This window comes from Ovis canadensis, chromosome 1, assembly GCF_042477335.2.
Source record: "Ovis canadensis isolate MfBH-ARS-UI-01 breed Bighorn chromosome 1, ARS-UI_OviCan_v2, whole genome shotgun sequence".
NCBI lineage: Eukaryota > Metazoa > Chordata > Mammalia > Artiodactyla > Bovidae > Ovis > Ovis canadensis.
In genome coordinates, this window is record NC_091245.1 from 262,687,810 (window position 1) to 262,831,988 (window position 144,179).

General features: G+C 41.6%; 1 protein-coding gene and 1 non-coding gene across 5 annotated transcripts; both read left to right on the top strand.

Moving 5' to 3' along the window:
* Positions 1-29,986: 29,986 nt before the first annotated feature.
* SH3BGR (SH3 domain binding glutamate rich protein) lies at positions 29,987-99,359 on the top strand. Of its 4 annotated transcripts, XM_069566218.1 has the most exons (8): positions 29,987-30,304; positions 38,573-38,758; positions 50,352-50,432; positions 74,409-74,483; positions 75,136-75,228; positions 89,622-89,651; positions 95,075-95,215; positions 98,938-99,359. In XM_069566218.1, exons 1-7 carry the CDS (start codon positions 30,260-30,262, stop codon positions 95,180-95,182), a joined length of 618 nt encoding a protein of 205 aa, XP_069422319.1. In that variant the 5' UTR covers positions 29,987-30,259; the 3' UTR covers positions 95,183-95,215; positions 98,938-99,359. The 4 variants fall into 4 exon arrangements, with proteins under 4 accessions (XP_069422319.1, XP_069422338.1, XP_069422327.1 ...); XM_069566237.1 differs by lacking the exon at positions 50,352-50,432 and having other exon boundaries at positions 30,054-30,304; XM_069566226.1 differs by lacking the exon at positions 89,622-89,651 and having other exon boundaries at positions 30,094-30,304.
* On the top strand, positions 54,874-54,945 carry TRNAC-GCA (transfer RNA cysteine (anticodon GCA)). The gene has a single exon. It is a non-coding gene; the product is annotated as a tRNA-Cys (tRNA).
* Positions 99,360-144,179: the final 44,820 nt, after the last annotated feature.

The window sequence follows — 144,179 nt, forward strand, 5'->3', positions numbered from 1 at the left end:
ATCTGCTTATATATACAATAAATTTGTAAATCACATTCATTTAATTATAGAATAAGAAATAAGATTGCTGAAGAGCAAGATTCATATCTGAATAATTCTGAATACTACAGTGTTATATATTTGCTCAATTCTGCTTTTACAACAAGGCCAACCAAAAAATAAACACAAGCAAAAATGTTTTAAAATGAATAAATGTGGACTTCCTTGTGGTGCAGTGGATAAGAATCCGTCTGCCAATGCAGGGGATATGGGTTCAGTCTTTGGTCTGGGAAGATTGCACATGCTGAAGGGCAACTAAGCCCCTGAGTCACAACTACTGAGCCCACGTGTTGCAACTACTGAAGCCCATGCGCCTAGAGCCTCTGCTCCTCAAGAGAAGCCACTCCAGTGAGAAGTCTGTGCAGTGCAACAAAGAATAGCCCCAACTCGCAGCAACTAGAGAAAGCCTGCACACAGCAATGTAGGCCCAGTGCAGCCAAAAAATAAAAATAAATAAAATGTAAAATAAAGATAAAATGAATTAATGCATACCTGGTGTTCTTTACCAGATGTTCCTAAGATGTATGAAAAATCAACTTTATGTCCTGAGCAGAGGGGTCTTCACACTCTAGTATTTATGAAGTTTTCAGGATAGTGTTTTTTTGACATGTCTTGATTTCTTTTTAAGAAAATAATGTATTTCAAAAAACCTAGAATGATATTACAGAAGGAAAATGTTAAGAGCCCATAAACAAACATTTATAAAAGAAGTTAACCTAGATGTCCATTAGCAGATGGATGGATAAGAAAGCTGTGATACATATACACAATGGAATATTACTCAGCCATTAAAAAGAATACATTTGAATCAGTTCTAATGAGGCGGATGAAACTGGAGTCTATTATATAGAGTGAAGTAAGCCAGAAAGAAAAACACCAATACAGTATACTAACGTATATATATGGAATTTAGAAAGAAGGTAACGATTACCCTGTATGCAAGACAGCAAAAGAGACACAGATGTATAGAACAGTCTTTTGGACTCTGTCCGGGAGGGCGAGGGTGGGACGTTATGGGAGAATGGCATTGGAACATGTAAAATATATGTGAAACGAATCGCCAGTCCAGGTTTGCTGCATGATACATGGTGCTTGGGGCTGGTGCACTGGGATGACCCAGAGGGATGGGATGGGGAGGCAGGAGGGAGGGGGGTTCAGGATGGGGAACATGTGTACATTCATGGTGGATTCAACTCAACTTATGGCAAAACCAATACAATAAAGTAAAATAAATAAATTTAAAAAGTTTTGAACTGGTATTAATTGATATCATTCATTTGCATATGAATTGCTTTATACTTCACATACTATAAGGCTTTTTCTCTATCAAAGTGATTTGTAAATTATATGTTTCATGATGGTAGTATTTTTGATGGTTTTGTCTATGCTGTATCCTCTGTGCCTAGAAGAGTTCCTTGGAAATAATGTGTTTGATAAATATTGATTAAATAAATTAATGTTCAGGGTGCCTGTATGCTTAATTCCTGTCTCCATATCCATTACTCCTGACAAACTTCTCACTACTGTGACCCGACTCAATGCCCTAAATAAATGCTTCCCAATATAATAAAGAAATACATATCTAAAACTAAAAGCTAACCTCATGCTTAAAAGTGAAACATTAATTTACATTGCTGTAAAAATTAAGATAAAGGTGCCAATGATCACTTCTGTTGATTAATAATTGCTTTGTAGGCACTAGCCACTGAAATTGGATATGAGAAAAAATAGCAGGTATAAATGTTGGGAAAAAAAGGCAAATTATTTATTTGTGTAGATAATATAATTTTAAACTTAGAAAACCTCATAAAACATTATAAAATCATGAGAATTCAATAAAGCTATAGGTTATTAAATGCATATAAAAGCAATGTTTTCTATACATTAATTAAAATGACTTAGAAAACAGATGAAAAGACCCCACTTACTATATCAGCTAAAAAATCAAAAATATCTGATACAAGTATAATACAAATAATATAAAGAAAATTTTAAAACTACTGAAATAAAAGATTTATGTATGTGGAAACACATACTGTGTCCTTATATAGGAAGGACCTTGGTGATAAAGATGTAAATTCTCCCTAATTTAATTTACATAATCAAAGTACTCCTAATAAAAATGTTGAGTAATTTTTTAGAAATTTGACAACATGATACTAAATTCACATAGTTATAAATATGAAGAATGAGAACAAAAAAGATTTTGAAAAAAATGATGAGAAAGGACCACCTCTATCAGATATTAAGATATAAAACTACAGTTAGTAAAAGAGTTTGATTCTGGTGCTTGAATAGACAGAGCAATATAATGAAATAAAGACTTCAGAAACAGAAACATATGAAAACGGCATAAAATAAAGGTGGAGAAGAGTAGACATTCAAGAAATGATGGGGTGGGGGCAACAGACTAGACTTCCATCTGGAAATCAGACAAAAGCGAATTCTTATTACCTTTCTTACACTGAAATAAACACTAGGTGAATTGAAAATGTAAATGTTAAAAACAAATGTTAAAACATGGAGGGTGGCAAGAAATAAAGCCCACAAACCACAAAGGAAACAATTAGAAAAACTGACTGCACAAAAGTTTTAAAAGTTTTTTTTTATTGAGGTAAAGTTGATCTATAATATTATATCATTCAGGGGTACAACAAAGTGATTCTCACAATTTAAAAATATTATACTCCATTTATAGTTATTATAAAATTCTGGCTCTATTCCTCGTGCTGTACAATATTTCCTTGTAGCTTATTTATTATATACATAATAATTTATACTTCTTAATCCCTTACCCCTAGGGCTTCCCTGGTGGCTCAGAGGTTAAAGCGTCTGCCTGCAATGCGGGAGACCTGGGTTCGATCCCTGGGTCGGGAAGATCCCCTGAGAAGGAAATGGCACCCCACTCCAGTATTCTTGCCTGGAGAATCCCATGGACGGAGGAGCCTGGTAGGCTACAGTCCAGGGGTCGCAAAGAGTCGCACACGACTGAGCGACTTTCACTTTCACTTTCAATCCCTTACCCCATCTTGCTCTTTCCCTACTCCCTCTCCTCACGGATACCGATTAGTTTCTTTATACATCTGAGTCTCTTTTTCTTTTTTGTTATATTCACGTTTGTTTTATTTTTCCTTCCTCTGCAATTTTTTGGAATCATTTGAGAAGGACAGATGTTAACTCTCCTCAAAATGTTTCGTAGAATTCACCTGTGAAGCCATCTTTTCCTGAACTTTTGTTAGTTGAGAGTTTTTTTTTAATGATTGATTCCATTTAATTACTAGTAATTGACCTGTTCATTATTTTCTATTTTTTCCTGATTCAGTCTTGGGAGATTTTACATTTCTCTGATAATTTGTCCATTTCATCTAGGTTTTACATTTTATTGGCATACAGCTGGCTGTAGTCATCTCATGATCCTTTGTATTTCTGTGGTATTCATTGTAACTTCTTTTTCATTTCTAATTTTATTGATTTGGACCCTCTCATTTTTTCTTGGCGAGTCTGGTAAAGATTTAACAATTTTGTGTGTCTTTTCAAAGAACCAGCTCTTAGTTCAACTGATCTTTTCTATTCTTTAAAAAAAATTTTTTTTTTAGTCTCTATTTCATTTCTGCTCTGATCTTTTTGATTTCTTTCCTTCTACCAACTTTGGGTTTCATTTGTTCTTTTCCTTGTTCTTTAGTTGTATGGTTAAGTTTTTTTATTTGGGAATTTTTGTTTGTTTGTTTCCTGAGGTGAGCTTGTACCACTATAAGCTTCCCTCTTAGAACTGCTTTTGCTGCTTTTGGATCCTTGTGTTTTCAATTTCATTTGTCTCCAGGTATTTTTTTATATCCTGATTTCTTCAGTGACCCTTTGGTTAGTTAGTAGCAGATAGCCTCCATGTGTTTGTGTTTTTGCCTTTTCTTTTCCTTGTAGGTATTTCTAGTCTCATAGCATTGTGGTCAGAAAAAATGCTTGATACATTTCAATATTCTTAAATTTACTGAGACTTGTTTCATAGACTAGCACTTGATCTATCCTGAAGAGTATTCCATGTTTACTTGAAAAGAACGTGTATTCTGCTGCTTTAGGATCAAATGTTATATATATATATATATATTTATATATATATATATATATAAAGTCTATCTGTTCTAAGGGCTTCCTGAAGCTCTAGTGATTAAGAGTCTGCCTGCCAGTGCAGGGGACACAGGTTCTATTCCTGGTCTGGGAAGATTCTACATGCTGCAGAGCAACTAAACCCGTGCACTACAACTACTGAGCCAGTGCTCTAGAGCCTACGATCTGCAACTACTAAGCCATGAGCTTAGAGTCCATGCTTCACAGCAAGAGAAGCCACCCATACATGGCAACCAGAGATTAGCCCCCACTCACTGCAACTAGAGAAAGCAATGAAGACCCAGGACAGCCATAAGTAAATAAATAAATCTTTAAAAAACAAAAGTCTAACTGTTTTAATGTGTCACTTAAAGCCAGAATTTCTTTATTGATTTCTGCCTTGATGATCTGTCCACTGATGTTCAGTTCAGTTCAGTTCAGTCGCTCAGTCTTGTCTGACTCTTTGCTACCCCATGGACTGCAGCACGCCAGGCCTCCCTGTCCATCACCAACTCCTGGAGTTTACTCAGACTCATGTCCATTGAGTCGGTGATGCCATCCAACCACCTCATCCTCTGTTAACATCCACTGATGTTAGTGGGGTGTTAAAATCCTTTATTGTTATTGTGTTGCTGTCACCTTCTCCCTTTATGTCTGTTAGGTATTTAGGTGGTTCTATGTTGGGTGCATATATAAAAATTTTAAAACTTCTCTATAACAAAAAAAAATCATAAACTTAAAAGGCACAACAGAAACTGGGAAGACTACTCTCAACACATATGACAAAGAGCTAACTCAACCCCTTAATTTAAAAAGAACTCATGATAATCCATGAGGAAAATGGGCGAAGGGTATGAACACATTATATACCAAGCACATTACAGCAACAGAGACAACCAAAAATATATAAAAAGTTTTTTACGACTTCCCTGGTGATACAGTGGATAAGAATCGCCTGCCAATGCAGGGGACACAGGTTTGATACCTGGCCCAGGAAGATCCCACAGGCCCCAGAGCAATTGAGCCTGTGTGCATAGCTATGGAAGCTAGTGCGCCTGCAGCCTGTGCTCCTCAATATGAGAAGCCCCTGCAATGAGCAGTCTGTGCACTGCTGTGATATCCCCATTCATTTTTATGCTGGCTTTGAAAATGGAGGAAGGGATCCTAGGCCAAATACAGTCTTTTCTAGAAGCTGTAAGAGGCAAGGGGATGGATTCTTCCCTGAAGGCCTGGAAGGAACCAGCCCTGCTGATATCTCAATTTTTAGCCTCATGAGACACATTTCAGACTGCCGACCTCCAGAACAGATTTGTATTGTTTTAAGTCACTGGGCTTGTGGTATTTGTTAGAGCAATGACAGGAAACTAATAGTGATTGTCTTGAAAATCATTATGAATCAAAATGAGACTAAAATAGGCTATTAAATGTAAAATAAAAAAATAAACTATTATACAGTTTAAAGTCAAAGAAGAGGGTAACTTCAAGTGCTTTGGGGAAGTAACTTAATGTTCTCAAAAGTAGCTTTCTATACCTTGTCCAGACTACATCTAGAAAAAAGATCACCAACTCTGGAGAGCTGGTGGGATTGTTTGCTTTGGAAAAACTAGCTAGAGAAACTAGCCAGCTCTCTCATCAAACACTCAGGGTGGAGATTCTAAAAACCAAGAAGGCTGTCTGGTGCAAAGGCATTGGTGGAGTGGTGGCATGGCTGGAGGCTGAGAAAGCTGGGTAGGGAGGAGATGATGTGTGTGTGTGTGTGTGTGCGGTGGGTGACAAAAGGTGACAACAAGATCAGGAGATTATCTACACAGAGCAAATAAGATCACTGAGGAAATCAAGTTGCTTTCTGCCTGAGAGAGTTTTACTTACACAGAGAGGGGGAAGGCTCAAAATAACCCCGAAGTGTTAGGTTATATATATATGTACACATTTTATACACACAGGAACAGATATAGAAATACAGATGTGTGTGTGTGTGTGTGTGTGTGTGTGTGTATTTTTCCTAACTATGTTGAGGGCCTAGAAGCAATGAAACCCCTGCAACAATGAGCACACCGAGCTCCAGTCTTCACTAAATACCATTCTTTACAAAAGGAAATCAACCCTGAATATTCATTGGAAGGACTGATGCAGAAGCTAAAACCCAATACTTTGGCCACCTGATGTAAAGAGCCAACTCATTGGAAAAGATCCTGATGCTGGGAGGGATTGAGGGCAGGAGAAGGGGGCAACAGAGGATGAGATGGTTGGGTGGCATCACTGACTCAATGAACATGAGTTTGAGCAAACTCTGGGAGATCGTGAAGGACAAGGAAGCCCGGTGTGCAGCAGTCCACAAGGTCACAAAGAGTTGGACACCTCAGCGACTGAACAACAACTACTAGCTTGAATCAGAGTTCCTTGGGGAAAGATAATTCCAGGCATGGATCAGGTAAAGTTCAAGATAAAGCTGGTATGTGTTTAAAGGACACGGAAGCCAACTTGAAGTATTCTCCCATCAAATCTAGGACAATTTGAATATCAAAATAAATAAGGATGAAATAAGGTGACAACCTATTAAATAAGATAGGAACCTATGAGTCCATACTAATACAAATGAATAAGTAAATAGAGAAAGGAAGAGAAAGCTCTTCCTTATGGCACAATGACAGCTAATAAATGCAGAAGGAACAGAGGAAAGAAACAATGACTGATGCCTATCAGAGAGTTAGTTGAAACAGGCAGGACCTGCCATTGAATGCTAAGTGCCAGTGAGTGTAAGTCTGATAAGGAACAGGATTGTGCATAATACTAACCAAAAACATGGAAAGAGGGAGGCTTTGTGCAGAAACCTGGCAGACACCTTGATCGTTACCCGGTCAGCAAGGCCTGAACCACCAGTGGGACAGGTGGATCTCATATGCCCCCTTGAGACTGCTAAGGGGAAAGGGTCATTCCTGAAGTCTCCCTGCCAGGAACTGGCCTGAGTCAGGTCATGGGGAGATACCAGCTGGACCCAGGTTGAGGGTCATCCTACAGGAGGAAAAGCCTGAACTCTTTGACACAAAGTTCAGCAGAATGTAAAATGAATACAGAAGCTCTTCCTTTAGCTTACAAAACCAGTGTTACATACGTAAGATGATCATGTATTTTAGGGTTTTCAAGAACATGATTTTGAACACTGTATCCACCTTTAAGATGATGTGTCCCCAGTAGGGAAAGGAGAGGGTGGGACAAATTGGCAGAGTAGCATTGAATATGCATTGCCATGGGTAAAACAGTCAGCAGGAAGTTGCTGTGTAACCCAGGGAGTTCAACCCAGTGCTCTGCAATGACAAGGAGGGGTGGGATGGGCTGGCAGGTGGGAGGGAGGTTCAAGAGGGAGGGGATGTATGTATACATATGGCTGATTCATGTTGCTGTATGACAGAAACCAGAACTTCCAGGTGGCTCAGTGGTGAAGAATTTGCCTGCTAATGCAGGAGACCTGGGTTCCATCTCTGGGTCAAGAAGATCCCCTGGAGCAGGAAATGGCAACCCACTCCAGTATTCTTGGGAAATCCTATGGACAGAGGAGCCTGGTGGGCTACAGTCTATGGGGTTGCAAGAGTCAGACATGACTTAGTGACTGAACAACAGTAATGGCAGAAACCAACACAATATTGTAAAGCAATTATCCTCCAATTAAAAATAAATAAATAAGACGATGTGTCCCAACTTTTGACTTCAGAAATGTGATCTCCCTAATAGTGAAGAAAAGCAGTTTAAGAATGAACACAGGGTTGAGAAGAAAGAGAGCATGCTATTGAAGGGAAAAAGGCTTATGTGGCATGGCATCTGAGTTGCAACATCAGCTTTTGCCAGTATATCTAGCTCTCTGGTCTCAGTGGTTTAATGTATGAAAATTTCTGCTTTCAATGATGTCTAAGGTTTAGTCCAGCACAAAAATCCATACATTAAATATATCTATATACATCAGAAGTTGTAAGCTTTCTTGCATAACATGGAATTGTTATGCAAGAAAGCTTACATGTTATGCAAGGTTTGGCTGGTTATAGACAAGTTATGTAGGTTTGGGGTATTTAACAATTTTATGTATTTTATTTATTTTTGACAAAATGTTCAAATCCATTACCAGACCAGGCCTCCCAAAGAAGCACCTTCAGGGTGAGAAGCTCTACTCCCACCAAGCAGTGGCAAATGCAACTACTGCCCTTGTCTGTGCTCACTCTTGCTCAGTCATGTGGGACTCTTTTCGACCCCATGGACTGTAGCCCACCAAGCTCCTCTGTCCATGGGATTCTCCAGGCAAGTATACTGGAGTGGGTAGCCATTTCCTTCTGGAGGGGATCTTCCTGACCCTGGGTCTACTGCATTGTAGGCAGGTTCTTTACTGTCTGAGCCAGCAGGGAAGCCCAACTGCTGCATGGGCTACAGAAAAATTCAACATTCTAGGGCTAAATTTCTAGATGTGTAAACTTGTAGCTCTTCCTCCCAGCCACTGCCACATATCTTTTTAATTTCCGGTATTGACCTGACTCTTTTTCATTATAATGTTTATTTTAATAAAATTCCATGAAAATATCCCAAATTTGATCTTACACATTTGGATGTTCATTAATTCACTCTTTCAACACACAGTTGAGTGCTTACCACGTGCCAGGAGCTGTGTGAGGTGTGGAGGGTATAGTGAACACAGAAATGGTTCTGTTTTTGTGGAGCTAGTATGTCAGTAATAAAATAATCACAGTAGTGACTGTTCTATGTGTTTTAAAGCAAAGAGCTACAAGTCTGTGAGGACACATGACAAAAAAACCTGATCCAGACAGTAACCTGGGAAGCTTCTCTAGAGCAGTGGCAGCTGACTGAGATACAGGGGGTCAGTGGGAACTGCCTGGGCAGAGAGGAATGTGGGGTAGGAGGGAAGAACGGTGTGGACAGAGGCAGCACCAGGGCCAGTCGGTGGAGGAGGGCCCCATGTTTGGGGCCCAGTGAGAAACTCCAGTGGGTGCAGATGGGTCTCCAGAGGCCCAAGAGGTGAGCAAGCTGCAGGGTCATCAGAAGGCACATTTATGATATGGCTCATTCATCCAAGAGGAACAGACAGCTAGCAGTAAGAAGAGAGAGGGGCTGGGGAAGGGGGATGTGATGAGCGCTGCCTTTTGAACAGGTGACTCTGGCTGCATTCTCCATCCCTCCGCAGGATGGAGAACAGAAGAGGGAAATGTCAGAGAGCAGTGGATGCAGAAGGCAGGACTAAGGAAGGCGGGAGCTTGGACCGAGGTGCCTGCAATGATCAGAAAGATGCATGGAGGACAATATCACTGGGGCATGGAGGCCCACTGGATGCTGGTGGGAGGGAAAATGTCAAGGAGGAATCCTGTTTTCCGGTGCAGGAGTCCCAGTAGGGTGGGTGGGGGAGACTGTCAGGGCTTGTGTGTGCTAAGTTGCAGGTGTCTGAGAGGTATTAAGTTGTGTTGCCACCCAACAGCTGGACCTATGGGTTGAATTCAGAAGATGCCAAGTGGAGAGATCAAGTTGGGGGGCCAAGAGCATAGAGATGGTGGGCATGGATTTGTGCCTAGTGTTGGAATCTGGGGGCCTGAGGGGAGGACACTGCACTCTGAGGAACTGCAGTGCTAAGGAGCCAGGGGAGGACGACAGCTGGGATGGGAGCAGGAAGTGTGGCGGCTGAGGGCACAGGGGCCAAGGGAAGGCAGCCCTTTGCTGCGGTGTCAGACTTAAATGCTGCTGGGAGACTGAGCAAGACTGAGTGGCCAGGGATGTCTGATTAGCGGTTCTTGTTTTAGTGCAGAGGTGAGAGGGGAGGGCAGACTGGAGCGGGCTGAGGAATGAGAGATGAGGAATGGATACACTGAATGCTGCGATTCTTTACCAAACTTTGCCTGTCGAGGGGGATGAGAAATTGGGCATGTCAACTACAAACTGGCACTTGCCAGAGTATTGGCAGCAACTGAACAACAACAGGTGGCGCCAGTGGTGGAGAATCTGCCTGCCAATGCAGGAGATGTAAGAGACGTGAGTTCAGTTCCTAGGTCGGGAAGATCCCTTGGAGGAGGGAATGGCGACCCACTCCAGTATTCTTGCCTGGAGAATCCCATGAACAGAGGAGCCTGGTGGACTACAAAGAGTCGGACATGACTGAAGTGATTTAGGACACACACACGAACAAGAAGAAGGACATTTGCCATCTGCCTGTGCTGCTGCAGCTGCTGACCATCACTCCCTGAAGGGAATGTGGGGTGGAGAGTAAGGCACTCTGTGCTCCAAGGAAACGTGGGACAAGTCTTTAGATGGATATTTTCAGGAACTGACTGCATGATCTCAATCTCTGCATCTCCTCATATCTAGAAAAGCACTAAATCCCTTCAAGGTGACATTAGCTCCTCGTGACTAGCAGAAAACCTTTTTTAAAGTTAGTGCTCCATTGCTTTGGCTTCCTCTTCACCAAAATCTTATATATTGATCTTCCCCCACTGCCTCTTTGGGCTTCCCTGGTGGCTCAGGTGGTAAAGAATCCACCTGTGATGCAGGAGACCTGGATTCTATCCCTGAGTCAGGAAGCTCCCCTGGAGAAGGGAATGGCTACCAACTCCAGCATTCTTGCCTGGGAAATCTCCTGGCCAGCTGTCTGGAGAGCTGCCTGGAGCCTGACTAACTGCAATCCACAGGGTCACAAAGAGTTGGACACGACTGGGTGACTAATCACAGCACTGCCTCTTTAGAGCAGTCTCTCGGAGCTATCTGAGGTGCTGCCTTCCCTGGCTGCAGTCCTCATTTTGCCCCACATGAAACTTAACTTGCAGCTCTCATGTTGTGCATGTTTTTTCTTAGTCTACAGTTAGTAACTAGAAAATGAAGAGGAGCGTGGGTCAGGGAGCTTGTTTCTCTTTCTTTTCTGACGGGAGGTCTTCAGTTCAGTTCAGTTCAGTCGCTCAGTCGTGCCTGACTCTTTGTGACCCCATGAATCACAGCACGCCAGGCCTCCCTGTCCATCACCAACTCCCGGAGTTTACCCAAACTCATGTCCATCGAGTCGGTGATGCCATCCAGCCATCTCATCCTCTGTCGTCCCCTTCTCCTCCTGTCCCCAATCCCTCCCAGTATCAGAGTCTTTTCCAATGAGTCAACTCTTCTCATGAGGTGGCCAAAGTATTGGAGTTTCATCTTTAGCATCAGTCCTTCCAGTGAACACCCAGGACTGATCTCCTTTAGAATGGACTGGTTGGATCTCCTTGTAGTCCAAGGGACTCTCAAGAGTCTTCTCCAACACCACAGTTCAAAAGCATCAATTTTTTGGTGCTCAACTTTCTTCACAGTCCAACTCTCACATCCATACATGACTACTGGAAAAACCATAGACGGACCTTTGTTGGCAAAGTAATGTCTCTGCTTTTTAATATGCTACCTAGGTTGATCATAACTTTCCTTCCAAGGAGTAAGCGTCTTTTAATTTCATGGCTGCAGTCACCATCTACAGTGATTTTGGAGCCCAGAAAAATAAGGTCTGACACTGTTTCCCCTGTTTTCCCATCTATTTTCCATGAAGTGATGGGACCAGATGCCATGATCTTCTTCGTTTTCTGAATGTTGAGCTTTAAGCCAACTTTGTCACTCTCCACTTTCACTTTCATCAAGAGGCTCTTTAGTTCTTTGCTTTCTGCCATAAGGGTGGTGTCATCTGCATATCTGAGGTTATTGATATTTCTGCTGGCAATCTTGATTCCAGCTTGTGTTTTTCCAGCCCAGCGTTTCTCATGATGTACTCTGCATAGAAGTTAAATAAGTAGGGTGACAATATACAGCCTTGACGTACTCCTTTTCCTATTTGGAACTAGTCTGTTGTTCCATGACCAGTTCGAACTGTTGTTTCCTGACCTGCATAGAGGTTTCTTAAGAGGCAGGTTAGGTGGTCTGGTACTCCCATCTCTTGCAGAATTTTCCACAGTTTATTGTGATCCACACAGTCGAAGGCTTTGGCATAATCAATAAAGCAGAAATAGATGTTTTTCTGGAACTCTCTTGCTTGTTCAATGATCCAGGGGATGTTGGTAATTTGATCTCTGGTTCCTCTGCCTTTCCTAAAACCAGCTTGAACATCAGGGAGTTCACGGTTCACGTATTGCTGAAGCCTGGCTTGGAGAATTTTGAGCATTACTTTACTAGCGTGTGAGATCAGTGCAATTGTGAGGTAGTTTGAGCATTCTTTGGCACTGCCTTTCTTTGGGATTGGAATGGGAGGTCTCAAGCATGTTTAAAAGCCAAGGGAAAGAGCCAGCAGAGATGGGAGAGGTGATGACACGGGTCAAAGAATGGGCAGCCAAGAGTAACAGCAAGCAGGTGAGGGGAAGACTCAACGCGCAGGGGAGCTTGCTGTGGCGGTGGCTGGAGCTGGAGGAGAGTCCCCTCCTGTGGCTTCAAGAGGCTCTGGGAAGTGAAAGCACGCGGGATGAGGAGGAGCCACGGGAGAGTGGAACATCCCACAAGCCCTCTGCAAATCGCAATTGTTCTTCCGTTGTTCCTTTCCTCAGTCAGGGTTTCACAGGACGAAAAAAAAAAACAAAAAACGGAGGCCGGCGTTTGCGATTGGCCAGGGGAGAGGTGGGCGGGGCCATCCGCTCCCAGAGAAGAGCGGACAAGTCTTATCAATCATTGCATCACTCTCACTGACAGGACTATCAGCACCCAGGTACTTGCTATCAAAGGGATCAGCACAGGAATGCTCCTGTGTCCCCATTTCAATTTACCTCTCTTGGTGCTTCTCTAAAACACCAAACAAGAAAACTTCTCAACAGATAGAGTGTAAACTCCTCCACGACTTCTTTTTCTCACTGGGAAGAAGTCTACAGATTCTTTCATTCTTCCCTAAAGTCAGTTAGTTTTAATGTTCTTGTCATAGCTCTATCCAGAGACACTGTCCTAAACCTCAGAAAGCTAAAGGGCATCTTTTGATTTTTAGCTTAATAGTAAGGCACTTACGGACCTTTGTCTACTTGGTTTAAAGGTCACAATTCTCAAAATACATACTAAAAATGTTGTATTGTTATCTTTAAACTATAAAATTCAAATCCTTAAAAAAAAAATAACCCCACCTAACTCACATGAAATAACAGAGAAAGGGAAAATAGCATAAGACTGTCTCTACTCAATGCAGAGAGACCAGTTAGGAGGCTTCTGACATAATCCAGGACTGGACCAGGGTGGTGACAGTGGGGGTTGGGAGAAATGGTAGGACTGTACATCTATTCTGGGTACATTCTGAAGGGTGTGTTGACAGACTGAAGGTGCAGATGGAGGAAGAAAGGGAGTCCAGGAGGACCCCCAAGGCCCAGAGAACTGACAATGGCTTCTAGTAACTGGGATGGGTAAAAGCCGGGGATGAGCAGGTTTGGGAGAAACGTTCTGGACTTGTTGTGTAGGAGGAGATGGTTAGTCATCTATGGAGAGATGTGGGCAGAAGACACGAGTCTGTAGCTCAGAGGAGGCTCAGGACAGGAGAAACGCAGTTGGGGTTCATCGACATTGAGATCGGTTTTGAGCCTATGACACTGGATGAATTCATTAAGAAAGTGAGTGTAGATTAAAAAAAAAAAAAGACTCAAGGTCATGTTCCGCAGTGAAAATCTGGTCTGAAAAAAGTTATCTGTTGGCACAAGTGTGGCAAGGAAATGTTAAAGCGCCACAGGGAAATTGCGGACAGAGAGCTCTGAGCCTGAGTTCAGCGGGGGAGGGGCAAACACACAGATGCTGTGGCAAAGCGTTCAGACTTCCAGGGGATGGGGATTAAGGGACCGTCAGCCCTGAGATTAGAAAACAAAGCAAAGCAAAAGCAAGCAGGTAGATGAATAAATGAAGGTGTCAGATTTCAAAGGGAAATAGTGAAAGCGAGTCAATTGGGAAAGGGGTGAAATTTGCCCCAGTGTGATGGGGCAGGAGGGTGGGGTGGGGTGACTGGGGCCGGCCGTCCCCTGCCCGTCAGCCTCTGGCGGCCAGTCCGCGTGCGGGCGGTCCGCGGCCCGCCACCTCCCCCGGGACAGAGTGGGCTTGTAAGTGCGCTGTGTGGGCTCAGTCACAGTGTCTGAACCAGGAAAGAGGACGCCGAGGGCCGCTCCTCACCAGGCCGTGTTTGCGGGAGGAAGCGGCCTGATCGCCCGGCTACGTTACCAATTCCAGAGCCAGGCAGCGAAGCCCGAGTTGGGCAGGGGCAGGACTGAGTGATCGGGAGACACCGGAGGGCTCAGAAAGCTTAGCAGGAGGCTCCGCTGGGGCGCGGCGGCGGCTGGGCCGTTATCTGCTCAGCGCTACTCGCGCGGCAGCGCCAACCCCGCGGCCTCTGGCTCTGACGCGTCGCCCTGGAAACCGGCGCGCGGGGCCTCCTGGGACTGACCCGCCAGCCGAAGGGGCTAGGGAACTGGCCCGTGAGGCCTGCGCGCACGCGCACTTGAGAGCGCGTCCGTGCGGCCTGAGCTGGGACGTGAGTTCCGTCCCACTTGACTGTGAGGGTGAAGTCAGCTGGCTGCGAAGACGTTCGCAAACAAGCCTCTTACCGCTCCTCCTCGGCGCCTAGTACCACGCCTGCGTCCTGGCGCGCCCGTGGCGAGGGAGACGGTCCCTCGGCATCCCTGTGGGCGCGGAGTTCCCGCGGATCCTTCCCGCGTCGGATCCCTCGCGTCCGCGCACCGGGTGTGTTGAATCCAAGTCCGATGTGTATGTCCGCTCCCCAGCCTGGTAGGGCCGTGGACCTAGAGCAGAGCGCCCGTGTTAAACTCTATAAAGATCGATTTCTCGGTAGCAGAAAATCTGATCCCAAAGCAATGCATGTTTGGTGACGACAAGTTACCATGTAGAGAAAATACCAAGGAAAAGTAAAAAAAAAAAAAAAAAAAAGAGTGATTGATTAGGAGTTTTTAGTGATACAATAGAGCTTCCCTGGTGGGTGATACAATAGATGTCTCCAAACCTTAATCCACATTGAGGGTAATCGTATTTCTTAAAAAAAAAAATGTATGCCCATGTTATTGTCGCAAAGTGACACCTTGGAACTTCTCTGGTGGTCCAGTGGTTAAGATTATACTCCCAATGCAGGGCCCTGGGTTTGATCTCTAGTTTGGGAACCAGAATGAAAGAATGAAAACCACAGTCACAGAAAACTAATCAAACTGAAAGAAAGTGAAGAAGAATTAAAGAACCACTTGATGAAAGTGAAAGAGGAGAGTGAAAAATTTGGCTTAAAGCTCAACATTCAGAAAACTAAGATCACGGCATCCGGTCCCATCACTTCATGGCAAATAGATGGGGAAACAGTGGAAACAGTTGCTGACTTTATTTTTGGGGGCTCCAAATTCACTGCAGATGGTGATTGCAGCCCTGAAATTAAAAGACGCTTACTCCTTGAAAGGAAAGTTATGACCAACCTAGACAGCATATTAAAAAGCAGAGACATTATTTTGTCAACAAAGGTCCATCTAGTCAAGACTATGATTTTTCCAGTAGTCATGTATAGATGTGAGAGTTGGACTGTGAAGAAAGCTGAGCGCCAAAGAATTGATGCTTTTGAACTGTGGTGTTGGAAAAGATTCCTGAGAGTCCCTTGGACTGCAAGGAGATCCAACCAGTCCATTCTAAAGGATATCAGTCCTGGGTGTTCTTTGGAAGGACTGATGTTGAAGGTGAAACTCCAGTACTTTGGCTATCTGATACGAAAAGCTGACTCATTTGAAAAGACTTCCCTGGTGGCTCAGAGGTTAAAGCATCTGCCTTCAATGTGGGAGACCCGGGTTTGATCCCTGGGTCGGGAAGATCCCCTGGAGAAGGAAATGGTAACCCACTCCAGTATTCTTGCCTGGAGAATCCCATGGATGGAGAAATCTGGTAGGCTACAGTCCACAGGGTTGCAAAGAGTCGGACACGACTGAGCGACTTCACTATACTATACACTATAATGCTGGGAAAGATTGAGGGCAGGAAGAGAAGGGAACAACAGAGGATGAACAGAGGATGGTTGGATGGCATCACCGACTCAATGGGGATGAGTTTGAGTAAACTCCAGGAGTTGGTGATGGACAGGGAGGCCTGGCATACTGCAGTTCATGGGGTCGCAAAGAGTCAGACATGACTGAGCGACTGAACTGAACTGAACTGAATCAAACTAATCACATGGACCACAGCCTTGTCTAACTCAGTGAAACTATGAGCCATACCATGCAGGGCCACCCAAGACTGATGGTCATGGCAGAGAGTTCTGACAAAACATGGTCCGCTGGAGAAGGGAATGTCACACCGCTTTAGTTTTCTTGCCTTGAGAACCTCATGAACAGTATGAAGAGGCAAAAAGATAGGACACTGAAAGATGAACTCCCCAGGTTGGTAGGTGCCCAATATGCTACTGGATAAGAGCGGAGAAATAACTCCAGAAAGAATGAAGAGATGGAGCCAAAGCGAAAACAACATGCAGTTGTAGTTGTAACTGGTGATGGAAGTAAAGTCTGATGCTGTGAAGAACAATATTGCATAGGAACCTGGAATGCTAGGTCCATGAGTCAAGGTAAATTGAAAGTGGTCAAATAGGAGATGGCAAGAGTGAATATCCACATTTTAGGAGATGGCAAGAGTGAATATCCACATTTTAGGAATCAGTGAATTAAAATGGACTGGAATGGGTGAATTCAACTCAGATGACCATTATATCTACTACTGTGGGCAGGAATCCCTTAGAAGAAATGGGGTAGCCCTCCTAGTCAACAAAAGAGTCCAAAATGCAGTACTTGGATGCAATCTCAAAATGACAGAATGATCTCTGTTTGTTTCCAAGGCAAATGCATGCAATATCACAGTATTTCAAGTCTATGCCCCAACCAGTAATGCTGAAGAAGCTGAAGTTGAACGGTTCTATGAAGACCTATAAGACCTTCTAGAATTCATTATAGGGGACTGGAATGTAAAAGCAGGAAGTCAAGAGATACTTGGAGTAACAGGCAAATTTGGCCTTGGAGTACAAAATGAAGCAGGGCAAAGGCTAACAGAGTTTTGCCAAGAGAACGTACTGGTCATAGCAAACACCCTCTTCCAACAACACAAGAGAAGACTCTACACATGGACATCACCAGATGGTCAATACCAAAAGCAGATTGATTACATTCTTTGCAGCCAAAGATGGAGGAACTCTATACAGTCAGCAAAAACAAGACTGGGAGCTGACTGTGGCTCAGATCATGAACTCCTTATTGCCAAATTCAGACTTAAATTGAAGAAATTAGGGAAAACCACTGGACTATTCAGGTGTGCTCTAAATTAAATCCCTTATGATTATACAGTGGAAATGACAAATAGATTCAAGGGATTAGATCTGATGGACAGAGTGCCTGAAGAACCATAGATGGAGGTTTGTGACATTGGTCAGGAGGCAGTGATCAAGACCATTCCAAAGAAAAAGAAATGCAAAAATGCAAAATGTTTGTCTGAGGAGGCCTTACAAATAGCCAAGAAAAGAAGAGAAGTGAAAGGTAAAGGAGAAAAGGAACGATATACCCATTTGAATGCAGAGTTCCAAAGAATAGCAAGGTGAGATAAGGAAGCCTTCCTCAGTGACCATTGAGTAGGTGATGACATCCAACCATCTCATCTTCTGTCCTCCCCTTCTCTTCCTGCCTTCAGTTTTTCCCAGCATCAGGGTCTTTTCCAGTGAGTCAGTTCTTCACATCAGGTGGACAAAGTATTAGAGTTTCAGCTTCAACATCAGTCCTTCCAATGAATATTCTGGACTGATTTCCTTTAGGATGGGTTGGTTAGATCTCCTTGCAATCCAAGGGACTCTCAAGAGTCTTCTCCAACACCACAGTTCAAAAGCATCAATTCTTTGGCACTCAGCTTTCTTTATAGTCCAACTCTCACATCCATACATGACTACTGGAAAAACCATAGCCTTGATCAGATAGACCTTTGTTGACAAAGTAATGTCTCTGCTTTTTAATATGCTGTCTAGGTTGGTCATAAATTTTCTTTCAAGAAGTAAGCGTCTTTTAATTTCATGTCTGCAATCACCATCTGCAGTGATTTTGGAGCCCCCCCCCCAAATAAATCTGCCATTGTTTCCACTGTTTCCACATCTATTTGCCATGAAGTGATGGGACTGGATGCTACAATCTTAGTTCTGAATGTTGAGCTTTAAGCCAACTTTTTCACTCTCCTCTTTCACTTTCATCAAGAGGCTCTTTAGTTCTTCTTTGCTTTCTGCCATAAGGGTGGTGTCATCTGCATATCTGAGGTTATTGATGTTTCTCCTGGCAATCTTGATTCCAGTTTGTGCTTCATCCAACCCAGCATTTCTCATGATGTACTCTGCATATAAGTGAAATAAGCAGGGTGACAATATACAGCCTATACAGTCAGCAAAAATGAGACTGGGAGCTGACTGTGGCACAGATCCTGAACTCCTTATTGCAAAATTCAGACTTAAATTGAAGGAAGTAGGGAAAACCACTAGACCATTCAAGTATGACCTAAATCAAATCTCTTACAATTATACATTGGGAGTGACAAACAGATTCAAGGGTTTAGATCTGATAGACAGAGTGCCTGAAGAACTATGGATGGAGGTTCATAATATTGTATAGGTGGCAGTGACCAAGAGCTTCCCCAAGAAAAAGAAATGCAAGAAGGCAAAATGGTTGTCTTAGGAGGCCTTACAAATAGCTGAGAAAGGAAAAGAAGCGAAAGGCAAAGGAGAAAAGAGAAGATATACCCATCTGAATGCAGAGTTTCAAAGAATAACGAGACATGATAAAGCCTTCCTCAGTGATCAGTGCAAAGAAATAGAGGGAAACAGTAGAATGGGAAAGACTAGATCTCTTCAAGAAAATTGGAGATACCAGGGGAACATTTCATGCAAAGATAGAGACAATAAAGGACAGTAATGGTATGGACCTAACAGAAGCAGAAGATATTCAGAAGAGGTGGCAAGAATACGCAGAAAAACTATAGAGATACCAAGGGAACATTTCATGCAAAGATGGGCACAAAAAGCACAGAAATGGTATGGACCTAACAGAAGCAGAAGATATTAAGAAGAGGTGGCAAGAATACACAGAAGAACTATACAAAAAAGATCTTCATGACCCAGATAACCACCATTGTGATCACTCACCTAGAGCCAGACATTCTGGAATGCAAAGTCAAGTGGGCCTTAGGAAGCATCACTATGAAGAAAGCTAGTGGAGGTGATGGAATTCCAGTTGAACTATTTCAAATCCTAAAAGATGATGCTGTGAAATTGCTGCACTCAATATGCCAGCAAATTTGGAAAACTCAGCAGTGGCCACAGGACTGGTAAAGGTCAATTTTCATGCCAATCCTGAAGAAAGGCAATGCCAAGGAATGTTCAAACTACCACACAATTTCACTCATTCACACATTGGCAAAGTAATGCTCAAAATTCTCCAAGCCAGGCTTCAATGATATGTGAATCGTGAACTTTCAGATGTTCAAGTTGGATTTAGAAAAAGCAGAGGAACCAGAGATCAAATTGCCAACATCTGTTGGATCATTGAAAAAGCAAGAGAGTTCCACAAAAACATCTACTTCTGCTTTATTGACTGCCAAAGCCTTTGACTGTGTGGATCACAACAAACTGGAAAATTCTTAAACAGATGCAAATACCAGACTACCTGACTTGCCTCCTGAGAAATCTGTATATGGGTCAAGAAGCAACAATTAGAACTGGACATGGAACAACAGATTGGTTCCAAATTGTTGAAAGGAATCCATCAAGGCTGAATATTTTCACCCTGCTTATTTAACTTATATACAGAGTACATCATGTGAAATGCCAGGCTGGATGAAGCACAGGCTGGAATCAAGATTGTCGGGAGAAATACCAACAACCTCAGATATGCAGATGAGGAACTAAAGAGCCTCTTGATGAAAGTGAAAGAGGACAGTGTAAAGTTGGCTTGAAATTTAATACTCAGAAAACTAAGATCATGGCATCTGGTCCCATCACTTCATGACAAATAGATGGGGAAACAATGGAAACAGTGAAAGACATTTTTTTTTCTTTTTGTATTCCAGAATTACTGCAGCTGGTGACAGCAGCAGTAAAATGAAAAGACACTTGCTCCTTGGAAGAAAAGCTATGACCAACCTAGACAGCATATTAGAAAGCAGAGACCTTACTTTGCCAACAAAGGTCCATCTAGTCAAAGCTATGGTTTTTCTAGTAGTCATGCATGGATGTGAGAGTTGGACTATAAAGAAAGCTGAGCACTGAAGAATTGATGCTTTTGAGCAGTGGTGTTCGAGAAGACTCTTGAGAGTACCTTGGATGGCAAGGAGATCAAACCAGTCAGTCCTAAAGGAAATTAGTCTGGAATATTCACTGGAAGGACTGATGTTGGAGCTCAAACTCCAATCCTTTGACCACCTGATATGAAGAACTGACTCATTGGAATAGACCCTATGCTGGAAAGGATTGAAGACAGGAGGAAAAGGAGTTGACAAGAGTATGAGATGGTTGGATGGCATCACTGACTCAATGGACATGAGCTTGAGTAAGTTCTGGGAGTTGGTGATGGACAGGGAGGCCTGCCATGCTGCAGTCCATGGGGTCGCGAATATCAGACACGACAGAGCAACTGAACTGGGAACTAGATCCACAGAGCAAGCAATACTCAGAACAGTCAAATAAATAAAAATAAACAATAGCTACTATATATATAATATATATATATTAAAGTGACACTTTGATTTTATTCACAACTTTGTTTACTAGGAAGGATAGGCATTTTTGCTGTATTTTTGGTGACTATTTGTACTTATTTTGTGATTTTCCTTTTTCTTCCTTTTGCCAACTTTTTCACTTGGTGTTAATCTTTGTAAAAATAGATTTGTTAGAACTTTTGATTATAGTATATATTGCAAATATCTCCTTTAATTTGTCAATTACCTTTTAGTTTTGTTTACAGTGTATTTTGTGTTTGTATAGTTTAGTTCAGTTCGGTTGATATTTGTGTTCTATTCAGTTATTTTCTGCTCAGTTCAGTTGATACATGACATATGGATATTTTTTTCATCTGAGGTTATTGATACTGTGTACTTTAAATCTATCCATTTCCCTTTTGTTTTTTTGGTGTTTGGTTTTATATAAGGGGGCAGTGGGCATTTCCAAGCAGACTCTTTTTTTTTAATTTTAATTTTATTCTTGTTACTGTTCAGTTGCTAAGTCGTATCTGACTCTGTGACATCAAGGACTGCAGTACGGCCAGGATTCTGTCCTTCACTATGTCCTGGAGCTTGATCAAACTCATGTCCATTGAGTCAGTGATGCTATCCAACCATCTTGTCCTCTGTTGCCCCTTTCTCCTCCTGCCCTCATCATCTCCTCCTGCCTGTCTTTCCCAGCATCAGGGTCTTTTCTAATGAGTCAGCTCTCCACATCAGGTACTGGAGTTTCAGCTTCAATAATTTTATTGAAATATAGTTGATGGTTTGATGGAATAACTCACTCAATGGACATGAATTTGAACAAGTTCTGGGAGTTGGAAACGGACAGGGAAGCCTGGCATGGTGCAGTCCATGGGGTCGCAAAGAGTCAGACATGACTGAATAACTGACCTAAACTGATTAAATATAGTTCCCTGTGCTATACAGTAGGTCACTATGTGTTTCTACAATCTTGGATGATGAGTTATTCACATAGAGTGGGTGGTGGTTTTTGTTATGGTTCAGCTGGACACCATCTCCAGACAGACGTACATTAGACAAGTATTGCCCTAGACTTGTTCATGAAAAGATGGCTGGTTTGTGGCTGGTGGCACTCCCAAGACAGCAACAAAAGTGACTGCTTATTATTAAGGGAACATTCCAATTACTTGCTTCTCAGGATTGGAGGACCCTGAAAGATGGAGGATCCTCAGAATGTCCTTTCCCATCTGAATGGTCTTTACCTCTCTTTTTTGCTAGCTCTTTGCAGTCCATAGTCTTTGCTTCTGCCTTGGAAAGAGGTGCTCCTTTTCTGTTTGTGTGTTATGGAAGTGGGATAAGCCCTTAGTAGTTATGGTGATCACCTCCATCATTATTAACCTAGGCCTTCATTGCTCTAAAGGTTGCTTTAACAAATTACTACAGAGCTGGTAGCTTAAAACAGCACAGGTTTTTTCTCTCATGGGTTTGGAGGTCAAGAATACAAAATCAAGGTGTAAGCAGGGCCACGCCCCCTCTGAAGTCTGGGGAGAATCCTCCCAGCCTCTTCCACCTGGTGGCTCCTGGTGCGCTTTCCCTATGGCCACATCACTCCAATCTCTGCCCCTGTTTTTGTGTCTCACTGTGTTTTCTCCTCTTCTTATAAGGACATCATTTATTGGATTTAGGGCACCTGAAATCGCAGATGATTTCATCTCAAGATCCTTAACTGGGCTTCCCTGGTGGCTCAGTGGTAAAGAATCCACCTGCCAGTGCAGCAGACACAGGTTCCTGGTCTGGGAAGATCCCGCATGCCAAGCAGCAACTGAGCCTGTGCACCACGACTATCGAGCCTGTGCTTTAAAGCCTGGGAGCCACAAATACTGAAGCCCACATGCCCTAGAGCTTGTGCTCTGCAACAAAAGAAGTCACCACAATGAGAAGCCTGTGCACCACAGCTAGAGAGTAGCCCCCAGTTGCTGCAATTAGAGAAAAGCATGAAGACTCAGTTCAGTTCAGTCGCTCAGTCGTGTCCGACTCTTTGTGACCCCATGAATCTCAGCACGCCAGGCCTCCCTGTCTATCACCAACTCCTGGAGTTCACTCAGATTCACGTCCATCGAGTCAGTGATGCCATCCAGCCATCTCATCCTTGGTCGTCCCCTTCTCCTCCTGCCCCCAATCCCTCCCAGCATCAGAGTCTTTTCCAATGAGTCAACTCTTCGCATGAGGTGTCCAAAGTCCTGGAGTTTCAGCTTTAGCATCATTCCTTCCAAAGAAATCCCAGGACTGATCTCCTTTAGAATGGACTGGTTGGATCTCCTTGCAGTCCAAGGGACTCTCAAGAGTCTTCTCCAACATCACAGTTCAAAAGCATTGATTCTTCGGCGCTGAGCCTTCTTCATAGTCCAGCTCTCACATCCATACATGACCACTGGAAAAACCATAGCCTTGACTAGACAGACTTTAGTCAGCAAAGTAATGTCTCTGCTTTTGAACATGCTATCTAGGTTGGTCATAACTTTTCTTCCAAGGAGTAAGTGTCTTTTAATTTCATGGCTGCAGTCACCATCTGCAGTGATTTTGGAGCCCCAAAAAATAAAGTCTGACACTGTTTCCACTGTTTCCCCATCTATTTCCCATGAAGTGATGGGACCAGATGCCATGATCTTCGTTTTCTGAATGTTAGCTTTAAGCCAACTTTTTCACTCTCCTCTTTCACGTTCATCAAGAGGCTTTTTAGTTCCTCTTCACTTTCTGCCATAAGGGTGGTGTCATCTGCATATCTGGGGTTATTGATATTTCTGCTGGCAATCTTGATTCCAGCTTGTGTTTCTTCCAGTCCAGCGTTTCTCAAGATTTACTCTACATAGAAGTTAAATAAGCAGGGTGACAATATACAGCCTTGACATACTCCTTTTCCTATTTGGAACCAGTCTGTTGTTCCATGTCCAGTTCGAACTGTTGCTTCCTGACCTGCGTGCAGATTTCTCAAGAAGCAGGTCAGGTGGTCTGGTATTTCCATCTCTTACAGCACAGCTGTAAATAAATAAATAAAGCTTTTATTTTAAAAAAATGTCCTTAGCCAACTTCATCTGCAAAGACTCTGCTTCCAAATAAGGTCATATTCTGAGGTTTTGGGGGAACATGAATTTTGTTTTTTCTGGGGTGGGGACAGTATTCCACCCACTACTTTTGCTATTACCAACCTAGATAGCATATTAAAAAGCAGAGACATTATTTGCCAACAAAGATCCATCTAGTCAAACTATGGTTTTTCCAGTAGTCATGTATGGATGTGAGAGTTGGACATAAAGAAAGCTGAGCGCCGAAGAATTGATGCTGAACTGTGGTGTTCGAGAAGACTCTTGAGAGTCCCTTGGACTGCAAGGAGATCCAACCAGTCCATCCTAAAGGAAATCAGTCCTGACTATTCATTGGAAGAACTGATGCTAAAGCTGAAACGCCAATCGTTTGGCCACCTGATGTGAAGAACTGACTCATTGGAAAAGACCTTGATGCTGGAAAAGAATGAAAGCAGGAGGAGAAGGGGACGACAGAGGATGAGATGGTTGGATGGCATCACCAACTTGATGGAAAATGAGTTTGAGTAAGCTCTGGGAGTTGGTGAAGGACAGGGAAACCTGGTGTTTTGCAGTCCATGGGGTCGCAAAGAGTTAGACATGATTGAGTGATTGAACTGAACTGAACTAAACTGTTACCATGATAGTCACCACTGTTATTCCTCATAATAAAAATCAGCTTTTACTTTTCATTTTATTTTACCTGTAAAGTTATATAATTAAACAAAGCACAGCATCTGGTATCATTTATTGTAAGATCATCTGGGAAGCTCTGCTAAGTTTGGAGCCAATATGTCATACTTCTATAATTAAAATTATATGAAATTGTCTTTTCACAGTGTATACATCTATCAATCATCATGATTTACACTTTAGATATCTTACAATTTTATTTGTGAACTGTAACTCAATAAAGCTTGAAAAAAGAGAAAATTCTGTTAAAAATTAGGTCAGATCTAAAACTATTGTTATTTGACTTTAACATCAAGAACTACAGATCTGAAATAATTAGGCTCTTGCATCTTCACTCGATCATGCAACTTATTTCTGAAGTGAAACTTCAAAGTCAGAGATTCATTGAGCTTTCTTTTAAGACTCATTTGGAATGTTTGGTATTTGTATTAATTATCTGGAAGCTCATGAGTGTCATTGTAACAAAAATTCTTTCAGTTAGAGTTTTCAGATTTCTGATTTGTACCTTTGCATGGTCATTATTAAAAGGATAAGCTTTGAAGGATAATTCATAGCGAAATAACGGAGCACTAGAAATTTCAAGGTAGGAAATTGGAGTTTTCCTGGTGTGATATGGATGTAAATGCGGCTGAGTTCAATTCCTGGATACACTGTTTACCTTTCCCATCGTCTCCCATTCTTTCTTTCTTTTTTTTTTTTTTTGCCACGCCTCAAAGTTTCTGGGATTTTAATTCCCTAATTAAGAATCGATCCTGGGCCCTTGACAGTGAAAATACTGAGTCTTAACCACTGGACAGCCAGAGAATTCCCCCATCTCCCATTCTAAGTCCTCATCTCTGAGGATGGATAGTAATAGAACTCGGTTTTAGAGTTGTTGTTTGGATCATGGGAGTGGTTTGTGCAAAGTCCTTAGATGAGGTCTGGCATGGCACACTGCTCAAAATTGTTAGCTATTATTTTAAGTAGGAAATTTATCCCTGTGGCAAGCAGCTCAAGGGGATGTCAAGACTGAAGTCAGTTTTACCCTACTGTTACCAAACCAAACTTGGTTTATCTGGCTTTATGCACAATAATGGCAATCTACTGACATGGAGTTGTGAAGGAAAGCGCAGGGTTTATTGTAGGTGCCAAAACAAGGAGTGTGGGCAGCTGATGGTAAAAAAAAAAACAAAACAAACAAAACCCTGGGCTTCCTGATGGGCTTTAGGGAAGTGTTTTTATGGGTAAAGTGAGGGACAGGGAGGCTGCAGGGTGGGTGATCAGCTTGTGCACAATATTTGATTGGTTGATGGTGAGGATACCAGTTATCGGGGTGGTGTCACAGGAGTTAACATCATCAGGCTCCAGTCAGTCTGAGGGCTATGTGCTCATGGACATCATGCAGTTAGCCTCTTCCACTGGTGGGGGCTTTAGTATCTGTAAAACAACTCAGGAATGTGCATGAGATAAATTATCCATGTACTTCAGGGAGGAACTAAAGATTCTGTGACTGCCACATGGCTGATTTACTGTTTAAATTGTTACCAGTTCTCTTGGCTCAACTGCTACTTTTCTCACTACATGGTCACATACTCTTAATCAACAATTCTTTTTAAAGAAATAGTTTAATTTTTTATTCTTGGCTGTGTTGCCTCCTAAGGTTTTTTCTAGTTGCAGTGAGCAGGGGCAGCTGGCGTGCATGGGCTTCTCACTGTGGTCGTTTCTCACGTTTGCAGAGCACAGGCTCTGGGGCGAGAGGGCTTCAGTAGTTGTGACGTGTGGGCTCAGTAGTTTCGGCTCTCAGGCCCTAGAGCGCAGGCTCCATAGTTATGGCATACAGGCTTAGTTGCTTTGTGACATATGGGATTTTCCCAGGCCACGGACTGAACCCATGTCTCCTGCATTGGCAGGCAGAATCTTACCACTGAGCCACCAGGGAAACCCAGTCAGTAATTCTTGAGCCAGGCTTTTGTGACTCAGGGAAGGCCTGGGAGACTATAGCTTTTCTACAAAGGAGAGGCAAGCAGAGGATATGGAGGGAGGGGTTTGTCCCAGGAAGCCCCATAGGGGGCCCCATAGACTTAGGTCCTATACATGATGAAAAATAGATTCATATTTAACCTTCCTAGAATTTGACCCAATTTTATGTCAGAAGTTTCTTGCCAGACTTTTACAATTTAATAAGACAGAGTAAGCTGTGGCTATGGTTTTTCCAGTAGTCATGTATGGATATGAGAGTTGGACTGTGAAGAAAGCTGAGCGCCGAAGAATCGATGCTTTTGAACTGTTCTGTTGGAGAAGACTCTTGAGAGTCCCTTGAACTGCAAGGAGATCCAACCAGTCCATTCTAAAGGAGATCAGCCCTGGGTGTTCTTTGGAAGGAACGATGCTAAAGCTGAAACTCCAGGACTTTGGACACCTCATGCGAAGAGTTGACTCATTGGAAAAGACTTTGATGCTGGGAGGGATTGGGGGCAGGAGGAGAAGGGGATGACAGAGGATGAGATGGCTGGATGGCATCACTGACTTGAATGACGTGAGTTTGAGTGAACTCCGGGAGTTGGTGATGGACAGAGAGGCCTGGCATGCTGCAATTCATGGGGTCGCAAAGAGTCGGACATGACTGAGCGACTGAACTGAACTGAACTGAAGCTGTAGCTATGCAGAATCAGTATATATACATGATCAGTAAATGTATATTTTTTAGGCACATGAGCCATAGTGTATATTATGATTTACAAAGACATTAAGAAATATTCAGAGCTTATTATTCTTAATTTTTGGAGCAAAATAATATGCTTATGTGGTGTACTTAGGACTAAGGTGTTGAAAAAATGTTTTGTATGACAAAATAGTATATACTCACTGTAGAATTTTTAAAATCTATTTATTTATTTTGGTTGTGTGGCTTGGGTTGGCTCAACCCCAACTCAAACCACCAGGGAATTCCCTGCAGGAATTTTGAAAATACAGAAAAGAAGAAAAGCCAAAACGACTTATAATCTTCAGTTAGTGTTAGTTGCTCAGTCATGTCTGACTCTTTGCAACACCGTGGACTGTAGCCTGCCAGGCTTCTCTGTCCATGGCATTCTCTAAGCAAGACTACTAGAGTGAGTTGCCATTCCCTTCTCAGGGGATCTTCCTGATCCAGGGATTGAACCCTGGTCTCCTGCATTGCAGGCAGACTCTTTACCATCTGAACCACCAGGTACAACGAGTTGGTGGGGTTTAAAACGAAAAGCTTGTGACTTAAATTTGGGGAAGCATTAATCATCTTCACCTAGTTTGGGGAGTAAACTTTGCATGTTGAGGCTGTAAGTTAAATTATGGTGGGTTCATCTTGACCATTTATTCTGCTGTAAATGAACTGAACTATATTCTGGGCTCAGGGTAGCCTTCTCTTGTAAGGAACTTACGTGAGGGGGAGGGGAGGAGGCTTCTGGACATCCTGGCTCTGGTGAAGGGGTTGGATGCAAAAACCTGACAGGTTCCTCCCTTTTCTGGGATCCCACAGCCATGTTCCCCATGAGTAGCAAGGGATTGAAAATCAGAGAGTGACTTGGTTATTTCTCTCATTTTTGTTTACATAAATGCTTCATCACTATATTTTCATATTTTGGCCATGCCATAGGGCGTGTGGGATTTAACCCTCATTCCCTGCAGTGGGAGTGAACACAGAGCCTTAACCACTGAACCACCAGGGAAGTCCTAAGACTATTAAGAAGACTAAATATAGCCTTCCATCTTTGCCCCAACGCCCTTGATCTTGACTTTGAAACCCATCAGGAGAGTTGGGTGGCTACTATATGGGCTTCTTACTAGAATTTTAATGCTAATGTTTAACAGAATTCAAATTATCTATACAAATAAGACACAGAGAGAGAGCCTGTTACAAACAGATCCCCCTTCCCCCAACGGCTCCAAAATAGTGGAGACAATTTGCTTGTTGATGTCACTGGTGCTGACAAGCAGGCCACCACCTCCCTGCCTGCTCTAGGGTGTCAGTGAAACCTGACACGGTCCTCGGCTTGTCAGCTTCTGTTCTTTAGGAGAAACAGGTGGTAAAGGGAGAAAACTGGAGACAGGCCACTCCTAAAGGAATCTATTGTGTGGCAGCTCACTGCATTTTTTTTTTCCTCAATGAAAAAAAAACATCATTAGTTTTACTTTTTAACTGTATCCATTGGAATTGTATTGGAAGGTTTCATTAAGGTATTCCTCAGAGTAGACTTGAATGTGGGAAGGATGAGTATTCATAAATGATAATGAACAACGACTAAGTATTAATTAGCAAATACATGTTTCAGGGACTTCTCTGGCAACCCACTCCAGTGTTCTTGCCTGGAGAATCCCAGGGATGGTGGAGCTTGATGGGCTGCCGTCTATGGGGTCACACAGAGTCGGACACAACTGAAGCACTTAGCAGCAGCAGCAGCAGCAGCAGCAGCAGCAGGAATAATTTAGGAGAAGGCAGTGGCACCCCATTCCAGTAGTCTTGCCTGGAAAATCCCATGGATGGAGGAGCCTGGTGGACTGCAGTCCATCGGGTCGCTAAGAGTATGACATGACTGAGTGACTTCACTTTCACTTTTCACTTTCATGCACTGGAGAAGGAAATGGCAACCCATTCCAGTGTTTTTGCCTGGAGAATCCCAGGGACGGGGGAGCCTGGTGACTACCGTCTATGGGATTGCACAGAGTCCGACACAACTGAAGCGACTTAGCAGTAGCAGCTGGCACTGCAGTGATTGAAATACCTCTCTGCTAACGCTGGGAGCGCTGGTTCCAGCCCTGGTCGGGGAATCAAGATCACACGTGCCATGCGGTGTGGTCAAAAGATTAAAAAAACACCAAACATACTTTGTACACTAGGTGCCACTACTGAATGGCTTAATAATAAAAATCACGCACCCTTTAAAAACATTATTTAATAACCAACCGCTACTGCTGATCCAGAAGGGATACTCTTTCTTATTAATGACAAACGTACTTTCTTGAGTAAACTTTCATCACTTGTTTCTTTTTTTTTTCACTCAGCGAAATTTATCTGAAGCAAAAATATAATAAAGCAAGACCTATGTAATGCAGAATTAAAGTGGAGATTCATTAAAGCGGACTCCAGTTGAAGGTCATTTAATTTTTTAATCTGTCATAAAATTTTAAATTAAGGAAGCCCGTGTTTATTTATTTAAAGGCTTCTGTGGCTGTTCTGACCCTTCCTTGTGCGTTTGCCAAAAGCCCTGTAAACAAAGCCTCCTCTGGGACAGAGGTGGTTATCTGGGCTTTTCCAGCTCCTTCCCTTCTCTTCGCCACCCTCCGCCCCGGGCCCCGCCTTCCTCCGCCCGGGGCATCTCCGCGCAGGCCTCTGATTGGTGCAGAGCGCAGCCTTGCCTTTTAGGGACAGTTGTCGGGCTTTTAAAGTGGTAAGGGAAAGGGTGCAGTGACTGCTTTTATCAACCAATCAACTGTTTTCTTGCCAGATCCCCAAATATTCCCGGGCCAATGGAGGGGAGAGCCCAGGATGCCCGGGAGAGGCCGGGCTTAAGTTGAGCCGAGAGGCAGGCGCTCAGACAGCCCTGGGGCCCCGCCAGCCCCCATCTGGCACTTGTCTGTGTCGCTGTCAGAATCTGTCTAGCTCCGGGTTCCCTCGCAGGGGTGTGTTGGGGGGAGTCCTCATTCCGACTCTCAAAATGGTTATCAAAGTGTTTGTTGCCACATCATCTGGGTCCATAGCGGTAGGTGTCTGATGGAATTCGGGGGGGCTTTCTTCTCGTCCTCTTTTCTGAAAAACTCAGACTTGGAAGTAGAAGCAGCGGGTATGGCCCAGCGCTGGGCTTACATTTCTTTTTGAGGCGTGTGTGAGTAAGCCTGCGAGCCCTTTGCTCTCTGCCTTGATCTGAATGGTGTAGAAGTGTGTAAAATGTGTGATCTGGGGCAGCTGTGTGTGGAAGGGGATTCGAGGAAAGGGGGTGTGCTGGATGCTAAGACTTTTAATGTGTGATTTGTGTCTATTGTGTCGCATCTTTGATAGAATCAGAGGCGTGGTTTTTTTTGTGTGTGTGTGGAATGTTTCTGCCATTCATCCTGTGAGACTTAGACAAATCTAATATTGCAAGTAAATGACACTTTATGTAACAACATTTTTAGCGTATGATGGGCCAGATTACTAAAATGACCCCTGGCTGCAGTGACTTGCGTATGTGGTGTAATCCTAAGGAAAGTGTAAATTTAGCATGTGTAATACTATTATTTGAGGGTAATGATGTCACAGTGAAAAAAACAAACATCTCTGAGGCTACAGATTTAAATGCTCTAGGAATCCAAACAGACCAAAAATAGGTGCTTTATCTGATTTCCTTGGGACAAGGCTGGGAGTCACCCAGCCATCTCTTTAAGTCCAGCCTTCGTTTTGTGCCTTAAGAAATAGGGGTAAGGGAGGGACTCATTTTATCCTTGGAAATGATTCAGGCTTTGATATTAGACTTGAACCTGCAGTGTCTGTCTGGGACTGATATTTGGACCAGCATTTTAGCATCTGCGAGGCTGTGGAGAGAAAACAGTTTTATTAGTCCTGAGAGGTGAAGAGCAGCACAGGGGCTGTTTCCTTTTATATCTGATTCCTGGAACTTCTCAGGTTACAGCTTGGATTTCAGTGGTCCGTCAGCCAACATGACACCCTAGGTGAGTGACTGGCCCAGGGAACAATCCTAACAGCAGCTACTGATTGCCTTCCCCCCTCCCCTACCACTCACCTCCAGCCCTGAAAGTTCACACCGTTTCCAGAGAGGACAAGAGGAAAACCTGAGAAAAGAGCCTGGTCCTTCCTTCTGACACAACTGTTCAATGATCTGCTGAGCATCTTTCATGATGTTCTAATTTTATGAAAAAATTCCAAATGTAAAACTGTAAAGTCTTTTATGACTGTTGATGACCTCATAAACTTTGATCTACAAAAAGCACATTTTTGGATTGCTTAGATTAAAAAAAATTATTTTTTTTTTAAAGAAAATGGCTTTTATCATGGAAAAATGGCTTTCATCGTGGGCTTCACATAAGCTGTTGACACACTCATTGCTGGAAACTTTTACTGCTAACCTGTCAATCTTCTATATATTCCATAGATCAGGTCTGAGTGACCTAGACATCCTTACGGAGAAGGCAATAGCAGCCCACTCCAGTACTCTTGCCTGGAAAATCCCATGGACGGAGGAGCCTGGTGGGCTGCAGTCCATGGGGTCACTAAGAGTCGGACACGACTGAGTGACTTCCCTTTCACTTTTCACTATCATGCATTGGAGAAGAAAATGGCAACCCACTCCAGTGTTCTTGCCTGGAGAATCCCAGGGATGGGGGAGCCTGGTAGGAGGCCGTCTATGGGGTCGCACAGAGTCGGACATGACTGAAGTGACTTAGCAGCAGCAGACATCCTTAACAAAGACAATGAACAAACAGGTCCTTTCTTAGGATTTTCTGATTTCCTATGTTCTTGAAATTTGGGAACATGATTTAATTAGCCTGGGAGGATCTGGAGGGGTACTGTTTATTCCAAGATCTTGAGAAATCCAAGTTCATTTTGCTGCTGTAAGCAAATGTTTTGGTGCCACGTGGGTCGATGTGACCTTGAGAAAGTTATTTCACCTTGCTAAGCCTCAATTTCCTTGTCTGTAAAATGAGGATAAGAATAGAGCTCAACTCAACTTGCTTAGGAAGTAAGTTAAGAGTGAGGGTCAGCAAGCAAGGGTCAGTAAGTAAGGGTCAGTAAGCCAAGAGTGCCCAGCATGGTGTCAAGTGCTTAATAAATATTATCATTATTAATTCATGCTATAATTATCAACTATTAATATTATAATTGTTATAGCTATTGGATATTATAGTTATTAATGTTAAATGTTAATACTGTTATTAGTAATTGTTAATATTATTGTCTGTTATAATTATTAGTTAATATTAGAAGGTCTTCATCTATGATGATGTTCAGAATAATTATCTCAAGCCACATAAATTGAAGAATTTCTGTCTTATCATAAAGAATAAGAACAGATTATTCCTATGGTGTCTGTGCTAATGATTTTTCCTGGTTGAGGGAATTTCACCCGGAAGTTTCTTTGCAGGACAACTCAGAGCAGCTGCCAGCACTTATGCTGTGTGGATGGTGGTTGGTCTACAAAACTTTTACTCCTAATTTCTTCAGTCTATATGCTTTAAAAATAGGTTCTTGCCTGTGACATCATCAGAAAGAGCATTATGACTTCTGTTGGATGAATGAAATAAATGAAAAAGGAAAATACTGATTGTAATCTCTTGATGAAGATTACATATGCAGTTGTATATTACATCTCTGTTTTAACAGTTGGTGCCAAACTGTGGTTCCATGTTTTACTACTTTAGAGATAGATGTGGGTGAAGAGACCCTGGGAGCAGGAAAATGTTGTGTCTTCGTGTCTAACCATCCCTTCATCCTGAAGGCCATTGCTGCAAGGGTCTGAAGACAAAAGGAGAGAGAGCAGTCCTCCTTGTTTTCAAGATGCACAGCCCCTGAGCCACCATCATTAAGGACAAACAAATGGTGGCTCCTGGATTTCTTTAGTCCTTTTTCCAGTCTTGGGCTTTCCTGGTAGCTCAGATAGTAAAGAATCTGCCCACAATGCAGGAGACCCAGATTCTCTCCCTGGGTTGGAAGATCCCCTGGAGAAGGGAATGGCTATCCATTCTAGTCTTCTTGCCTGGAGAATTTCATGGACAGAGGAGCCTGGTGGGCTACAGTCCACGGGGTCGCAAAAGAGAGACAGTTGAGTGACTAAACTTATCACTTCATAGAGGGAAAAACATAGCTCTTGAATTGATGACTCTGGGTGTGACTCTTGGAAAATTCTTTAATTCACTGCACCTCAGTTTTGTTATCTTAAGATGGTGATCAGAACTCTTGCCTGGTGTGGCAGTCAGGACGAGACAATGAGGTAACAGTGTGCTGCGTGCCTGACTGTGCAGTTACTTGAATTGTGGTGCAAAATGCTTTTCCATGCATTCCTCAGTTCTCACCAGCCCTGGGAGAAAGGCAGCGTTCTATCCATTTTGCAGATGGGGTGATGGACAAGCAGAGCTTCTGCTCAGATAACAACCTTCCCGGCCAGGATGGACTCGCAGGTCACCTGTCATTTAGATGCGGCATGCTATATATTACAGTGCTGCTGCTGCTGCTAAGTCTCTTCAGCCGTGTCCGACTCTGTGCGACTCCATAGACAGCAGCCCACAAGGCTCCGCCATCCCTGGGATTCTCCAGGCAAGAACACTGGAGTGGGTTGCCATTTCCTTCTCCAATGCATGAAAAGTGAAAGTGAAGTCACTGAGTTGTGTCCCACTCTCAGCAACCCCATGGACTGCAGACCACCAGGCTCCTCCATCCATGGGATTTTCTAGGCAAGAGTACTGGAGTGGGGCACTGCCTTCTCCAGTCACCTCTTTTGGAGAGGTTTCTAACTGTACAGGACAATAAGTGGGAGGTGCCAAGCGAGTGCCCAAAGATTCCTCTGATGCATCATAGTCACCAACAGTGGCCGGTGACTTCAGGACCCTGAATGACACTTTCTTTTTATTTTTTGATTTATTTTATTGAGGTATAGTTGATTTACCATGTTGTGTTAATTTTTGCTGTATAGCAAAGTGATTCAGTTATATATTCATATACATTCTTTTTCAGATCCGTTTCCATTATGATTTATCACAGGATATTGACTATGGTTTTCTTGTTTATCCACTCTATATACAATCGTTTGCATCTGCTAATCCCAAATTCCCACTCCATCTCTCCCACACCCTTCTCCCCTTTGGCAACCACAAAACTGTTCTCTTTGAGAATGACACTTTCTTATGAGTCAATGTAACAGGATAAGAAAACAGAGCTTTCTGAGCTTGCACCGAGGTCCCGAAGGCTCCAAGTGACACAGACCCTGAGGACCCCAGACCCTCCAGAGGGGCTGCTCAGAAGGGTGAGGCAGCCTTGGCCGTGGCACCCTGGAGAGGGGAGAAAGTGTGAGGCATGCAAGGAGAAGTGTGTCTGTGGTGAGGACTGTTGAGGGGCTCTGCACCACCCCTCCCCTTGAAGCCATGAAGGGGAGGTCTCCTCTGGGGGCTGATGTTGTGTCCCTGGGGTCAGCTTGGGAGGCCATGTGGAGAAAAGCTGTACATTGACTGCAAGGAGTAGGGAGTGTGTAGTGGGGTTCCTTGAACAAGGGTCCACCAAGGGGGTGTTGTAGGAGAGTGCACCCACACTCAAATGAGTATCAGAGTGTGGGCAAAGGCCACATGCCAGCCAGGTGAAGTCACGTGCTCACCCCTCCCTCTGGGCTCATCCTAAGACCCTTCTCCAGCCCCCAGCAGAAGTCAAGTGCTCCAGACAGCTAGGAGAGCAATGCTTTTGACCCATTTTTTTTCTTTTTCTTTTTTCTTTTGACCCATTTTAAGTGATTGGTGTTTGGGAAGTCCAGGATGGCAGATTTTATTTTTCTTCTCTTTTTTTGAATGAGGTGCTGAGAGAGAAACTTTAACGCAATATCATGCTCCCAACAGTCAGTCAACTTTCTGTAGATGTTATTGCTTGTCTTGAGAGGGATAATAGTTAACAGATCGTCCCCTCCTGTTTTCTCCATTTTTGTTTGACTTTCCAGAAGAGAAAAAATAAGTCCGGACTTGGGAAAATGTTCTCCATCTATTTAGAAATTGTGGAATAAAATGAAATCCTTTTCCATCCCACCTCAAGTCCTGAGGCATGATTTTTTAAGTTCTTCTTTTTTATAATTGACATGTAGTTGATTTACAATGTTGTGTTAGTTTCAAGTGTGTTGTATAGTGATTCAGTTAAGTCCTGAGGCATTATTAATAGAGATGGGACTCTCGTCCGTGGGGAAGTGGACTTCAGCCAGGCTGAAGGTTTTTGAGGAGCAAGGAAGAAGGGTTTGAACAGAATAGAGAATGTTGCCTTCTGAGTATTGAACTAAAAGGAAAGCTACCTGAAGTAAGGATGTCTCTACTCTTTGAAACAGCAAAGTTATCTCTGAAAATAACTAAAGGAGTAAGTAATTTATGAAGTGACATAAGTAATTATGAACAGGTTGGAGAGTATGTAGAGAAAACATGATTAATTAAAGTAATTTAGTCCAACAACCTGTTGTCATGTCTGGTGGGATTTTCTGATATTCAGAAACTCTGCCATGAAGCCTGGGAATACGGAGTCCAGTAGAAAGACCAGGAGGTTTGGGATTCCCCTAGCGTAGCCTTGGGGAAGCTCACCCTGGTGGGGAGGTAAGCAGTCTGTCCATTGGTTCTGAGAGATGTGACTCTCAGGAATGTGCCCAAGTGCTTATGCCAGATTCTTAAGGGACCTTCCATCCTTCTATTCCTTTCTGTATGACTTCTGTTTTTATTTTTTGTCTGTGCTTGCCCCAAACTGAAATAGATCCCTTGGCCTGAGTCTTATGGATTAAATGTTGTATTGTAGCTAAGAGCAGCCTTTAATTTATTGACCTAATGCTTTTAGTTGCTTTATCTTTGTTATGTTGATGGTGCAAATGTTAATTAAGAAAATGTATGATTAACATCTATATATGGGTATATGTAATTTATATACAAAAATTTATATATAATTTATATTTAGGTAAGTATTACATGCTCAGTCATGTCCAGCTCTTTGTAACTCCATGGACTGTAGCCTGTCAGGCTCCTCTGCCCTTGGGATTCTCCGGGCAAGAATACTAGAGTGGGTCACCATTCCCTTCTCCAGAGGACCTTCCTGACCCAGGGATGTAACCCAGGTCTCCTGCATTGCAGTCAGATTCTTTACCATCTAAGCCACTAGGGAAGCCCATAATTTATATTCACTGTGCATTAATTAAAATTATAAAACAGTAATTTATATTAATTAAATTATTAAACAGTAACATTATACTTATAATTAATATGCTATGTGAGTGAGTGAAGTCGCTCAGTCATGTCCGACTCTTTGCGACCCCATGGACTCTAGCCTGCCAGGCTCCTCAGTCCATGGGATTTTCCACGCAAGAATAGTGGAGTGGGTTGCCATTTCCTTTTCCAGGGGATCTTCCTGACCCAGGGATCGAACCCGGGTCTCCCACATTGTAGATAGACGCTTTACTGTCTGAGCTTATATCTATATATAATCAAGTCACCACCCAAACCAAATTACATAGGGTTTGTTTTTGGTGGTGATTTGATTCTAGGGCATAAGCATCCATGTGTATCTTTCTTTACCTTACCTTAGGAAAGAACCTCTACACAAAAGTCATTGCTATAATCAATCATTTTGGCAAAAATGAATAAAATAAGAATTTTGGGGAGGTGTATAAATCTCTGAAAGCTCAGTTGGTAAAGAATCCGCCTGCAGTGCAGGAGACCCTGGTTCGATTCCTGGGTTGGGAAGATCCCCTGGAGAAGGGAAAGGCTACCTATTCCAGTATTCTGGCCTAGAGAATTCCATGGACTATACAGTCCATGGGCTTGCAAAAAGTTGGACACGACTGAGTGACTTTCAGTGACTTTTCTAAATCGATAAAGATTTATATCGAATGAATTGGGTTTAAACAAAAGAGGATTTGAATCTAGATGTTGGGTTTAGGATTGGCATGTACCTTTTCAGCATTTGGAATCCTCAGCATCTAGTCCTTCTGCTGATAAACAAGTTACATGAATATGACAAGGGGACTCATCCTAGAAAACATTCTTAATGACTATTTTCATTGTGAGGCAATATTTCAGTCAGAGGACTTAAAATTAAGACATTGGATATTTTTATGTCAAAGAAGATACTAATGTAAACTTTCAGTTTTAAGAAAGGACCATATTGTACCTCTTTATCATCTGTACAAATTTTTTTTTTTTTTACCCAAATAGCATCTTATGAATCTATTCATGTGAAGAGCTTGGCACCATGTCTTGTGCAGAGTAGGGAATCAATAAGTGAGTATTGATTGGTTTATGCTATTGACCATTCTGAACTTTCTCCCAGAGTTCTTACAATGTGGTCCACAGTCTGCTGTAAGTTGTTTACCAGTGTTTATAAAAAAGACTGGTGGTCCAGTGGGTAAGACTCCATGCTTCCAAGGCAGCAGGTGCAGGTTTGATCCCTGGTCAGGGAACTAAGATCCCACATGCCCTCAAGTCAAAAAAAAAAAAAAAAGGCATCATGCATTCTGGGAGTGAATTCCTTGACTGAAGAGAGAAAAATTATGACTGAAGAGAGAAAATTGTAATTGTTTCTGGGGAAGGAGTGCTAAGATGGCCACATTCACAAAGAAATGACATTGGTAGAATACAGTCCCTGCTTGTGAACCACATGTAGAGAAAAGTGCATCTGGGTTTTCTCTTAGGTGTGGCTGCACTTTGATTCTACTTGAAGAGTTGGATGTGAGTAAAAAACAATTATTTTACTGCATTACTCTTCTACGTGCCAGGAGAAATATCCACCAGCTCTTCTAGTTTTTTTCCTGCTCTTCCTTTTCCAATAATCTCCATGTGGACTTCTCAGTTTCCTGTGTTATTTCTAAAGCTACTTTTGTTCAGCATGACTCATGTTCCCATTTTCATAACTGTGAATAGTGCCTTTTAGTGTGAGTGTACTTGGTATTTAAGTTTCATAGTAAATTGTGTTTTTTTCCTTCTTTCTATCATCTTGTCCTTTGTAACCAATCCCTATTTAATTTTTGGCTTTAAAGCTTAGCAGAGAATTAAACGTATTTTGAAGACCTCAAATAAAATCTATGATGATTGCGTCTCTATTCCTATTCGGTTGACTATATCATGATTTAAACATTGATGAGATTAAAATTTCAGAATTTAAATGATTTTTCTGTTGATCCTATGGAATGAAGAAGTGTGATTGTATGATTTTTCTTGTTTGAATACTTAGCAAAGTTATTGGTATTGTATGGTATAGTTGGAGAACGGGTTTTTACAAAGCAGTCTAACGGTAATCTTTTTCTTCTCATGACTAGATTAGGAAGAAACAGCAAGAAGTTGTGGGCTTTTTGGAAGCTAATAAAATTGATTTTAAGGAGTTCGATATTGCTGGAGATGAAGACAACAGGAAGTGGATGAGAGAAAATGTTCCCGGAGAGAAGAAACCTCAGAATGGGATTCCGCTGCCTCCTCAGATCTTTAACGAGGAGCAGTATTGTGGGGTGAGATTTAGTTTCTCTGAAAATTCTTCTGCAAGTGTGTTTATCAGAGATTGTTTAAGCAGATAAGCTTTGAGGTAGCGTTTACATTTGTTGACATTTTTCAGCTTGTGATCCATTTCTACCATTTGATACCTGGATGGTTAGATCCATGGTGAAGAATAAATAGTTAAGATTTAAAAAGTGATAGAAACAATAAAATGATGATTCAGAAGTTCTTGGGATTCCTTTAGGTTTTTTATTTTATTTTGAAGAGAGGAGGCCACTTGTTCAGGCAAAATAAGTGTTGAGTTGAAAAGACATTCTGTTCAACCTGGTAGGGTACACACACCTGCATCCACGGGCACACGTTCACCTTGTAAAGAATGATTTGCAGAAGTCAAGTTTTGTGTGAAAGTGAAAGCGTTAGTCCCTCAGTCACGTTCAACTCTTTGTGATCCTGTGGCCTGTAGCCTGCCAGGCTCCTTTGTCCATAGAATTCTCCAGGCAAGAATACCAGAGTGGGTTTCCCTTTCCTTCTCCAGGGGGTCTTCCCAACCTAAGATCGAACCTGGGTCTCCTGCGTTACAGGCAGAAAGTTTTGTGTAAATGCATCTAAATAGCTAAAAAACTGTTCTGGACACCCTTCCTCCTTGTGAGGACACAATAAGAAGATGGCCATTTATGAACCAGAGAGGGGCTTACTCACCAGACAATGAATCTGCTGACACCTTCATCTTGGACTTCCAGCCTCCAGATCTGTGAGAAATAAATGTCTGTTATTTGTAAACCACCAAAAACAAAACGAAACCAACAAAAGCTCTTCTGGGTATTTAATTATAATAGCAATTTTATTTTGTACATTTAGTCATTCATTTTATCACAAAATCATTTTTTCCTCGGGGTTTGTAGATTCTGCTTAATAAATCAAATTGTTGAAAAGAAACATTTAAAAGCTCAAAGGACTTTGGAGCACGAGAACCGGAGTTAGCTTTGGGGGATCATCTAAGTCTTCCAGGCCATTTTTCAGACTTGGCCATCATGCTTCTGGAAGGCAGAGGGAACTGATTACCCAGAGCTGTGCTGTTTCTGGAGGTTGGAGCCTGGCATAGGATTTTTTCACTCACTTCTTCTCTTTTATAAAAAAATAATTATTTATTAAAAATTATAAGCAATTTTTATTTTATTTTGCTTCACCACATGGCATGTGGGATCATAATTCCTCGGCCAGGAATCAAACCTTTGCCCTTTGCCTTGGAAGCATGGAGTCTTAACCTCTAGACTGCCAGGGAAGTCACCACCTTTCTCCTTGCTATACAAAACTGCTGGCCCTTTATCTCAGCTTCTCTTTGTTATTATGTTTCTCACCTAAAGCAAGTGTCAACAAACTACAGCCCGAGTGCCACGGCCTGCAGCTATCTGTTTTGGTGAAATTTTATTGGACATGCCTGCACTAATTCACCACCTAGTGCCTGTGGCTAATTTTGCATGATGGCAGATAGTAAAGTAATGCTCAAAATTCTCCAAGTCAGGCTTCAGCAATACGTGAACCATGAACTTCCAGATGTTCAAGCTCATTTTAGAAAAGGCAGAGGAACCAGAGATCAAACTGCCAACATCCGCTGGATCATGGAAAAAGCAAGAGAGTTCCAGAAAAACATCTATTTCTGCTTTATTGACTATGCCAAAGCCTTTGACTGTGTTGATCACAATAAACTGTGGAAAATTCTGAAAGAGATGGGAATACCAGACCACCTGACCTGCCTCTTGAGAAACCTATATGCAGGTCAGGAAACAACAGTTCAAACTGGACATGGAACAACAGACTGGTTCCAAATAGGAAAAGGAGTCTGTCAAAGCTGTATACTGTCACCCTGCTTATTTAACTTCTGTGCAGAGTACATCATGAGAAATGCTGGGCTGGAAGAAACACAAGCTGGAATCAAGATTGCCGGGAGAAATATCAATAACCCCAGATATGCAGATGATACCACCCTTATGGCAGAAAGCCTCTTGATGAAAGTGAAAGAGGAGAGTGAAAAGTTGGCTTAAAGCTCAACATTCAGAAAACGAAGATCATGGCATCTGGTCCCATCACTTCATGGGAAATAGTTGGGGAAACAGTGAAAACAGTGTCAGACTTTATTTTTTGGGCTCCAAAATCACTGCAGATGATGACTGCAGCCATGAAATTAAAAGACGCTTACTCCTTGGAAGGAAAGTTATGACCAACATAGATAGCATATTGAAAATCAGAGATATTACTTTGCTAACAAAGGTCCGTCTAGTCAAGGCTATGGTTTTTCCAGTAGTCATGTATGGATGTGAGAGTTGGATTGTGAAGAAAGCCGAGTGCCAAAGAATTGATGCTTTTGAAGTGTGGTGTTGGAGAATACTCTTGAGAGTCCCTTGGACTGCAAGGAGATCCAACCAGTCCATCCTAAAGGAGATCAGTCCTGGGTGTTCATTGGAAGGACTGATGCTGAAGCTGTACCTCCAATACTTTGGCCACCTCATGAGAAGAGTTGACTCATTGGAAAAGACTCTGTTGCTGGGAGGCATTGGGGGCAGGAGGAGAAGGGGATGACAGAGGATGAGATGGCTGGATGGCATCACCGACTCGATAGATGTGAGTTTGAGTGAACTCCAGGAGTTGGTGATGGACAGGGAGGCCTGGCGTGCTGTGATTCATGGATTCAAAGAGTCGGACAGGACTGAGAGACTGAACTGAACTGAACTGAACTGAGAGCTGAGCAGTTGCAACAGAGCCCATCTGACCCGCAAAGCCAGAAACATTGAGATTTACTATCTTCTCTGGTGGTTCAGATAGTAAAGAATCTGCCTGCAAAGTAGGAGATCCAGGTTTGATCCCTGAGTCAGGAAGGTCCCCTGGAGAAGTAACTGGCAACCCACTACAGTATTCTTGCCTGGAGAATCCCATGGACAGAGGAGTCTGGTGGGCTATAGTCCACGTGGTCTCAGAGTCAGACATGACTGAGCAACTAGATGACATGACGTGACATTTACAGAAAAGCTTTCAGACTTCTCATTTGAAGCATGAATTGTTCTGCTGTTGGGTGTTCATATTACTTTCTTAGGGCTGATATAACAAAATACCACAAACCTGGTGATTCTTATGGACTGTATGTTTGTGTCCCCCTAAATTTGTGTGTTGAAGTTCTAAGGCCCAGGGTGATGGTATTTGAAGAAGGGATCTTTGGGAAGTGACTAGGATCAGATGAAGTCCTGTGGGTGGGGCCTTCATGGTGGGATTAGTTCCCTTATGGGAGGAGGAAGAGGAAGAGACCCCTTTCTCTTCACCATGTGATCACACAGCCAGAGGCAACTGTCTGTGAGCCAGGAAGAGAGCAGCGCTCAATGACACTGCACCCAGAATACATTTCTGTTAGCAAGCCACCCAGCATATGGTATTTTGTTATGGCATCCCCAGCTGATGGCTACAGTGCTTTAAAACAACAGAAATTTATTCTTTCACAGTTCTAGAGGCTAGAAGTTGTTTTAAATCAAGGTGTCAGTAGAGTTGGTTTGTGCTGCAGGCTCTAAGCAAAAATCTGTTTGATGCATCTCTCCTGGTTTCTGGTGGCCGCCAGCCATCTCTGACATTCCTCCACTTGTTGACACATCCTGTCCATCTCTGCCTCCATCTTTACATGGCCTTCTTCTTGGGGTCTCTCTTTGTCTTCACATGGCTTTCGTATAGGGACAAAAGTCATTGGAATAGGGTCCACCCTAGTCCAGCATGGCCTCATCATAAAAAACTACATCTGTGAATGTAAAAAGAGAAAGTGTTAGTTGCTCAGTCATGCCTGACTCTTTTCAACCCCAGGGATTATAGCCCACCAGGCTTCTCTGTCCATGGGATTCTCCAGGCAAGAATATGGAGTGGGTAGTCATTCCCTTCTCCGTGGGATGTTCCTGACCCAGGGATTGAACCCAGGTCTCCTGCATTGCAAGTGGGTTCTTTACCATCTGAGCCACCACGGAAGCCAATATCCCAATTTCCAAATAAGGTCATTTTCTGAGATTCTGGGTGGACATGTCTTTTGATGGGGAAGTACAGGCTGTGTGAATTTACATGGCTGTGTTAGGCTTCTTCAGAGGCTTAACTTAAAGTCCTGTGGATGTGAGAGTGTTTTCAAACAGGTTTAACGTGTTGAACAATTATTTAGTGGAACCTATGGCCAGTCCCTTGGACTGCAAGGAGATCAAACCAGTCAATCCTAAAGGAAATTAACCCTGAATATTCATTGGAAAGACTGATGCTGAAGCTCCAATACTTTGGCCACCTGATGCAAAGAGCTGACTCACTGGAAAAGACCCTAATGCTGGGAGAGACTGAAGGCAATAGGAGTAGGGGGTGGCAGAGGATGAGAAGTTAGATAGCATCAATAACTCTGTGGACATGAATTTGAACAAACTCCCGGAGATAGTGGAGGACAGAGGAGCCTGGTGTGCTGCAGTTCATGTGGTCACAAGGAGTTGGACATGATTTGGTGACTAAACAAGGAACAAGGGTCCAGTCCAACTCTCTTGTGATTGAAGCTGGGGCTTCTCAGAGTGAGGAAAGTATTTCCTTGGTAAGGGAGGGTCCCTCCCCTGTACACCACACTCCTCTCCCCATACCCTCCAGACTGCTTGGCTTCCGGACATCTCTCCAACCTGACCTGAATTTCTAAGAATTGTGGCTTTTATTAGACAAGGAAAGGGAGAAAAAGGCTTCTTGGGGTGGGGGGCAATGGTGATGGTCAATTTTTGTTTAGAAATTAAAATTGTATTTATTTATTTGTCTGCACTGGGTCTTAGTTGCAGCATGGGGGACCTTTGTTGAGTTATCTGGGATCTTTCATTGTGGTGCATGGGCTCTCTAGTTGTGGTGTGAGGACTGAGTGGTTGAAGTGTGTGGGCTCAGTTACCTCGTGGCATGTGGGATCTTAATTCCCCAACCAGGGGTCCAACCCACAGTTCCTGCATTGCAAGGTGGATTCTTAACTACTGGGCCACCAGAAAAGTTCGTATAAAATTTTTTTTAATAATTGAAAAATGAGTCTGTGCACACAGAAAAATTAAAATGGTTCCAGAGTTGTCCACAGTGGAGATGATTCTTCCTCCCATTTTAGACCCCTCTAGTTCCTTTTTCTGAGGTGGGCCAACTTTATGAGCCCACCACCTGGGAAGTTACACCTGGCCCCACTCAAGAGAGCACTTTGCTTGTTTTAACACACTACTGTTGCTGTCTTGAAATTCATAATGATTTTTGAAAAAGGATTGCCTTGTTTTTGTCAGTTTATTTTTATCACTTTATTTGCACTGGGCCCTGCAAATTATGTAGCTGTCCTGCTTTGACCCACCAATGTTGGCAATTTCTTGTATGGCCTTCCATGAATTTTGTATGTGTATTAACCATTGTTAATCACTTAAAAAAATGGGAATAAACTCTATACACTTTGTTCTTTTCACTTAATAACTGTATCTCAGAGCTGTATATAATAACTGTATTGCAGAGCTGCACATATTCTTTTTAAAAAGCTTTTTAAAATTTTATATTGGAGTATATAGTGTGTTAGTTGCTCAGTTGTGCCTGACTCTTTGCGACCTCATGGCCTGTAGCCAGCCAGGCTCCTTTGTCCATGGGGTTCTCCAGGCAAGGATACTAGAGCGGGTTGCCATTTCCTTCTCCAGGGGATCTGCCTGACCCAGGAATTGAGCCCATGTCTCCCGCTTTGCAGGCAGATTTTTTTTTTTTTAAACCACTGAGCCACCATGGAAGCTCAGGAGTGGGATTGGTGGGTCACATATTCTTTATTTCAATGGTTGCAAAACGTCCCATTGGATATGACATAATTAACTGGCACAGTTCTCTAACGGGAAACATTCAGGTTGTTTTCAGTTTCCCTCTGGCTCAGCCTGCAATGGAGGAGACCTGCATTCGACTCCTGGGTTGAGAAGATCCCCTGGAGAAGGAAATGGTAACCCACTCCACTATACTTGCCTGGAAAATCCCATGGATAGAGGAACCTGGCAGGCTACAGTTTGTGGGATTGCCAAGAATCGGATACGACAAAGTGACTTCTCTTCTAAGCTACAGACGATGCTGCAGAAGTCTCTTTACACGTACAGAACTTTGTGTTCATTCTGGGTATATATATATAGGATAAATTCCTAGAAGATGTGCTGAGTTACAGCATATATGCATCTCACATTTCAATAGATATTAAATCTGGACTGTAGTTGCACCAATTTATATTTGGGTGTGGCTGGTTTCCTGTGACTTCGACAATACTCTATATGCAAACTTAATTTGTTAGATGAAAAATGTGTTCTCACTGCTTTGACTTGGATTTCTGTCTTTATTGCAGAGGCTGAATATCTTTTCCTGTTTATAAGCTTTCTGTGTGTGTGTATGTTTTTTTTTTTTTTTTTGACTTTCTACTTTTTCTCTTTGGTTCCAGGTAATATTCATTGGCTTGTGAGAATCTTTACTTGTGATGGAAAGTAGCCCTTTCACTACCATAGATGTTGCAAATATTTCCCTATGTTTCTTATTTGTCTTTTGACTTTTTGAAGTGGTTTTTTTTTGGAATGCAGGGCTTAACATTTATTTTCTGTAGACAGTTTATTAATATATTTCATAGTTCCTGCACTCTATGTCTTGTTTAGAAAATCATTTAGCATTTTAATATCATTAAAGGAATCATCTCGTTTTCTTCTAGTACTTTTCTAGTGAAAGTAGAATTTTAAATCTCTTACTTTTTCTTATTTTCACTGTCCTTTTCAGTTAAGACTAGTTACAATGGAGACGATACTGAAGTCTTTTCTTTCAACCTATGTTTATCTCAGAATAAAAATTCTGTAGTTACTTTCTGCTGTAGAAATAGAACTTCAGAGGCATTTCTTGTTTCATTTTACTGTCATCTAGCAATGCTTTCTGTATTAACTGTGGAAGAAGAAAAGATTTCCCAACTAAGAAAAAAGACTTCTATTTTTAAGATGTGTTTTCTTGTTATAAATACGGCTCTAATGAGATAAGCATACAAATGATTTTATGTTTAGCTGTTTTGAATTCTTTCTGCATTCAGAGAGGTATTAGTAGTTTTTCTTACTAGCAGCTTTGCTAAACTTGCTTTTCTGCAATCTGTGGATACTCCCAACAAAAGGGCATTAATGCGGCAGAGGACTTTGTTTTCAGAAAGTAGGTAAAATGACTATTTGTATTGCAGATTCTAATTTTAAAAAGAGACTCAAAGTTCTGAAGGACGTGTCAGGTTTAAAATGGCATAGTTGTTCAGTTGCTAAGTCATCTCCAACTCTTTGCATGCAACCCCATGGACTGCAGCACACCAAGCTTCCCTGTCCTTCACTATCTCCCAGAATTTGCTCAGACTCATGTCCCTTGTGTCAAGGATGCCAGCATAAATCTACTCAGTATTCTGTAATAGCCTATATGAAAAAAGAATCTGAAAAAGAATGGATATATGTCTATGTATAACTGAATCCCTTTGCTATGCACCTAAAACTAACACAGCACTGTGAATCAACTATCCCCCAATATAAAATGAAAATTAAAAAATAAAGCAATAAACTTGCTTTAAAAAAATAAAATGGCATAAATATGAATGGTTAACATATCTTTCCACATGATAGAAATGTGGACCATCAGAATAAGGCTATCATTTAAGCTGACTCAATGGCCTCTGTGAATTCTCAAATGATGATGGCAGCAGCTGGAGGGGACCTCAAGGGCAAGCAGTGGCTTTCTCTGCACCAGGTCAGTGCAAGGCTGGTGTCGTGGGTGGTTCTGTGTACCATCGTGTCCCTGCCAGCCTGAATTCCTGCTGCTCTGGGCAGAACAGATGAAGATGTTATCTCGAGGGCATGGCAGACAACCTCTAGCTACAGAAAGGGGACACCACCAGGCAGCCAGGCCCAGTGGAGGCCAGGTCACCCGCCTGGCAGAAAAATACTAACAGGAAGTAGCAGACTTGTTTGCTGATGCCAAGTTGGAGTCTGTGCATTTTCACCAATGTGAGCGCTGGGGTGCCTGCCTGGTCCTGAGCACAGCTAAAAGGGTCTTCGACCATGCAGCATAAAGGCAAATATGTCTGGGGACTCAGGGCAAGAAGAGGGGACAGGATGCCTGCCTGATTAGGGCAGGGGGAGGGTGTTTTCAACACACAGATGTTACTGAACATGCTGTTTTACTTTTTAATTTTTTTCAATATGATGGCAATTTTATTATATCTTAGATATAACTTTGATAGTGTACATATCAACATAATAAAAGTTATCTTTTGTTTTGCCATTATGGTCAAGTTTTCTTTGCTTTTTAAATTAATTAATTTGTCTATTTTTGTCCAAGCTCAGTCTTCATAGCTGTGCACGGGCTTTCTCTAGTTGCAGCAATCAGGGGCTACCATCTAGTTGTGGTTCACGGGCTTCTCACTGCGGTAGCTTCTCTCATTTCTGAGCACAGACTCTAGGCATGTGGGCTTCAGCAGTTGGTGGCACATGGGCTTAGTGGCTCTGCGGCATGTGGGATCTTCCCAACTAGGAACAGGGATCCAACTGGTGTTCCCTGATTGGCAGGCAGATTTTCAAATACTGGACAACCAGGGAAGTCCTTTTTTTAAAAAAAATTTTATTGAAGTGTAGTTGAGTTACAATGTTGTGTTAGTGTCTGGTATATAACAAAGTGACTCAGTTATACATGTATTTGTTTTCATATTCCTTTCCATTATGGTTTATCACAGGATATTGAATATAGTTCCCTGTGCTATAACTACTACTTGACTACTTGTTAGTTACTCGTCATCTCCAGTTCTTTGTGACCCTATGGACTGTAGCCCACCAGGGTCCTCTGCCCATGAGATTCTCCAGGCAAGAATACTGGAGTGGGTTGCTATTCCCTTCTCCAGGGGATCATCCCAACTGAGGGATCGAACTGCAGGGGAATTCTTAACCACTGTGTCACCAGGGAAGCCTGAGAGAAGATGGCATCATGGATATTTGAAGCACTGGGTGACATCACCCCCATATCTCTGGTCCCTCTAAGAAGGTTTTAATATTTGTTTTTATCTGACCTCCCTCAAGGGCCTGGGAGTCAGGGCTGGGGTCAAGTGAAATGGAACCTTTGTGAGTTATAAACTCTTATCACTTTTATATTGGTAACATGTATTTTTAAATTTTATGAAAAAAATGACCACAGCAGACAATTAAAAATTTTTTCCTATGTAACAAAATAAACCACCAACTCTGTATCAACCCCTCTGGTACTTAAAAGTTGTTCTAAACCATGCACCCTGACTCCCTGTGGCAGTTCCATGAAGACACACAGAAGGCATTCTTTGACTGTGGCCATTAGTAAAGAGATTGTCTAGCTCTTTATGTTTGTATGTCTTCTTCTGTATATCTTTGGAATATTCTTCTATTGAGTTTTTGCCTTTTCCTTATGATTGAAGAGGGAAAAGCATAATATATATACTAGTATTATACATTAGTTTAATATATATAAATATATATTAGTTATATATACACATGTTTTATATATATATGTGTTGTTAAGAAGAGCAAAAAATTGTGAAATCCACCCAAAATTTAGCAAGAGATGTCTGGAGAAAATTTGCATGTTAGTGAGAGACTTTATTTTCTCGGGCTCCAAAATCACTGTGAATAGTGACTGCAGCCATGAAATTAAAAGATGCTTGCTCCTTGGAAGAAAAGATATGACAAACCTAGACAGAGTATTAAAAAGCAGAGACATTACTTTGCAACAAAGGTCCATCTAGTCAAAGCTATGCTTTTTCCAGTAGTCATGTACAGGTATGAAAGCTGGACCATAAAGAAAGCTGAGTGCTGAAAAATTCATGTTTTTGAACTGTGGTGTAGGAGAAGACTTTGGAAAGTCCCTTGGACTGCAAGGAGATCAAACCAGTCCATCTTAAAGGAAATCAGTCCTGGATATTCATTGGTAGGACTGATGCTGAAGCTGAAGCTGCAATACTTTGGCGTCCTGATTTGAAGAGCTGACTCATTGGAAAAGACCCTGATGCTGGGAATGATTGAAGGCAAAAGGAAAAGGGGGTTGGCAGAGGATGAGATGGTTGAATAGCATCACTGACTCAATGGACATGAATTTGAGCAAATTCTAGGAGATAGTGTAGGACAGAGGAGCCTGGTGTGCTGCAGTCCATGGGGTCACAAACAGGCAGACATGACTTAGTGACTGAACAACAACAACTTACTACTACTACTAATGCATCCTATCATGTAATCTTTAGCAACAACTAGTAAGTGTGTATTCTGGGAATCAATGAGTATTTCTAATACCAAAGACTCACTCACAGTATGTGATATCTCCTTTAAGATATGAGGCAGCTTACAAAAATTCATTCAGTACCAAAGAAGAAAATAATTACAGAGAATCAGGGTGACAGGTAGGAAAAAAGCAAAGCTTTGGATAAGATGAACACACAGGAATTACGTAAGATTTTCTTCTTAATATAGGTGGCCTGTCTTTGGTTTTAAGGTCTTAACACACGTCAAAGGAGGGTAGGCAGTAGCAAGACCACATGTTTGCGAGTCCTGTTCAGTTCAGGCCAGACTAACCCTGTACTGGTTGAGCCTATGGCAACACTGTTGAAACTGCGTTATGGCCCCAGTGATAAAGACTGGCAACAGGAAAGTGGACTGGAGGAAGATCTTTTATGTTTTAATGATAAAAAGTGAAACTCTTCCGAGCTATTGACTAACACACTGCTGGAGAGTTGGCTTAGGGCAGGACCCACCTGGTGAAGGACTGACTTGAGTGTGGCCTGGCCTGGGTGGGGGTGGGGGGAAAGGCGGATCTTTACGGAGCTTCTAATTTCCATCTGCTGCCAGGTTTCTAATCATTCTACAGTTTTTCCCCTTTGGGCAAAATGAGCATGCTTCTAAACCCTCTATAATCTTGCAGCTCCTGGTATTGGAAGAGCCTGAGACAAGTCTAGTCCCTTGATGGTGATTTAGTCACTAAGTTGTATCTGACTCTTTGCAACTCTATGTACTGTAGCCCACCAGGCTCCTCTGTTGTTGGGATTTCCCAGGCAGGGATACTGGAGTGAGTCACCATTTCCTCGTCCAGGGGATCTTCCTGACCCAGGGATAGAACCTGGATCTCCTTCATTGCAGGTGGCTTCTTTACTGACTAGAAGCTACTATAATAACAGCACAGAAATCTTGTTTTAGTCCTGTGTTGTTTGGACCCTAATCAGGGTCTGAACCCATAGGACCAAATTATAAGGAAACCAGCTAAAGATGTGAAACTTGTAGAGAAGATTTTCCCTATGTATGTTTGAGTCTTGTCAGTAATTCCTGAGCCGGAATACTGTGTGTGTGTGTGTTCTCACTATACTATAACAGGCACAATGAAGGTGTGTAAAAACAAATGTAAACTTCATGGTTCAATTTCCCAAATTTGGGAATTTATCATCTTTGGCAAAGCGAATAAACTTTTGTGTTAGCTCCTCACTTTATGACTAATAAATAAGAAAGATTAACTTAGGTCAATGTACTGGCTCACACGTGTGCATTGGGTTTAATCTTTCTTTTTCTTTGCTTCAAGGATTTTGACTCTTTCTTTTCTGCAAAAGAAGAGAATATTATTTATTCCTTCCTTGGCTTGGCTCCCCCTCCAGGCTCAAAGGTAAGCTTGAGCACCCCCATGGGGTTTGATATAGGTCATAAGTGAGGATAAGATCAGCATCCGAGACTGTTAAATAAATAATGATCTTTAAATTAACATGATTGTAATATACTTCTTTTTCTTATGCAGAGATATCATGCATGGGTTCTACTAAAACATATTTCAGAACTATACTTTTATTGTTTTTGAGGTTTACACCCTGTTATAATAAGTTTTCAGAGAAGGCAATGGCACCCCACTCCAGTACTCTTGCCTGGAAAATCGCGTGGATGGAGGAGCCTGGTGGGCTGCTGTCTATGGGGTTGTACAGAGTCAGACACGACTGAGAGACTTCACTTTCACTTTTCACTTTCATGCATTGGAGAAGGAAATGGCAACCCACTCCAGTGTTCTTGCCTGGAGAATCCCAGGGATGGGGGAGCTTGGAGGGCTTCTGTCTATGGGGTCGCACAGAGTCGGACACGACTGAAGCGACTTAGCAGCAGCAGCAGCATAATACATTTTACATACCTAAGTTAAGAAATACTGCATTCAATAATTTTAAGTGTGTTAATTGAATATGTAAAAATATAAATTCTCAGGTTATATCTATGAAATTATTTTGTTATGAATTTTTTATAACAGCTTATGTTAGTTAATTTAATAGTGATATATACTCCTCTATTATTTCTGTTTAAAATAAATTGAATTTTGCCTTTTCGCATCTGGTAAGGAGGGAAAAAGTATGATCTAGACTCATAAATAAATTTCATAAGGTTTTTTCCCCCCCTCTGGTGTTGTTTCATCTTTAATTATGTATTATATATCATTGAAATAAAGAATTATGCTAATAACACAAGTACCATGAATTTTAGTGTTTGCTGGAGATCATTGGGCTTTATTCTTTACTTTCATTGAAATCCTTACCTCTACCAAGCATCTCATACCTGATTCTCCATAGACACAAGACAAGCACACATTTATCTAATTCATTTATTTCTTAGTTAATTTGTTTGTGCCCTGCTTCATTTCAAAAGAGATTTTTGTGAAAGTTAATTCTCACACAATTAAATTCTGAGTTCCCCCCAAAGGCTTACCTCACAGAGATGGGTGTGTCTCAGAGGCATGTGGTGTGCTGTCTTCCACGTGTCTACATTCTTCAGGTAATAATGCCTGAGGTCTCTTTTATGAAGTTTAACAGATTCTGTCTCCAAATGGTAATGTAGATTTCCCAGGTGACTAATGGTTCTATAGGAGGATAAAGCCTCCTATTAAGATAATGAAACACCTTTCTGGCTTTGGTCAAATTAAATGCAACATATTTCGTACATTTTATTAACAGCTTAAAAAAAGTCCTAAAAGTTATTACACACAATTCAATCATTTTTATTTCATGAAAGAGTTTGTTAACTGAGTCACATTAGCTTAGCTAGTATGTTTAAGAGATGGTGCCTTAGTGTTAGGATATATTTCTTGGTAGGGACACTCAGGTCCCTGGGATCTTGAAAAGGAAAGGAAGGGTGGAGGGAAGAGTGTTTCAGGGAAAGGTAAGAGCAAGTGCAAAGGCCCTGAGGCAGCATAGAGCTTGGAGAAGACCTGCTTGATGGCCATGAGGCCTGAGTCCCTGGAGTGAGGGGAACAGATACATGGGATGCAGGGGTGGCATGTGGGCAGCCTGTGGTTTACTGGGGTGCTCTGGAATCTATCTTAGGTGTGTGAAGACATAAGGGTTTTTAAGCAGAGGAATAAAGTGATCTTATTTCCTTCTTAGAATTCTTTTGACTACAATAGGATGAATGGATTGAAGTGGGATGAATGACTATAGATGTCATGGTGGCTTGGATTAGGCTGGTGGGGATAGGATGGTACAGAAGTGGATGACTGTAGTGCCTGTTCTGAAGGAAGAATGCTGGTAAGAATTGCTGATGGACTGAATCAGCGATGAGCATGTTGGACAGCAAAGAGATGTATTGCAGGCAGATTTGTTACCATCTGAGCCACCACAAAGGGACCCCACTATTTGCAGTGCAGTCTGGGCTAGAACCTTCGTTGCTGTCATTATTGCTCAGTGTTTATGTGTGTGCATGGCAAAGTCCTTCAAGTCTCCTTTGGGAAGACAGACACTTGGTGATTTATGGAAACGATATTATTTGTCACAGTATCATTTTGTAGTAAACAACATCGTGAAGAAGTGTCAGCAAGGAAATCAATCTTGCTCAAGCTAAAAATAGATATTCTTGACTATTGTGGAGAAAATGTATACTATAAAATGATATTCAGCATTATAAGCAGAACTGGTTTTTTGTCTAAGGCAGGCTATTCCAGGCCAAGTACCGGGCTGGTTTTCCTAAGAGGGCTTTGTGAGTAAGCACTGTCTCTGTAAAGTCAACCTTAGTTCTTCACAGGCATCTGTTCATATCTGATTCAATGAACATCATTCTTCTATTTTTAATTGAAGTATAGTTGATTTACAATGTTGTGCTAATCTCTGCTGCAAAGTGACCTAGATATATACATATCTACATTCTTTTAAAATGTTCCTTTCCATTATGGTTTATCCCCATAGATTGGATATAGTTCCCTGTGTTATACAGTAGGACCTTGTTGCTTCTCCATTCTAAATGTAATAGTTTGCATTAACCAGCCCCAAACTCCCAGTCCATCCCTTTCCCCCCCACCCCCTCTCTGCCTTGGCAACCAAAACCCTGATCTCTAGGTCTGTGAGTCTATTTCTGTTTTGTAGGTAGGTTCATTCTTTTTCATGGCCGAGTAGTATTCCATTGTATATATGCACCACATCATTATCCATTCATCTATTGAGGGACATTTACGTTGTCTCCATGTCTTGACTATTGTGAACAGTGCTGTTATAAACATAGGGGTGCATATATCTTTTTGAATTGTAGTTTTGTCCGGGTATATGCCCAGAAGTGGGATCATGTGATAATTCTATTTTTACTTTTCTGAGGAACCTCCATACTGTTTTCTATAGTGGCCACACTAACTTGCATTCCCACCAACAGTGTAGGAGAGTTCCCCTTTCTCCAGACCATCTCCAGCATTTGTAATTTGTAGACTTTTTAGTGGTGGCCATTTTGACCCTTGTGAGGTGGTACCTTGCAGTTTTGATTTGCATCTCTCTGATACTTAATAATGTTGAGCATCTTTTCATGTGCCTTCTGGTCATCTGTACATCTTCTTTTGAGAGTGTCTATTAAGGTCTTCTACCCATTTTTCAATTAAGCTGTCTGTATATTTTGGAGATTAAGCCCTTGTCAACTGTATCATGTGCAAATATTTTCTCCCATTTGGTAGGTTGTCTTTTTTTTTTTTTAATGTATTTCCTTTCCTGAGAAAAAGCTTGTAAGTTTGGTTAGGTTCCATTTGTTTTTATTTCTATTGCCTTGGGAGACCAACCTAAGACATTTATATGATTTATGTCAGAGAATGTTTTGCCTATGCTCAGTGAGCCTCATTCTTAATAACACAGACGCAAGGCTTTGGTTGCATAACCAGTTTCCAATTATGCCTTGGTAACAAGGAATATACATTCTTACTGAACCTAGGCAAATAACTATATTGTCATAAAAAGTAAAAAGATTCAATTAGAATTTTTGAATTCTGGAGGAATCAGATAGAGAGAATGTTATTTACAAATGTTTGATTTCAGTGTATAAAAGTAGCATCTACTACCATGTCAAAATTTATAAAATACTTAAGAGGAAAAACAGGGCTTCCTTACATATCCAGAAAATAAAACATTAAAAAAATCAACAATATTCCGAACAAAAACTACAGTCATACCTCATTGATTCATTCTGTTCAATGTAATTAGCTCTTAATCCACTGGATCTGAGTTTAGAAGTCTCAGGAATCCATCTACATCTCAACTAGAATTTTGGAAATTCTGACTCAGTCCAATCATATGGTTTCTAACTGATGCTATCAGAAGCCTATACTCCACAGCACTCGACATATAATCCTTTTCTGTGGCACTCTGAGCAGTTATTCTACATAGTAGATTAAGGATGATGGGTTGTAGCTGATTACAAAGGCTTTCAGGGAAGCTAAGGAAAATATCTGTGTGTGACAAAAGGCTTAAAATGACTGTGGTTATTTCATTACTGTTAATTTTCAAATTTGAAAGACTTGATGAGAATTATGACAATAATAATGCACCTGGCAAGAAATTTGGTTATATATGCTAACAAAGAGCTAAGCAGAAAAAGAAATTAAGAAAATAATTGCATTGCAATTACAGCAAAAAGTAAAATACCTAAGAATACATTTGACCAAAGAGGTGAAATACCTATGTACTGAGAACAGTAAAACATTGTTGGAAGAGATTGAATAAGATACAAATAAATGGAAAGATATTCTGTGTTCATGGATTGGAAGAATTAATATGGAATCTATAAATTATTTTTTTGACCCAATTTAGGAATTTTTTTTTTTTGGTGCTTCCCTGCTGGCTCAGAGGATAAAGCGTCTGCCTGCAATGCAGGAGACCCGGGTTCGATCCCTGGGTTGGGAATATCCCTTGGAGAAGGAAATGGCAACCCACTCTAGTATTCTTGCCTGGAGAATTCCATGGACAGAGGAGCCTGGCGGGCTACAGTCCATGGGGGTCGCAAAGAGTCAGACACGACTGAGCTACTTTACTTCCTTACTTCCTTAGAAAGTTTTTAGCCATTATAGTTTCTGCCTCATTTTTTCTCATCTCCCCTTCTGACAGTCTAACTCCATGTATGTTAAGTCTTTTGTCATTATCCTATATTTCCTTTATTTCCCTGAAGCTTTTTTTTTAAACCTTGTTTCTCTCTAGTCTTCAAATTGTATAATTTGTTTGTCTATCTTTAAGTTTACTTACTTTTTCCTCTGTCATCTTTATTTTGCATTCAGTCTAGTGACACTTAAATTTCAGATATTGTACTTTTTTTTTACATTCTAGAATGTCCCATTTGTTTGCTGTTTACAGTTTTTATTTCTCTGCTGATATTTCCAATTGTGTCATCATTGTAGGAATATTTTTCTTTACATATTTGAATATAGTCTTATTAGCTGCTTTTAAAATTTCTTGTCTGCTAATTCCAACATCTGGCTTCTTTCTGGATTCAGTCTCTATTCTTTTGTCTTTTTGGGGATGGGTCGCATTTTCCTTGTTCTTTATACTTCAAGGGTTTTGGATACTTGGGCATAGTGAATATTGTGTTGTGCAGACTGTGTTTTGTTACATTCCTCTGAAAAATGTTGATTTTTTTTGGTTCAGTTGGGCATTTACTTTGTTGTGCTCAGACTGCAAACTATGTTTCTAGTAGCAGCTTAAATCTGAGTTATTTTTTCTTTAGCTGAAACCAGTCATATGCAAACATTGTTCTGGGCTCAGTTGAAGATTTTGGCAGAGTTTATAAACAGAATTTGGGGCTCTCTCCATTTGCCTCTCTCCTGTCCAAGATTCTCTCTTGATTTTCCAGGGGCTGTGGTTGCCCCAAATTCAGGTTTTTTGATTAATTTTTCAGACAAGAAAAAAAAAATCTGTGAATTTGCTGTTGTGGTTTTATGTTTTTCACAAGATTTGCTTACTTTCAGGTTTAAGCCCTGAGAATGGCAACTTACTTGGTGCTATTCCTACTTTCTTAAAAAATTACTGCTCAGTAGTGTTAACTATATTTACATTGCAGTGCAAAAGATCTCCAGAACTTTTCATTTTGTAGGACTGAAAGTCTTATATTCATAATACTCCCCATTTCTCCTTATTCTCAGTCCCTAGTAACCACTATTTTTCTTTTTGTTTCTCTGAATTTTTCCCTTTTAGATTCCTCATATGAGTGAAATCAAATGGCAGTTGTCTTTTTGTGACAGGCTTGTGTCAGGATTTCCTTTCCTTCTCTTTTTTTTTAAGGTTGAATAACATTCCATTATATATTCCATTCACCCATTGATGGTATTTGGATTGTCTCCAGTTCTTAGCTTTTGTTAATAATGTGGCTGTGAGCTTGAGGGTACAAATCATTCTCATCTTTCAAATGTCAACTTCCTCTTGAATCATCTAGCGTTGGTTCATTCTCTTATTTTTCCTTTACTTATGTCTTATAGAAAATTTATTTTTAAAATTTCACCTAGAGTTTATAATCATTGTCTGAGTGTCTGTAGAAGATTACTTTCCTATACCAGAATTAGAGTTGTCAGTGAAATTAGATTTTAGTGAAGACTGAGATATGTTATTTATAAGAATAAAATAATAATTCAAAGAAAACTTGAAATAAACAAAAAGAAAGCTGGAATATTGGCTTTCAGAGGAATTAAAGACCAAAAGCGATAATGAAGTAAAAGAGGTATATAAAGAAAAATGGTAAAAATATATGAAGAAAATATAGTAGTCATGGATTTTTGTGGATCATAGTACATGGCAGTCAAATACATAAACCAGAAACCCCTAGAGAAAACTTGTTAAAAACATACCTTTCAATACATACATTGCATTTCTTACATATTGGGTACTCTTTTAAGCATACAAACAAATATAATTAGCAAAACTAATTTTCAAAAATCTCAAAATTAAAAAAAATTTCTTCTAGTTTCATTGGGATATAATTGACATATAGCCCTAGAATTTAATGTATACAGCATAATCATTTACATGCATCATGAAATGAACCACAGTAAGTTTAGTGAACATCCATTATCTTGTATAGATACCAAATTGAAGAACTAGAAAAGAAATTGCTTTCCTTGTGTGAGAATTCTCAGAATTTACTCTTTTAACATTTTTCATATATAACATAAATCTATGTTAATTATATTATCATGCTGTATAGTACATCTATAGTTCTTATTTATCTTGTCACTAGAAATTTGTATGTTTTGTCCATCATCATCCAGTTCACTTCTCCCCACCCCCTGCCTCTGGTAAACACATATTTTTTCCCTATGAGTTTGTTTATTTGTTTTTGAAATATAATTAACCAACAACACTACATTAGTTCCCATTGTACAGCATAGTGATTCATTATTTCAGGATGTTTCAAAATGATCACCATAATAAATCTAGTTACTGTACAAAGATATTACATAATTGTTGACTGTATTCCCTATATTGTATATTTCATAACAGTGATTCATTTATCTTGTAATCTCCCTCAGTTATTTATTTCCTCCCTCCATCCTTCTCCACTCTGGCAAACACTATGTATTTATGATTCTGTTTCTGTTTGGTTATGTTTGTTCATTTGTTTTGCTTTTTAGATTCCATATATGAATGATACCATACAGTACTTGTCTTTTTCTGTCTGACTTATTTCAGTTAGCATAATACCCTCTAGGTCCATCCATGTACTTGCAAATTCCATTCTTTCATATGTGTGTGTTGTGTGACCCCATGGACTGGGGTCCACTCTTTGCGACCCCATGGACTGTAGCCCGCCAGGCTTCTGTGTCCATGGGATTTTCCAGGCAAGAATACTGGAGTGAATCACCATTCCCTTCTCCAGAGGATCTTCCTGACCCAGGGGTCAAGCCTGGTTTCCTGCATAGAAGACAAATTCTTTACCACTTGGGCTACAGGGAAGTCCTAATTCTTTTTATATGACTGTGTAATATTCCACATATATATGGAATATAGATATATAATATCTTCTTTATTTACTCATCTATTTAAGGACACTTAGGTTGCTTTGATATCTTGGCTATTGCAAATAATGCTGCAATGAACATTGAAGTGCATATATTCTTTTTCAGATTAGTGTTTTCACGTTCTTCAGATAAATACTCAGGAGTACCACTGATGGATAGTATGGCAGTTCTAGCTTTAATTTTTTGAGGACTTTCCATAGTTTCTTCCTTAGTAGCTGTAACAATTTGCATTTTTTATCAATAGTGCATGAGGCTTCTCTTTTTTCCATATTTTCACCAATACTTGTTATGTGTTGTCTTTTTTTTTTTTTTTTTTTACTTTGGAATTTTGTGGTGTTTTTTGCCATACATTCACATGAATCAGCCATGGGTGTACATGTGTTCCCCATCCTGAACCTCCCTCCCACCTCCCTCCCCATCCCATTCCTCAGGGTTATCCCAGTGCACCAGCCCTGAGCACTCTGTTTCATGCATCAAACCTGGACTGGCACCTATTGCACGTATGATAATATACATGTTTCAATGTTATTCTCCCAAATCATTCCACCCTCACTTTCTCCCACAGAGTCCAAAAGTGTTCTTTACATCTGTGTCTCTTTTGCTGTCTCACATATACGGTCATTGTTACCATCTTTCTAAATTCCATATATATGTGTTACTATATTGTATTGGTGTTTTTCTTTCTGACCTACTTCACTATGTATAATAGGCTCCAGTTTCATCCATCTCATTAGAACTGATTCAAATGCATTCTTTTTAATAGCTGAGTAATATTCCATTGTGTATATGTACCATCATGTATATGTATCCATTCATCTGCTGATGGACATCTAGGTGCTTCCATGTCCTAGCTATTGTAAACAGTGCTGCGATGAACATTGGGGTACATGTGTCTGTTTCAATTCTGGTTTCCACAGTGTGTATGTCCAGCAGTGGGATTGCTGGGTTGTATGGCAGTTCTATTTCCAGTTTTTGAAGGAATCTCCACACTGTTCTCCATAGTGGGTGTACTAATTTGCATTCCCACCAACAGTGTTAGAGGGTTCGTTTTTCTCTGCACCCTCTCCAGCATTTATTGTTTGTAGACTTTTTGATAGCAGCCATTCTGACCAGTGTGAGATGGTACCTCACTGTGGTTTTGATTTGCATTTCTCTGATAATGAGTGATGTTGAGCATCTTATCATGTGTTTGTTAGCATCTGTATGTCTTCTTTGGAGAAATGTCTGTTTAGTCCTTTGGCCCACTTTTTGATTGGGTTGTTTATTTTTCTGGAATTGAGCTGCAGGATTCTTTGTCAGTTGCTTCCTTTGCTATTATTTTCTCCCATTCTGAAGGCTGTCTTTCACCTTGCTTATAGTTTCCTTCATTGTACAAAAACTTTTAAGCTTAATTAGGTCCTATTTGCTTATTTTTGCTTTTATTTCCAATATTCTGGGGAGGTGGGTTATAGAGGATCCTGCTATGATTTATGTCAGAGTGTTTTGCCTATGTTTTCCTTTAGGAGTTTTATAGTTTCTGGTCTTAATTTTGATCTTTAATCCATTTTGACTTTATTTTTGTGTACAGTGTTAGAAAGTGTTCTAGTTTCATTTTTTTAAAAGTCGTTGATCAGTTTTCCCAGCACGATTTGTTAAAGAGATTGTCTTTTCTCCATTGTATATGCTTGCCTCCTTTGTCGAAGAAAAGGTGTCCATAGGTGCATGGCTTTCTATTTTGTTCCATTGATCTATATTTCAGTCTTTGTGCCAGTACCATACTGTCCTGATGACTGTAGCTTTGTAGTATAGTCTGAAGTCAGGCAGGTTGATTCCTCCAGTTCCATTCTTCTTTCTCAAGATTGCTTTGGCTATTTGAGTTTTTTTTTTTTTTTGTATTTTCATACAAATTGTGAAATTATTTGTTCTAGTTCTGTGAAAAATACCACTGGTAGCTTGATAAGGATTGTATTCAGTCTGTAGATTGCTTTGGGTAGTATACTCATTTTCACTATATTGATTCTTCCGATCTGTGAACATGGTGTATTTCTCCATCTATTTGTGTCCCCTTTGATTTCTTTCATCAGTGTTTTATATTTTTCTATATATAGGTATTTTGTTTCTTTAGGTAGATTTATTGCTAAGTATTTTATTCTTTTTGTTGCAGTGGTGAATGGAATTGTTTCCTTAATTTCTCTCTCTGTTTACTTATTGTTAGTGTACAAGAATGCAAGGGATTTCTGTGTGTTAATTTTATATCCTGCAACTTTACTATATTCATTGATTAGCTCTAGTAATTTTCTGGTGGAGTCTTTAGGGTTTTCTATGTAGAGGATCATGTCATCTGCAAAAAGTGAGAGTTTTACTTCTTATTTTCCAATCTGGATTCCTTTTATTCTTTTTCTTCTCTGATTGCTGTGGCTAAAACTTCCAAAACTATGTTGAATAGTAGTGGTGAGAATGGGCACCCTTGTCTTGTTCCTGACTTTAGGGGAAATGCTTTCAATTTTTCACTATTTTTTTTCACCACTGAGGATAATGTTTTCTGTGGGTTTATCATATATGGCTTTTATTATGTTGAGGTATGTTCCTTCTGTGTCTGCTTTCCGGAGGGTTTTTAAAAATCATAATTGGATGTTAAATTTTGTCAAAGGCTTTCTCTGCATTTATTGAGATAATCATATGGTTTTTATTTTTCAATTTGTTAATGTGGTGTATCACGTTGATTGATTTGCAAATACTGAAGGATCCATGCATCCCTGGGATAAAGCCCACCTGGTCATGATGTATGATCTTTTAAATGTGTTGTTGGATTCTGTTTGCTAGAATTTTGTTAAGGATTTTTGCATCTATGTTCATCAGTGATATTGGCCTGTAGTTTTATTTTTTTGTGGCATCTTTGTCTGTTTTTTTGATTCATGGACCTGACATTCCAGGTTCCTATCCAATATTGCTCTTTACAGCATCAGACCTTGCTTCTATCACCAGTCACATCCACAACTGGGTACACAATGGTGTGATCACTCACCTAGAGCCAGACATTCTGGAAAGTGAAGTCAAGTGGGCCTTATAAAGCATCACTATGAACAAAGCTAGTGGAGGTGATAGAATTCCAGTAGAGCTATTTCAAATCCTAAAAGATGATGCTGTGAAAGTGCTGGAGTCAACATGCAGGCAAATTTGGAAAACTCAGCAGTGGCCACAGGACTGGAAAAGGTCAGTTTTCATTCCAATCCCAAAGAAAGGCAATGCCAAAGAATGCTCAAACTACCACACAATTGCATTCATCTCACACGCTAGTAAAGCAATGCTCAAAATTCTCCAAGCCAGGCTTCAGCAATAGGTGAACCATGAACTTCCAGATCTTCAAGCAGGGTTTAGAAAAGGCAGAGGAACCAGGGATCAAACTGCCAACATCTGCTGGATCATGGAAAAAGCAAGAGAGTTCCAGAAAAACATCTATTTCTGCTTTATTGACTATGCCAAAGCCTTTGACTGTGTGGATCACAAGGAACTGTGGAAAATTCTGAAAGAGATGGGAATACCAGACCACCTGACCTGCCTCTTGAGAAATCTGTATGCAGGTCAGGAAGCAACAGTTCGAACTGGACATGGAACAACAGACTGGTTCCAAATAGGAAAAGGAGTACGCCAAGGCTGTATACTGTCACCCTGCTTATTTAACTTCTATGCAGAGTACATCATGAGAAACACTGGGCTGGAAGAAGCACAAGCTAGAATCAAGATTGCTGGGAGAAATATCAATAACCTCAGATATGCATACCACCCTTATGGCAGAAAGTGAAGAGGAACTAAAGAGCCTCTTGATGAAAGTGAAAGAGGAGAGTGAAAAAGTTGGCTTAAAGCCCAACATTCAGAAAATGAAGATCCTGGTATCTGGTCCCATCACTTCATGGGATATAGATGGGGAAACAGTGAAAACAGTGTCAGACTTAATTTTTGGGGGGCTCCAGAATCACTGCAGATGGTGACTGCAGCCATGAAATTAAAAGATGCTTACTTCTTGGAAGAAAAGTTATGACCAACCTAGATAGCATATTGAAAAGCAGAGACATTACTTTGCCAACAAAGGTCCGTCTAGTCAAGGCTATGGTTTTTCCAGTGGTCATGTATGGATGTGAGAGTTGGATTGTGAAGAAAGCCGAGTGCCGAAGAATTGATGCTTTTGAAGTGTGGTGTTGGAGAAGACTCTTGAGAGTCCCTTGGACTGCAAGGAGATCCAACCAGTCCATGCTAAAGGAGATCAGCCCTGGGATTTCTTTGGAAGGAATGATGCTGAAGCTGAAACTCCAGTACTTTGGCCACCTCATGCGAAGAGTTGACTCATTGGAAAAGACTCTGATGCTGGGAGAGATTGTGGGCAGGAGGAGAAGGGGATGACAGAGGATGAGATGGCTGGATGGCATCACTGACTTGATGGATGTGAGTCTGAGTGAACCCCAGGAGTTGGTGATGGACAGGGAGGCCTGGCATGCTGCGATTCATGGGGTCGCAAAGAGTCGGACACGACTGAGGAACTGAACTGAACTGAACTGAACTGAACTTGTCTGATTTTGGTGTTAGGGTGATGGTGGCCTCATAGAATGAGTTTGGAAGTTTACCTTCCTCTGAAGTTTTCTGGTGGAGTTTGAGTAGGATAAGTGTTAGCTCTTCTCTAAATTTTAGAATTCAGCTGTGAAGCCATCTGGTCCTGGGTTTTTGTTTGTTGGAAGATTTCTGATTACAGTTTCAATTTCTGAGCTTGTGATGGGTCTGTTAAAATTTTCTATTTTTTGCTGGTTCAGTTTTGGAAAGTTATACTTTTCTAAGAGTTTGTCCATTTCTTCCAAGTTCTCCATTTTATTGGCATGTAGTTGCTGATAGTAGTTTCTTATGATCCTTTGTATTTCTGTGTTGTCTGTCGTGATTTCTCCGTTTTCATTTCTAATTTTGTTGATTTGATTCTTCTCCCTTTTTTCCTTGATGAGTCTAGCTAATGGTTTTTCTATTTATCTTCTCAAAGAACCAGCTTTTAGCTTTGTTGATTTTTGCTATGGTCTCCTTTGTTTCTTTTTCATTTATTTCTGCCCTAATTTTTTTTTTTTTATGATTTCTTTCCTTCTACTAACCTTGGGGTTCTTCATTTCTTCTTTTTCTAGTTTCTTTAGGTGTAGAGTTAGATTATTTATTGATTTTTCTCCTGTTTCTTGAGGTAAGCTTGTATTGCTATGAACCTTCCCCTTAGCACTGCTTTTACTGAATCCCATAGGTTTTGGGTTGTTGTGTTTTCAATTTCATTCGTTTCTATGCATATTTTGATTTCTTTTTTGATTCCTTCTGTGATTTGTTGGTTATTCAGAAACGTGTTTTTTAGTCTCCATATGTTTGTATTTGTAATAGTGTTTTTTTTCTTTCTTTCCGGTAGTTGACATCTAATCTTACCACATTGTGATCAGAAAAGATACTTGAGATGATTTCAATTTTTAAAAATTTATCAAGGCTAGATTTATGGCCCAGGATATGATCTATCCTGGAGAAGGTTCTGTGTGCATTTGAGAAAAAGGTGAAATTCATTGTTTTGGGGTGAAATGTCCTATAAATATCAATTAGGTTAAACTGGTCCATTGTATCATTTAAAGTTTGCGTTTCATTGCTAATTTTCTGTTTAGTTGATCTATCCATAGGTGTAAGGGGAGTATTAAAGTCTCCCACTATTATTGTGTTACTGTAAATTTCCTCTTTCATACGTGTTAACATTTGCCTTACATTGCAGTGCTCCTGTGTTGGGTGCATATATATTTATAATTGTTATATCTTCTTCTTGGATTGATCCTTTGATCATTATGTAGTGTCCTTCTTTGTCTCTTTTTATGGCCTTTATTTCAAAGTCTATTTTATCTGATATGAGTATTGCTATTCCTGCTTTCTTTTGGTCTCCATTTGCATGAAATATCTTTTTCCAGCCCTTCACTTTCAGTCTGTATATGTCCCTTGTTTTGAGGTGGGTCTCTTGTAGACAGCATGGATAGGGGTCTTGTTTTTGTATCCATTCAGCCAGTCTTTGTCTTTTGGTTGGGGCATTCAACCCATTTACAGTTAAGGTAATTATTGATAAGTATGATCCCATTGCCATTTACTTTGTTGTTTTGGGTTTGAGTTTATAAACCTTTTCTGTGTTTCCTGTCTAGAGAAGATCCTTTAGCATTTGTTGAAGAGCTGGTTTTGTGGTGCTGAATTCTCTCAGCTTTTGCTTGTCTGTAAAGCTTTTGATTTCTCCTTCATATTTGAATGAGATCCTTGCTGGGTACAGTAATCTGGGTTGTAGGTTTTTCTCTTTCATCACTTTAAGTATGTCCTGCCATTCCCTTTTGGCTTGAAGAGGTTCTATTGAAAGATCAGCTATTATCCTTATGGGAATCCCCTTGTGTGTTATTTGTTGTTTTTCCCTTGCTGCTTTTAATATTTGTTCTTTGTGTTTGATCTTTGTTAATTTGATTAATATGTGTCTTGGGGTGTTTTGCCTTGGGTTTACCCTGTTTGGGACTCTCTGGGTTTCTTGGACTTGGGTGACTATTTCCTTCCCCATTTTAGGGAAGTTTTCAACTGTTATCTCCTCAAGTACTTTCTCATGGTCTTTCTTTTTGTCTTCTGGGACTCCTATGATGTGAAGTTTGAGGCATTTAACATTGTCCCAGAGGTCTCTGAGGTTGTCCTCATTTCTTGTAATTCTTTTTTTCCCTCTCTGCTTCATTTATTTCCACCATTCTATCTTCCACCTCACTTATCCCATCTTCTGCCTCAGTTATTCTACTGTTGGTTCCCTCCAGAGTGCTTTTGATTTCATTTATTGCATTATTTATTATTGATTAACTTTTTTATTTCTTCTAGGTCCTTGTTAAACTTTTCTTGCATCTTCTCAATCCTTGTCTCCAGACTATTTATCTGTAACTCCATTTTGTTTTCAAGATTTTGGATCACTTTTACTATCATTATTCTGAATTCTTTTTCAGGTAGATTCCCTATCTATTCCTCTTTTGTTTGGTTTGGTGGGCATTTATCATGTTCCTTTACCTGCTGAATATTTCTCTGCCTTTTCATCTTGCTTAGATTGCTGTGTTTGGGGTGGACTTTCTGTATGCTGGAAGTTTGTGGTTCCTTTTATTGCAGAGGTTCCTCACTGTGGATGGGGTTGGACGAGTGGCTTGTCAAGGTTTCCTGGTTAGGGAAGCTTTCGTCGGTGTTCTGGTGGGTGGAGCTGGATCTCTTCTCTCTGGAGTGCAATGAAGTGTCCAGTAGAGTTTTGAGGTGTCTATGAGTTTGGTGTGACTTTTGGCCTCTTGTATTTGAATGCTCAGGGTGTGTTTTGCATTTTTGGAGAATTAGCTTGGTATATCTTGCTTTGAAACTTGTTGGCTCTTGGGTGGAGCTTGGTTTCAGTGTGGGTATAGAGGCTTTTGGATGAGCTGTTGTCTGATTAATGTTCCCTGGAGTAAGGAGTTTTCTGGTGTTCTTAAGTTTTGGATTACGCCTTCTGCCTCTGGCTTTCAACTTTATTCTTACAGTAGCCTCAAGACTTCTCCATCCATACAGCACTGATGATAAACATCTAGGTTAATGGTGAAAAGATTCTCCACAGTGAGGGCCACTCAGAGAGTTTCACAGTTACATGGAGAAGAGAAGAGGGAGGGGGAAGCTAGAGGTGACCAGGAGGGGCAGTCAAAAGGAGAGAGACCAGTCTAGCCAGTAATCAGTTCCCTAAGTGTTCTCCACAGCCCAGAACCCCCAAAGAGATTCACAGAGTTAAGTAGAGAAGACAAGGGGGAGGGAGGAGATAGAGGCGACCTGGGGGAGGAAAAGGAGAGTCAAAAGGGGAGAGAGAAATCAGGCCAGTAATCACACTCCTAAGTAAGAATAGGTACTGAAGATTGGATTCTTAAAGGTACAAAATTGATAACAAATACCAAAAAGCACAGGTTAAAAATCTAGAGTAGAGGTTACACTCTCAAAAATACAATATTAGAAAAACAAAACAAAATCACAAATTATAAAAAATATAAATATGAAATTTGCTTTAAAAATAGGGTATTTTTTTTGCAAGGTAATAGTAGGTTTTTAAAATGAAAATTAAAGGAGTAATAAAGAACTTAAAAATATTAAAAATGTTAAAAAATGATAATAATAAAATATATCTAGGAATTTCTCTGGAGCTGTTGAGGGCATTGTGGGGTCAGTTCAGTTTCAGATAGTTCTTTGTTCCAGCTTATACTTCTTCTCAAGGTCTATAGGCCCCTTCCAATGTAGCCAATGCTAACTACAGGGTTTTAATCTGATGCACCTGTCACTTCCAAAGCAGTTCCCTCTTCTTTATTTTGACTTCCTCTGTTTGCAAGTCTCTTCAGTGCCTAATTTCCACTCTGACACAGGAGGCGAAGGTGGTCATTTATTTAGGCTCACTTGTTCAATTGTGCTGTGAGGAGGGAGGAACGCTGCAAACAAACATCACTGGCATATGTGGGGAGTGCTCGCAGTGTTTGGGCCACACTAGGTTTGCCCCCGTTCACGGCGTGTGTGCTTTCCCTGTCTATACTGCTCAGGCTCCAGGTTGCTCTGCAGGGGAACTGTCTAAAGCTGGCCCTGGGTTGTGTACACTTCCCAGATCTAAGCTGCTCGGGTTCAGGTTCTTGGGTACTCCACAAAGGCACAGACTCAGTTGGGCCTGTATTTTGTGCCCTTCCCAGGTCCAAGCAGCTCAGGTGACCAGGTGCTTGGCAAGCGCACTCTCCCCAGGTGGGTGGTGTGTCATATTACCTCCTCAGTCCCAGCTGCTCAGTTTCCTGGGTGCACCACAAGAGCACCGCCTCAGGTGTGCCGTGTGTCTCTTTTAGGGGAGCTGATCTCTTACTGCGACCCTCCTGGTGGATGTCAACCATCCAGGATCCCAGGAAGTCTTGGTTAGCAACTGGGAGCCTGCTCACAGTTTGGTGGAGGATGCCGTCTCTGGGGCCGAGGTTGCCTCTCGCCTCCTGGCTCTGGCTGTCGCCCGCCTGCCTCTCTGCCTCCAGTGGGTGGAGGGCCCAGTCCACAGCCAGCTAGCTCTCCTCTGGTATTCACTCAATCCTTTGTTCTGTGAGTGGGCCAGGTTGCGACTTAGAGCTTTTCGAGGGGAAGTTCTCTCTCTTTTTTTCCCTCTCTCTCACTATCCCACAGTTTGGGTTGCTATCTCATGTTAGCTTCCTCAGATGGTCCTCAGGGCATTCAGGCCTGGTCCTTGCCCTAAGCATGCAGCCCAGGCCTCCCTGTTCAGCCCCCATTCACTGCTGGCAGACGGGGAGCATCTGGACTGCTACTCTGCTGGGAGTTGCGGTTAGGCGCGTAATTTTTTTTTTTTTTCCTCTGAGTTATGTTGCCCTCTGAGATTCCAAAACTCCCCACAGACCTGCCAGCGAGTGGGTTTCCTGGTGTTTGGAAACTTCTCCTCCCTCAGGGCTCCCTCCTGGATGGGTCTCTGTCCCTAACTCTTTTGTCTCTCTTTTCATCTTTTATATTTTGTTCTATCTCCTTTTGAAGAGAATGGGCTGTCTTTCTGGGTGCCTGGTGTCCTCTGCCAGCGTCCAGAAGTTGTTTTGTGAAATTTGTTCAGCGTTCAAATGATCTCTTGATGAATTTGTTGGGGAGAAAGTGGTCTCCCCGTCCTATTCTTTGCCATCTTAGGACCGCCCTCTATATTGTCTTTTAGATAATGGCTATTCTGACAGGTATGAGGTGATATCTCATTGTGTTTTGATTTTCATTTTCCTGATGATTAGTGATGCTGAGCATCGTTTGTGTGCCTGTTGGCCATCTGTATATTTTCCTTGGCAAAGTGTCTGTTTAGGTCCTCTGAACATTAAAATTTTTGTGTGTGTTGAGTTATATGAGTTCTTTGTATATTTTGGATATTAATCCCTCCTGAAATGTATTATATACAAATATCTTCTTCCAATCAGTAGACAGTCTTTTTGTTTTTTGATATTTTCTTTCACTGTGCAAAAGCCTTTTAGTTTGATGTAGTTCAGTTTACTTATTTTTGCTTTTGTTTCTCTTCTCTGTGGAGACATCCAAAAATACATTGCTAAGACTGATGTTAAACAGTGTACTGCTTATGGCTTTCTTCTAGAAGTTTTATGGTTTCAGGTCTTACATTTAAATGTTTAATCTATTTTGAGTTCATTTTTGTATGTGGTATGAGAAAGTAGTCCAGTTTGATTCTTTAGCATGTAGCTGTCCAGTTTCCCCAGCTCCATTTATTGAAGAGATTGTCTTCTCCTCATTATATATTCTTGCCTACTTTGTCATAAATTAAATGTCCATAAATGTATGGGTTTATTTCTGGGCTCCCTATTCTGTTCCATCAATCTGTATGTCTGTTTTTGTGCCAATACCATACTGTTTTCATTTTGTAGCTTTGTAGCATAATTTGAAATCAGGGGACATAATACCTCCAGTTTTATCTTTCTTAAGATTATTTTGGTACCTTGGGGTCTTCTGTGACAGCAATTTAATAGACACATGTGTGCAAATACAAGAATAAGAATATATTGGATAGAAATGGAATGTATTTTTCTTATATACGTATTACACAATTTCTAAATCTATTATATTCTTGGTCACAAAGGAAACCTTCACAAACTTAAAAAAGGGATGATTTTATAGGATACATTTTTATTCCAAGTGTAGAATTACCATATGAAAGAGAAATAACAAAAAATTAAGAAATAAATATATTTCAAATAACTCCATATCCAAAGGAAAACAAAACTGATATTACAAATCATAAAATAATAAGCAAAAGATATTATTGCATATACAAATCACAATATATGGCCAAATTTCTGTACAGAGGAAAATTGTTAGCTTTAAATATTTTGGGGCTTCCCTCATGTGGTAGGGAATCCACCTGTGAATGCAGGAGATGTGGGTTTGATCCCTGGTCCAGGAAGATCCCCTGGAACCCACTCCAGCATCTTTCCCTGGGAAATCTCATGGACAGAAGAGCCTTGTGGGCTATGAGTCCAGAGGTTGCAAAGAGCCAGACACAACTTAGTGACTAGATAACAAAAAATAACAGAAAAATTAAAACCTAGTAAAATGAATACTCAACTTTTAAATTTAGGAAAATAGAAAAACAGAGTAATTCACATGCAGTGAATGAATAAAAGGAAAAACCAAGATTAATACAAAATAGAAAGTGTGTATCTGTGTATGTTTATGTGTATATATATATATTCAATTTATATATCATTTGAATGCAAATCAATGGGGAAACAATAGAAACAGTGAGAGACTTTATTTTCTTGGGCTCCCAAATCACTACAGGTGGTGACTGCAGCCATGAATTTAAAAGATGCTTGCTCCTTCAGAGAAAAGCTATGACCAATCTAGACAGCATATTAAAAAGCAAAGACATTACTTTGCTGACAAAGGTCTGTCGAGTCAAAGCTTTGGTTTTTCCAGTAGTCATGCATGGATGTGAGAGTTGGACCATAAAGAAAGTTGAGCATCAAAGAATTTATGCTTTTGAACTGTGATGTTGGAGAAGACTCTTGAGAGTCCCTTGGACTGCAAGGAAATCAAACTAGTCAATCCTAAAGGAAATTAGTCCTGAATATTCATTGGAAGGATTGATGCTAAAGCTGAAGCTCCAATCCTTTGGCCACCTAATGTGAAGAACTGAGAATCTGGAAAAGACCCTGATGCTGGGAAAGATTGAAGGCAGGAGGAGAAAGGGAGGACAGAGGATGTGATGGAGTTGGACTCATGACCAACACCATGGACATGAGTTTGAGCAAGCTCTGGGAGTTGGTGATGGATAGGGAAGCCTGGCATGCTGCAGTCCACAGTGTTGCAAAGAGTCGGACACAACTGAGTGACTGAACTTGAATACATTTATATGAATTAAAAATATTTATTGGTTTTATTATTGTTTACTTGGCTGCTTGGGGTCTTAGTTTCATCATACAGGATCTTTTGCTGTGGTGCGTGGACTCTAGCTGTGGAGCGTGGGCTCTGTGGTACGTGGGCTCAGTAGTTGCAGTGCACCCAGGCTTAGTTGCTCCACAGCATGTGGGATCTTAGTTCCTCGACCAGGGATCGAGCTTGCATTCCCAGCATTGCAAGGCAGATTCTTAACCATTGGACCACTAGGGAAGTCTCCTGTTTATATGTAATTTGGCTGTATGTAATTTGAACAGACAAATAAAATAGATAAAATCCCTGATCAATTGAGGTATTACTTAGAAAACTTTCAGTTATACCTAGATCAATTTCTGTTATGAATTTGGATGGGAAAAGTCTAAATAATGTATTAGCAAACTGTATCTAGCAGTGGGTTACAGGTAACTAATTAAAGCAGAATTTTTTCTATTGACATAGTTCATTCCATGAACTTATTAATGGAGAAAAACTATAAGATTCTGTCTATAAGTACCAAGAAGATATTTGATATAATTAATCAGCTATTCCTGGTTAAAAATGAACATGGATTAAAATATAAGCAGAAGGAAACTGATTAAATGTGATAAAAACCAGTTGTCAAGAGGAAACTATCATAATGAACCATGAAATACTGAAGCATTTCTATTAAAATCAAGCGACAATAGGCATGCCCATCATCACCATATTATTAAACATTGTTTTAGAAACGGTGGCTATTGGGCTTCCCTGGTAGCTCAGATGGTAAAGAATCTGCTTGTAATGCAGGAGACCCTGGTTTTAATTCCTGGGTTGGTAAGATCCCCTGGAGGAAGGATAGGCTACTCACTCCAGTATTCTTGGGTTTCACTGGTGGCTCAGATGCTAAAGATTCCGCCTGCACTGTGGGAGACCTGGGTTTGATCCCTTGGTTGGGAAGATCCCCTGGAGAAGGGAACAGATACCCACTCTAGTATTCTTGCCTGGAGAATCACATGGACAGAGGAGCCATGGACATATTATTAAACATTGTTTTAGAAGCTGTAGTTATTACAATAAAGTAAGAAAATGAAATATCTCATATATATGTAATGTATGATATATAAAAAATATCTTCATTTGTGTATGATGTAAATGTATACTTATAAATTTCAACAGACTCCAGTAAAATTCATTAGAATTAATAACATAGAGTTTCTGGATTAAAGAATGGAAAAATTAGTAGCTTTTACTTGTATCAACTATAATGGATGAGAAGTTAAAATGTAAAAAACAAATCCAGTTCACAATGTTGATAAAAATCTTTAAAATTTTTAGGAGAATGGGAATTCTAACATGTATACTATCATGTAAGAATTGAATCGCCAGTCTATGTCTGACGCAGGGTGCAGCATGCTTGGGGCTGGTGCATGGGGATGACCCAGAGAGATGTTGTGGGAAGGGAGGTGGGAGGGGGGTTCATGTTTGGGAACGCATGTAAGAATTAAAGATTTTAAAATTTAAAAAATAAAAAACTAAAAGGAAAAAAAATAAAATTAAAAAAATAAGAAACTAAAAAAGAAAAATTTTTAGGAGTAAATTTATCTGAAGGACACCAACAAGTACTAAAGTTATGGGAGAGTATGATGCCCTAGGTGAGATGACTTAACAATAAGAAGTGAAAATTTCTAAACTAAGAAATACATTTAGTGGTATTTCCAAGAAAAGCCTATTTAAAAATTGTTGACACTGGGAAAAATGATCTTAAAATGTACTGGAATAATACAGGTCTGAGAAGAGCCAAAAGTTTTTGAAAAAGGAGACTTTGTAGCAGCTTGCCTTTCTGAATATTAAAATTCATGTTAAAACTACAGTGATAAAAGCTATATATTGGCTTGGGAACATATAAATACATCCAAGGGAAAAAATAAATACATCCATGGATATGTTTATATATTTATATGTAGATCAGTGTGTTAACAGATCCAAATGTATATATAGAATTTTATAAATGACAAAAATAACATCTTAATTGAAAGGACAATGGTGGTATATAAATGTTACAGGCATACTTTGTCATCTATCTGGAAGAAAACAGAGCCCTACTTTATATTATACACAAAATTAGATTTCACACTGATTAAATCACTAGATGTTAATAATTAATATAAAATAACTACATGTCAGAAAATAAAAGTTAGATGTGTGCGTGTTAAGTTGCTTCAATCGTTTCTGACTCTTTGCAACCCCATGGTCTATAGCTTGCCAGGCTCCTCTGTTCATGGGATACTCCAGGCAAGAATACTGGAGTTAGTTGCCATGCCCTTCTCCAGGGGATCTTCCTGACCCAGGGATCAAATCCCGTCTCTTAGGTCTCCTGTATTTGCAGGCAGGTTCTTTACCACTCTCCTGGAGAAGGAAATGGCAACCCACTCCCGTACTCTTACTTGGAAAATTCCATGGATGGAGGAGCCTAGTAGGCCACAGTCCATGGGGTTGCAAAGAGTTGGATATGACTGAGTGACTTCACTTTCTCTCTCTTTACCACTAGTGCCACCTGCTGCTGCTGCTGCTAAGTCTCTTCAGTCGTGTCTGACTCTGTGCGACCCCACAGACGGCAGCCCACCAGGCTTCTCTGTCCCTGGGATTCTCCAGGCAAGAACACTGGAGTGGGTTGCCATTTCCTTCTCCAACGCATGCAAGTGAAAAGTGAAAGTGAAGTTGCTCAGTCGTGCCCGACTCTTAGCGACCCCATGGACTGCAGCCTTCCAGGTTCCTCCTTCCATGGGATTTTCCAGGCAAGAGTACTGGAGTGGGGTGCCATTGCCTTCTCTGACTAGTGCCACCTAGGAAGCCCCAAAAGTTAGATAAATTTGTGTATATAAAAGGCTAGAAAACAAAAAATTTCTCTTTTTAAAAAGTGATTTATTATGCATTTATTTAGTTTAGTATAGTGTTGTTTGTAGACACACAAACATGTGGACTTTCTGAATAGCCATCAGTTGGGAAATACATGAATAAGTTATTATATTTTTAACATTAAGCAAATGTTAATAGGAATGAGTTACAACCATATGAATTAATCTGGACAAATGCCCATGATATACTAAGCAAAAGAATCAAGTTGTGTGTAGTATGTACCTATTTATTGTTTTTAAAAAACACAAAAATGAAACAAAAATAGCCTATGTATATGTTAACATAGAGTTGAATACATATAAAGATTTTAATATTGAGTATTGTAGGAGCATGGGATTGGAGGCTGTGTTTATGGCCCAATTTGTTCCCATGAACTTGAAGTGCCTTTGGAATAAAAATCACCAAATCTTTATGCATTATTATATACTTGTTTCTCTCTTTCTGACTTATGTTACTCTGTATGTCGGTCTCTAGGTCCATCCACATCTCACACGTGGATGTGGAATCTAGGAAAATGGTATAGAAGAACCTATTTGCGAAGCAGAACTAGAGACAGATGTAGAGAACAAATACATGGACACCAAAGGAGAAAGGGGAGTGGAATGAATTGGGAGATTGGAATTGACACATACACACGCAGGCTTGTAAAATAGATAGCTAATGTGAACCTGGGCTTCCCTGGGGGCTCAGATGGTAAAGAATCTGCCTGCAAAGCAGGAGACCTGGGTTCCGTCTCTAGGTTGGGAAGATCCCCTGGAGAAGGGAATGGCTACCCACTCCAGTATTCTCGCCTGGAGAATTCCATGGACAGAGAATCCTGGGGGCAGGCTACAGTCCATGGGATCATAAAGAGTCGGACATGACTGAGTGACTAACACACACGCAGACGTGCACAATGAGAACCTACTGTATAGCACAGGGAACTCTGCTCAATGCTATGTGGCAGCCTGGATGGGAGGGGAGTTTGGGAGAGAATGGATACTGTACACGTATGGCTGAGTCACTCTGCTGTGCACCGGAAACTCTCCCAACATTGTTAATTGGCTATACTCCAATGTAAACTAAAAAGTTTAAAAAAATCACCGAATTCTACCCTCACCCCACTTTACTAAGATATAATTGAAATATAACATTGTATGAATTTAAGGAGTGCAACACAATGATTTGATATATGTAGATATGTGAAATAATCACCACAGTAAGTTTATTTAACATCTGTTACCTCACATTGTTACAATTCACTTCTGATAAGGAAAATAAACTAGCACTTTAAAAGTCTGGAAACCACTGGATAGATCAGGAAAACATAAAGTAGAAGGTGTATCCTAGCCCTGCCCTAACTTGCAGTGTGACAAATTTTGCCTTATTTTCTTGTTTCTTAGGTGTGAGTGGTGGTGACTATCTACTGACTTAGGTTACAGCATCATAGTGAAGATAAAATGAGGGGTGAAGACAAACATAGTTTGGAGACTTAAAAGGTGTTGAAATGCAAGCCATTATCCTCAAGAAAACTCTCAAACATTCTCAATTTCTGTGATGCAGGTGACAAAGTCTCCTGAGGAAGCGTCTTCCCTTCCTGATGGTGAAGTGGCAGGAGAGGCTCAGAGCACCACAGAGGTAAGAGTTGGTGTCTTGAACCATCTTCCGGGAAACCTGTTTTACATAGCATGTCTACTGGGTTCTAGTTTTTCCATATCTGTTTGTCTGTCTAGCTCTTCCATCCATCCATCCATCCATCCATCCATCCATCCATCTATCTATCCATCCATCCATCACATCTGTCTATTTATCCATCCATCCATCACACCTATTTAGCTACCCATCCAACTATCTATCCATCCATCCATCACATCTATCATTTCTCTATGTATCTGTCAATCATTCATCATTTATCTCTATCATCTTTTTTAATCTCTAAAATTATAATGCCTCTCTCCGCATAAGCAATAGAAAACAAATACCCCCTAAATATGGAATCCTTTGAAGTTCTCTTCACAAGCCTTAAGTGGATGAATTAACTCCTATTAGGGTCTTTATGACTCTACCATGCCTGTGAGTCGGGTCTGTTCACTGACACTGATGGATCCAATTAGCAATGCTGAGGGTTGGTGATCCTATACTCTAGGAGTTAAGTGACTAGTAAATAGGGGTCTACCTTTGCTTCAGTTATATACTGTATCTAAATAAGGAAACCGTAGCAGTTATGGCCTGGTGTTGTCTTGGAAGTTTATCCAAGGTTGGTGATACCATGGGTTTCCTTTGTGACCAGGGAACAGAGAAGGCTGAAGCAAGTGGAGAACACGAGGCACAAGAAGAGGGTGATGAAGATGCGGGCGACCCTGCTGGATCCCAGGAGAAGGATGTGAGTGTTCGCTTTTCTCACTGTAGTTTCACTGGATCCAGTTCTATTCAATAACCATTTATTGAGCTCTGACCAGATGCTGGGAATCTTTCGGGGCACACAGTAGTGAGCTCAAAAGTGATGAACTGAGGAATTAGCCAGGAGGCAGCAGGTAATTTTCACTTAACATGTTAACTGCTGTGTGTGAGGTGGGTGAGGGCTGAAAGGAAGCTAGAAGAAGGGCCTGACTCAGGCCTGGAGTGACAGGCTACACAAGGCTTGTCATTGTGTTGTTAGGGTCAGGTTGAGTTCATGTTCTTTCAGAAACAAGGGACATTACATCTTGTTTACAAGTATTGATGAACTTCTATCATACTTGTTGACTTAGAAAAAAAAAGCACAATGTGAGAGTTGTGAATTAAGCTTTATTTGGGCAAAATGAGGACTATAGCCTGGGAGACAGCATTTCAGTTAGCTCTGAGAAACCGCTTCAAAGAGGCAGGGGGAAGGTCAGTATATATGGTCTTTGTGAAGGAGGGGTACATGCAATCAAGCTTATATATTTGGCAGAAGGTTTCTGGTAGTCTTGAGGAGCAGTCATCACCATGAAGGATTTTGGTGCTTTTCTAGATATGAGGAGGTGCAAGAACTGGGCTCATAAAGTCTAGTCCCAAAAATATCTATCTGAGGACTTATTCTGCCAATTCCTCCCAGGGCACAGAGGGCTTTGTTCCTGATCTCCACCCTGAACTCCTTTCTGGGGGTGTTGAAGGTCAGCAGCTGCAGTGGCTCATGGTTTAATCCTGAGCAAGTGACAATTTGTAGTTGACATACTCTACCAAGAGGATTTGTGGGAAGCCAACAGGAGCTGAGGATAAGAGGGGCTGTGGGGGAGGGATTTGAGGCCTCCAATTTGAGGCCAATCAGAGGAACTGCAGGACCCAGCTGATGCAAGGCTACTTCTAAAAGATTCCATTGCAGGGGCTGCAGGGTAAAGGGCCAAGTGGAGACTGTGGTTCTGGAAGCACCAAGCTAAGATAATGGGGGATCAGTTGGGCTACTTATTCAAGAAATTCTGAAAATGTGGCTGGGAAGCCAGACAAAGGAGAGACCCTGGCACCAAGGGAGCCTGAATGGGCAGGGTAGAAATCAGGAGGATTTCAGTGGGTTTCTGCTTTGGGCCAACTGTAGAAAAGATTATTTACCAAAGCCCAGTGGTTTGCATTTGTCCCTATTTATTGATTCCAGGAGAGGTGTGAACAGCTCTTGATCATTGGACCCTTGTTCCCAGCAGAGAGACTGTGACTGGGAAAGGGGCCAAGACTGACGCCTTGCTATGGAAAATGTGAGATGGCATCAGTTTATCTTTATCTCAAGGAATTTAAATTTGGGAGGAACCAGGGCAGTAAATTCCCTTATGTTTGAACACTGCTATTTCAGTGTTGCTAATTTAAGACCCTTTGACATTTCTGTTTTGAAGAAAGACCAAATCTTCTTCAGTCTTTGCTTAGAAGTTAGGTGGGGTTTCATGGCTGCCTGTATAATTCAGAAATAATCAACTTAACATGAAATGGAGTGACCATTTAATTATCTTGGAGATTATAAAAATCTTTAAAAGTATTTTATAATCTGACTTTGCATGGATTGCCTAAAACACTGGTACAGAATTATTGATTTATACATTGAAAATCAGTTTGCTCTTTTTAAGGCAGAGAAACAAAGGAAAGAAACGTTACGCCCCACCCCCTTTCTCTCATGAGACTTGAGAGGAAGACAGCATCTTGAGGCCAGAGCCTGCTGGCTTCAGCTTCCCAGCCTCTCAGTTGCTGGGCTGGTTAGTTCAGTGAAGTGATAAGCCATTCAGCCTGGGGATTCTCTTGTTAATATTTTCTAAAATTGTGAGCACTTTGCAAAATAAATTACAATCCTGTGGATCCTCATAGGAATTAAAAACATTGTTTTGGTATTTTTGCATGGGCTGTGGTGAAGGAATGACTAAGTTTAGAAGACATTTTTATTTTAGATGAATTAATGTTAATAATTAATTAACATCAATGTTAATTATCAATTCTTTAATAATATTTATTCTACCCTAGTGGCTCAGATTGGAGAAGGCAATGGCACCCCACTCCAGTACTCTTGCCTGGAAAATCCCATGGATGGAGGAGCCTGGTGGGCTTCAGTCCATGGGGTCACAAAGAGTTGGATGTGATTGAGTGACTAACAATTTTTCATTCTACATAAAGAAAGATTTTGACTTTTTCTCATTTAACAAGCGATGCATGCCCTATGACTTACTGTAATTCAGTTAAATAAGGGAGAAAACCATGATCTGTCAGAGAACATTAAAAATGACATAATAACATGATTAGCTTTGGGACTGAATACATAGAAAACTTGATTAAAATTTTAAACAGAGACAAAAGCCATCTGATATTTAGAATGATTGCATTTTGTGCTTCAAGAACCTTCTGTCTGCTTTTCTGGTTTGGGGTTGTTTTTCAAGGTTGAGATGGCTGTCTCAGCTCTTTGTCATCACGTCTCTGCCAGCTGTGCACCCAGGCTTACACAGGCTTATCTGTGATGAGCAGAAAGGCCAATTAGATCACTGTGTTCTACCTTTGTAACATGGATTTTTAAAGTACCAGTCACATGTAGTAGGTTCTTCTAGATATCACAATTCAGATAAATCCAAGGCTTTTAGCTACAAACCCTGGCTCTGTCGAAACCATCTTGGGGCAATCTCATGGATTCTTAGCTTTCGCTGCTCCAGTCTGTTGTAACTAAACAGTGGCTCCCTGCACTTCCTTTTCTAACCAACACTCCATGAGGGATTTAAATAACATTGGATTTGTGGGCTGCTGCTGCTAAATCTAGGTTTAGTTTTCAAAACTTGTGGTTGTGGACCATCAGCTTCACTGATTTCTCTAGACATCGTTTATCTGCTTCATGTCTCCACTTCTGGCAGGCAGGAAATTCAATCTAGGTGAAGCATTTCAGAGACCCACTCCTCTCCAGGGACTTAAGAGTCATCTTGGGGTCTTCAGGGGTGACGGGAGGCCAGAGGGCCCTGGTTCTTTATGGTGGTCCTCTGTGATGTGGGTTTCCTGATGCCCATTGGAAACTCTTAATGCTGGTCCCTCAGCATGGGTTAGGCCCTCTGCCCTGGCTGGATGTGGCCATGCCTCTCACAGTGACCAGCCCTCTGACCGCAGTTGATGCTTCCCTGAGCATCGTGTCCAGGTGCTGCCCTGATGCCCCAGGGGTCCCTGGCTCAGCTTTTGCATCAGGCACCACCTGGAACATCCACCTCCTTCTCTCTTTTGAATCTGGCTGCTTCCATCTTCTCAGCTCCAAGCCCTAAACTCCAAGGACTTTTTTTGCATTGATCATCTAGCCTCCTCACCTCTCTCAGCCCAGGGTTTTGAAAAGCACAGTCAGTAACTTCTTCCCAGCAGGCGGGGGACCGGAACAAGTATGTGGCTGTCTCCTTGGAGTTTGTGTGTGGGGAAGACAGTAACTCTTATTTTGGGTAGCAGGGAGAACAAAATGAGAATTTGTATCCTGGTATATACCATTGCTTCCCAGGTAGCGCAGTGGTAAAGAATCCACCTGTAATCCAGGAGACGAGGATTTGAGCCTGGGGTGGGGAAGATCCCTGGAGAAGGAAATGGCGACCCACTCCAGTATTCTTGCATGGAAAACTCCATAGACAGAGGAGCCTCGCGGGCTACAGTCCATGGTGTTGGAAAGAGTTGGACATGACTGAGCGACTGAGCACATGTATACAGCCACATGTTCATGACAAGGCATACAAACATAGTTTAACCTGTTATTCTGAAAGAATTACAGGCTCACAGGGATCTAGTACTGAGTCCTGTGTGCTCTTCTCCTGGCTTCCCCTAGTGATGACATCTCAGCTGGCTGCAGTAGGAGGTAGAAACCAAGAGTATGACCCTGGTGCATCTCTGTTAAGTAGACTTATAGACCATATTCAGGGTTGACCATTTTCCCAAAAGCTTTCATTTGTGTGTTAAACACCATTCTTGTGTGTCCAGTAGTCATGTATGGATGTGAGAGTTGGACTATAAAGAAAGCTGAGTGCAGAAGAATTGATGCTTTTGAACTGTGGTGTTGGAGAAGACTCTTGAGAGTCCCTTGGACTGAAAGGAGATCCAACCAGTCCATTCAGGACTAAAGGAAATCAGTCCTGACTATTCACTGAAAGGGCTGATGTTGAAGCTGAAACTCTAATACTTTGGCCACCTGATTCGAAGAACTGACTCATTGGAAAAGACCCTGATGCTGGGAAAGATTGAAGGCAGAAGGTGAAGGGGACAACAGGGGATGAGATGGTTGGATGGCATCACTGACTCAATGGACATGAGTTTGACCAAACTCCAGGAGATGGTGAAGAACAGGGAGGCCTGGTGTGCTGCAGTCCATGGAATCACAAAGAGTCAGACATGACTGAGCAACTGAACAGAACTGTGTGTTCAGAACCATTTCCAAGTGGGCAGTGGTAATAGCTCCCTCCAGTGGCTGGGAGTGTTAAAACCAGTGATAGACCAGCTGAGTGTCTAAGCTCACCTGATTTCAACTACTGCACATGCTTATTCAGTACACACTTCTAAGTGCTCAGATGATGCCAGTTTCATGGGGAAGATATTTATCGAAGAATATCAGATTGATTTAAAAAATCATAATTATTTCCTCTAATGATGTGGACTTTTCCTGACCACCAATCCAAACCTTGGGGGTTCTTACACATAAGATGCTGAAGCGTATGTTACCTACTTGCTGACAGGTCGGGGCAGTGTTTGGGAGGCAAAATGGTGCACCATGAAAAGGGCTTTCATTCCTGTCTAAGATGAAATCACCTGCAGCTTCAGATCTACAGAGAGGGAACTTCATGGTTCCCTTCCCTGATGACCAGGGAGGGATGAGGGGCTAAGGAGGAGAGGGGAGGTTTGTGAATACTACCAGAGGGGGAAAGAAGGCAAGCAGGTCACCTCAGCTTCTGGGAATGCTGAGAAGGGAACTGCAGACTGGGGGTGTCATGAGAACTTTACGAAACCTTGGAAGTAAAAGGTGCAATTTGTTCATCTTTGTGTTTGGTTTTCATTGAGGCCAAAATATTTTACATTGTGTTCTTTGCCATTTCAGTGATCCTCTCCAAAACCTTCTGACACCTTGGCTTGACTGACTACATGATTATGGTCTATACATATTCCCCACTCTGCTTCCTCTAAAATTAGTCTTGAGGATAGTTTCTACATCAAGGGGCAGGTGTTGGTTTAGGTCCACCATGAACTGGTGAGTCTAAGGCTGAGCCTCCATACTGTCTGATGATGGAGAGAACCCTGCTCTTATTCCTGACCTCCAGTCTGGTCACTCTTTTCAGATCCCTCTGGGCTGGCCCCTGCCTTCCTTCCATACTGACCACTTGTCTTAACCAGCCACTGCCTGACACTCACCACGGCTGACACCTGTCCTTAGTCCTGGCCACATGCCATGTCAGCAGCCTGCCTCCCTGGCCAACTTCCCAAGAGAAACAGCTGCTATGAAATTCTAAGGCTTCTCACTTTGGAGGCTTCCTCTGACTAGATTTCTTTTTTAAAAAGTTTATCTGCTTATTTTTAATTGAAGGATAATTGCTCTACAATATTTTGTTGGTTTCTGCTAAATATCGACATGAATCACCATATGTTTGCCCATGTCCCCTCCCTCTTGAACCTCCCTCCCTCCTCCCTCCCCATCCCACCCTGCTAGGTTGTTACAGAGCCCTGGTTTGAGTATCCTAAGTCACACAGCAAATTCCTATTGGCTATCTATTTTACAGATGGTAGTGTATGTTTCTATGTTACCTTCTTCATGCATTCCACCCTCTCCTTCTTCCCCACCCATCTTTTCTTAAGTGTATTCTCTATGTCTGTGTCTCCACTGATGGACTAGCTTTCTTAGAAGAACAACAAGGTAAAACAATTTTAAGTTGTAGCTTAGTCCAGTGCAGGATTCAAACCTATCCTGTTGTTGTTGTTTACTTGCTCAGTCGTGTCTGACTCTTTGTGACTCCATGGACTGTAGTCCACCAGGCTCTTCTATCCATGGGATTTCCTAGGCAAGAATACTGGAGAGGTAGCCATTTCCTCCTCCAGGGGATTTTCCTGACTCAGGGATTGAACCCATGTTTCCTGCATTGCAGGCAGATTCTTTACCATCTGAGCCTCCAGAGGATATTTAAGGATCTGCGTAATTCTGATGCTTTAAAATTTCGTGAGCTAAGTGACCATTTGGAGAAGGCAATGGCACCCCACTCCAGTACTCTTGCCTGGAAAATCCCATGGGCAGAGGAGCCTGGTAGGCTGCAGTCCATGGGGTCGCCAAGAGTTGGACATGAGGGTGGTGGGAGGGGGGTTCATGTTTGGGAATGCATGTACACCCGTGGTGGATTCATGTCAATGTATGGCAAAACCAATACAGTATTGTAAAGTAAAATAAAGTAAAATAAAAATTAAAAAAAAAAAGAGTCGGACACGACTGAGCGACTTCACTTTCACTTTTCACTTTCATGCACTGGAGAAGGAAATGGCAACCCACTCCAGTGTTCTTGCTGGAGAATCCCAGGGACGGGGAGCCTGATGGGCTGCCGTCTATGGGGTCGCACAGAGTCGGACACGACTGAAGTGACTTAGCAGTAGCAGTAGCAAATGACCATTGTATCTAATACTGTGGGCAAGAATCCCTTAGAAGAAATGGAGTACCCTCATAGTCAACAAAAGAGTCCAAAATGCAGTACTTGGATGCAATCTCAAAAATGACAGAATGATCTCTGTTCGTTTCCAAGGCAAACCATTCAGTATCACAATAATCCAAGTCTATGCCCTGACCAGTAATGCAGAAGAAGCTGAAATTGAACGGTTCTGTGAAGACCTACAAGACTTTCTAGAACTAACACCCCAAAAGGATGTCCTTTTCATTATAGGGGACTAGAATGCAAAAGTAGGAAATCAAGAGATACCTGGAGTAACAGGCAAGTTTGGCCTTGGAGTACAAAATGAAACAGGGCAAAGGCTAACAGAGTTTTGCCAAGATTACACATTGGTCTTAGCAAACACCTTCTTCCAACAACACAAGAGAAGACTCTACATGTGGACATCACCAGATGGTCAATACCGAAATCAGATTGGTTATATTCTTCACAGTTGAAAATGGAGAAGCTCTATACAGTCAGCAAAAAAAAAGACCAGGTGCTGACTGTGGCTCAGATAATGAACTCTTTAGTGCAAAATTCAGACAAATTGAAGAAAGTAGGGAAAACCACTAAACCACTAGGTATGACCTAAATCAAATCTCTTACGATTATACAGTAGAAGTGACAAATAGACTCAAGGGATTAGATCTAATAGACAGAGTGCCTGAAGAACTATGGATGGAGGTTCATGACATTGTTCAGGAGGCAGTGATCAAGACCATCCCCAAGAAAAAGAAATGCACAAAGGTAAAATGGTTGTCTGAGGAAGCTTTACATATAGCTGGGAAAAGAAGAGAAGCAAAAGGCAAAGGAGAAAAGGAAAGATACCCATCTGAATGCAGAGTTCCAAAGAATAGCAAGGTGAGATTAGAAAGCCTTTCTTAGTGATTGATGCAAAGAAACAGAGGAAAACAATGGAATGGGAAAGACTAGAGATCTCTTCAAGAAAATTAGAAATACCAAGGGAACATTTCTTGCAAAGATGGGCACAATAAAGGACAGAAATGGTATGGACTTAACAGAATCAGAAGATATTCAGAAGAGGTGGCGAAAATACACAGAAGAACTATACAAAAAAGATCTTCATGACCCAGATAACCACAATGGTGTGATTACTCACCTAGAGCCAGACATCCTGGAATGAGAGGTCAAGTGGACCTCAGGAAGCATCACTATGAACAAAGCTAGTGGAGGTAATGGAATTCAGCTGAGCTATTTCAAGTCCTAAAAGATAATGCTGTGAAAGTGCTGCACTCAATATGTCAGCAAGTTTGGAAAATTCAGCAGTGGCCACAGGACTGGAAAAGGTCAGTTTTCATTCCAATCCCAAAGAAGGACAATGCCAAAGAATGTTCAAACTACTACACAATTGCACTAATCTCACATGCTAACAAAGTAATGCTCAAAATTCTCCAAATGAGGCTTCAAAAGTATATGAACCAAGAACGTCCAGATATTCAAGCTGGATTTAGAAAAGGCAGAGGAACCAGAGGTCAAATGGCCAACATCTGTTGGATCATAGAAAGAGCAAGAGAGTTCCACAAAAACATCAACTTCTACTTTATTGACTGCCAAAGCCTTCAACTATGTGGATCACAATAAACTGTGGAAAATTCTTAAAGAGATGAGGATACCTCCTGAGAAATCTGTATGCAGGTCAAGAAGCAACAGTTAGAACTGGACATGGAACAACAGACTGGTTCTAAATAGGAAAAGGAGTTTGTCAGGCTATATACTGTCACCCTGCTTATTTAACTTATATACAGACTACATTATGCGAAATGCCGGGCTGGATGAAGCACACGCTGGAATCAAGATTGCTGCGAGAAATATCAATGTCATCAAAGACATGCAGATGACACCATCCTTATGGTAGAAAGCGAAGAGGAACTGAAGAGCTTCTTGATGAAAGTGAAAGACGAGAGTGAAAAATCTGGCTTAAAACTCAACATTCAAAAAAACCAATATCATGGCATCCAGTCCCATCACTTCAAGGCAAATAGATGGGGAAACAATGGAAACAGTGACAGACTTTATTTTGGGGGGCTCCAAAATCACTGCAGATGGTGACTGCAGCCATGAAATGAAAAGACGCTTGCTCCTTGGAAGAAAAGCTACGACCAACCTAGAGAGCATATTAAAAAACAGAGACATTACTCTTCCAACAAAGGTCTGTCTAATGAAAGCTATGGTTTTTCCAGTATTCATGTGTGGATGTGAGAGTTGGATCATAAAGAAAGCTGAGTGTTGAAGAATTGATGCTTTTGAACTATGGTGTTGGAGAAGACTCTTGAGAGTCCCTTGGACTGCAAGGAGATCAACCTAGTCAAACCTAAAGGAAATCAGTCCTGAATATTCATTGAAAGGACTGATGCTGAAGCTGAAACTTCAATTCTTGGCCACCTGATACAAAGAACAGACTCATTGGAAAACACCGTGATCCTGGAAAAGACTGAAGGTGGGAGGAGAAGAGGATGACAGTGGATGAAATGGTTGGATGGCATCACTGACATGATGGACATGAGTTTGAGTATGCTCTGGGAGTTGGTGATGGACAGGGAAGCCTGGCATGCTGCACTCCTTGGGGTTGCAAAGAGTTGGACATGAAAGGGCAACTGAACTGTAGGATGGGTATTGAAGTTTTTATTTAATAACTATCCCATCTCCTCCTAAGAAAGATTTGAGGCAGGAATGGCATACATAAATACCTTAATTCAACATTTTATTGACAGATTGAATGCTGCCTCATGCCAGGCAGTCCAGGGACTGGGGATGGAGCTATGAAAATGAGCTTCTGTTCTGGTAGAGCTGATGATGGTCTTAGCCAAGTTTCTTCAAAGCTTATGTGACCTTTAAAACTTTTTTTAATTTGAGTATAGTTACTTTACAATATGTGTTAGTTGCTACATTACAGCAAAGTAAATCAGCTATTTGTGTACATATATCCCCTCCCTTCTGGACTTCCTTCCCATGCAGTTCACCACAGAGCACGGAGTAGAGTTCCTTGTACTATACAATAGGTTTTAATTAGTTACCTATTTTATACACAGAAGTGTATATATGTCAATTCCTGTCTCCCAATTCACCCAACCGCTCCTTTCTCTCTTGATCTCCATACGTTTGTTCTCTATGTCAATGTCTCTACTTTGCAGATAGATTCACCTGTACCATTTGTCTACATCCCACATATATGTGTTAATATACAGTATTTGTTTTTCTTTACTTGACCTTTTGAGGCTAAGAATCTCTAGAAATTCTCTGAGCAATCACTTTTTTAAATTTAATCTTTCTTTCAAGAAATCAAGGTCAATTCAGATATTGATAAAAGCCCTAGGTTCCTTGGTAATTGCTGCTGCTGCTAAGTCACTTCAGTCTTGTCTGTCTCTTAGCTACCCCATGGACTGCAGCCCACCAGGCTCCCCCATCCCTGGGATTCTCCAGGCAAGAACACTGGAGTGGGTTGCCATTTCCTTCTCCAATGCATGAAAGTGAAAAGTGAAAGTGAAGTCGCTCAGTCGTGTCTGACTCTTAGCGACCCCATGGACTGCAGCCCACCAGGCTCCTCCATCCATGGTATTTTCCAGACAAGAGTACTGGAGTGGGGTGCCATTGCCTTCTCCCGGTAATTGCTGCTAGCTAACCTCTAAAAGTTGAGATGACCAGTAATTCCTATAAGAACTCAGTGTCCTCCAGCTTAGCTCTAAGGATAAGTCCATTTTTAATAGCGTGTTTTTTTAAACTCATTTGCTTCAACTGTACACAATTAATAAAAATAATTGGATTTAGAAAAGTGTAAAGCTCTACATAGCTGATAGTTCTGTATTGCGTAGTGTGAATTCTACTTTGATTGTATGTAGATAAGAAGAAAATGAATGTTCTTTGAGATCTAAAGAGTTAATAGATCTAAAAGAGTTACAGGTTCATTTATTTAGTCACTTAACACATTTATTGAGTTTATTCCAGACAGTAGCTGGGTCCTGGAAATCCAAAAATGAACAAGGACACATGTTGTGCCCCCAAGAGCACAAAGACTAGTCAGGGAGGCCAATAAATGATGATTGTGGGAGCAAATAAGGAGATTCTTTAACTCAGCCCTTGTTGTTGTTGGTTAGTCGCTAAGTTGAGCTTGACTCTGCCGCCTCATGAACTGTAACCTGCCAGGCTCCTCTGTCCATGGGATTTCCCAGGCAAGAAAACTGGAATGGGCTGCCATTTCCTTCTCCAGGGGATCTTCCTCACTTAGGGATCAAATTTGATTCTGCTGCCTTGGCAGGCAAATTCTTCACTACTTGAGCCACCAGGGAAGCCCCTTTAGTTCAGTTCAGTTCAGTCGCTCAGTCGTGTCCGACTCTTTGCAACCCCATGAATCACAGCACGCCAGGCCTCCCTGTCCATCACCATCTCCTGGAGTTCACTCAAACTCACATCCATCGAGTCAGTGATGCCATCCAGCCATCTCATCCTCTGTCGTCCCCTTCTCCTCCTGCCCCCAATCCCTCCCAGCATCAGAGTCTTTTCCAATGAGTCAACTCTTCACATGAGGTGGCCAAAGTACTGGAGTTTCAGCTTTAGCATCATTCCTTCCAAAGAAATCCCAGGGGTGATCTCCTTTAGAATGGACTGGTTGGATCTCCTTGCAGTCCAAGGGACTCTCAAGAGTCTTCTCCAACACCACACTTCAAAAGCATCAATTCTTCGGTGCTCAGCTTTCTTCACAGTCCAACTCTCACATCCATACATGACCACTGGAAAAACCATAGCCTTAACTAGACGGACCTTTGTTAGCAAAGTGATGTCTCTGCTTTTCAATATGTTATCTATGTTGGTCATAACTTTTCTTCCAAGGAGTAAGTGTCTTTTAATTTCATGGCTGCAGTCACCATCTGCAGTGATTTTGGAGCCCAAAAATATAAAGTCTGACACTTTTCACTGTTTCCTCATCTATTCCCCATGAAGTGATGGGACCAGATGCCATGATCTTCATTTTCTGAATGTTGAGCTTTAAGCCAACTTTTTCACTCTCCTCTTTCACTTTCATCAAGAGGCTTTTTAGTTCCTCTTTACTTTCTGCCATAAGGGTGGTGTCATCTGCACATCTGAGGTTATTGATATTTCTCCTGGAAGCCCCTAGGGGTCAGGAATGTCTTCCTTGAAAGTATCATTGTACGCAGTGTCCTGGAATGATCAGTGTGGCTGATCATTAGTTGAAGTAAAACATGATGTGACTAGAAAGGTGAGCAGGAGCCAGATCATGACGGCCTCTCAACCATTCTAAAGATTATGGATTTATCATGAGAAGATCGAGGGTTTTAGACACGAGGTGGATTGTCTTTTTAAAATTAATTAATTATTTTTTGACTGCACTACGTCTTCTTGCTGGGTGTGGGCTCTCTCTAGTTCTAGTTAGCAGGGGCTACTCTCTAATTGCAGTGCACAGGGTTCTCATCGTAGTGACTTCTCTTGTTGCTCAGCACAGGCTCTAGAGCTCAGGCTCAGCGGTTGTGGTGCACAGGTTTAGTTGCCCTGAAGCATGTGGGAGCTTCCAGAACCAGGGATGGAAGCTGTGTCCCCTGCTTTAGCAGGCAGATTCCCAACCATTGGACCACCAGGGAAGTCCCTGGGATGTCTTTTAGAAAGATATCTCTGGCTATAGTGTGGAGAGCTACTTGGAGATAAGGAAGCCTAGAGGTGATGTAATCTTGGTGAGAGAAGATGGCAGTCATGGTGAAGGAAAGACAAGGCATTGGAAGAGGTAGACAATATCAAAGACATTTCATATTCAACACATCGCTGAAAAACCAACACTCGGATTCTGCAACAAGTGCAGGACTCTCTTTTCCTGAAATTTATAAGACTTGCTGTGTTGCCAGCTTCAGTTTAGAGATTCCCCATACTGGGACAACTCTTGGGTTGACTCAGCTTAAGCCAGCTGGATCAGGCTTTCTGTATTTTCTTTGCCAGAATCAGAAATCTGAGAATATTGTTCTGGAGCTGGCCAAGAACTTGAGGTTGGGCCAGAGGAGGTGGCCATATGGCAGGCCCTCCATGCCTTGCCTTCTGTGATAATCTTGAGAGGTAGCCTGGTGGAGTAGGAAGAACATTAAGTTAGGAAACAGGAGAAGAGGGCGACAAAGGATGAGATGGTTGGAAGGCATCACCCACCCAATGGACATGAGTTTGAGCAAACTCTGGGAGATAGCGAAGGACAGGGAAGCCTGGTGTGCTGCAGTCCACTGGGCCACAGAGAATTGGACACGCTTAGTGACTGAAAACAACAACAACAAAGAGTCTCAGAGTAAGTCCTGATTGTGTTACTTGGCTTCTGATTTTTGTCTAATTACTTAACTCTGTGGTCTTTGTGTCCTCATTTGTCCAAAGAAGAGACTGAGTAAGAGGATTTAGGTGATTATGAGGTTGCTTTCAACTCCTTTGGTCCAGAATTCCATGAGCTCACTGCCTGCTTTGAAAGGCATTGGGAATGTTTAGCAGAGAAGGCAATGGCACCCACTCCAGTACTCTTGTCTGGAAAATACTGTGGACGGAGGAGCCTGGTAGGCTGCATTCCATGGGGTCGCTAAGAGTCAGACACGACTGAGCGACTTCACTTTCACTTTTCACTTTCATGCATTGGAGAAGGAAATGGCAACCTACTCCAGTGTTCTTGCCTAGAGAATCCCAAGGATGGGGGAGCCTGGCGGGCTGCCGTCTATGGGGTCACACAGAGTCGGACACGACTGAAGTGACTTAGCAGCAGCAGCAGCAGCAGCAACAGGAATGTTTAGGGACTACTCTTTAGAACCAGATCTTCCTGCCCAATTAAAGCCATTGTAATACCCTGGCCCCAGAAAGGCTCATCAGAGGGCCATTCTGGGAAAGGATGTCAAGGTTCTTATTTCTTTGCAGTTTTAGGAAGTATTGCCTGGTTTTCCTACTTTGATCCCAGGGAAATAGAAACTTCCATGCATTGGCAGAGTGGAGACCTGTTTGAGCCTGGAAATGGCTTTATCATTTCTTAACTTTAAGTTTCTTTCTTTAGCCAGGATTTAGTGTTTAAATGGTTTAGAAATGTTATTTGTTCTGATGGAGGAAAAATTTTTGATCTACTTTTATTAATTGGTTCAGAACTGAAATAAGGCATACTTAATAGGCCATAAAAGCAGAAAAGACATAATTTTGTTCAAATTTTCTAGTTGCTTACATATATAGTCTGAATTTTCCTTAATAGCTCTATAGGTCTGCAATATGCTTTGGATATAGAACAGTATTAAACTTATAATTAAGCAGTATTACTAATTAGTTGTATTTTCTTAGGAGTAAGAATGATGAAAATATGTCTTTGATTTTATAATATTCCAAGGACTCAAAATAAAATGCATGAAATAAGTAGGCATTGCTCAGTTATCATATCTTTGCTATTGATGTTTCTCAATAAATTGATATTCTTCGTTTTGGTAAACACACATTTATTATAGCTTGCTTAATTTCTATTTATTTTTTAACTAAAATTTTTTATAGTTGTAAATTTTTATGCAGTTTTAAAAGTTGCTTTCCATTTACAGTTATCACCAAGTATTGGCTATATAGTTTGCTTAATTTTTAGATTCAACTTAAAACTGATGTGAATTTATGTTTTTATTTAATTTCTGTTTGTGGATTTAAGGAAGAAGAGGGAGAGACAGCAGCGGAAGAGGTACAGTAGCATATTTCACAGTTGTGTTGTGCTTAACAGAAGCAGCTTTTAGGTGAGAGAATTGCAGCTTTCCCAATATTTCACCATGTTCATGATACAGAGAAGCTGACTTGACCCGCATTCCCAGAAAGTGAATGTAGGTCTCCTTTAGCCTGCCAAGAAAAGAAATAAAATAAGTTGGAGATAGATATGGAGGTGAATGAAGAAATAGGGGCTCTGAACCCTTCTCCTCTTGTGGTGAAGGTGTCATCAATGAAGTCAGGCCAGGCTGGACCTAATCCTTCAGTGGTGATGTCTTCTCCCTTCTTCCTTCCCACCCCATTAAATAGCGCACCATTTATGCCGCTTGTGTGGTTCTTACTGGTATTACTGCCTCCTATTTACCTTGTTGGTCAGTGAGGAATTCCCTCCTTCTGGTTATGGGAATGGCAGACACACAACTGGACACACTCACTGGACAAGTGAGATGGACAGGGCTTATTTTATTTTCTTAATTAATTAATTAATTTTAACTGGAGGATAATGACTTTACAATATTGTGGTGATGTTTGCCATACATTGACATGAAATAGCCACAGGTATGGACAGGGTTTATTATTCGCATGTTCTCCAAGCCCAGGGGATGAGGTCATTCACACAGTGCAGGGCCACATGGGGTAGGGTCACTTGGGAACAGTGTGAACAACCAGGGCTCTGGGAGGCAGGTTGTGTAGAATCAAGCGGGTGGGTGTCCCCGAGTCCACATGGGGGGCAAGGTTGGCCTGATTGAGTAATTCTGGGGTGAAAGCAGGCACTGCATCTGGTCCCTTGATACTGAGGGCTGCTTGGGTGAGAGACCTAATTTGTGGGAGCAGAGGGGGAGGGGAGCCAGTGGTCAGGCCATTGTAAGTCTTCCCAATTTTACCAATGTTAAGGCAGTGGATAATACTGAGTCTTAATTGTAGTCTTGCACCATGGTATGTACCTTAGATACCAGGAGGTTTAAACATGCAACTCATCATTTAGTGTCTGGAAGGCCTGTGACATAGGTAAGTAACCACGTGGTTCCAGGATTTCTAGTGTGAATCTATCCAGGGGGAGCATTACTATTTGTGTGTATGTGTTTTTTTTTTAGGGGGGAATGTAATTGATTTACGGTGTTATGTTAGTTTCAGATGTGTAACAAAGTGATTCATGTGTGATTCTTTTCCCTTACATGTTATTATAATATATTGAGTAGAATTCCCTATGCTATGCAATAATTATTGAGCTGGGGCACCACAACTAAGAGCCAGGCAAATAAAATAATAATAATAATAAAAAAGAGTTGCACAAAGTAAGAAAATAATTGAGTACTGAGGATACAAGTACATTTAAAACAATGAAAGAAGTTATAAAACAATATTAGTGATATTAAGGATAAAATTTAAAGGAATAAAATATATCCTCTGTAACATATAATTTAAACTATTATTGGGCTGGCCAACATGTTTGTTTACAGGATCTATGCTCAAATAATAACCAACATTCCTAGGGAGACCTCATATCTCACTTTTGGAGCTGGGAGTTATTTGAACAAATGAAGAATTTAATTAAAATGTTAAATCACAAAAATGTAGAGACCTTAAACATTTATTTTAACGTGAAATATACAGATGTGTATTTATATACATATACACATACAAATATACAAATGTGCCAAGTTTTTGGATGCAGGACAAAAATTGCTTCTTTAAAAAATAGTCCAATGACTAGATTTACCCACTGTCTTTCTAACATAATCAGTAGGCTGTCTAGAAATTCCAGCTTTTGTTTCTTTCCCTTTGGGTTTCATGAGTCCTCCTTACCACCCAAGCTTTTCGACGCTTCATTTGATGACAGACATATGTTGGTCTTTTCAAAGTATTCCATTAACTTTACATGGGAAAAAAGTTCTTTTCATGTTCATATTTCATTGGATTCCATGGTGCTTATTTTTTTTAAAAATTTTTTTGATGTGTGCCATTTTTAAAGTCTTTACTGAATTTTTTACAATATTACTTTTGTCTTATGTTCTGTTTTTTTTGGCCTCAAGACACGTGTGATCTTAGCTTCTCGACTAGGAATTGAACCTGTACCCCCAGAACTGGAAGGCAAAGTCTTAACCACTGCACCCCAGGGAAGTCCCTATGATATTTATTCAAGTTGTATAATTACAATAAGACTGACTTGGATATACCAGCATGGGAACAAACATAACCCAGCCTGGTAAATGAAGACTTTGGCGGGTGGTGATACCAAACCTACTTGTAAGCACTCACCATGCCTTCATCAGCCAGTGTTATTTGAGAGAGAACACAGGCTTCTGCGTTGCAGGCAGACTCTTTACCGTCTGAGCCACCAGGGAAGTCCAGGCTTCAGCAGAGGTTCTCAAAGAGGGTTTCCAGAGCAGAAGCAGCTGCCTCACCTGGGAACCACTACAAATACACGTTTTCAGGCCTGGCCCCAGATCTATAAGCTCAGAAGCCTTGAGTTGGAGCCCAGTAGATTGTTTTGAGACGCTCTTCAGGTGATTCTGATGCTCTGTCAAGGCTGAGAACATAGGTTCTAAGTGACCCAAGGGTTGCCAAGTGGAGGTCAAGGGCAACAACTCCTACTGTTTTGGTGCTCGTAATTGCTTTTGTTGCTCAGTTGCTTCGTTGTGTCCAGCTGTTTTCGACCCCAGGGACTGTAGCAAGCCAGGCTTTCCTGTCCTTCATTATCTCCCAGAGTTTGCTCAGACTCATGTCTATTGAGTTGATAATGCATCTGCATTGTGGGGCTTCAGGATTGAAAGGAATGAGGGATCACACAGAGGTAAAAACAGCTGATCAGAGCCTCCAACTGTTTGCGGCAGAGCCTTTCTCTCTGCCATCCTTCCTGTACCCGTGAAGGAAAATACCAACCACGGGAAAGGAAAAGAAATAGCAGCTATATTCCAATCAAAATTAATTAAAAAGTACAAATGCTAATCAGAGAGCTAAATTAAAATGGAAAACTCAAGGAAAGATAGAATATTTACCAAAAGTCACATGTATTGTCTAGGTATTTCAGTGGAAGGTCATTCACATTAAAGAAGGTCCCCTGTCATAAGAAACTTCTCCTCCTCAAAACTTTTGCTGATATTTAAAATTGCAAATAATTCATGACATTTATAGAAAGTTTAGATAATACAGAGAAGAACAGAAACTAATAAGTTTATGACCCCATTACCCCAAGAGACCCACTAGTTACACACTCATACACATGCACACACATATTTATCAAACCTTCGTGGATACTCTTCTGTAATCTACTTTTTTTTTTGTAATCTACTTTTATTCATGTAATTAAGCTATATATTTTATGGGGATGATTTTTTTTTTTATCAAACCTTCATGGATACTCTTCTGTAATCTACTTTTTTTTTGTAATCTACTTTTATTCATGTAATTAAGCTATATATATTTTTTTGTAATCTACTTTTATTCATGTAATTAAGCTATATATATATTTTTTGTAATCTACTTTTATTCATGTAATTAAGCTATATATTTTATGGGGATGGTTTTTTTTTTTGTAACCTACTTTTATTCATGTAATTAAGCTATATTTTTTTGTAATCTACTTTTATTCATGTAATTAAGCTATATATATATTTTTTGTAATCTACTTTTATTCATGTAATTAAGCTATATATTTTATGGGAATGGTTTTTTTTCTGTAATCTACTTTTATTCATGTAATTAAGCTATATATTTTATGGGGATGGTAAATATAGATCTGTTTCATTATGTTAATATTATTTTATCAAACTCATCCCTATTATTAGACCTAAAAGTTATTTTTAGCCTATTCTATACAGTGACTTTTTATTACCTGTATATTATATATTTCCAATAATAAATTTTCATTTCTCTCTTGCTAGGCAAGCTTCCATTTAAAAAAATCCCATTTTTATGTAGGAAAAAAAGACAAAAAGATTATTAATTTGCAAATAGTTTCAGATTATATATGTAAGTTGCTGATAACTTTGGATTCAATAAATTACTTAGTATAACAAAATATAGCCAGCTTCCATGTTTAAAACCTTCATCAAAATTCTGACATGTATACTATCATGTAAGAAATGAATCGCCAGTCTATGTTCGATACAGGATACAGGATGCTTGGGGCTGGTGCACGGGGAAGATCCAGAGAGATGATATGGGATGGGAGGTGGGAGGGGGGTTCAGGATTGGGAACTCATGTACACCCATGGCGGATTCATGTCAATGTATGGCAAAACCAACACAGTATTGTAAAACAAAATAAAATAAAAATTAAAAAAAAATTCTGACAAAATTCTATTTGCTGAGATTCTTTTTGTATTTTATTCTTCCAACTGCTTTCTGAATTTTTAAAGGTAATTGTCTTAGAACAATCTGTTAATACAAGTAAAGACTATATGCTTAAGAGGAATCATGAAACTCATTAGAATTAATGTATTGCCAGCAGAACCATCCCAGGGTGAAGGATCTCTGTTGAGGAAGATGATGTCTTGTGTGTGTGTATGTGGTGGATGTATGTGTGGGGTGTGTGTGTGTGTTGGGTGTATGTGTGGGGTGTGTTGGGAAGGTGTGTGTGTTGTGTATTGAGTGTGTGGTGGTTTGTGTATGTTGGGTGTGTGTGTGGTGGGTGTATGTGTTGGGTATGTTGGGAAGGTATGTGTGTGTTGTGTGTTGAGTGTGTGGTGGTTTGTGTATGTTGGGTGTGTGTGTGGTGGGTGTATGTGTGTGGTGAGTGTGTGTGTGAGGTGTGTATGTGTGGGGTATGTGTGTTCTGTGTGTGTGTTGGGTGTGTATGCGTGTGGGGTAGGTGTATGTGCAGGGAGTGTGTGGGAGAATATGTGTGTGGTGTGTGTGGGGTATGTATGTGGTGTGTGTATGTGTTGGGCTTGTATATGTGTGTGGTGGGTGTATATGTGGGGTGTGTATGTGTGGCGGGTGTTTGTGTGTGTTGTGTGTGGTGGGTGTATATGTGGGGTGTGTATGTGTGGCGGGTGTCTGTGTTGTGTGTGTGGAGGGTGTATATGTGGGGTGTGTATGTGTGGTGGGTGTTTGTGTGTGTTGTGTGTGGTGGGTGTATATGTGGGGTGTGTACGTGTGGTGGGTGTCTGTGTTGTGTGTGCGGAGGGTGTATATGTGGGGTGTGTATGTGTGGTGGGTGTCTGTGTTGTGTGTGTGGAGGGTGTGTATGCGGGGTGTGTATGTGTGGCGGGTGTTTGTGTGTGTTGTGTGTGGTGGGTGTATATGTGGGGTGTGTATGTGTGGCAGGTGTGTGTGTTGTGTGTGTGTGTGTTGGATGGGGTGGGGGAGGCCCTGACCTCTAGTCTGATGTTTTACACTCTTCCTCACTGTATCTGTTGACCCTTACACTTCTCCATAACGGTGTGATTTTTGTTAAAGACGAAAGAAGCAGCTGCAGAGGGAGCAGAAGGGGAAGCAGAGGGAGAGGAAGCTGAAGAAGAGGAACCAGGAGAAGAAGGAGAAGGAGACGAGGAAGAAGAGTCTTAAGCCTGTTCATGCTCTGCTTTTCCACTTGTCCAGGTAGCCACATCATTCTGGGGTTGAAGGCCTGTTTATTACTGTCTGCCATCTAGACCACATTTTACCTAGTGATGGAGGTGGATTCCAATTCGATCGGTGTGTCTGTCTTCTCAAGGCCCTGGGCTGCCCCTTCTTGGAGCCGCCAGGCTGGTTAATTCTCCTGGACCCATTTCTTGGGCACCAGGGCAAGGAAGGCTGTGGTTGATACGATTTCTAGGAAAAAGTGTGACCTTCAGGTGAGGAAGTTTGTGTTGCACCTGTTGCTCCTTCTTCCTCTGTATTTAAGTGAAAGCACAGGGAGTATTCTGTTCTCAGCATCTATCACATGAACTCCTTTACACATCTGTGGGGGAATTTACAATTGATGTTCATAACAATGATGATAAATTATCAATACAGCCTAAAAAACCCCCAAAGCTGGCTGCTCATGAAAAAAAATATTGCCAGATTCAATGATAAGTACTTGATATTACTATTCATTGATTTATATCAAAACATCCATTAATACAATATTAGCCAGAGCACTCATGTAGAAACAGTTTGGAATATGGTGAAGTCACTTTAGGTATCTTTGACAAGTATGCTTACTCCCTTGTAATTTTAAACTTCTATTGACAATGAAAAAGAGTTATGTGGTTCTTAATAGTTCGGTAAGTTAACCCTTTTGTTGTTGTTCAGTCGCTCAGTTGTGTCTGACTGTTTGCGACCCCATGGACTGCAGCACGCCAGGCCTCCGTGTCCATCACCAACGCCCAGAGCTTGCTCAAACTCATCTCCATCGAGTCAGTGATGCCATCCAACCATCTCATCCTCTGTCGTCCCCTTCTCCTCCTGCCCTCAATCTTTCCCAGCATCAGGGTCTTTTCCAATGAGTTGACTCTTGGTATCAGGTGGTTAAAGTATTGGAGCTTTGGCTTCAGCAGGTAACCCTAAACGTATTATATTAGTAAGATACTGAAAGTGGGTATTGAGGACACAGAAAAAATACTCAAATGTTGTGGGCTATACAGAAAAGATGATAAGGTCATTAAGAGCTATAAAAGTATCTGGTATACCAGACTTTTAGCAAATACCTATGTGAACATTATGTTTCTATTGACATGATTTGACCTTGCCAACAGATTTGAGGGTAACTATTTATTCTCTAGGGCAGTGAGGCTCACAATTTGCTCTGGTACCCTAAGGGTTCTTGTTCATTAAAAAAAAAAAATTGTAGTCTCCTTTCTGTCTGTACCATGTCTCCACTGAAGCAGGTAAGACCAATTTGGTGGCTATTGATATCAGGGCGTGCTGCAATTCATGGGATCACAAAGAGTAGGACACGACTGAGCGACTGAACTGAACTGAACTGATATCAGGGGAGCAGGAAGAAATAGAGGATGAGAGAGTGAGCGCTGGACACACAACAAGTCTTCAGTTAAGGTCTGCAGTCACTCTTGGAGCCTGTCTAGTGAAGGGCAGACAAAAGACACTGTAGACAGGAAAAGAAACTCCAGTGCTTATAAATAGCAGCTAACAGAAGGCTCCGCTCTGTGCACCAAAGACCGATTTGAATAGTATATATCTCCCCTTTTAATATACTTACACTTAAACATAAAATGCCGATTTAAAAAAAATGGATGTATTTTTAAGAAATCTTGGAGCTGGTGGGAGCAGCGATCGCACTGTATTATTGGGACTATGGAAGTTTCATTACTCCTTTATTCAAATTAGAAAGCAAATCTGAAAGTGAAAGTGTTAGTCACTCAGTTCAGTTCAGTTCAGTTCAGTCGCTCAGTTGTGTCCGACTCTTTGTGACCCCATGAACCGCTGCACACCAGGCCTCCCTGTCCATCACCAACTCATGGAGTCTACCCAAAGCCATGTCCGTTGAGTTGGTGATGCCATCCAACCATCTCATCCTCTGTCGTCCCCTTCTCCTCCTGCCCTCAATCTTTACCAGCATCAGGGTCTTTTCCAATGAGTCAGCTCTTCGCATCAGGTGGCCAAAGTATTGTCCAACTCTTTGCAACCCCATAGACTGTAGCCCTCCAGGCTCCTCTGTCCATGGGATTATCCAGACAAGAATATGGAGTGGGTTGCCATTCCCTTCTCCAGGGGATATTCCTGACCCAGGGATTGAATCCAGGTTTCCCACATTGCAGACAGATTCTTTACTGTCTGAGCCTCAAGGAAGCCAATCTAGCCCATCATCTGATGCTTTCCCAGGGGCTTTCTTTCATTTTTGACCACACAGACCTCTACTTTAGGGCCAAATGATGATCAATTAGGAAGCGATCTCATTTCTTAATTTTTAATTTTCTTCTAAATAGAAGAAAAAATTTACAATTGAGAAGTCTGTTGTCAGTCTGATTAATGTCCCCAATCCCATGTCCTAATTCCCTTAGGAATGGATTGGGACTCAATTTTGAAAAAAATGAAGACTGACAAGTTTACTTTTAGAATTCTATCTGAAGAATGATAGGAAAGGAAAATATGCTGATATTTATAGCAACCTTCCCCCCCAACAGTAAAAGACTCATAAATACAGTTAAGTTCATTTCTATTCACTCTGATTGTAAAGTCTTTTAAAATTATGCAATTTAATGTGATAATTATAAAAAATATTGAATATGAAATGACACAGCTGAGAGAGAATCCTTCAGTAGCCAGATGGCTCTATAGACTGATTTAAAAAAGAAAACCTATGGCAAGGCCATTTTACCTGTTTCTCTGATGATGAGATGGTTGGATGGCATCACCGACTCAATGCACATGAGTCTGAGCAAGCTTTGGGAGTTGGTGAAGGACAGGGAAGCCTGGCGTGCTGCAGTCCATGGAGTTGCAAACAGCTGGACATGACTTAGTGACTGAACAACAGCAACCGATGACTTCTAGTTTGGAATTTAATTCATGGAAGTTTGTCGTGAGGTCAAAATGCCTGGCAGCGAAGGCATGAATCGCTTTCCTAAATTGCATCCCTGACCCCCAGAGAGATCCTATGTCCTTGAAAATGCAACATGAAATGGGCAAACCATTTGGCGTCTAAAAGCACACCATCTCATAGCTCATGGATGTGCCAGGCATTTTGCTTGAAGAAATGGTCCTAGGGAGAATATGGCCGTGAATGGAACTACGAAAGATTTCTCATTTCTTATATTTGAAATTGATGCTAAATTGAGGCCCAGGAGAAACAGTCTGTAGTCTGAGACTGAGTTCTGTCTCCTAACGGGGTGCTGCTTCATACTGTCTCTAGTCTAGCTGTGGATCATTTCAATGACCCCTGCTTGCTCTTCCCCTGCTTTTCCCCCACCCCCAGGACTAAGCTGTAAATTCAGTCTCTCCGTTTTTCATGAAAATGCAATGGGGAAACTGTAATGGCAGATGCCAGCTTCCTTCTGATGTTTGATAGGTTAGTACAGAGAAAGGATATAAACCTCGGCCAGTTTTCCACAAGAAAAATTTAATTTCCTTTCTTTGCCCTTGATGAGTAGTAGTTTCTAGAATAAAAGGCAGTTCAACTCTTGACTGGAGAAGGAAATGGCAACTCATTCCAGTATTCTGGCCTGGAGAATTCCATGGACAGAGAGGAGCCTGGCAGGCTGCAGTCCATGGGGTTGCAAAGAGTTAGACATGACTGAGCGACTTTCACTTCACTTCTCTTGATAAATAATTAAGTTTGTGGTAAACATTCTCTGTCTCTCTTTTATTTTCATCTCCCTAATATCTTCCCTTTCTTTTAGGAAACCCAAACCACGAAGTACCATTTCATCTGTCTCCCCACAAACTGAATTCAATGAAACGCTTTGGCCTGAAGCTAGCACACCTCTGTCAGGATGTCCAGGGTTCACTGGGGAATTGTATGACATGATGCGATTAGATCTCCACACATGTATTTACTTAATCATATCGACATGAAATCAAATGTGAAGACAGCACTCACATACCTTCACGGGCCTGACATTTGTGGCCTTTGCTTAATTTTTTTTTTTTTTTGCTTTGCATGAATAGTCCTTCTCACCAATACCCTGAAAAAAAAAATTACAAAATCTAGAACTTCTCTTTGTGATAAGACAAAAGTGCCTTATGCTACTTTTCTCAGAATTCGCTTTGAAGATGAAGAACTTTCCAGAGAACAACCATACAAATAAAGCTGAATAAGAAATATCTTGTCCCAAGGAGTGGATTTCTTCGTTTCTAGTCTCTCCATGTATAGGCTGGCTCAGTCTGTCTGTAGCGGGGGCGGGGTGTAGTCCTGGAGCCTCCGCAGAACTTTTCTGTGTCCGCCGGGATGGATGCTTTTTGTTACATCGATTGTTTTGGTCCATGTTTTCCAGTGACACTGACTGCCTCGTTATGTCCTATTTTGTATTATTCGCACCACTGTGTGTACCTTGTCTCCCACGCCTTGTTTAAATGTCACTGCTGTCCACGTGTGTAGGGATCTCGAGGCAGACAAATAAATTCGCCACCCCAGTGCCCTCTGCACGTTTCCACGCTGGAGGGAGTGGCTGCCTCTGCTTCTCCTGTACTGATTGATTCGCAGCCATGACTGCTACGTGCAAAGCCTGTGACTGTAATCTTGCCTCCTGATGCTGAGTGTCTGTTCTCCAAGAGCTGGTCCAGCCCCTTGACGTGTTCACCAGGTAGGTCTGAAGTGTTTCTCTGCTCACCTGCCCCATCTCAGTGTCTGATAGCAATTTTTTTCCCTTCCTCGTAAGGTTTGGCTGGCGTCTCGCCCCTCTGTGTGTGTGTGCTTCTCTGTGTGCTTTCCTTGCAGCCAGTATTGCTCCTGTGCCACCAGAAGGGCCCTTCTCTGTGCTGTTTTCTTAATTAAGGACAATGCTGGCTGTCAGCTTGGAGTAGCCTTAACTTTTCCTCCGCCTAAGTCTGCCTATTGATTTCGCGGCTAAGCCTGTTGGTGTCACTGGGGAATGCAGTCTCTGGTGGCTCATGGGAACTCTGGCAGACAGCTCTTTTCTGGTTACCCTGGTAACAAAAAGAGGCATTTTGAAGAGAATGAACATTATTTTGTTCCAAAATGTTGAAGTAGACTCCTCTGGGGAAATTTCTCTCCTTGTTAAAAATAAGGTGAGAGACTGCAGTGGGATGGAAATCCGTATGCTTAAAATTTAGTTTCTACTTTGTACTCTCTTTCATTAGATTATGTCCTATGTAAAAAGCGTCACAATTTTATAGCTGCTCCACACCCAAATAGGCCTTAAGCATTTGCTGTTGCTGGGGTTGACTTATAGCTCTTGTGGTAGAGCAGGCTGGAGACAGATTTATTCGTCTAAATGCCAGTTTTCCTCCTATTTTTTTTTTTTTGTATTTTTGAATGGGAATAAATATTTGTGCTAATAATAAGCAGAGTAAATAACTTATTTAAATTAATTAATAAATCACTTAATTTAATTATTTTTTATTATGTTGTCTTTTGTAGTCAAGAAATTAATATTTTAATATATATTATTAATTCACTCACATTTCACTTTGCACAAGGTATTATTAAAATGCAAAAATCATTTTGATCAATAATACCATGTAACTAGTATAAGTTCTCATCCAGATTTGACTTCACCCATCAGTCTAACCCCCAATGGTTAGTGGCTCCAGGGGTGCAATGACAAATGTAGATTATAAGATATCAAAATATAGTTTAAAAATCCACATGCTTTGTCACTATATGAAGTTTCTAGAAACTAGACAGCATTACAAATACGTAAAAAAAAGAAACTCAAAAGAAACGCCCAGGTTAATAAGCAAAATCCTGCAAAAAAAAAAAAAAAAAAAAAAAAAAAAAAAAAAGAGAGAGAGAGAGAAAAGACCAGAGACATGGAATAATTCTATGATGATCTCAACTAACAGAGGTTCAAAGAGTTGATTTTGATGAGTTCATACAGAGCCTGAACATTCAAAATAAATGTTCCTTTTAATTTTTTTTTTTTTTTAAGTTGAGTTTTAGGCTACACTGGGTCTTTGTTGCTGCAGTCTCTTTCTAAGTTGCAGGGAGTCAGGGCTACCCTCTAGTGGTGGTGGGCAGGCTTCTCACTGCAGTGGGCTGTCTTGTGGAGCACAGGCCCTAGGGCACAGGCTCAGTAGCTGTGGTGCATGGGCTTAGTTACCCTGCAGCATGCGGAATCTTCCTGGACCAGGGATCGAACCTGTGTCCCCTGCAGGTTGGCAGGCAGGTTCTTAACCACTGGACTGCCAGGGAAGTCCTCCTCTTATATTTTTTAACTTGAAAAGCAGGTACACAAAAATTCAAGTGCATTTTTCTAACCACAGAATAGTAAATGCTTTTTTGCACTTTTTACTTTTGGGTTTTTTTTTTGCATTTCTTTGGTTTGAAATCTTCCTCTGGTGCAAGGATCCAAGATAAGAGATAAAGAGGGTTTATTTTTGTCATCAAGTTTTCTAGATTAAATGCAAGACGTGTAGAAAGGGAATGGACTGTATTGCCTACAAAGTTCCTTGAGGGATTTTAGAAATGCTGCTTTAAAAAAAAGTGTCAAACCTGTGCAAAGGTAGTGAGTGTAGGGTGACCGTTTTGCTGTCCTGTCCGACTCTTTTGACACCCTGTGGATTGGGATTCTCCAGGCAAGAATACTGGAGCGGGTTGCCATTTCCTTCTCCGGGGGATCTTCCCTACCCAGGGATGGAACCAAGATCTCCTACATTGCAGGTGGATTCGTTACCGCTGGGCCATTGAGAACCGGTGAGGTGTAGTAATAGAGAAGAGCCACTAGATGGCGATAAAACACAAGCTTGTTGATAACAGCATCGCTGTCCCCGGAGCCCTCCTGGCTATGTGTGCGGGTACCGTGGAGATCAGAAGGTGAGCATAAAGCATTTGTCCACCAAACAGAGGAAAAACAAACAACCCCTCTTCTACATCCAGTGGTCAATTAATTAGTATATTGTTTATAATGCTTGTCAGTTCAGTTAAGTTCAGTCGCTAAGTGGTGTCCGAGTCTCTGCGACCCCATGGACTGCAGCTCGCCAGCCTCCCTGTCCATCACCAACTGCCAGAGCTTACTCAAACTCATGTCCATTGAGTTGGTGATTCCATCCAACCATCTCACCCTCTGTCGTCCCCTTCTTTGGGATTGGAATGGAGACTGACATTTACCAGTCCTGTGGCCACTGCTGAGTTTTCTAAATTTGCTGGCATATTGAGTACAGCACTTTCACAGCATCATCTTTTAGGATTTGAAATAGCTCAGCTGGAATTCCATCACCTCCACCAGCTTTGTTCGTAGTGATGCTTCCTAAGGCCTACTTGACTTTGCATTCCAGGATGTCTGGCTCTAGGTGAGTGATCACACCATGATGGTTATCTGGTCATTAAGATCTTTTTAATATAGTTTTTCTGTGTATCCTTGCCACCTCTTGTGAATATCTTCTGCTTCTGTTAGGTTCATACCATTACTGTCCTTTATTGTGTCTATCTTTGCATGAAATGTTCCCTTGGTATCTCTAATTTTCTTGAAGAGATCTCTAGTCTTTCCTATTCCATTGTTTTCCTCTATTTCTTTGCATTGATCCCTGAGGAAGGCTTTCTTATCTCATCTTGCTAGTCTTTGGAACTCTGCATTCAAATGAGTATAGCTTTCCTTTTCTCCTTTGCCTTTAGCTTCTCTTCTCAGCTATTTGTAAGGCCTCCTCAGACAACCATTTTGCCTTTTAGCATTTCTTTTTCTTGGGGATGGTATTGATCACTGTCTCCTGTACAATGTCATGATCTCTGTCCATAGTTCTTCAGGCACTCTGCCTATCAGATCTAATCCCTTGAACCTATTTGTCACTTCCACTGTATAATCATAAGGGATTTGATTTAGGGCATGCCTGAATGGTCTAGTGGTTTTCCCCACTTTCTTCAATTTAAGTCTGAATTTGGCAGTAAGGAGTTCATGATCTGTGCCATAGTCATCTCCCAGTCTTATTTTTGCTGACTGTATAGAGCTTTTCCATCTTTGGCTGCAAAGAATGTAATCAATCTGCTTTTGCTATTGACCGTCTGGTGATGCCCATGTGCAGAGTCTTCTCTTGTGTTGTTGGAAGAGGGTGTTTGCTATGAGCAGTGTGTTCTCTTGGCAAAAGTCTGTTAGCTTTTGACCTGCTTCATTTTGTACTTCAAGGCCAAATTTGCCTGTTACTCAAAGTATGTCTTGACTTTCTACTTTTTTACATTCTAGTCCCCTATATGAAAAGGAAATCTGTTTTAGGTCTTAGTTCTAGAAGGTCTTGTAGGTCTTCATGAACCATTCAACTTCAGTTTCTTCAGCATTATTTGTTGGCGCATACGCTGGGATTACTATGATAATGAATAGTTACCCTTGGAAATGAACAGAGATCATTCTGTCATTTTTGAGATTGTATCCAGATACTGCATTTCAGAATCTTTTGTTGACTATGAGGGCTACTCCATTTCTTCTAAGGGATTCTTGCTCACAGTAGTGGATATAATGGTCATCTGAGTTAAATCCACCCATTCCAGTCCATTTTAGTTCACTGATTCCTAAAATGTCAATGTTCACTCTTGCCATCTCCTAATTTGCCTTAATTCATGGACCTAACATTCCAGGTTCCTATGCAATATTGTTTTTTACAGCATCAGACTTTACTTCTATCACCAGTCATATCCACAACTGGGTGTTGTTTTTTCTTTGGCTCCACCTCCTCATTCTTTCTGGAGTTGTTTCTCCACTGATGTCCAGTAGCTTACTGGGCACCTACTGACCTGGGGAGTTCATCTTTCAGTATCATATCTTTTCCCTTTTTCATACGGTTCATGGGGTTCTCAAGGCAAGAATACTGAAGTGGTTTGCTGTTCCGTTCTCTAGGGGACCACATTTTGTCAGAACTCTCCACCATGACCCATCTGTCTTGGGTGGCCCTACATGTCATGGCTCATAGTTTCACTGAGTTAGACAAAGCTGTGGTCAATGTGATCAGTGTGGTTAGTTTTCTACAACTGTGTTTTTTCAGTCTGTCTGCCCTCTGATGGATAAAGATAAGAGGCTTATGGAAGCTTCCTGATGGAGAGGCTGACTGAGGGGGAAACTGGGTCTTGTTCTGATGGGTGAGGCCATGCTCAGAAAATCTTTAATCCAATTTTCTGTTGATGGGCTGGGCTGTGTTCCATCCCTGTTGTTTGACCTGAGTCCAGACTCTGGTGGAGGTAATGAAGATAACCCTGACCTCTTCAAAAAGTGTGGTGCACTGCTGCACTCAGTGCCCGTGGCGCTGCAGCAGGCCACTGCCGACCCATGCCTCTGCTGGAGACTCCTGGACACTCACGGGGAAGTTGGTCAGTCTTTTGTGGGGTCACTGCTCCTTTCTCCTGGGTCCTGGTGTGCACAAGGTTTTATTTGGGCCCTCCAAGAGTCTGCTTCCCCACTCCTGTGTAAGTTCTGGTAGCTCTATGGTGGGGTTAATGGTGACCTCCTTTAAGGGGGCTTATGCTATCCCAGGACTGTTGCACCCAGAACCCCTGCCTCTGTGGCAGGCCACTGCTAACCTGCACCTCCACAGGAAACACTGAACTCAGTTCTGGCTCAGTCTCTGTGGGGGTCTCTGGGTCCTGGTGTGTGCAACGTTTGAGCTCTCCGAGTATCTCTGACAGGTAGGGTGTTCGGTTCTAAATGTGACTTTGCTCCTCCTACCATCTTGCTGGGGCTTCTCCTTTGCCCTTGGTTGTGGGGTATCTTTTTTTCGTGGGATCCAACATTCTGCTGTTGCTGGTTGCTCAGCAGCAATTTGTAATTTTGGAGTTCTTGTAGAAGATAGGTGCGCATCCTTCTACTCCGCCATCTTGGATTTTTGTAATTTTATATCAATGCTTTTATCCAGGACAATTAATTTTGGGCAAAATGTGGTGCATTCTTAAAAGACATGAAAACCAGTCATTGACTGAATTTCAAATGCTGGGTTATATAGCGGGGTTTCCCTGGTAGCTCAGCTGGTAAAGAATTCATGTGCAATGCAGGAGACCCTGGTTTGATTCCTTTCAGGCAGAAGATCTTCTGGAGAAGGGATAGGCTACCCACTCCAATATTCTTGGGCTTCTGTGGTGGCTCAGCTGGTACAGAATCCGCCTGTAATATGGGTTCAATCCCTGGGCTGGGAAGATCCACTGAAGAAGGGAAAGACTACTAACTCCAGTATTTTGTCCTGGAGAATGCCATGGACTGTATAGTCTATGGGGTTGATAGGAGTCTAAAGTTGTCAGCAACGGATAGCCTACTACAATTTTGATCAAGATACAGAATCTTCTTTTACCTTGTAAATAGCACCTCATGGAAGTGTAAACAGAACTCCCATGGGCCAAGTGGCTGATTGCCCTTGTTTCAAGCCTTTTAGCCTAGTATGATGTGTTTTCCAAATGTTTGGAAACAGACTCATTGTCCTCGCAGAAGCCTTCTTTTCACAGGTGCTTGAGCTGCTCAGTGTTTTGATGATTTGTTTTGGAAAGACTTTCAGGTAAGTAGGAAAAAAAAAATAAGTTGTGAAACCGAGGTAAACTATGCCTTAGTCCCAGGACAAGAATTTTAATTTGCTTGTTTTGTACCAGGTCACTTTTCTCTGTGGTCTGTTTCATATAATGTTTGTTTGTTTTGTCCATCCCTTGGAAGAAACAGAAGTTAATAGGGATGCAAATAAAACTCCCACAAGAAAACATCGCACTCATAGACTAATCAGTGTCAAATAAAGCAGAGAAATGCAGCCTGGCTTAATTTTTCTCTAGAGACCACTGTCTAGATATTAACAGATTTCCTATAAATAACTTTGGACTTCCCTGGTGGGTCAGACAGTAAAGAACCTGCCTGCCATTCCAGGAGACATAAGAGATGCAGGTTTGATTCCTGGGTTGGGAAAATTCCCCTAGAAAAGGGAATGGCTATGCACTCCAGTATTTTTGCTTGGAGAGTTCCATGGACGGAGGAGCCTGGCAGGTTACAGTCCATGAGGTTGCAAAGAGCTGGACACTGCTTAACAGCTGAACAACAACAATAATAGATAACTTTCTCCAGCCTTTGACTAGGTTCATAGATTTTAAACGGAAATGTTGGTAGGTCAAATTCACTAAAAAAAGTGCACCTTGATGGTGTTTCAGAGTGGCTACAGGGGATTTGCTTGATATGTCGAGATGGCAAAATATCTAGGTAGAGAATAGGAGTTTTGCATGGTTCCTGTATACACCTGTTGATGGTTCTTCTCCTGGCTTGAATTTCTGGAATAGTTTCAGAACAATGATGTCATGTTTGACTCACTATGAAATTCTCAATGGGGCTCATGAGCCAAAGTATTTTTAGAAGCTCCTCAGATAATTGAGCTGTGAAACTAGGTTTAAGAAACCCTATGCGACACAGGAAGCTCAATCCAGTGCTCTGTGACCATTCACAGGGGTGGGATGGGGTGGGAGGGAGTTTCAGGAGGGAGGAGACACATGTGGCGGATTCATGTTGTTGTATGGCAGAAATCAACACAATATTGTAAAGTAATTATCCTTCAATTAAAAAAAAAATTGCTGGCCAGGAGGAATTTAGACCCTGGAAAACATCCAATTTGTTCTCCCTAAAGGGGAGTTTCCCAGGTGGCACTAGTGGTAAAGAATCTACCTGCCAATGCAGGAGATAAAAGAGATACAGATTCAATCCCTGGGTCAGGAAGATCCCCTAGAGGAGAGAATGGCAACCCGCTCTAGTGTTCTTGCCTGGAGAATCCCATGGACAGAGGAGTCTGGTGGGTTATAGTCCGTAGGGTCACAAAGAATCGGGAATGACTGAATCTACTTAGCACGCATGTACACACCTGTATGGGACAATAAAGTTGATCACTACGGATGGAATTTTCCAAAGGATCCAGTTGTTTTCAAATATATATATATATATATATATATTTGTTTTAAGCCATAGAACTCTTTGTTTAAATGGATCTCCATATAAAAACCAGATGGATGAAGAGCTGCTCTGAGTATAGCTACAGGGACTTTGACCCCCATGGGTACTCAATTCAGAGTACAGTTTGGAGACTCTTTGCTTGGTTGTAGATTTTAAAAGTTAACCTCATTGAGGTTAGGTTGTTTTTCAGTGCAGAACTCTTCTGCAATGATTTTGGAGCCCAAGAAAATAAAATTTGTCACTATTTCCATTGTTTCCCCATAAACATCTACTTCTGCTTCATTGACTATGCTAAAGCCTTTGACTCTGTGGATCACAACAAACTGGAAAATTCTTCAAGAGATTGGAATACCAGACCACCTTACTTGCTTCCTGTGAAATCTGTATACAGGTCAAGAAGCAACAGTTAAAACTAAACATGGAACAACAGACTGGTTCCAAATTGGGAAAGGAGTACGTCAAGGCTGTGTATTGTCACCCTGCTTATTTAACATATATGCAGAGTACATCATGAGAAATGCTGGGCTGGATGAAACACAAGCTGGAATCAAGATTGCAGGGAGAAATATCAATAACCTCACATATGCAGATGACACCATCCTTATGGCAGAAAGCAAAGAGGAACTAAAGAGCCTCTTGATGAAAGTGAAAGATGAGAGTGAGAAAGCTGGCTTAAAACTCAACATTCAAAAAACAAGCTTGGGGAACCTAATTTTTCTTTTAATTTTTAAGTTTTCTTTTTAAATGTACCAGGTTTAATGTCTTCAGCTGTCTGCTCAGTGTTCTTATCAACAAGGCCTCCTGTGGCCACTCCACTGAAAATGAAACTCTCTCCCCCTAAATTAAACATAGAGTTACCATTGTTGTTGTTCAGTCACTCAGTTGTGTCTGACTCTTTTCAACCCCATGGACTGCAGCACACCAGGATTCCCTGTCCTTCACGATCTCCGGGAACTTGCTCAAACTCATGTCCACTGAATTGGTGATGCCATCCAACCATCTCATCTTCTGCTATCCCCTTCTCATCCTGCGTTCAGTCTTTCCCAGCATCAGGGTCTTTTCTAATGAGTCAGCTCTTCACATCACGTAGCCAAAGTACTGGAACTTCAGCTTCAGCATTAGTCCTTCCAATGAATATTCAGGATTGATTTCTTTTAGAATTGACTGGTTTGATCTCCTTGCTGTCAAAGGGACTCTCAAGAATCTTCTTCAACACCACAATTCAAAGTATGACCCAGAAATTCCACTCATAGGTCTATACCCAAGAGACAGGAAAACATATGTCCACTCAAGAACATGTACGTGAATATTCATAGCAACATTATCCACAATAACCACAAAGTGGAAACAGCCCAGATGTTCAATAAACTGGTGAATAAATAAGCAGACAGTGGTCTCTCCATACAGTGGAATGTTACTCATCCACAACAAGGAACGGAATGTTGACACAGACAGCAACATGGATGAATCTTAAAGACATTATGTGATTGAAAGAAGTCAAACAGAGGCAGTTCTATTTGCAATTTTTAAAGGAATCTCCACACTGTTCTCCATAGTGGCTGTACTAGTTTGCATTCCCACCAACAGTGTAGGAGGGTTCCCTTTTTTCCACACCCTCTCCAGCATTTATTGATTGCAGATTTTTGGATCTCAGACATTCTGACTTGTGTGAAGTGGTACCTCATTGTGGTTTTGATTTGCATTTCTCTAATAATGAGTGATGTTGAGCATCTTTTCATGTGTTTGTTAGCTGTCCGTATGTCTTCTTTGGAGAAAATGTCTATTTAGTTCTTTGGCCCATTTTTTGATTGGGTCGTTTATTTTTCTGGAATTGAGCTGCATAAGTTGCTTGTATATTTTTAAGATTAGTTGTTTGTCAGTTGCTTCATTTGCTATTATTTTCTCCCATTCAGAAGGCTGTCTTTTCACCTTGCTTATATTTTCCTTTGTTGTGCAGAAGCTTTTAATTTAATTAGATCCCATTTGTTTATTTTTGCTTTTATTTCCAGAATTCTGAGAGGTGGATCATAGAGGATCCTGCTGTGATTTATGTCGGAGAGTGTTTTGCCTATGTTCTCCTCTAGGAGTTGTATAGTTTCCGGTCTTACATTTAGATCTTTAACCCATTTTGAGTTTATTTTTGTGTGCAGTGTTAGAAAGTGATCTAGTTTCATTCTTTTACAAGTGGTTGACCAGTTTTCCCAGCACCACTTGTTGTGACCCAGCAATCCCACTGCTGGGCATACACACCAAGGAATCGCAGTACTGTTTATAATAGCCAGGATATGGAAACAACCTAGATGTCCATCAGCAGATGAATGGATAAGAAAGCTGTGGTACATATACACAATGGAGTATTACTCAGCCATTAAAAAGAATACATTTGAATCAGTTCTGATGGGATGGATCAAACTGGAGCCGATTATACAGAGTGAAGTAAGCCAGAAAGAAAAACACCAATACAGTATACTAACACATATATATGGAATTTAGAAAGATGGCAGTGATGACCCTGTATGCAAGACAGCAAAAAAGACACAGATGTGTATAGCAGACTTTTGGACTCAGAGGGAGAGGGAGAGGGAGAGGGAGAGGGAGAGGGAGAGGGTGGGATGATTTGGGAGAATGGCATTGAAACATATATACTATCATGTAAGAATCGAATCGCCAGTCTATGTCCGATGCAGGGTGCAGGATGCTTGGGGCTGGTGCACGGGGATGACCCAGAGAGATGTTATGGGAAGGGAGGTGGGAGGGGGATTCATGTTTGGGAATGCATGTACACTCGTGGTGAATTCATGTCAATGTATGGCAAAACCAATACAGTATTGTAAAGTAAAATAAACTAAAAATAAAAATTTAATTAAAAAAAAAAGAAAGAAGTCAGACAGAGAAGGACACATATTGTAGGACTCCATTTATATGAATTGTCCGGAACAGGCAAGTGTGTATACAGGAAGAAGATCTGTGATTACCATGGGCTGAGGAGAGGAAGCAATGGGGAGTGGCTGCTACTGGGTATGTTTTTTTTGGCAGGGGGTCAGTGCTGGGTGATGAAAATGTCCTGAAAGTAGGTAGTGGATTTGGTTGCATAGCTGTGAATACACTAGAAATCATAGAACTGGGCAGTTTTAAAGGGTGACCTATATCCCAATAACCAAGGGAACATTTCATACAAAGATGGGTACAATAAAGGACAGAAACAGTATGGACTTAAAAGAAGCAGAAGATATTAAGAAGAGGTGGCAAGAATACACAGAAGAACTATACAAAAAAGATCTTAATGACCCAGATAACCATGATGGTGTGATTGCCACCTAGTGCCAGACATCCTGGAGTCCTGTGGACCTGAAGTCAAGTGGGCCTTAGGAAGCATCACTAGGAACAAAGCTAGTGAAGGTTATGGAATTCTAGTGAGCTATTTCAAATCCTAAAAGATGATGCTATGCTGCACTCAATATGCCAGCAACTTTGGAAAACTCAGCAGTGGCCACAGAACTAGAAAATGTCAGTCTTCATTCCAATCCTGAAGAAAGGCAATGCCAAAGAATGTTCAAACTGCACAGTTGCACTCATTTCACATGCTAGCAAAGTAATGCTCAAAATTCTACAAGCTAGGCTTCAACAGTATATGAAATGAGAACTTCCAGATGTTCAAGCTGGATTTAGGAAAAGCAGAGGAACCAGAGATCAAATTTCTATGTTGGATCATAGAAAAAGCAAGAGAATTCCAGAAAAACATTGACTCCTGTTTCATTGACTATGCTAACACCTTTGACTGTGTGCATCATAACAAACTGTGGAAAATTCTTCAAGAGATGACAATATCAGACCTCTTAACTTGCTTCCTGAGAAATCTGTATGCAGGTCAAAAAGCAACAGTTAGAACCAGACATGGAACAACGGACTAGTTCCAAATTGGGAAAGGAGTACATCAAGGCTATATATTGTCACACTGTTTATTTAACTTACATGCAGAGTACATCATGTGAAGTGCCAGGCTGGATGAAACACAAGCTGGAATCAAGGTTGCTGGGAGAAATATCAATAACCTCAGATATGCAGATGACACCACCCTTACAGCAGAAAGTGAAGAGGAACTGAAGAACCTCTTGATGAAGACAGACAGTTTGGTGAGAATGGGAAGCTATTAGATGTCATAATCAGGTGAGGGGTGTGTGGAACAGGGAGCTGTGTGTGTGTGTGCCTGAGTAAGGAGTGGGAGACAGAGGGCTTCTGGGTAAATCTTGCCTCACTCCAGTAGGATTGAGAGCTGTGGTCAGGCAAGTGAAATATCATGTTAGTTGGGTAGTCCACCCTGGCAGGCATTTCTGCCTCGAGTGCAGACATCTACCACCTCCCATCTGGTTCGCTAGGTTTTCCCCACCGGCCCCACCAGGACCTGCATGTTCTCTCACTTCCCCTGTGCACTGGTGTAACTACCAGTACAGGCCCACGTTCATCTTCACACCTATGCCTCCTGGAAGTGAAGAAGAACAAAAGAGCCTCTTGATGAAAGTGAAAGAGGAGGGTGAAAAAGTTGGCTTAAAACCTAATGTTCAAAAAACTAAGATCATGGCATCCGGTCCCATCAGTTCATGACAAATAGAATAGGAAACAATGGAAACCATGAGAGACTTTATTTTTAGGGGCTCCAAAATCACTGCACACGGTGACTGCGGCCTTGAAATTAAAAGACGCTTGCTCCTTTGGAGAAAAGCTATGACCAACCTAGACAGCATATTAAAAAGCAGAGGTATTATTACTCTGACAACAAAGGTCCATCTAGTCAAAGCTATGTTTTTTCTGGTAGTCATGTATGGATGTGAGAGTTGGACTATAAAGAAAGCTGAGTGCCAAAGAACTGATGCTTTTGAACTGTGGTGTTGGAGAAGACTCTTGAGAGTCCCTTGGACTGCAAGGAGATCAAACCGGTCACTCCTAGTGGCAATCAGTACTGAATAGGCTTTGGAAGGACTGATGCTGAAGCTGAAACTCCAATCATTTGGCCACCTGATGAGATGAACTGACTCACTGGAAAAGACTCTGATGCTGGTAAAGATTGAGGACAGGAAGAGAAAGGGACAACAGGGGATGAGATAGTTGGATGGCATCACTGACTCAATGGACACGAGTTTGAGCAAGCTCTGGGAGTTGGTGATGGACAGGGAAGCCTGATATGCTGCTGTCCATGAGGTTGCAAAGAGTCAGACATGACTGAGAGACTGAACTGAATTGAACTGATATCCCAATAAAACTGTTATAAAATAATGTGAACTCCCTGTGTGTCTAGTACTCATTATCTCCCTTTCCTGCTTTATTTTCCTACTGATTCCAACCTGCGTGCGGGCATGCTCAGTTGCTTCAGTTGAGTTTGACTCTTTGTGAGCCCATGGACTGTAGCCCACCAGGCTCCTCTTGTCTGTGGGATTCTCCAGGCAAGAATACTGAAGTGGGTTGCCACGCCCTCCTCCAGGGGATCTTCCCAACCCAGGAATGAAACCCATGTCTCCTGCATTGCAGACAGATTTTTTTATACCCACTGAGGCACCTGGGAAGCCCTAGTCCCATTCTACTATATGCCATTTATTCTGTGTACAGTCTGTCTTACTTCACTAGGTTATAAGCTCCATGTAATTAGAGGTTTTTTGCTGTATTGTTCACAGTTATGTCCTGTGAGCCCAAACAGTGCATACTACATGCCCAGTAAATCTGTGTTGTCTAATTGATTGAATAAATGTGACCATACAGTAGACCCTTGAACAATGTGGAGGTTGGGATGATGACCTCCACGCAGTTGAGAATCTGACTGTAACTTATAGTTGTCCTCTATATCTGGGGTTCCGTATCTGCAGATTCAACCACCCCAGGTCGAGTAATACTGTAGTATTTACTGTTGAAAAAAAATTCACGTGGGACTTCCCTGGTGGTCCAGCGGTTAGGACTCTGTGCTTCCACTGCAGGGGGCATGGGTTTGATCCCCTGTTGGGGAACTAAGATCCCACAACTTGTGTGGTGCAACCAAAAAAAAGGGAGAAAGAAACCCAAGTATAAGTGGACCCCGCAGTTTCAACCTGTGTTATTTGAGGGTCCACTGTCTATACACTGAAGCTGGCACAAGGATATCTTCTCAAAAAAAAAATAAATAAAAGATAGTTGCTCAGAAAAGGAAAAGAGAATGAATATGGAGACACTTTTCTGTTAGGTTACTGGGTTTGGGTTGAAAATGTCAGTACGGACTTATGACTTAATAACCTCAGATATGCCGATGACACCACCCTTATGGCAGAAAGTGAAGAGGAGCTAAAAAGCCTCTTGATGAAAGTGAAAGAGAAGAGTGAAAAAGTTGGCTTAAAGCTCAACATTCAGAAAACGAAGATCATGGCATCTGGTCCCATCACTTCATGGGAAATAGATGGGGAAACAGTGGAAACAGTGACAGACTTTATTTTGGGGGGCTCCAAAATCACTGCAGATGGTGACTGCAGCCAGGAAATTAAAAGATGCTTACTCCTTGGAAGAAAAGTTATGACCAACCTAGATAGCATATTCAAAAGCAGAGACATTACTTTGCCGACTAAGGTTGGTCTAGTCAAGGCTATGGTCTTTCCTGTGGTCATGTATGGATGTGAGAGTTGGACTGTGAAGAAGGCTGAGCGCCAAAGAATTTATGCATTTGAACTGTGGTGTTGGAGAAGACTCTTGAGAGTCCCTTGGACTGCAAGGTGATCCAACCAGTCCATTCTGAAGGAGATCAGCCCTGGGATTTCTTTGGAAGGAATGATGCTAAAGCTGAAGCTCCAGTACCTTGGCCACCTCATGCGAAGAGCTGACTCATTGGAAAAGACTCTGATGCTGGGAGGGGTTGGGGGGAGGAGGAGAAGGGGATGACTGAGGGTGAGATGGCTGGATGGCAACACAGACTCGATGGACGTGAGTCTGAGTGAACTCCGGGAGATGGTGATGGACAGGGAGGCCTGGCATGCTGCGAGTCATGGGGTCGCAAAGAGTCGGACACGACTGAGCGACTGAACTGAACTGAACTGAACTGAAGATGTAAGACTCTCTACAGGTGGCACTAGTAGTAAGGAATCTGCTTGCAATACAAGAGACGTGGGTTCCATCCCTAGGTTGGGAAGATCCCCTGGAGGAGGGCATGGCAACCCACTCCAGTATTCTTGCCTAGAGAATCCCATGGACAGATGAGCCTGCCGGGCTACAGTCCATAGTGTGGCAAAGAGTCAGACACAATGAAAGCAACTTAGCACATGTGCTGGAATGGGCATGGAGGCCATCTGTGAAGCCCAAGCATTGAGAAGCTGGATCTGAAAACCGGTAGTAACAACTAGAAGAAATAAGCCAAGCTTGTGAGAACCTTGTGTCTATGGAGCTGCTGAACTGATCCTGAAAGGTGCCAGGGGCCTGTGTCCTGCTTCGGTTGCAATGTTCACTGGTGCTTACATGTTACCTGTTCCAGGCACACTGTAAAATAGTTGAATTTCATTCAAATTTTGGCCAACATCCAGACATTATTACTCCTTATACCTTTAGACTTGATCAAGTCATTAGGCTGGAGGTTGAGAATGTATACCGTTCTTTATTGTTCTGGCCAGCCATGTATCTTTATCAAGTAGTGTTTGATGTGTGTGAAAAGTGAAAGTTGATTTTTAAGAATTTCTGATTGCTAACTGTATTTCAAATGCTTAGGTTTTATATACACACTGCACACACCTTTGCATGCGTGCACGCACAGACAATTGTATCTGCTACTCCAGATTCCTAAAATGGCTCAGCTACCCTGCTCTTGGAACCAGGAGAATATTAGGGGGAAATATGCAGGGGAAATTTCATAGGAAAGGATGAAAATCAGGTCAGCATTTTTCCCCTAAGCCTTGTTTCTTTAGTAATCTTTACTCCTTCCCTCCCAGGCCCAGTTCTGAAGCCAATAAATGTTGCAGAGAGCAGCAGATGACCTCATGTTTCCTGCTCCTTGAAGTCCAGCCAATACTTGATTTTACTGCCTCTTGTTGCGTGGTGGCTCTTCGAGGGGCCAGTTTTATGATGGTGGTTCTGAAGTGGCCCTAGTGAATTCTGAGTCACGACTAAGTCTCTGAGGCCTCCTCCTTGGCCATGCTCTGGAGAATGGACACTGGGACAGAGTGAATGGTCTGCAGAGAAAGTGGGTGAAACTGAGAGTTTCTTAAAACCAAATCCTTGTTTTATCTTCTAAATAATATTCCTGTTTAAGGTGGGAGTGGTTGGGTGGATTTTTTCCTTTAGTTAAACTATAAGCAGAAAAGTGAACTTACATGGTCTGAAGGGAAAGTGAAAATAATGATGTTCAAAGGTCATGAATACCTACATGTCAGAGTCAAAATTTGAACCCAGGTCTCTCTGTAGTTCAAGGCCATGCCTTACCATTTCCATCCCAGTTTATACATGCATGTGTGGGTGCTAAGTCGGTTCCGTTGTGTCCGACTCTTTGGGACCCTATGAACTGTAGCCCGCCAGGCTCCTCTGTCCGTGGGATTCTCCAGGCAAGAAGACTGGATGGGTTGACATTATACATGACATCTTGTAAACATTGTAAATACTCCTTTTCTGAATCTTCTTCCTCTTTCTCTCTTCTTCTTCCTGCTCAGGGCTCCTCCTGCCACTGTCCCCTCCTGCTCCCTTTCCACATCTCCTCCACTTTCTTCTCATGATTATTATTATAGCCACCACTTATCAGATATTGACTATGCTGTGTCTTGAGTGTTGTGTCAAGCATTGTGCATGGATTCTAAGTCACTTCAGTCAAGTCAGATTCTTTGTGGCCCCATGAACTGTAGCCTGCCAGGCTCTTCTGCCCATGGGATTTTTCAAGCAAGAATATTGGAGTGGGTTGCCATGCCCTCCCCTAGGGGATCTTCCTGACCCACATCTCCTATGGCTCCTGCATTACAGGCAGATTCTTTACCGTCTGAGCCACAGGGGAAAACTTACAGTATTTCATCGTTATTTTGTACAACTGGTGTCATCATTCTCATTCTGCCACGAGGAAATTGACACCCAGAATCATTGTGTGGCTCACCTAAGTTTTCAGGGCTAGCAAGGGGTTGGGCTTTGACCTCAGACTGGCTTGATTTCAAAGCTGGTTCTCTGAACTATCATGGAGCATGGAGCCTTGATATCCACTTATCTGTAAATCTTAACTGTGCAAAATACCCCCTCAAAAACCACATAGCTTTCTCTTTTGGCATGGGTTCAACAGTGCTCAGGCCTTCTCGTAGGTTTTGTAAAATTCCTTGGTCAGTAGTGACACCCCTGGTGTTGTTGTTTTATACTTGTATAGTTTGCATTGACTTAAACTTCATGATGACAGTGGGGGTTGGGTACCCACATAGATGTGTGCTACCCTCACCTTGGTTGATGTGGGGCGCTGCCTTCTGGCAGGTTCTCTGAGAGACCTCTCCTGAAGCTGGGGCTGCTGAAGTGATGCTGACAACCCCCCTGAGATCTTTGATTTCCTCTAGGGCCCTGATGACTGATCTGTGCTTCACCTTGAGTAATTCTGATCACTGGGAAAGAATTCATCATTGGCAAGACATCAGCTGTGGTTTTTAGTTGGTCACTGCAATTTTTACTTTATTATATCAGTAACATATATTTCAAGAGGAGTATTTTTCTCTTATATTTTTGCTTATTGAAGCAATTCATCACAGGATTCCCTGACAGGAAGTCCCACCCAGACCTGAAATTAGACATAATGCAAAGACATTGATGTAATGGTATAAAATCCGTTTGTCAAGCCAACTGGTGTGCAATATGGTTGGAAAGACCATGCCGTGCTCACAGGGCTCTTGAATACCAGAACTGAGAAGTATTCTTCAGTATCAGAGGCTCATGTTGACTTTTAACTCAAGAATAAAACAGTGGAAACAGTGTGAATGGAAGCCAAAGAGCTGGTTTGTTTTCAAACAATATCTGTAATCTGGAAAGCACCCTGGAAGGGTCTGGTAACTATGGCAACAGCTGGCACTCAGAGCTCATGGTCCTCCGGCTGCTAGGCTAATTCCTGCAACAAAGTCTTTTCTGTGTTCAAGTGGACCCAGGGAAGCTGTGGGCTGGAACAGTGGCCACAAACCCAAGGACCCCTGAGTGAAATATATGAGTTTTAATTGTTCACTGTTAACTATTTCATGAAAAGATGAATGAAAATGCCAGCAAACCCGATGAAGGTCCCCATACGATTTGGGCTTCTCTCCTAAAAAGTGTCTTTGCTTCGTTCGAAATGTTACCACATGAGTGCGCTGGATGGTCCGCAGAGTCTGGACATGGTCTTTAAGGATTTCTCATTTTATGTCCAAATTTCACAGTAGCCAAAGCCATCTCAAATGTTTAGATGGGATTGGAAAAGCCACCTTCTCTACAGAGTTTGTTTTAGAAGAACCCCCGCTATTAGAATATTATGCTTCCATTAGATGCTGCTTCAGTGGTGTTGCCACCAGTTCCTCACTCAAAAGTGTAATAGGATTAAAAGTATCGCCTTTTTCATGAAGTCTAATTTCCAGAATTTTCTATTTCAGCCCCATTGTTTAGGGAGTTTATTGTCAACTTACAGATAATCAATCAAATTCAAGAGAAAGTAGACCCCAGTAAAATGATTGGGATGGGAAGTATTAAACCTGAAAAGAGGTTCAAATTTGGATTTTAAAGAAAGAGGTTGTCTTCTGTGTGGTCACGTCTCCTTTCCCTTGGGTCTTGGTGTGCACAAAATTTTGTGCATGCCCTTCAAGAGTGGAGTCTCGGTTTCCCCTTGTCCTGTGGAAGTCCTTAATCAAATCCTGCTGGCCTTCAAAGTAAAATTCCCTGGAGATTCCCAGTCCCATTGCTGGAGCCCCAGGCTGGGAGCCTGACATGGGGCTCAGAACCTTCACAACAGTGGGGAGAACTTCTTAGGCATCATTGTTCTCCAGCTTGTGGGTCGCCCACCAGCAGGTATGGGATTTGATTTTATTGTGATTGTGCCCCTCCTGCCATCTTGTTTCTGCTTTTCGTTTGTCTTTGGATGTTGGGTATCTTTTTTTAGTGGATTCCTGTGTCCTCTGGTTGTTCAACAGATAGTTGTGATTTTGGTGCTCTCACAAGAGTAGGGGAGTGCATGTCCTTCTCTAAACAGATTTCATTAGAGACTCATTTTTTTCTTAAGATGGTATGTATGAGTAAAATTATATGGTGTCTTTCTCCAGCTCACATATTTCACTTAATGTAATACCCTCAAGGTCCATCTATGTTGTGACAGATGGCAAGATTTAATTCCTTTTTATGGCTGTATAGTTTTTTGTTATACATACCACATCCTCTTTACCCATGCATCCATCAGTCAACCCTTAGATTGCTTCCAGATCTTGATTACTGTAAATAATGCTGCAATGAACATAGGGGTGCATATGTTTTTTTTCAAATTACTGTTTTTGTTTTCTTTGAGTATACTGCCAGAAGAGGAACAGATACTTCAATTCCTAATTTTTTGAGTAATCTTCCTAATGGCTTCCATAGTGGCTGCACCGATTTACATTCCAAGCAACAGCGCAGGGTTCCCTTTTATCCACATCTTCACCAACACTTGTTATTTGTTGTCTTTTTGATGATAATTACTGTGACTGGATGTGAGGTGACACTACATTTTGGTTCTGATATGCATTTGTCTAATCATCGGTGGTGTTGGGTACCTTTTCATGTGCCTATTGACCATTTGTATGTCTTCTTTGGAAAAATGTCTATTCAGATCCTTTGGCCATTTCTAAATTGTGTTGTTTGGTTTTATGGTTTTTGGATTGTATGAGTTCTTGATATACCTTAGATTCTTGAGTTCTTAACTGGGGATAAAAACAATGGGGGATACCACTCTTCAGCATATTGTGAGCATTAAGTGAGGTCAAATTTAAATTGCATTAAATAGTCTATGTGATGTGTTTAGCTCTGTGACAGTAAGGGTTCAATACTGCTTTATAAAATTGGTACATGCTTAATGGATCAGTTGTGGCTACATTCACCAGATCATATGTACATTTCTTTGAAACTATTATGTAGTAGAGAATGTGGTGGTGGAAGGGTAAAAGTTAGCCTATCTCTTGGCTTGTGTTCCCAGGTAATGCAGTGGTAAAGAATCTGCCTGCCAATGCAAAAGAAGCTGGAGATGCAGGCTCAATCCCTGGGTTGGGAAGATCCCCTGCAGAAAGGAAATGGCAACCCACTCCAGCATTCTTGCCTGGAAGATTCTATGGACAGAGAATTGGGGCTGGATACAGTCCATGGAGCCTCATGCAAAGAGTCAGACACGACTGAGTGACTGAGCATGCACGCATGGTGGTTTGGGTCAGAAGTTAGTCAAGATGTTAGCTTCCACTTCTGGACTTGACAGCTTACCATTGGATTCACTATGGAATTGGAAAACCATTTCTGTTCCTTACAGAGCATCCTGCCCTGGCAATGGGAAGGAAGCTCTTTTTCCAACAGAGGAGAATCAGCAACACATGGTGCTCCTTGGGCAACTGCCTACCTGGAGTCTAGAGCAAGGAAAAGGGGACACAAATGTTACTGAGTCTAAGCTTGGTCTGCTTGCCAAATAACAGGCCAGTTAACAGAGAGATGAAGTGTTGAGGCAAGGAATATGACTTTATTTGGAAAGCCAGCTGACTGAGAAGATGGTAGACTAATGTCTCAAAATAACCATCTTGGCAGGGTTTGGATGCCAGGTTCTTTTATAGGACAGAGATGGGGAAGTAAAGATCATTACCTTACAAATATCTCCTGGCATGGCCAACCTAAGGGAGGGATTGTGTTAATATCTTCAGGTAGAGAGGCAGGGTCAAGAAGCAACAGTTAGAACCTTACATGGGAAAACTGACTAGTTCAAAATTGGGAAAGGAGTATGACAAGGCTGTATATTTTCACCCTGTTTATATAACTTATATAAAAAGTACATCATGTGAAATGCCTGGCTTGATGACTCACAAGCTGGAATCAAGATTGCCAGGAGAAATATCAACAATCTCAGATATGCAGATGATACCTCTTTAATGGCAGAAAGTGAAGAGGAACTAAAGAATCTCTTGATGAAGGTGAAAGAGGAGAGTGAAAAAGCTGACTTGAAACTCAACATTCAGAAAACTAAGATCATGGCATCCAATCCCATCACTTTATGGCAAATAGAAGGGGGAAAAGTGGAAACAGTAACAGACTTTATTTTCTTGGGTTCCAGAATCACTGCAGTCATGGGACTGCAGCCATGAAATTAAAAGATGCTTGCTCCTTGGAAGAAAAGCTGTGACAAACCTAGACAACATATTAAAAAGCAGAGACATCATTTTGCTGACAAAGGTCCATATAGTCAAAGCTATGGTTTTTCCAGTAGTCATGTATGGATATGAGAGTTGGACCATAAAGAAGACTGAATGCTGAAGAACTGATGCTTTTGAATTGTAGTGCTGGAAGGACTCTTGCGAGTCCCTTGGACAGCAAGGAGATCCAACTAGTCAATCCTCAAGGAAATCAACCCTGAATATTCACTGGAAGGACTGATGCTGAAGTTAAAAGTTCCAATATTTTGGCCACCTGATGCATAGTGTCAACTCATTGGAAAAGACCCTGATGGTGGGAAAGACTGAAGGCAAAAGGAGTAACAAAAGCAATGAAAAACAAAGGTTAAAGTCAAAGAAACAGCTCCATCATGGAGTCAGAGTTGGCTCTTACCTGCAACACAAAGAAGAATTCCAAGGACAGGGGATCACAGACCAGGGTCCAGGCCCATCTGCACCTCTGGAGTCTTGAGTTGCAAGTACAAATCCCTGATGGCAGAGTACCCTGTGGCTTTTAAATTCAAGCATGAAAACAGAAGTCTGACTGTGTCTTCCAGGAGATGGCTTGAGTTTCGGTTCCTCAAGTCATGAGATCATTAGGATCTGCTAGGGGCCCCTGTGTGAGGTCATGACTGGCTCTGGGATAGAAAGGGCAGGCTTCCTGGCTCTTCTGCTTTGTGGTTGTGTGGCTCCTCTGTTGTCCTCCATTATCTCCTGGAATTTGCTCAGATTCATGTCCATGGAATTGGTGATGCCTTCCAACCATCTCATCCTCTGCTGCTCCCTTCTTCTTTGGCCTTCAATCTTTCCCAGCATCAGGGTCTTTTCTAATGAGTCAGCTCTTTTCATCAGGTGACCAAAGTATTGGAGCTTCAGCGTCAGTCCTTCCAATGAATATTCAGGGTTGATTTCCTTTAGGACTGACTGGTTTAATCTCCTTGCTGTCCAAGGGTCTCTCAAGAGTCTTTTCCAGCTCCACAGTTTGAAGTCATCAATTCTTCAGTTCTCGGCCTTTTTTATAGTCCAATTTTCACATCTGTACATGACTACTGGAACAACCACAGTTTTGACTATACAGACCTTTGTTGGTAAAGTGATGCCTCTGCTTTTGAATATGCTGTCTAGGTTTGTCATAGCTTTCCTTCCAAGGAGCAAGTGTCTTTTAATTTCATAGCTGCAGTCACTGTCCACAGTGATTTTGGAGCCAAAGAAAATAAAATGTGTCACTGCTTTCACTTTTCCCCATTCTATTTGTCATGAAGTGATGGGACCAGATGGCATGATCTTAGTATTTTAGATGTTGCATTTTAAGACAGCCTTTTCACTCTCCTCTTACACCGTCATCAAGAGGCTCTTTAGTTCCTCTTCAGTGTCTGCCATTAGAGTGGTATCATCTGCATATCTGAGGTTTTGATCTTGATTCCAGCTTGTGATTCCTTCAGCCCAGCATTTTGCATGATGTACTCTGCACATAAGTTAAATAAACAGGGTAACAATATACAGCCTTGTCATACTCTTTCCCAATTTTGAAACAGTCCATTGTTCCATGTTCAGTTCTAACTGTTGCTTCTTGACCTGCACATAGGTTTCTTAGCAGATAGGTAAGGTTGTCTGATACTTCCATCTCGCTTAGAATTTTCCAGTTTGTTGTGTTTCACACAGCCAAAGGCTTTAGCATAGTCAAAAAAGCAGCAGTAAATGTTTTTCTGGAATTCCTTTGCTTTCTCCATGATCAACGAATGTTACCTGGGAATAAAGAGATGCTTTTAGTTGTCTCTGTCTCCATCTGTTTCTGCCTCTCTTAGTAATGCAGCAATAGAAGCCAGGGGGCAGTGGCAAACAGTACCACCCTGCAGAAAACCCAATTAAGTGTGCACATGCATAATATCAATCCATGGAAAGTCAAGAACTTTCTTGAAGGGTTAAAGTCCCCGTAAAGTGTGGGTGTAAATTATGTTGGAATATCAATAAACAAGGACTCACATGAACAAAGCCTGTAAGTTTGCACCAAGTGCCCTTGAGCTATTACGTGGGCCCTCCACCACTGGAGTCCCTTCAACATTCAGTTCAGTTCAGTCACTCAGTCGTGTCCGACTCTTTGTGACCCCATGAATCACAGCACGCCAGGCCTCTCTGTCCATCACCATCTCCTGGAGTTCACTCAGACTCAGATCCATTGAGTCAGCGATGCCATCCAGCCATCTCATCATCTGTCGTCCCCTTCTCTTCCTGCCCCCAATCCCTCCCAGCATCAGAGTCCTTTCCAATGAGTCAACTCTTCGCATGAGGTGGCCAAAGTACTGGAGCTTCAGGTTTAGCATCATTCCTTCCAAAGAACACCTAGGGCTGATCTCCTTCAAAATGGACTGGTTGGATCTCCTTGCCGTCCAAGGGGCTCTCAAGAGTCTTCTCCAAGACCGCTGTTCAAAAGCATCAATTCTTCGGCACTCAGCCTTCTTCATAGTCCAACTCTCACATCCATACATGACCACAGGAAAAACCATAGCCTTGACTAGATGGACCTTAGTTGGCAAAGTAATGTCTCTGCTTCAACATTAGAGCCACTCTAAAGAAATGATCAATATAATACATGTTCATGGTAAAACAAAAGATTCAAACAGATGAGTCAAATTTCACTTTCTCTTGCCAATTCTTTCCCAAGTCTTTAGAAGTAATCATTTAATAATGGCTAATATTAGTAATTTATTCATAATTAATAAAAACTATTAAAATAGTTTTTGTATATTCTTCTGGAATTCACATATATATAGTGTATAAATGAAAAATCAAATTGTAAAATGTTTAAGAAGACTATGTATAGTGCAGTAAATATAGTATAATGTGGACTTTATTTTCTACTCTTTTTTCTTTCTACTTAAAATATCCAAGCAATCTTTCCTTATCAGCACATATAAATCTTTCGGATTTTTGGGGAAAAAAATAGTATTGTATCATTACTATGTTGACTTAACCAGGCTTAATCTGTAGACTTTGGAGGCAGTTTCTACTTATTTGCTATAATAAATATTGCTACTATAAACATTTTTGAGCATTTTATATATTTATGCAAATATCTATATGCTAAATTAAAAATTTTTTTACATTAAAAACTTTTGATTGATGTATAGTTGATTTACAATGTTCTGCTAGTTTCTAGTGAACAGCACCATGATTCAGTTATATATATATATATATATATATATATATATACATATACACACACACATATTCTTTTCTATTATGGTTTATTATGGGATATTAAATATAGTTCCCTCTGCTATACAGAAGGACCTTATTGTTTATGTATTTTATACTATGTTTTAATTTTGATTGGAATATATTTGGTTTACAATGTTTTGTTTCAGGTGTACAGCAAAGTGAATCAGTTATATATATACATTGTTGTTGTTTAGATGCTAAGTCATGTCCCACTCTTTTGGGACACCATGGATTGTAGCCCACCAGGCTCCTTTGTCCATAGGATTTCCCAAGCAAGCATACTGGAGTGGGTTATCATTTCCTTCTCCAAAGGATCTTTCAGACCTAGAGATCAAACCTGTGTCTCCTACATTGTCAGGCAGTTTCTTTACCACTGAGCCACCAAGGAAGTCCATATGTATTCATATATCCACTCTTTTTTGTTTAAATATTATTTTTCCATATAGATCAATGCAGAATATTGAGTAGAGTTCCCTACTATACAGTCGGTCTTTACTAGTTGTCTATTTTATATATAGTATTGTGTATATGTCAATCCCTATTTCCCAATTTATCCCTCCTTTCCTTCTCTTTCCCCCTGGTAATCATACACTTGTTTTCTACATCTGTGACTTTATTTCTGTTTTGTAAATGAGTTCATTTATACTTGTTTTTTTGGTTGTTGTTGTTTTTTTAGATTCCACATGTAAGTGATATGATACTTATCTTTCTGTCTGACTTACTTCATTTAGTATGATGGTCTCTAGGTCCATCCATGGTTGCTGCAAATGGCATTATTTTATTCTTTTATGGTTGAATAATATTCTGTTGTATGTTTATCCATTTATCTGTCAATGGACATTTAGATTGCTTCCATGTCTTGGCTATTGTAAATAGTGCTGAAATGAACATCAGAGTTCATGTAGCATGTTTTTCTCCATATATACGCCCAGGAGTTGGGCTGCTGGATCACATGGTAACTCTTTTAACTTTTTTTTATTTTTAATTTTTGGCTGCACTGCCTGGTGCGTGAGATCTTAATTTCCCAACCAGGGATCAAACCTGTGCTCTCTGAATTGGAAGCAAGGAGTCTTAATCACTGGACTTCCAGGGAGTCCTCCATTTTTAGCCTTTTAAGGAAACTCCATACTGCTTTTCACAATGACTGTACCTGCTTACATTCCCACCAATAGTGTAGGAGGGGGGTTCCCTTTTCTCCACACCCCCTCCAGCAATATATTTGTAGACTTTTTGGTGGTGGCCATTCTGATTGGTGTGAGACGGTACCTCATTGAAGTTTTGATTTACATTTCCCTGATGACTAGTAATGTTGAGCATCTTTTTATGTGCCCATTGGCCATCTGTATGTCTTCTTTGCATAGAATACATATGCATAGAATACATTCCTTTGCAAGGAATTTGTTAAGAATTTAAACTGTGCTAGTTTGTACATTTTAAATATATGTTGCCAAATTTCCCCACAGATATCGTACTTACACTGCAGCCCACACTGTATGAGAATGCTTGTTTCTTATACCTAAACTTTAAATTTTTGCCAACATTGAAAAGAAAGCATTTTTATTATTTTTATCTTAGTTTCTGTAATTATGAGCCAGCTTGAGACTGTTTTCCTATGCTTTCATGTCAACTACCTATTTAAATCCTGTTTTTTCCCCCAACTATTGGGTGGCTCCTTACTGATTTTTAAGAGCTCTTTTCATAGTGAAGTATAAGCTCTTGTGTACATTGTTGTTCAGTCGCCAAGTCATGTTTGACTTTGTGACCCCATGAACTGTAGCACGCCAGGCTTCCTTGTCCTTCACCATATCTCAGAGTTTGCTCAAACTCATGTCCATTGAGTTGGTGATGCCATCCAACCATCTCATCCTCTGCTGCCCCTTTCTCCTTTGGCCTTCAATCTTTCTCAGCATCAGGGTCTTTTCCAATGAGTTGGCTCTTCCCATCAGGTGGCCAAAGCTTCATTGGAGCTTCATCTTCAGCATCCATCCTTCCAATGCATATTCAGGGTAGATTTTCTTTAGGATTGAATAGTTTGATCTTTCTGTCCAAGGAACTCTCAAGAGTCTTCTCCAGCACAACAATTGGAAACCATCAATTCTTTGGTGCTCAGCCTTCTTTATAGTCTCACATCCAAACATGACTACTGGAAAAACCATAGCTTTGACATCAGCAAAGTGATATCTTTGCTTTTTAATATTGTGTCTAGGTGTGCCATAGCTTTTCTTCCAAGGAGCAAGTATCTTTTAATTTCATGGCTGCAGTCACCATCCGCAGTGATTTTGGAGCCCAGGAAAACAAAACCTGCCACTGTTTCTACTTTATCCCCCATGTATTTGCCATGAAGTGATGGGACTGGATGCCATGGTCTTACTTGTTTGAATGGTGAGTTCTAAGCCAGCCTTTTCACTGTCCTCTTTCACTCTCATCAAGAGGCTGTTTAGTTCCTCTTCATTTCCTGCCATTTGAATGGTACATACAGCATGCTTATGGAGAATAACTTAATTATTTGTCATTTATCATCTGACTTTAGTTAGGAAATTTTTTTTCTTTTTCCTCACACAGAAGTTGGAAAGGGTCACAGAGTTAAATTACCAGGATGTTTTATGGCTGCTGGGCTCAGTCAGGGAGGACCCTTTCTTGAGGTTGACCTTGTGCTTTGGTGGTGGGGGTACAGAGTCTTGTGGCTGAGTTATTATAGAAGAATGACTTCTTTCCTTACCTTATGACTCAAGGGAAATTTTAGGAAGTCTAACCAAAATATCTTCACCATTTTTTTCCCCCCCTAGAAATGCTTCTGGGTCTGTGGTTGTCAGCTCACTGCAGGAGCACACCCATGTAGGTATCTCTTTTGGGAATGACATCTTGCTCTGCTTGACTTACTGAATGTCATGGGATGTGGGCCTTTGGTCCCAATTAACAGGGCAAGCTCTGCTTGACCCAGCTTCTGAGTTTTCTGCTGAGATAGCTGCTTGGGTGAAAATCGCAAAGAATGGGTGTAGAGGGTGTGGCACTGAAAATGTCTTCCTTTTCCCCTGTAAGCTCTGGGGACAACCCAAAGGATGCCAATGGAGACAAATCCGGAAACATTGTCCCAATTAGTGACTCAGACTCTCTCTTGCCAGATATGAAATGATGGGCTAACCAACCATAATCTCCAAAGTTTTCCAATCTTGTATTATTTTGTATGATTCATTCAGATTGTTTTTTTATGAAGTATTTCTGTTGTTGTTCAGTTGCTCAGTCGGATCCTACTCTTTGCGACCTCATGGATTGCAGCATTCCAGGCTTTTCTGTCCTTCACCATCTCCTGAAGTTTGCTCAAACTCATGTTCATTGAGTTGGTGATACCATCCAACCATCTCATCCTGTTGCCCTCTTCTCCACCTACCTTCAATATTTCCCAGCAAAGTTCGTGACATTGTGCAGGAGACAGGGATCAAGACCATCCCCATGGAAAAGAAATGCAAAAGAGCAAAATGGCTGTCTGGGGAGGCCTTACCAATAGCTGTGAAGAGAAGAGAGGTGAAAAGCAAAGGAGAAAAGGAAAGATATAGGCACCTAAATGCAGAGTTCCAAAGAATAGCAAGAAGAGATAAGAAAGCCTTCTTCAGGGATCAATGCCAAGAAATAGAGGAAAACAACAGAATGGGAAAGACTAGAGGCCTCTTCAAGAAAATTAGAGATACCAAGGGAACATTTCATGCAAAGATGTGCTCGATAAAGGACAGAAATGGTATGGACCTAACAGAAGCAGAAGATATTAAGAAAAGGTGGCAAGAATACATGGAAGAACTGTACAAAAAAGATCTTCAGGACCCAGATAGTCATGATGATGTGATCACTAATCTAGAACCAGACATCTTGGAATGTGAAGTCAAGTGGGCCTTAGAAAGCATCACTACAAACAAAGCTAGTAGAAGTGATGGCATTCTGGTTGAGCTATTTCAAATCCTGAAAGATGATGCTGTGAAAGTGCTGCACTCAATATGCCAGCAAATTTGGAAAACTCAGCAGTGGCCACAAGACTGGTAAATGTCAGTTTTCATTCCAATCCCAAAGAAAGGCAATGCCAAAGAATGCTCAAACTACTGCACAGTTGCACTCATCTCACATGCTAGTAAAGTAATGCTCAAAATTCTCCAAGCCAGGCTTCAGCAATATGTGAACCATGAACTCCCTGACATTCAAGCTGGTTTTAGAAAAGGCAGAGGAACCAGAGATCAAATTGCCAACATCTGCTGGATCATCGAAAAAGCAAGAGAGTTTCAGAAAAACATCTATTTCTGCTTTATTGACTATGCCAAAGCCTTTGACTGTGTGGATCACAATAAACTGTGGAAAATTCTGAAAGAGATGGGAATACCAGACGACCTGACCTGCCTCTTGAGAAACCTATATACAGGTCAGGAAACAACAGTTCGAACTGGACAGGGAACAAGAGACTGGTTCCAAATAGGAAAAGGAGTAAATCAAGGCTGTTTATTGTCATCCTGCTTATTTAACATATATGCAGAGTACATCATGAGAAACACTGGACTGGATGAACACAAATCGGAATCAAGGTTGCTGGGGAAAATATCCATAATCTCAGATGACATCACCCTTATGGCAGAAAGTGAAGAGGAACTAAAAAGCCTCTTGATGAACGTGAAAGAGGAGAGTGAAAAAGTTGGCTTAAAGCTCAACATTCAGAAAACGAAGATCATGGCATCCAGTCCCATCACTTCATGGGAAATAGATGGGGAAACAGTGGAAACAGTGTCAGACTTTATTTTTTTGGGCTCCAAAATCACTGTAGATTGTGACTTCAGCCATGAAATTAAGAGACGCTTACTCCTTGGAAGAAAAATTATGACCAACCTAGACAGCATATTGAAAAGCAGAGACATTACTTTGCCAACAAAGGTCCATCTAGTTAAGGCTATGGTTTTTCCAGTGGTCATGTATGGATGCAAGAGTTGGACTGTGAAGAAAGCTGAGCACCGAAGAATTGATGCTTTTGAACTGTGGTGTTGGGGAAGACTCTTGAGAGTCCCTTGGACTGCAAGGAGATCCAACCAGTCCATTCTGAAGGAGATCAGTCTTGGGTGTTCATGGAAGGACTGATGCTAAAGCTGAAACTCCAGGACTTTGGCCACCTCATGCGAAGAGTTGACTCATTGGAAAAGACCATGATGCTGGGAGGCATTGGGGGCAGGAGGAGAAGGGGACGACAGAGGATGAGATGGCTGGATGGCATCACCGACTCGATGGACTTGAGTTTGAGTGAACTCTAGGATTTGGTGATGGACAGGGAGGCCTGGTGTGCTGCTATTCATGGGGTCACAGGGAGTCAGACACGACTGAGCGACCGAACTGACTGACTGACTGATTCTTTTCTGTGTAAGTTTAGTGTCAATATTCCCACCCATTTCTTTATTCAAGTGTTTCAGAAGGTGTGGTGGCTCAGCAAGAACTCTCTGCAAAGCAGGGTAGCTGGTGAGTGATTCAAGTTCAACATCTTGAGTTGTGGGAGTTTGGGATGTCACCACTGAGTGCTCCTCAACCCCTGGAAGTGATCCAGGCCACTTCTAGCTTCAGTGTGAGCTCTTCCTTGATTCATCCTCTTTTTGAAAATATTTTTATTGGAGTACAGATGATTTACAATGTTGTGTTAGCTTGTGCTGCACAGAAAGTGAATCAGTTACACATATAGATATATCCACCCCTTTCTAGGGCTTCCTGGGTGACTCAGATGCTAAAGAATCTTCCTGCAATACAGGAGATCCAGGTTCAATCCCTGGGTCAGGAAGATCCCCTGGAGAAGGGAATGGCAACCCCACTCCAGTATTCTTGCCTGAGAATCCCATGGGCAGAGGAGCCTGGTGGGCTACAGTCCATGGGTAGCAAAGAGTTGGTCATGACTGAGCGACTAAAACACACACACACACTCCTTTCTAGATTCTTTTCCCAGTGCTCTCTTTTCATGGGGTGGGGGTGTTGCAGCATGGGACACACTGAATCTTAGTTCCCTGACCAGGGATTGAACCCATGCCCCCTGAAGTGGAAGTATGGAGTCTTAAACGCTGGACCACCAGGGCAGTTCCATGCGTCCATTCCTTTGAAGGTAGACTGCACCTCCAGTGTGTCCACCTTAGACCCTAAGGGGCTGGAAGGCTGCTGGTGTTACTGCAGGCAGGCAGGTAGGTCTGAGCAGAGAAAAGGGGACTGGGGCCAGGCAGCAGGAAATCACACAATTTGTAAACAGTGAGGGTCCGTGGGCAGAGAGAGGAAAGCAGGAACCTTCAGACTGACAGGAAGCTGCATATTTTGGGTGATAAGGGTCCAAGTGGCAAAAAAGGAAAGGCAGGGGAAGGGCAGGAATCTTCTGTGTCTAAATGTAACCTGTTGCTCACTGTGCTCTCATTATAGTAAGATTTGCATGCTCAGTCTCTAAGTCATGTCTGACTCTTTGCAGCGCCATGGACTGTAGCCTGCCAGGCTTCTCTGTCCATGGAATTCTCCAGGTGAGAATACAGGAGTGGGTTTCCATTCCCTTCTCCAGGGGATCTTCCCAACCCAGGGATCGAACCCATGTCTCCTGAGTCTCCTGCATTGGCAGGCGGGTTCTTTCCCACTGAGCCACCTAAAGAAGCCCTGAGAGTGTATCTTTGCTCAAATAAGCTTTCACTTTACTTTCTCAACCTCTTTGCTTCATCTCCGAATTCTTTTTCAATGAAGAAGATCCTCAAATTCACCTGCAATGCTAGAACCTGGGGGCTGAAAATGGGTGGAGCTACAAGGAGAAGGGAAGGGGTGCAGGTTGTGAGCTTGGTGTTCATCTGCTCCCTTGATCTGGTCCACAGTGTTAGGGGCCCTCTACCTTGATCACATCTGGCTCCCTCCATCCCCCTCTGCACACTTCTAGCAACCCTGTCCTGTATTGTTCTAAAACCTTACTGACCTGGCTTCAGAGATCAAGTTCAAGCTCTCAATCTAGTCCCAACCTGTGCCCCTGATTTATCTCTCACTCTGGACCAACACAGACTTTCTCCTTGAGCCTGGATATTCAAGTGACAACCCTCCATCACAAGCATACCTGCTCAGGTGCACACAACCATACCCACTTGTTCACCATCATCTGTCTCCAGAACTTCCCCAGGTGAAACTCTGTCCCCATTAAATACTAACTCTCCATTTCCCCTACCCAGCCTCTGGCAACTGCCCTTCTACTTCCTGTCTAGATGAATTTGCCTGCTCTAGGTACCATATCGGAGAGGGCAATGGCACCCCACTCCAGTTCTCTTGCCTGGAAAATCCCATGGATGGAGGAGCCTGGTGGGCTACAGTCCATGGGGTCGCACAGAGTCGGACACGACTGAAGCGACTTAGCAGCAGCAATAGGTACCATATAGAAGTGGGATCAAGCAGTATTTATCGTTTTGTGAGCTGCTTATTGCAGTAAACATTTTAAAACACCTCTCCACCATGGACTGGGTAAGAATTCCCACACCTGGGGTCAGAATCGCTGGGTCATTGGGGTGATTCAAGAATTCACCTGCAGTGCATCAGACACAGGAGGCCTGGGTTTGATCCTTGGGTCAGGAAGATCCTCTGGAGGAGGAAATGGCAACCTACTCCACTATTCTTGCCTGGAGAATCCCACAGACAGAGGAGCCTGGCGGACTAGTCCATGGGGTGGCAGAGTCTGACACAGCTTAGGATCTAAATAACAACAATGGAGTGATTTGGCTTAATTTGCCTAAACCAGGAACAGCCTGTGCCCCAGAAAGTGCCCGTGCCATTACTCCCACCAGCAGAGCCAGCGCAAGGTCCAGGGAGCCCCACACCCTTGCCAGTTCTTGGGATCAGTCAGCCTTTGAACTAATTCCAGGCTGAGAGGTGTAAAGTGATTTTCAGTGGTTATTAATTTGCATTTCTCTGTCTAGTAAGTGTTTTGAGCACCCCTTCTTCCACAGGGGACTTCCACAGCTTCCTGCCTGTAAGTGCAGGGGACTTCCACAGCTTCCTGTCTGTAAGTTGTTTTTAACCCTTTTTCTATCAGGGTTGTTAAGATTTTTCTTTTGCTTGCAGACATTTCTTGTTCCACATTTTTGATTGTTGATTTATTTCTTTCAAAATCTTCTCTCACTTTGTTACCTATTATCTTAGTCTGTGATGATCTTTCTTGAGCAAAAGTCCTTCATTTTCTTTATTCATTTTTGGCCATGACATTTGGGTTATGGGATCTTAACTCTCTGACCAGGGATCAAATTCATGCCCCCTGCAGTGGAAATACAAAGTCCTAACCACTAGACCAACAGGGAAGTCCCCAAAGTCCTTCATTTTTATGTCATCAAACTTACCAGCTTTTCTGTACACCTGAGGTTCTGCTCAAGTCCTACCTTATGGGTCAGTCATTAAGATATTCTCTTATCTTTCTCTACTAACTTTATAGTTTTACCTTTCTCATGTCACTGTTAAATCAATCTAGACCTCACCATTATTTGTATATTAGATAGAAATTCAATTTTATTTCGCTTGATACACTTAACAATTTCCATAGTACTATCAACTAAACAATCTGCTCTTTCCTAATTGGTTTTCTCTACCACTGGGACTGAGCACACACAGCGAAAGGAAATAAAAAAGGATTCCCATATAGACCTCAGGTTTTACTCGGGGCTTTCTATTCTGTCCGTTTTGAGTCATTTTCTATTTTTGTGCTTCAGTTCAGTTCAGTTCAGTCACTCAGTTGTGTCTGACTCTTTGCAACCCCATGGACTGCCACAGGCTTGCCTGTCCATCACCAACTCCTGGAGCTTGTTTAAACTCATGTCCATCAAGTTGGTGATGCCATCCAACCATCCCATCCTCTGCCGTTCCCTTCTCCTCCTGCCCTCAGTATTTCCTAGAAAAGGATGTCAGCTCTTCACATCAGGTGGCCAAAGTATTGGAGCTTCAGCTTCAGCATCAGTTCTTCCAATGAATATATTCAGGACTGATTTCCTTTAGGATTGACTGATTTGATTTCCTTGCAATCCAAGGGACTCTCAAGAGTCTTCTCCAGCACCATAGTTCAAAAGCATCAGTTCTTTGGCACTCAATTTTCTTTAGGTTCCAACACGCACATCCATACATGACTACTGGGAAAACATTAGCTTTGACATCAGCAAAGTGGTATCTTTGCTTTTTGGTCATAGCTTTTCTAAAGAGATAAGTGTCCTTTAACTTCATGGCTGCAGTCACCAACTGCAGTGATTTTGGAGACCAGGAAAATAAAGTCTGCCACTGTTTCCATTGTTTCCCCATTTATTTGCCATGAAGTGATGGGACCAGATGCCATGATCTCAGTTTTTTTGAATATTGAGTTTTTAGCCAACTTTTTCACTCTCCTCTTTCACTTTCATTAAGAGGCTCTTTAGTTCCTCTTTGCTTTCTGCCATAAGGGTGGTGTCATCTGCATATCTGAGGTTATTGATATTTCTCCCGGCAATCTTGATTCCAGCTTGTGCTTCTTCCAGCCCAGAGTTTCTTATGATATACTCTGCATATAAGTTAAATAAGCAGGGTGATAATACACAGCCTTGACATACTCCCTTCCCAATTTGGAACCAGTCTGTTGATCCATGTCCAGTTCTAACTGTTCCTTCTTGACCTGCATACAGATTTCTCAAGAGGCAGGCCAGGTGGCCTGGTATTCTCATCTCTTGAAGAATTTTCCACAGTTTGTTGTGATCCAAACAGCTTTGGCATGGTCAATAAAGCAGAAGTCGATGTTTTTCTGGAACTCTCTTGCTTTTTCTATGATCCAGCAGATGTTGGCAATTTGATCTCTGGTTCCTCTGCCTTTTCTAAATCCAGCTTGAACATCTGGAAGTTCTTGATTCATGTACTGTTGAAGCCTTACTTGAAGAATTTTAAGCATTAGTTTGCTAGTGTGTGAGATGAATGCAATTTGTAGTAGTCTGAACATTCTTTGCATTGTCTTTCTTTGGGATTGGAATGAAAACTGACCTTTTCCAGTCCTGTGGCCACTACTGAGTTTTCCAAATTTGCTGGCATATTGGGTGCAGCCCTTTCAAAGCATCATCTTTTAAGATTTAAAAAATCGCAACTGGAATTCTATCACCTCCACTAGCTTTGTTCATAATGATGCTTCCTAAGGCCCAGTTGACTTCCCATTCCAGGATGTCTGGCTCTAGGTGAGTGGTCACACCATTGTGGTTATTTGGGTCATTAAGATCTTTTTTGTACAGTTCTTCTGTGTATTCTTGCCACCTCTTCTTAATATCTTCTGCTTCTGTTAGGTCTATATTATTTCTATCTATTATTGTGCTCATCTTTGCATGAAATCTCTCCTTGCTATTCTTTGGCACTCTGCATTCAGATGGGTATATCTTTCCTTTTCTCCTTTGCCTTTCATTTCTCTTCTTTTCTCAGCTATTTGTAAGGCCTCCTGAGACAACCATTTTGCCTTTTTGCATTTCTTTTTCTTGGAGATCACTGCCTCCTGTTCAAAGTCATGAACCTTAAGCCATAGTTCTTAAGGCACTGTATCAGATCTAACCCTTTGAATCTTTTTGTCACTTCCTCTTTATGATGTAAGGGATTTGATTTAGGTCATACCTGAATGGTATAGTGGTTTCCCCTAATTTTTTCAATTTAAGTCTGAATTTGGCAATAAGGAGTTCATTTTCTGAGCCACAGTTAGCTCCTGGTCTTGTTTTTGCTGACTGTATGGATCTTCTCCATCTTTGGCTGCAAAGAACGTAATCAATCTGCTTTTGGTATTGCCTATCTGGTGACATCCATGCGTAGAGTTGTCTCTTGTGTTGTTGGGAGAGGGTGTTTGCTATGACCAGTGTGTTCTCTTGGTAAAACTACTTTGTACTCCAAGACCAAACTTGCCTGTTACTCCAGGTATCTCTTGACTTCCTGCTTTTGCATTCTGGTCCCCTATGATGGTGTTAGTTCTAGAAGTTCTTGTAGGTCATCATAGAACCATTCAACTTCAGCTTCTTTGGCATTTGTGGCTGGGGCATAAACTTGGATTACTGTGATATCAAATGGCTTGCCTTGGAAACAAACAGAGATCATTCTGTCATTTTTGAGACTGCACCCAAGTACTGAATTTCAGACTCTTTCATTGACTATGATGGCTACTCCATTGCTTCTAAAGGATTCTTGCCCACACTAGTAGATATAATGGTCATCTGAGTTAAATTTACCCACTCCAGTCCATTTTAGTTCACTGATTCCTAGAATGTGGATTTCACTCTTGTCCTCTCCTGTTTGACCACTTCCAATTTACCTTGATTCATGGAGCTAACATTCCAGGTTCCTATGCAATATTATTCTTTACAGCATCAGACTTTACTTCTATCACCAGTCATATCCACAACTGGGTGTTGTTTTTGCTTTGACTCCACCTCTTCATTCTTTCTGGAGTTATTTCTCCACTGATCTCCAGTAGCTTATTGGGCACCTACTGACCTGAGGAGTTCATCTTTCAGTGTCTTATCTTTTTGTGTTTTCATATTGTTCATGGGATTCTCAAGGCAAGAATACTGAAGAGGTTTGCCATTCCCTTCTCCAGTGGACCGACCACATTTTGTCAGAACTCTCCACCATGACCTGTCCATCTTGGGTGCCTATGGCACACTTTTTTGTTGTTCTAACTTTGAGGTATGTCTTTGTATCTACTTGGCCAAGCCCACTATTTTACTGGCTTTTTCAAAGTTGACTTAGCATTTACAAACCTTTCTTCCTCCATATAAATCTTCAAACGGTTGTTGAGATTCCACCTGGCTGGAGTTTTTCATTCACTTTGCACGGCATTTACAGGTTAAGGCAAGGCGAAAGATACCCTCCCCCTCCCCCCGCCCCCCGCCCCAGTGTTTTCCTGTCTGAGTTATCTTTCTGGCTTCTTGACCCCTTCACACCCAGTGATAAGGTAGAGAGTGAAGCCTGAGGGCATTGCTGCCCCAGAAGGGAGCATGGCCCTCTTGGTCTGAATAACCCATCAGAATGGGTTTCCAGAGGCCCAAAGGGAAATTTGGATGCTGTTTTCTCCCAGGATCCCTGCCTCTATCTGAGGGAGGTGGGGGTTGGAGGTATGTTACAGAAAGCTTGGCTTCTCTGTACATTAGTATTAAATCAAATTCTTGGAGACAGACTTTTGGGTGTAGTAGAAAAGGAGTTTCTAGATAGCATATTAAAAAACAGAGACATTACTGCGCTGACCAAGTTCTGTCTAGTCAAAGCTACAGTTTTTCCAGTAGTTGTGTGTAGATGTGAGTGTTGGATCATGAAGAAAACTGAGCGCCAATGAATTAATGCTTTCGAACTGTGGTATTGGAGAAGACTCTTGAGAGTCCCTTGGACTCAGTCAATCCTGAAGGAGATCAGTCCTGAATATTCACTGGAAGGACTAATGCTGAAGCTGAAGCTCCAATACTTTGGCCATCTGATATGAAAAGATGACTCATTAGAAAAGACCCTAATGCTTGGACACCACTGAGCAACTGAACTGAACTGAACTGATTACTTTGGCAGACCAAGAGAGAAACAGTGGGCTTCTGCCTCAAAAAACTATGTGTCCCAACCTGGGAGTATCTGATGAAGGGTTTTATAACAAAGATTCAAATGTGGGGTCACTAAGATTAGAGTATGAACAGGGTCTCAGGTGACTGGTCTCCTAATCTTGATGAGTTCTGTGGTTCCTTTAATCTCATCTCAGATGGTTTCTTGGCTGCTTCTCCCTTGATTGTTGTTGCTGTTCAGTCACTATGTCGTGTCCAACTCTGAAACTCCATGGACTGCAGCAAGCCATGCTCCCCTGTCCTTCACTACCTCCTGGAGTTTGCGCACATTCATGTCCAATGAGTCAGTGACGCTATCCAACCATCTCATCTTCTGTTGCCCCTTTCTCCTCCTGCCCTTAATCTTTCCCAGCCTCAGGGGCTTTTCCAGTGAGTCAGCTCTTCGCATCAGGTAGCCAAAGTATTGGAGCCTCAACTGTTTAAATCTGCCCTTTGGAACTCAGGGAAGGTCATGGAGGCTTGAGTCTTGCCAAAGGAAATGAAGAACAAAAAAGAGACCTACGTGCCTGGGAGCGCACAGGACCCTGCTTGGTTTCAGGTGGAGGGGACTTGGATCCTGTTTCTCTTTCACCTCCAACACCCTCAGCCTCAGCACACAACGGCTTGTGTTCCCTGAGACTCATCTCCATGTGTCTCTCAGTTCATTGATGTCAGGCACTGCCCGGTGCCTTGGAACCCCAAGTCATTCCTGTCTCCCTCATTCCAAGCACCCTACAGAAGACAAGGAAAACTCTGGACCAAAAACACGCAAACAACACAGGAGAATGAGGAAAAGCAGGTGATTCAGCGATGACCCTTGAGAAATGAGAATAGCCTGGAAAGAGTTAGCTGTTTCCATGGCCTTGAGCCTGGCACCATGGAAAAGACAAAACTCCTGTCAAAACCTTGATCCTTTCTTTCCTGAATCGTCAGAGGACAGAAGCAGGTAAAACCACAGGCACTGGAGAGTGATGGGTGATCTTGGGAAGGAAGGGATCAGAGTTCTCAGCGGAAGCTTCACCATCCTGCCTGATCCCTGAACCGAGCAGAGAGGGATAGAGCCCAGCTAAGGGAAAAGACATCAGCTGAGGAAACCAGCACTTGCTGGAGACAGAGTGCAGTCCAAAGACATGAATTACCTACTCCACAGACAGCCATCCACATCCATCAGAGGACTCAGTCTCTAAAACACAAGGCTAACAATGTCCAGGATATCATACACAGTCCTTTGTTTGTTTTTACTATTTATTTATTTGGCTGCATCAGGTCTTAATTGAGGCAAGCGGGGTCCTCCTTGCATCATGCAGGATCTTTCATTGCAGCTCATAGACTCTCTAGTTGAGGTGCTTGGGCTCAATAGCTCTGGTGCATGGGCTTAGATGCACTCTTAGTTCTCTAACTGAGGATTGAACTCATGTCTGTCTGCTGTATTGCAAGGTACACTCTCAACCACTGGACCACTAGGGAAGTCCTGACACACAATCCTTTGGAGTTTATTTCCTTGGCTTTATTTTCACACACTCCTTCCCATAACACCTGTTTTTCTGAGATTATTTAAAATTTCTGGATGTCGCTCTTTTGCCAAAATTTTCCTTTATATAAGTGATTCTCAGTGTCAGGACCACATTTCAGTCCCCTGGGACCCCCCCGCCCCGGCCACAGAGATTTCCAGTCAGTCCTTCTTGGCTGCAGCCCCGGCATCTCCTGGTACTAACACCTCCCGTGGTGCTTCTGCTGTGCAACTCAGGCCAGAGTCTCCCCTCCTCCCAGTTCCCAGTTCCTTCAACCACTGCTCCCAGAGAAGGCCCCTGTTCTGGTCCCTGACCACTGCTGAGACTAAAAAACTCTCTTTAGTTTCAGGGCGCTTGTCAAGAGTTCTGACTAAAAATGAATGTACAGTACTAAACGTGTCCACCAGACATGCCAGTGTATAGGGAAAAAAGCAAAGTGATGTTCCTTTTCCAGTAAAGAAAGTAGCGCAGTCACCTGAGTCACTTTGCTTGCCCCTTCCCAGCCCTTGCTGAGGTTCTTCTGCTCAGCCTCTCCCAACACCAGAAGGGAAAGGTGATCAGGAGAGATGACAGGTGCCTGCCAGGCTACCAGCATTCACTCTTGAGACTGAAGAAAAAGAATGTACCTGGTCAGACAGAGGTGAGGCCATATCTGTAAGGTCGAGTAGCCCCAGGGCTGGTAACTGTTGGGAGCTCAGTGTGTGGTGGTAAACCAACACTGAGGCTGGGGAGCAAAGTGAGGAAAGGAGCATAGGCCAGAATCCCTGGGGCCACAGAAAGGGAGTGGCTCCTGACAACTCCTCAGCTCTTGGGATGCCCAGTCACGTTCCCAATCCATTTTTTCACTGGATCTGATGTTCCTTCCAACCAAACCGGTCCTGCCCGATATGAGCAAAAAACAAACAAACAAAAAACAAACTCTGAAAACAGTAAATGCTGTTTACAATGCTTAGAATCATATGATGAGTGTAAATATTCTATTCCTTTTAAAAGCTGACTTCTTTTATGGTAAGTATTTTTAAACATACATTCCTGCTGATTTAAAAAGATGTATTGCTTTTGAATTTTTTCTTTGGTTGAATTAGGGATCATAATATGACTTAATTTATCATAAGCCACTTCAGACTAATATTAACTTAATTCTGGTAACATGTAGAAATTTGTCCCCTTCTCCTTAAAAAATTTTTTTTTCTGTCTGTACTGGGCCTTAATTGTAGCAAGTGGGACTTTGATCTTTGTAGCAGCTTCCTAGGTGGCTCAGTGGTAAAGAATCTGCCTGCCAATGCAGATGCTGCAGGAGATGTGGGTTTAATTCCTTGGTTGGGAAGATACCCTGGAGAAGAAAATGGCAACCCACTCCAGTATTCTTGTCTGGGAAATCCCACGCACAGAGGAGCCTGGAGGGCTACGGTCCACGGGGTCACAAAGAGTTGGACACAACTGAGTGACTACTTTCACTTCCAATTGTACTATTGTTGTCTTATATACTAAATTTATAGATGTTAGAAATCCAACAATACAATGTTAGAGTGATGATTTTGTAGAATCTGTGTCTATTGAAGAAGTTAAGAGGCTAAATGAGAAAAAATATGTTTATAGACTTTAAGCTCCATATTTACCATTTTGTGAGCTATTAATTTCTTTCCCTGGATTGTTTACCAGCTGGTGCCATTTTCTTTCAGCCTGAAGAACTTCCTTTAGTATTTCCTGTAATGTAGTCTGCTATCAATGGATTCTTTTATTCTTTGTTCATCTGGAAATATCTTTATTTTACTTTCTTTTTCAAAGAAGGGATTTGTTGGATATAGAATTCTTTTCCTTCCCACCAGTTTTACTGAGATACAGTTCACATCTAACAGTTGTATTAGTTTTAGGTGGGCATGCTGATTTGATGTATATATATATTACAAAATGGTTACCCCAATAGTTAGAATTCTTGATTGATAGTTTTTTTTTTTTTTCGGTTTTAAGCACATTGCATATGTCATTCTCCAGCTTTCTGGCTTTCTCTTGTTAGATGAAGATGCCCATCAATCATGTTGATGCTCTTCTGTTCATGAATTATTTTTCTCTTTAAAAAATTATTTTCTTTTTTAAATTTATTCTTGCACTGGGTCTTCCTTGCCGTGCTGGGGCTTTCTCTAGTCGCAGCATGCAGGAGTCACTCTTCGCTGTGGTGCATGGGCTTCTCTTGTTACTGAGTACAGCTCCTAGGTGCTCTGGCTTCAGAAATTGCAGCCTAGGGACTCAGTAGTTTTGCTGTGCGGCTCTAGGATATATGGGCTTCAGTAGTCGTGGCATACAGGCTCAGTGGTTGTGGCACACGGACTTAATTGCTCTGTGGCATGTAGATTCTTCCCAGACCTGGGATCGAATCCATGTCCCCTCCATTGGCAGGTGGATTTCTACCCACTGCACTAGATGTCCTCTCTTGATACTTTCAAGATTTTCTCTTTGCCTTTCTACAATTCGACTATGCAGTATTTGAATTTATCCTACTTAGTATTCATCAGACTTCTTGGATATGTAGATGTTATTGACTGAATATTTGTTGAATATTGACGGAATTCATATATTGAAATCTAATTTCCTATGTGATGGTATTTGGAGGTGGGGCTTTTGGGAGGTAATTAGGTGATTGGTGCCTTCATTAGAAGAGGCCAGAGCACTAGCTTTCCCTTTTTCTGCCACCTGGGGATACAACAGGAAGTTTTATCTCATCAGAACCCAGTGGTGCTGGCACCCTGATTTGGATGCCATGTTCTAGAATTGTGAAAAATAAATACATGATAATAAGTTGCCCAGTTCAGTAATTGCTTCAGCACACTGAATTAAGAAGGTAGATTAATGCTTTTCTCATAAATTCTGGAAAATTTTGGTCATTGTTCCTTCAATTTTTTTCTGCTTCTCCCCCCAACCCTTTTTTTAACCCTTTCTGTGATTCTCATTGAGTGTAGATGTTATGCTTGTGGGCTCTGTTAATTTTTACTTAATCTTTTCTCTCTCTATTCTTCAGATTGGAAATTTCTATTCCTCTATCTTCAAGTCCACAGAAACATTTTCTTTCTTTTCAAATCTGTTATTGAGTTCTCTTGGTGAAAGTTTCATTTCGGTTATTGGATTTTTCACCTCCAGAACTTCTTTGTTGATTTTTATTTATAATTTCTACTTCTTATTGAAAATATCCATTTGTTGATTCATTGTCATAATTCCCTTTAAATTTTTACACCTGGTTTGCTTTAGTTCCTTGCTGGGGTCCAGCCCCGGTGGATCCAGGGTTATTTGAAGGGGAGACGGAATTGGCGTCCTAGGAAAAAACTTATTTAATTACAGATATAGAGAGAGATTAGAAACGGATAGTGTAGTAGGAAATATTAGTGGAGAAAAAGAGGCTGAATAACTTGGTTTACGTGGGATACCAATAAAGCTTCGAGACAAGAAGCTTGTACCACCTACGTAGGCCACTGGCGCCCACTTGAATATCGGAGGGTGCCCCACCTTGGGCTCCCTCTCGTGTGGAACTTAAATGCCAAGGCAAAATTAGCAGGCTTGGCGAGCACCCACACTCCAGATGGGAATTCCGCCAGAAAAACAGGGAACAAGAAAGAACAACATGGGGGAATCAGTCTTTCCAGAAACTGATCTGATTTCTTTGTTTTTTAGGTTTGCTTATATGCCTTTTGTTACACATAGAGACAAATGGAAATTTTAAAGTCACGCGGGGGTCAGCAGTCCTGACCTTTATCAAAATCAAGTGCTTCACATAAATGTATAAAAAAAGGTCTTAGGGGTTTTACATCATCTGCTGGCCATGAGGCCTGCTGACATTTTATGACCCTTTCTTTCTGATAACGGTCAGTTAACCAGAAAACTTATTTTTTCCAAGGGTGTTTTTTCTTAAACTAGGCGCCACCCTCTGAAGGTACCAGATAAAGTTGCATTCCTATAGGGTGAGGGTGTAGTGGGTTACAACTAAGAAAGGAATTTATTTAACCTAAGGTTAACATGATTAATCTTAAAGGTTAATACTTATTTCTCCCATATGCTAGTTATATTCATTATAAGGACAGGGAATATGGAGCTTTAGCATAAACATCAGCCCAACAAATGAAAACCCTTCACCAATGTTCCCCTTAAGATCTATTTAGTCTTAAGATAGTGATAAAGTTACATCTTTACACAGCAAGGACACAGTGATTTATAACAAAGTACAGTGATCTATAACAAAAGAGAAAATCCATTAACTCAAAAAGTCTAGTATTGCTAACATAAAAAACTACTATATTTCCTTTTCTGTATTCCAAATACATTAATATATTCCCAGGTGCCTAAGGATATGGAGGCCTGGCGGCAATCATTGACTCAACAATGAGAAAAGCCCTATGCTAATTAAGATTTTCAAAATACTGCAAACTCTCTGTGCTGTTTATGGTTGAGAGGTAGTAAACAACCATGTGCGTAGTGGCAGGAGTGTGGATAATCCTATCACACAAGCTAGTCTGCCAGCAGAGAGGTTTGACCTGAGACACCCTTGTCACGCCCATTCTGTTGTTTTCCTCTATTTCTTGGCATTGATCCCTGAAGAAGGCTTTCTTATCTCTTCTTGCTATTCTTTGGAACTCTGCATTCAGATGCTTATATCTTTCCTTTTCTCCTTTGCTTTTCGCCTCTCTTCTTTTCACAGCTATTTGTAAGGCCTCCCCAGACAGCCATTTTGCTTTTTTGCATTTCTTTTCCATGGGGATGGTCTTGATCCCTGTCTCCTGTACAATGTCACGAACCTCATTCCATAGTTCATCAGGCACTCTATCTATCAGATCTAGGCCCTTAAATCTATTTCTCACTTCCACTGTATAATCATAAGGGATTTGATTTAGGTCATACCTGAATGGACTAACGGTTTTCCCTACTTTCTTCAATTTGAGTCTGAATTTGGTAATAAGGAGTTCATGATCTGAGCCACAGTCAGCTCCTGGTCTTGCATTTGCTGACTGTATAGAGCTTCTCCATCTTTGGCTGCAAAGAATATAATCAATCTGATTTTGGTGTTGACCATCTGGTGTTGTCCATGTGTAGAGTCTTCTCTTGTGTTGTTGGAAGAGGGTGTTTGCTATGACCAGTGCATTTTCTTGGCAAAACTCTAATAGTCTTTGCCCTGCTTCATTCTGCATTCCAAGGCCAAATTTGCCTGTTACTCCAGGTGTTTCTTGACTTCCTACTTTTGCATTCCAGTCCCCTATAAATGAAAAGGACATCTTTTTTGGGTGTTAGTTCTAAAAGGTCTTGTAGGTCTTCCTAGAACCGTTCAACTTCAGTTTCTTCAGCGTTACTGGTTGGGGCATAGACTTGGATAACTGTGATATTGAATGGTTTGCCGTGGAGACGAACAGAGATCAGGCTTCAGCAATATGTGAACCGTGAATTTCCTGATGTTCAAGCTGGTTTTAGAAAAGGCAGAGGAACCAGAAATCAAATTGCCAACATCTGCTGGATCATGGGAAAAGCAAGAGAATTCCAAAAAAACATTTATTTCTGCTTTATTGACTATGCCAAAGCCTTTGACTGTGTGGATCACAAGAAACTGTGGACAATTCTGAGAGAGATGGGAATACCAGACCACCTGACCTGCCTCTTGAGAAATCTGTATGCAGGTCAGGAAGCAACAGTTAGAACTGGACATGGAACAACAGACTGGTTCCAAATAGGAAAAGGAGTACATCACGGCTGTATATTGTCACCCTACTTATTTAACTTCTATGCAGAGTACATCATGGGAAACGCTGGGCTGGAAGAAACACAAGCTGGAATCAAGATTGCCGGGAGAGATATCAATAACCTCAGATATGCAGATGACACCACCCTTATGGCAGAAAGTGAAGAGGAACTAAAGAGCCTCTTGATGAAAGTGAAAGAGGAGAGTGAAAAAGTTGACTTAAAGCTCAACATTCAGAAAACGAAGATCATGGCATCCAGTCCCATCACTTCATGGGAAATAGATGGGGAAACAGTGGAAACAGTGTCAGACTTTTTTTGGGGGGCTCCCAAATCATTGCAGATGGTGACTGCAGCCATGAAATTAAAAGACCCTTACTCCTTGGAAGAAAAGTTATGACCAACCTGGATAGCATATTGAAAAACAGAGACATTACTTTGCCGACTAAGGTCCATCTAGTCAAGGCTATGGTTTTTCTAGTAGTCATGTATGGATGTGAGAGTTGGACTGTGAAGAAGGCTGAGCACCGAAGAATTGATGCTTTTGAACTGTGGTGTTGGAGAAGACTCTTGAGAATCCCTTGTACTGCAAGGAGATCCAACCAGTCCATTCTGAAGGAGATCAGCCCTGGGTGTTCTTTGGAAGGAATGATGCTAAAGCTGAAACTCCAGGACTTTGGCCACCTGATGGGAAGAGTTGACTCATTGGAAAAGACTTTGATGCTGAGAGG

Bases quoted from the DNA above. Each gene is read 5' to 3' on its own strand.
- SH3BGR (XM_069566218.1), top strand. From the start codon at position 30,260: ATGGTTATCAAAGTGTTTGTTGCCACATCATCTGGGTCCATAGCG. The intron at 38,759-50,351 runs GTGAGATTTAGT...CTTTGCTTCAAG, and splicing joins ACGAGGAGCAGTATTGTGGG to GATTTTGACTCTTTCTTTTC. The intron at 50,433-74,408 runs GTAAGCTTGAGC...TCTGTGATGCAG, and splicing joins CTCCCCCTCCAGGCTCAAAG to GTGACAAAGTCTCCTGAGGA.